This window comes from Leptodactylus fuscus, chromosome 3 (assembly GCF_031893055.1).
Source record: "Leptodactylus fuscus isolate aLepFus1 chromosome 3, aLepFus1.hap2, whole genome shotgun sequence".
NCBI classification, from domain to species: domain Eukaryota; kingdom Metazoa; phylum Chordata; class Amphibia; order Anura; family Leptodactylidae; genus Leptodactylus; species Leptodactylus fuscus.
Window position 1 is genome coordinate 149300995 of NC_134267.1, and position 144179 is coordinate 149445173.

The 144179-nt window shown below is 42.2% G+C and overlaps 1 protein-coding gene across 2 annotated transcripts; it reads left to right on the plus strand.

Moving 5' to 3' along the window:
* Nucleotides 1-6981: 6981 nt before the first annotated feature.
* Nucleotides 6982-72095, plus strand: TPRG1 (tumor protein p63 regulated 1). Of its 2 annotated transcripts, none has more exons than XM_075268544.1 (7): nt 6982-7180; nt 11988-12043; nt 14087-14275; nt 17550-17641; nt 22420-22596; nt 69463-69616; nt 71180-72095. In XM_075268544.1, the coding sequence occupies exons 3-7, from the start codon at nt 14096-14098 to the stop codon at nt 71372-71374; spliced, it is 798 nt and encodes a 265-aa protein (XP_075124645.1). In that variant the 5' UTR covers nt 6982-7180; nt 11988-12043; nt 14087-14095; the 3' UTR covers nt 71375-72095. The 2 variants fall into 2 exon arrangements, with proteins under 2 accessions (XP_075124645.1, XP_075124646.1); XM_075268545.1 differs by having other exon boundaries at nt 6982-7169.
* Nucleotides 72096-144179: the final 72084 nt, after the last annotated feature.

Below are 144179 nucleotides of genomic sequence, written 5' to 3' on the forward strand. Positions count from 1 at the left end.
CAACTGCTATGAACACTAGAAAAATTAGAGGGATTACTGAAATACTGGGCGTGCTGTGGCTGCTGCGGAAAATAAAAGGGTCTGCTAAGATATGGATGGGGGTATTTTGGTGCTACTAGCGAAAGTAGTTGGGGCACTTTGTTTCAACTAGAAATAGTGAACCTGTTCTAAATATATATAAGCATGAGTAACACAACTGTTACCACTTGAAATGCATGAGTACATGGAATTGTGTTTAAGGGGAGGATTATTCTGAATAAGAAGTAACTTGTAAGGTCTGACTGGCATGTTCCTGGTTGTAGTGTGTGAAGTCATCACAAGTCAGCTCTCTGTGCTAGATGTGTCTTCTTTATACGTGCATACCAATCATAGTGCAATACGGTAAGTCTACTGCAGGTTTTCTAAGTATATACTGCATTTAATATACTCAACCTTCAAGCTCTTAATTTTCAACTCATTTTGATGCTTTTGTTTTAGACGTTATTCACATGACAGTGTTTTACATCAGTAATTGTGAATCAAAACCAGGAATGGGTAAAAAATGCAGAACATGTGCAAATCTTTCCATTCTACCTACTACTACGGAACAGCGGGACAGTCCTGCATTTGCCGTCTCAGTTGGTCTGGCCTGCTCCAACTCAGTGGTGTAGACAGTGGTGAAGTAGAGAGTTGTCCGCTCCCTGCTTCACCACCTGGCTGCTGTCTTTGCTCCTGTTGTCCTGGGAGCAGGAGGTGCGATGAAGTGACGTCACTTATATCGTGCTTGTTGCTCCTTGAAGACTTCAGGACCAGAGAGAGGAGTGAACTGGTGAGTGTGGAAAGGTGAGTATTAAGGTTTTTTTTTTTTTTCTTTGATTATATACAGTGGGGGCAATATGGGGGAGGGGACATGAAACTGTGGGGAGGCATTATGAGGGCAATTATATTGTGTAAGAGCCATTAGGGGTGTTATAATGTGGGGCTCATAATAATTTGTAATTTTGTGCAGGTCAGGTATTTCTAGGTGGTGGTGATGGGGGGCCCACTTATGAAACCTTTGCACAGGGCCCTGCCTTTTATAAAAGGCCCTGCCTACAGTATATCATTCTACATATCAAAGGAAAGATAGACATTCTTGAAGAGCGTGCTTATGAACTATGTCACGGATTGTTAATCGTGGACAAGGACCTTGAAAGACTCATGTGAGAGACACAAATGCTTATTCATGCTGTTGATGTCAATGTGCATGTGAATGTTTGCAAGAAAACTACTATTCCCATTGCAACAAGTGTGTGAGAGGGAACTTCAAGAAGTGGGGGAAGAGTAAGGGTGAACCAAAGGGTCTTACACCCAGTTTGGTGTAGTTATTACACCTCCATACAACACTAATGTCCCCCATTGTTTCTTCACAAAGTAATCCTCCAGTGCCCCATAGAATACTGTTAATAATATGTGAACTTACCTTCCCCTATTGAAAAGTGCCTCTTTGCAGCAAAAAAATATAAAAAAATTAAACACCTAAATCCATTCCCATGATGAGCGCCTATGACCTCTTTCTTCTGGCCTGGTCACTAGGTGGCACAATACAGTGACTTCATTGCACCAGCTGATATCGAATTTGCTTCAAATACAGGTTCAAGTTTCTAAAAGTGCAAGTTAAAATGTAACACCAACTTTTAGCTGCTTTGATTGCAAAAAAGCGATACTGCAACAGAACTGCCCTGTATGAACATAGTCTAAGAATGACACCCACTGAAAATGTACGTCACTTGTTCAAAGCCCCTGACCGCTTCCAATGTAGCAGTTGCAGGTCAAATATCCAGTTGTCAGACACTCCAAGAAGACAACACAGAAGCAGTTTATAACTTATGTGTCTTTATGTAGGGCTGGGTATTCTAATCTTCACCAGAATCAAAAAATCAATGTTAGCAATGGCCCAAACCCTGATTTATTCCATGCAGGTTTTTCTGAAAGAAAACAAACCCTCATATATGTGGATATAGGTCTTTAATATTCTTTATAATCAGTTCAGGAATCCAACCCTCCACCGGGGTAAAATGTTCAATATTCAATAACAACATTGTAGCAATTTCTTTATGTTTACACGCTGGGCTTTTGGTCTCAGCTATTTCCAGCTCCTCTAACTTACAAAACCCATGACTGAAATGTCCCCATGCCAGCCTCATGGTGTGCTGTTCTGTAGGTGAGGCATGAACTGGGACCGTAAGTGAAATTAATAGAAACATGTAGGTGCACAGGACCTGGGCCCAGAGCTGAAAGGAAAACCAACAGATTTGCTAGGCCCTTGTATGGCCAAGTCACTGATCATCTGATGTGATGTGCTCTGACTAGGCTTGAAGTGAAGCAGGACAATCTTTTTACGGTAAGACTGGATTCACACAGGTGCTCGGTTTCCATTCAAGGATTCCGTTCCCCATTCTGCTTGAAAAATGCAGTGAGAAAAGTCCTGCTTTTCAGGTGGATCCTATTATAGTCTATGGGGTCCGCAGGTAACCACTTTTTAAGCAGATGAGGCCTTGCCTACGTTTGATAGTCTCACACTGTTATGTTAGATACCTTACATGTATGTAAAAATTCTATCTTTCCCATGCGGAAGTCTTATGTTGGTTAGTTTTGTCTGTAACCTTATGCATTTATTGGCACTTGCCACTTATCTATCTACCTTTCTATCTTCCTGCATGGTCTACATATATACAGATAGATTATCCTACTATTCCCTAATATTAGATCTGACCTATTACTAGAGTGGTGGTATTTTGGCTCTTACTAGGAGGGTGAGAGAGAGAGTGAGATACGTTTGCATCTTTCTTATGTGCTGTCTTAGCATTGCTCATTAAATCTTGTATGTGATTATTCTCATTTTTCACACTACGATTTGTTGACAGATATACTGTATGTATGTGAGAAGACAGCTTGTACCAGGTTCCTTCGGATGTTATACTTACAGGGGCTCTATCAGCAAAATATTCAGGCACTGTAAATGTTATATTAAACTACCCCCCCCCCCCCCCATTTTTAAAATAAAACCCTAAAAAAGAATATGATCTACTTACGCATCGTGCACGCTGGGCGGGCATTCAGGGTGCACTGTCTTCTTCATCCACGCCTCCTCTTCCGCTGATGTCCTCAGGTCCCGTCCTCCTCCGGCGCTCGCGAACTGACATTGATAAAAAAAAAAGGCCTGTGTGCATGCGCAGTGGCCGTAGTAGAGGCGCCCAAGCCATTTTTTTATATCAATGTCAGTTCGCGAGCGCCGGAGTAAGACGGGACCTGAGGACATCGAAGGAAGAGGAGGCGTGGATGAAGAAGACACACCCTGAATGCCCACCCAGCGTGCACGATGCGTAAGTAGATCATATTCTTTTTTTAGGGTTTTATTTTAAAACGGGAAGGGGGGGGGGGTAGTTTAACCCCTTCCCGACATGCGCCGTAATAGTACGGCGTGTGTCGGGTCTGTAACTATGGCGACCGCCCGGGAGCCAGGCGGCCATCATAGCCGCCGGGTGTCTACTGCTTTAAGCAGTAGACAACCGGCTCTAATGCCTCCGATCGGTCCCCGGACCGATCGGAGGCATTAACCCCTCCGGCGCTGCTGTCAAAGGCGCCGGAGGTGCCATTTTCCCGGCGGTGCATGGGCGCCGCCATTTTGGCAAGGATCGCCGGCTCCTGGAGCATGCTCCAGGGCCGACGTCATGTTGCCATGACAGCTGGGAGCCTTGTTAAAGGCTCCCAGCCGGTCTGCAAATTCTCTCTTTTGCAGGCTGGTGTATGCAGCCTGCAAAAGAGATGATGATTTTTTGCAATGCATTAGCATTGTAATGCATTGCATTAGTGATCAGACCCCCTGGGGTTCAACACCCCTAGGGGGTCTAATAAATGCAAAAAAAAAATTAAAAAAAAAGTAAAAAAAAATATAAAAAAATATAAAAAGTATTAAAAGTTCAAATCACCCCCCTTTCCCTAGAACAAATATAAAAGTAGTTAAAAACTGTGAAACCTATACATGTTAGGTATCCCCGCGTCCGAAATCGCCCGCTCTACAAATCTATAAAAATATTTTTCCTGTTCGGTAAACGCCGTAGCAGGAAAAATAGTCAAAAGTGCCAAATCGCCGTTTTTTCACTGTTTTGATTCTGATAAAAATTTGAATAAAAAGTGATCAAAGCAATAACATTTCCCAAAAATGGTAGAACCAAAAAGTACACCCGGCCCCGCAAAAAAAAGACGCCCTATGCATCCCCGTACACCTATGTATAAAAAAGTTACGGCCGTCGGAATATGGCGACTTTTGGAAAAAAAATTTTTTAACACCGTTTTGGAATTTTTTTTTAGGGGTCAAAATGTAAATAAAACCATATAAATTTGGTATCCCTGGAACCGTACCAAAACACAGAATATAGGGGACATGTCATTTTGGCTGCACAGTGAACGCCGTAAAACCAAAGCCCGTAAGAAAGTCGCAGAAATGCATTTTTTCTTCAAATATACCCCATTCTGAATTTTTTTTCCTGCTTCCCAGTACATTATATAGAATAATTAATGGTGGCATCATGAAGAGAAATTTGTCCCGCAAAAATTAAGACCTCATATGGCTCTGGGAGCGGAGAAATAAAAAAAAGTTATGGGGTTTAGAAGGAGGGGAGTCAAAAACAAAAATCAAAAAATGCCATCGGCGGGAAGGGGTTAATATAATTTTTACGGTGCCTGAATAGCCTTTTTAAAGGCTATTCACGCATATGTGGGGCTCTATCAGCATGATTTTGCTGATAGAGCCCCTTTAACTCTGTATCGAGCCCCTTTACCCATTATAGTTACCCATTACATCCCACTTACCTTGGCTTAGCCGACTTCCCCTTCTGACTGATGGTATCTTGATTGCCTATCGCTATTTTATATTGTCTTATGTATATTTATTAATAAAATTTGTATTTTGTGGTAATTTTCGAGTATTCCTTCTCCGTTTTTTCTGTTTATTTGTATTGCATTTAATTAAAGTTTGGCTATGCTCACACCTGCGTCCATCCAGAACAGAATCGATCTGAAATTGTGGGCAAAAAAGTTCTGCAAGCCTGATAATGCCAGGGAGAAGATAAAGGATACCTGACAGATCCCATTGTAGTCAATGGGCTCCCTCACGATCCTTTCTCTTGTTGAATTCATTTTTCTGCTCCTGTGACATACCTGAAGGGCAGATTAAATGATGCAAATGTGAACACGACCGAACAGTAGGTTATATTAAAAATCTTGAGTACAGGCAGACGTCCACAAGGTTACACTGTCTACTGCTTGGCTTATTTTATGCCAAAAAGTTGCATTTCAAGCCCCTCCTTTTGTCAAACTTGACACAAAAAACTGTAAATGCAACATTTTGTCCAAAAAATGCACAGAAAATATTGGCATATTTGGTGTACAAGCCTGTGCCCGCGATTTCGTCTGCATATTGTTAGCGTCAATGATCCGCCTAAATTCAGCAAATTGCTGCTGTTGATGGTTCACCTGCTCCGGTGTTTCGACAGCTCTTAAGCTGTCCTGCTGCTGAACTTGTTCCTCACGTTGTGCCTGTGATTGTCCCGGCATCTCAGCAGCTAGCTGGAAAGCCATGTAATGAGCGTGTTGTTGGTGTTGATGATCTGCCTGTTTCGGCAGCTGTCAAGCTGGCCTGCCACTAAACTCGTTTCTTGCGCTGTGCTCGTGATTGTTCTGGCATCTCAGTAGCTCACTGGGATGCCATATGATGAGTGTGTTGTTGGCATCGATGATCCACCTGCTCTGGCGTTTCTGCAGCTGCTAAGCTGGCCTGCCACTGAACTCATTCCTCGTGCTGTGCCCATGATTGTTCCGGCAGCTCACTGGGACACCATATAATGTGCGTGTTGTTGGCGCCAATGATCCCCGTTAGCTCCACTTGAGAAGAACTGGTTTCTGGCTTCTGGCTACATTCGTAGCTGTTGTTGTTTTAGAATTTTGCAACAAATTAGATTTTCTTTTTCCCAGCATAGTAGCGAACTGCCAATTTGGATTAAGGCTAAGGCCCCACGGGCCATAATCGCAGTGCTAAAGCGCTGCAGAAAGAACCGCTGGGTGAACACATTGTGGTACTTTCTGCAGTGCTTTTAAGAGAAAGTTCAGAGTTTTCCTCTACTGACTTTCTCTTAACATTATATCTATAGGTAAGCCACCAGCTTTTCCGAAGATATAATTGACATGTTGCGATTTGCAAAGCCGCCACGGCTTTGCAAATCGCAGCGTTCTACGTTGCGATTTCTTCCACAAAGTGGGGATGGGATTCGCATGAATCCCATCTCCTTTGCTTGCACTGCAAATCGCGGCGTTTACGTCCCATGGGGCCGCGGCATAAAGGTGTTTTCCCATCCAGTGTGTCATCGTATCGCCTGGAGCAGATCAGATAATATGCAAATGCATGTACAGAATGAACTGAGGGTTTGCTGGCTTGATAAGCTGCTGGAAAGAGCTGGGTAATATAGTATTGTGAATATAAATTCATAACAGTCGTGAAGCCATGTCATTTACCAGGATATTAAGTATCTGATGTTTTAATCCAGGTTACAATCTATGTGCCAAATTTAATTGAATTTCAGCGGTTTTTGCGTGATTGAGGAACAAACACACAAACTTTCACATTTATAATATTAGTAGGATATGATTCCAGGAACAAACACTTTAGTAAATGTGTTCCATTATGTAACAACTGAAAGAAAACAGAGAAGCCAGTCTAATACTTTTAGTGTGAATTTGCATATTAGAAAAAATAGAGTACTACAGTATTAAAGAGAAAAAAAAAACTTTTTTTTTTTCACTTTCCCCACAGTGTAAATAAGGGGTTAAATGTAATTTTTCCAGGGCAGGCTAGGAAATGAAAGTTCTCTGCTGGCTCCGGCTCTCCAGGGATACATGAGGCGGTTATAATAGCTTGTTATTGTGACTAAACTATTCCTGTCCATCTCTGCATACACCTATGTAACGCTCAGTGTGCACAGCTGCTGACACCACAGAGCGGTCACTATGGAGAGAACCAGAACTACCACTTTAACGGCAGAGCCTCGCACTTCCTAATAGCAGGGGCGGCCGGGAGGTGTAGTCACTCAGATCATCTGCCTGCAGTCAGTCACAGCAGGGAGGACGACGAGGTGACCCGGGGACCTCCAGCTGTAAGACTCCGGTAAGACGGGGACCGCTGCTACCTTACACTATGAGGGGGCAAGAACTGCATGTTATACACAGGAAGTGCAGGCTGTGTACTAGAAGACAGTGCTGTCATGGCTGCTCCGTGTAATGCTCTCATAGGGAAGTTGAGAAACTTAGAAAACAACTTCATCATGCCACACCCTCCTCAGTCAGGGAGCCTTCATTACTGCAGCCATTGCCAGCTGTGCCCGCTGCTTCCAGCAGTATATAGGGATATGTGGGGACACAAGGATGGGTGCTGGGTGCGATGGAGGGAAAGTACAATTACACTTAAGGGAAACCAGTCAGGTTGTTTATACACCCACAACCACCATCATGGTGTAAAACATGTGCCTGTCTCTCAGCAAAATGGATACAAATCTATGTTTAAGACACTTCCTGCTGTATGTGACTAACCTGTGAAGAGCCAGGCATCCACTGTACAGAGGAGCCATGCTGTACACTGTCCAGCCCAACCCATCTACACTTCAATGACATCCTGACACCCTTTGTAGGCACCTCCAAATCTTGTACAGGGGGTAAGAAACCCTCGGCACTCCAGCTTCTGTGACACTACAACTCCCAGCATGTATGCTTACTCTGCTGTTCTTGGAAGTCCCATAGAAATGGCTATAACATGCTGGGAGTTGTAGTTCGACAGCAGCTGGTATGTGAAAGGTTGCTGAGCTCTGTCCTAGAACTTTATGGGGAATGTTTACTGGAGCAAATTATGTTTCAATTAAACTGGGTTAGGCAGGAATTTTTACTAGTAAACTGGGTTGTAATAGCAGTTCTGGGACAGATGTGTGCGGTCCGAACGAAACTGCAAGCAAAGTCTTTCACGTAATGTAATAAACGAACCGAAAATAACTGATGTGCACAAAATCATATTACTTAGGGCGGATTCACACCTACGTCCGTGTCCACTTTAGGCAATCCTGCGGGATTCCATCTTCTGCCCCGAGAAACTGGTCAGGGGTCGGAAACCTGGCAGTCAGTTTTCAAACCCATTCACTTAAACGGGTTTGCAAAGTGACCGCCTGTGAGCATTTTGTGCCTCTCTGTGGCGAAACTTTTTTTTTTTTTTTTTTTTTTACCGAACGCAAAATCAGACTTTTTCTCCGGTTATAAAAAAAAAAAAAAAAAAAAAAAAAAAAACGGTTTTGCCGCGGACAGGCTAAAAACGCTCATGGGCGGTCACTTTACAAACCCATTTAATTGAATGGGTTTGAAAACTGACTGCCAGGTTTCCGTCCCCTGTCCAGTTTCTCGGGCAGAAGACAGAAACCCAGCAGGATTGCCTAAAGCGGACACGGGCACAGGTGTGATACCGCCCGTATCCAGATTGATGGTCGGTTTCAGTTATTTTTAAGTTTAATAGGACCTTTCATGTCTTCAGGCACATGTGGTTTTATATACCACTAGAAAGGTGACAGTGCACTGAATTCAGCGCCCTTTGGCTTTCCCGTTATGTGCCCCAGGGCTGGAGATATCGGTGCCATTACCGATCTCTGCCCATTAGCAGAAGGGCCTTCCTGACAGTTTAGCTGAGAGACTTAGAACAATGTATAATACTAAGATGTGCGGTCCATGTCAAAAAACGCCTCCAATTTATTTCAATAGGAGTCAGTAAGGCTGGGTTCACACAGGGATTTTTGGACTGGATTTTGACGCTGAGGCCACCTCAGAATCTGGTCCAAAAAATGACTAGCCGAAAGCACATGGACCCCATTATAGTTTATGTGGTCCGTGTGCTTTCACAGTACACCACTTGCCAATGTCTTTGGTAGTCCGTTCGGAGGGGTCCCCACGCGGAATCCCCTGAACGGATTACCGACGCAGATGTGAACCAGGCCTTACAGAAATGGTTTTCTCCAGTTGTAGGCGATGTGCACATGCGTTCTTCAGAGGTGACATTTCCAGATCCATACAGTGCACTGGAGCAAATAAACGCAATAAAAAAAACAAAACGCATCATGTAAAAAAAAATCTCAAAAAGAAAGTTTTAATACATGAAGCAGATTTTTTTTCAGCCTGCAAAAAATTCCATGTGAGCATAGCCTAATGAGGAGATTTTTTATCTCCCTATGCCACTTTTTTTTTTTTTAATAAATTGCAATTTACTGTATGTGTTTGTGACGCCACTTTCCAAGAAGGGGTGAGCCGAGGCTATTAGCCCCTGTAAATTTATTGTTGTGTACACGAGTATTCTGGTGTAAGTGATGACTGAAATCTACGACCACTACAAAGTAGGATACATTTTATTCCAGGTAGGGACTGACAGAAGATGCTTAATTATGGACGTGCAGCTCCTAGTCCATATATTTTGTCCCAGCCCACATCTGCTGTACTTGTATGTTGGATGCTACTAGGCTTATGTTGACTTTTTTGTGTTGTGTTTTGAATTGTGCTTAGAATGAATTTTCCATCATTGATTTTTTTTTTTTTTTTTTTTTTTAAAGACTTTTAGACAGTCCTATTGTCAGTTGCCCAATCCATGAACAAGGTTAAAGACTGACAGTAAGCTTGCACTGTTTTTGATGATCTTCTTGACAACACATTGTAGTTCTACACAATAACAAACAGGTCACATGAAAGTAACAGGGATCGTCAAAGCAGTACCGTAAATGAGATCACTCCATGAACCGACAGCTCAGATAGACCTGAATAGAGAGCAACCTTCATAGATATGTGTGGTATGAGCCTGAAATTTTCCAACTATTGAAGTCCTCGAGCCTAAAATGTACAGTACCGCAGGGTGCCACATGGATTCTTAATGACTCATTGTACCAACGAATAGAATCTTAGGATAGGATTACACAGCATGCCTTCCTACATAAAGTAGTGAAACAAAAGTACGCTGATGCACACTGGACCAACATACAGTACTGTCCTGGTTCAGAAAAGAACATCCTAAAGGCTAGTTCATACAGGGCAAAATGGTCCAGATTTTGATACGGAATCCGCTTCAAAATCCTGCCGCTTCCCACTGAAATCAATGGGAGCCGGTCATTTCCTTTTTCCGTGAGCAGTTTGTTCCTGCTCACAGAAAAAAGAAGCGAGCTGCCCTTTCTTCAGGCGGATTCCGCGGCTGAATCCGCCTCGCGACACCACCCTCCGGAATAGGCCCATTCATTTGGGCCTAATCCGGAGCGGAAAGATACGACGATATGCCAGTGCACTGCCCGGCATCCCATCGCAGCCCGCCGTGACAGAATGTGTTCACGCAGGACCCCATGTGAACTAGCCCTAATAAGGGTCCATTCACACTGAGTATTTTGGCAAGGAAAAAATCCACTTCAGGAATTAGGAAATTGTTTTTTGTATCGGTTTTTGGAGTGTTTTTTGAGACTTTTTTAGTTTTTGATTTTTTTTCCTCCAGCACCTTGAAAAAACGCTAGCCAAATCAGAGATGTGGATTTTCCGCCTTCCATTGACTGCGTTGGTTTTTGCAGGCAGAATCCGCCTGAAGGAAACTTTTTTTTTCCGCTAGCGGTAAAATTCTGCGAGTGGAAAAATAAAGCAAGCAGAACTTATAGAACTCTATGGGGAGGCGTTTTTCCCAAGTGTATTCTGATGCGGATTCAGCGTCAAAATCAGCGCCAAAAAACTCTGTGTGAATGGAAGGGTCCATTCACACGGAGTTTTGGCACTGATTTTGATGCTGAATCTTCGTCAGAATCCACGTAGAAAAAAAGCCTCCCATTGACTTCAATGGGTTCCTTTTTCTCCTTCAATGGCTTTTTTTCCACGTGGATTCTGATGTGGAATAAGTGTCAAAATCAGCGCCAAAAAACTCCATGTAAATGGACCCTAAGGATAGACAACCAATTTCCACTCTTGAGCAACCACTTTAAGCTCAGGTTTTTGTCATTCTTCTACAACAGTGGTTCGCAACCTTTGCTACATGTATTCAGGAGATTTGCTGAAATATATCTTTGCACCATATCTTTGCCAGTGGATATGATATAAAGATTGAGTCTTTAGTAGTTGATACCTTTTTAATGACTAACAAAAATGTTATAAATTTGCATGTCTTCAGAAATTATGTCATAGAATGCCTGATGAAGAAACTTAGCAGTCTGGAAAGCTTGAAATCTGTCATCATTTTTATTAGCCATTAAAAAGGTATCAACTACTGGGGAAATGCTGGTCAGTCTCATGGGGTACATACCATGGCAGAGAACCACTGCTCTCCTAATGGTAGAATTAGTGAGAGCTGAGGCTTTTGGGGGACTGGTGCCACCATCTTCAAATACTGAGGCACAGTGGCTGCCGAGAAGACTGGCATCAGAAGACATCAGGCCAGGGTTAATTTATGACCCTCCCATACACCCTCCCTTCTTCCTGTATTTAATATATTATGTGTACATGGCTGCTGTTTCCATGTATGTGTGTATAATATATATATTGCAATAAAATGATCAAAAATTACTATTTGAGAGATATGTATATGTAATATATACCATTTTTTATTGCTATTTGTGAGGTGCCTTTGTGTCCAGCAGGAAATTTGGATAAAGACATTTGTTACACCAAGACCGGTATTCAGAAATTCCAAATAGCCATAGATAATTATGCCTGAAGCTGCTTAGCGAGGAGGAAGTCTCTTAAGCATAATTAAATTAACAATTTCTAAAACCAGACACGGACCCTTGAGCGCACTTGTCTCACTTAGCTGAAGCTTTGTATCTTTTAGCTTTTAAATCCAAATCCCAAGACAAATTATATCCCCAGATCTGCATAAGCAGGCATGTAATGGCTACTGATTTATTGTATTTATTGCTCTTTTCTCTCGACAGTAGTGATTGAGAATCGCTCTCTGGTGTATGAGCTTATACAATAGGACATCAGTAAGGTAAGATCCAAACATCTGCATCCACTATCTAAAACAGCCAATGTTATATACATTATATTTATCAACTGCTTGGTTTATTATAAAGTCAAAAAGGGGTTGCTTCTGAAACACACACTCATCCTTGGCAACTTTTGAAAAGCAAGAGAGGGAAAAAACAGTTAAAGGCACGTTTAAAGGGAGTCTATCACCTCCCTAGCTACTTTAAACCACTCCCATGGTGCTGTAGATGCTGTTAGCAGAATAAAAACAATACCTTTCTAAAGTTTCAGAGCCCCAGGGATGCAGAGCTAAAGTACCATTATTCTTGATTCAATTGAGGATCTAGGAGCACAGGGGGAGTTTTCTATTACTGTGCAGTGCGGTATCATCAGTAAACACTCCCTTCCTACATTAAGCTCTTCCCCCTGGGCAGTGTGAGTTGATCCAGTGTGATTTGATTCTCCCAATGTCAGTTAATCCTCTCACTGCCCAGGAAGAGAAGCTGAATGCAGGATGGGCGTATTTAGTGATGATGAGGCAGTGCTAGGTAGCAGAAGAAAACTCCCCCTGTGCTACAAGATCCTCATTTGAATAAAGAATAAAAGTGCTTTTTCTCTGCATCCCTGGGACTCTGAAACATAAGAAAGGTTTGGTTTCTATTATGCTAACAGCATCTACAGCGATATGGGAGCAGTTTAAAGTAGCCGGGGGCAGTGAGAGGTTCTCTTTAAGCTATGTTCTCACTAATACCAGACTCTCCACCATTCAGGTCTGTCGAGAGCCGGACTGCTAAAGCAGTGGTTACACACGGAGACCAATGGATCTCATTGACTATAAAGTCAATGTAGGACTTTTCTCTCCACCAATTTTCAGCGGTTTCGGCAACAGAGTCTCCAACTAGAACTTCAGCACATATGTGAACTAGCCTTAGTACGTCAAAAATGTTCCTCTCCCTAATGTTAAGAACTATAGAAATGATCCCTGAAAGTCTTTCTCCTCTCCCTAATGTTCTTGAATTTTAAGCAGCGCACAAACAGTACTGAAACACCTAGAACTTAACTTGTCCCCTCTACTATAAATGTAAAAATGTCCAAATGGAGAACTAAAAAAACCCACAGAATATGGGCTAATAAACACAAGTTTATCTTCACCGCAACTTTTCTTCACACCCTTTCTTGCATTTGGTTATCTACAAGTTTTGTTGCTGGCACTCACCCCATGCCCCATGAGGGTTGCTTTGTTTTTTCTTTTCCACTTTGCTTGTATAGAGTGTGCATATGCCAAACCTGTTCCTGGGCAGCGCAGCATCCAAAATACAGTCTATAGCTTCCAATACAAATGCATTTTCCAAAAAAAGTCCTGTTTGATATACACTTTTGTTTTGCAGCAGGACTTAACTGGCAGACGTATACATCACAGGAAGTTGCATACTGTGCTTTAACTCCGGTGTATTATCTACAAGCGATGTTGCTGGTGTATGTAGTACTGAACAAAGCATTGCCACTATGGTATGAGCTTTTTTCAGATTCTTATAGTGCACTTTGAGTGCAAACATTGGTAACAATGACTTGATAGACTTCAATACATGAGGACCCTAATGTAAAAATATAAAAATACCACTGTATTCTGTTTAGCTTTGGTATTGTATACACTAAGTTTAATAGCCGCAGGCATGTGTCATGTATTGTAGATTTATTTTCTGTTAGAAAATGAATTATTCAGTATACGGGAGCAATCCAATCTAAAGCTGCAACAAAGCCATGAAGGTAGCTCTGCTACTGTGCATAGTCAACTAGACGTGAAAAAAACTTTTTTCCAAGGTGAACGCCTTCAGCACACAAATATACACTGACTTTTATAGTTTCCCTGAGACCTGGGTGTGTCAGACTGTGCTCCATTGTTCTCTAGAACTATGGGTAATATGGAAAATTAGAGAGAGCTGATATTTTTATAACACTCGCTCAGGTCATCTCCACGTGTCTTCTTCATGTGTTGAGCGGCTGTAACTGCTAGCCTCTGTAGATAGTTATAGTGCTGAGATGATTTCTTTTTTTTATTACTTAGTTTTCAGAAATGGCTGAGCCTGAGAAAGGGGGAGACTTTCGTTCAGTGGCACTCGGAGCACAAGATCCTGCTTCAGAAACCAACCAGGACACCAAAAGTAAACAAGCTCAAGAGGAGACGAACAAGCCACAGGACTCAGAAGCCCATTCCAGCCAGCTATCTATCATGAGAAAGTTCTTTGTTGCCAGGGTAAAACAAATATGTAGTTTATATTATCTGCTGCTGCCATCATTGACAATGAAGTACTGTACAAGTTTTGTGGTTTTTTTTTTGGTTGTATAATGTTAGCTCACCAGCAATATTCTAGTAGCACGGTGTGTTTAATCTTCGCTCAGTTACATCCATGCATTTTGAAACCTTTCACTATGGGCCACAGGTTCCTAGTCTTACTACCACTCCAGAGCTTTTCTCCTCCGTAGAAAGGATGCCACTCTTTCAGCTTTGTCTGACTTCCTGTGAGCTGCAGGACTGTCTTAACTCCTGTCCAATTTCTCCTGGCAGCTCTCGGACTCCTCTCCACCCAGATACACCCTACTTTCCTCCAGTGATACTGAGTGCTATAATAAATGAGTTCAATAGTCATGACCTATCCTTAGGTTAGATCAGGGGTAGGGAACGTACGGCTCTCCAGCTGTTGCAAAACTACAACTCCCAGCATGCATACTTGCTCTGCTGTTCTTGGAACTCCCATGGAAGTGAATGGAGCATGATGGGAGTTGTAGTTTCACAGCAGCTGGAGAGCCGAAGGTTCCCTACCCCTGGGTTAGATCATCCTTATTTGATTAGTGGGGTTCCAATACCTAGGACCCCCACAGATCAGCATTACTTAGGTGACCAGTGAGGTTATGTTCATTCATTATGTGGCTTTTTTGCACTCAGACTTGTTCAAATGAAGTGCCACTGCAATGTATGGTGCTGTACTTCAAGGATAGGTCATCGTTATTCCAATCCCAGAAAACCCCTTTAAAGAAGACCTTTCATCAGATCGGGCACATGCAGTTTTATATACTGCTGGAAAGCTGACAGTGCGCTGAATTCAGCGCACTGTCGGCTTTCCCGATCTGTGCCCGGTGTAAAGTGCTATCGGTCCCGGTACCGTAGCGCTTTAGTGTCAGAAGGGCGTTTCTGACAGTTAGCCAGGGACGCCCTTCTCCACAGCAGCGCCTATCGCACTGTACAACGTTAGCGGGGAGGAACGCCCCCTCCCTCTGCTCACAGTGCTCGTCCATAGACGAGTATTATCAGGAGAGGGAGGAGGCGTTCCTCCCCGCTCCACAGTACAGCGCGATAGGCACTGCTGGGCAGAAGGGCGTCCCTGGCTAAGTGTCAGAAACGCCCTTCTGACTGTAAAGCGCTACGGTCCCGGGACCGATAGCGCTTTACACCAGGCACAGATCGGGGAAGCCGATAGTGTGCTGAATTCAGCGCACTGTCAGCTTTCCAGCAGTATATAAAACTGCATGTGCTCGATCTGATGAAAGATCCTCTTTAAACTAACAATATTGTAACAAGCTCCCTGCTTACGTGTTCATCTGATGTAAGACCTTATGGAGTAGTTCAGGAGGAAGTAAACCTGCAGCCTGCGTACCAAGTCTGGGCCTCTGAATTACTTGCCCATACCAAACCTTCTCTGAAGCCAACCAGCTCTGTTTTCCTTTCTGGCTGGAGATTGGCTCTACATTGATAGGTTAGTACCAGATTTCAATGTCTGGAATTGTATTGTCTGGATCTTAGACTACTTCCAAGACATATGATCACCATAAGCCATTTATGGCTTGAATAGGTCACTCCAAGACAGTGATACCTTTTCCATAGAATGGATGCTGAGCTTCAGTAGTACAGCACAGCCATAATACACATTATTGAGCTGTACATTGGTATTGATATTGATGACTTTTCCTAAGGCTATTAATATCTAATCTTGGTTGTTATGAAGAATTTCTTACAATATATATGTTCCAGGGGTGTCCTTCTCTCAGCTCCACATGTATAACTTAGAACTATAATCTTTGAAATCTCTGCTTTGTGTTTACTATAACGTCAAGGAGGTGGTCCTATCAGTAACTGACAGCTATTTGTGTATTCACAGTCATAGAGTAGAAGCTTTCGGGAGTTCTTCCTCCTTTACTTCATAGCAAAGAAAGAGCAGAGGTTTTAATGCATAAAATAGAAGTTATCCTGAATCGTTCCCCACAAATCTATACATTTATCTACTCTGTAATATACTGCCTGCAGATTGCACTGCATTTTCCTGGTGACAGGCTCCCTTTCATATTGACGATATGTCCTTAGGCTAGGTCAATGTCAGATTGTTAGGGCTAGTTCACACGGGGCTCTGCGAGTACACATTTTGTCGCAGTGCACTGGCATCCCATAGCTGCATTCTGCGATGGATTAGGCCAAAATGAATGGGCCGGAGCCTCGCGACATGGACGCCGTGGCTGATTTAGCCGGAAGATCCGCGGCAAGATAGGGCAGCTCGCTTCTTTTTTCTGCTACTAGCTAGCGTAAAAAAGAAGTGAGAGGCTCCCATTGAAGTCAATGGGAGCAGCGGATTTTGAGGTGGATTCCGCATCAAAATCCGCTGCCAACTTGCCCCGTGTGAACTAGTCCTTAAGGGTCCTAACCTGCAGCCTCCACTGATCATCTGGTTGAACATTCCTGCACAGTAGAACAGACACATCTCTACAGTCTGTGTAGTGGCTGTCTGTGGTACTGCAGCTGTCTCACATTAAAGTGAATAGAAATCAGTTCCGGTACTCTACAGTATACAATGTATGGAGCTAAGCCAGTTGTGAAGTATCACAGCCCCTTTAAGTAACTGATCAGTGGGAGTGTCAGGAGTCAGACCTATCTGATGACTTATCCTTAGCATTAAAGTCCTGGAAAACACTTTAACATGAGAACAAATTATAATGAATCCTGGATTAATTTCCTGTGCTCCCTGTCATCTCCGTCTGGGATGAGACCTACATGTTGTATAACTATTCATATGAACATATGTATATTTATCCACACAAAGTACAATGCTTGCCAGTGTTGGGACCATGTCTCGAAGTCACAAGATGTTTTTCCAAGCCAACAACATTCCATTTCTTCCTGCCTTCTAAACTAAAGACACAGATTACATTATAAAAATAGTTGTGGGAACAGAGCTATGTATCATGTACAGTCATTGATGGAAGATTGTTAGGACGAGCTGCCTACTGTTAATTTTATATTCTATGTATATACAAATGCTTTATTATTTCATAGGTCGATTTATCAGTTAGTTAAAGATTTTACATTATTTTATGCCTCCAAGAATGAATTCAGATTGTTGGCAATTATGTTTCTTATAGAAAAGTGAGCTAAACCGTTTTAAGGGTTGCTTGAAGATCATGTTCTGATCTAATCCTTGATATAACTAGGGCAAGCCTAGTTGACTGTTCACTGTTTTAATGTTCCTGCCTTTCTTTCTTAGCCAGGAGCCTTTGATCAAGCTGTTGAAGATTTGAAAAACCAGCTGTTATCAAAGGAGAAGGAAATTGTTACTAGTGCCTGGCTGCTAACAGAGTAAGTGTCACATTTTCACAGTGCAGCTGTACATACGAGTACGTATGCAAAATCCACACCTTGTACTGTATCAGACGTCTTCAAGGATATTGCACTGCAATACAAGAAGTGCTCATTTCTGTTTGTTACTAAGAATTTATTTGCTGTAAAATGGTCTGGCACAATGAATGTTGTGTGCCAGCTCCTCACTGGCACTGGAATCATGTTTTCTATTTGTTTCTAGTTAAACATATCCCCAGTAGGTTGCTGTTGAAGAAACAGAATGACAAAAACATTGAACCACCATAGCTGACTCTGTAGTGTAGAATGGAGATACGTCTTGTAATTAAAGCGCTGAGCAGGTGGCAGGGAACAGCTTGTTGAAGGATACACTGTACACAATATATCCCCAGAAGCTTTTCCCTTTTCTTAAAGGAACAGTGCCTGCAGTATGCAGTGAACTTTGCAGACAGAAATAAAAGATGTATACATTCTTATTATTTATTTATATAGCACCATTAATTCCATGGTGCTTTACATTTGGGGGTTTACATACAATACACAGAATATACAGGTAGATATAATACTAACAGTGACCGACTGGCACAGTGGGGTAGAGGGCCCTGCCCGCGAGGACTTACAATCTATGAGGGAAGGGGGTAGAGACAGAAGGAGACTGTACAGATGGCAGTGCGGTGATAGTGTTATTGGAGGTTGTAGGCCTTCCTGAATAGGTGAGTCTTCAGGGCCTTCTTGAAGCCTGTGATTGTGGGGGTCAGTCTTATGTGTCTTGGTAAGGAGTTCCAGAGACTGGGGGATGCACATGTTTATACATGTTAAAGGAGTTGTTTCTTAAAGACTACCCATATCCATCTGCACTGTTGAGACTCCATCTATGATCCAGAACAGATGGCCATGAGTCTGCCTTAAGATAGGCCATGAGTTTTAGATTGCTAGGGGTCCAACTGTGGTAATCCCCCACAAATAAGCTGTTTTTACCTGACTTTGGCTGGAAGTTGCAGTGCTTATTTGCTGTCACTTTCATAGGGGCATTTACAAGTATACATATTTATAAGTACCGTATTTTTCGGACTATAAGACGCACTTTTTTTCCCCCAAATTTGGGGGGAAAAGAAGGGTGCGTCTTATAGTCCGAATGTGGCGCCTGGCACCCGCTGTAATAGAGAGGCGGGTGCCAGCGAGGGATAGATGCAGGTGCCGGGGCCTGAGACATCGCTGCGCTCCTCTGCCCTGCATGAAGCCAGCAGGGGCGATGCTACGGTATTCCGCTCCTCCGTCCCCCCGCCGCTGGCTTCATGCAGGGCAGAGGAGCGCAGCGATGTCTCAGGCCTCGGCACCTGTGATGGCGTCTATCCCTCGCCGGCATCCGCCTCTCTAGTACAGCGGATGCCGGGTCTTAGTCTGGATTGGCGGCGCCTTCTCCCCCGGGGCCGGTCCCCACCGGCCCCATACCTGTAAAGTTGCAGGCCGGCTCCTGTGCGGCGATATCGCAGGAGCCGACCTGTTCTGGTGACAGCCGGGAGCCTAATGAGGCTCCCAGGCCTGTCACTGCTATATTAGTACTGCGGCTGGGTCTATGACCAGCCGTAATACTAATATACAGAATGTCCCATAGACGGCAATACAGTTGTATTGCCGTCTATGGGACTTGCAATCAAGTGACCGCAGGTTCAAGCCCCCGGGGGGGGGGGGGGAATAAAATAGTAAAAAAAAAAAAAAAAAAAGCTTTAAAAATATATAATAAAAATATGAAATAAAAGTTCTAAATCACTCCTTTCCCTAGAATATATATAACAGTAGAAAAAACACTCTATGCGTCCCCGTACAGCTGCAGGGTCACCTGTCAATGTGGCCTTGCAGCTGTTGCAAAACTACAACTCCCATATATTAAATATTTTACCATTTTTTGCTTCAAAATTTTTTTTCCCTATTTTCCTCCTCTAAAACCTAGGTGCGTCTTATAGTCCGAAAAATATTTATAAGACATTAAAGCAGTACTCATAACTCCACACCAAGCCTTCTTGCTGGACAAGGCATGAAAAGTGTAACACAAAGTGCACCAAAATTCCGGCATGTTTAATGTATGCATGCCTGTATGCCCAAGTCTCAGGGGTTTGCCTATACATGTGAGCATGTTCATGTAGAGTATAAAAATCATGGCTGTTCATGGCAAAAGTTGATATATTTGTACCATAATATACTATACCATATTATATCTGACTTTAGTGACTTTACAATATATCATTCTAAAGAGCACCACAAACAAAGCAACTTGTTGCTACAGATTTGTCTCCATAAACGACATGTATGACATATCCTCTACCTGAGCACTTTATATGGTTTTGCAATTTCCTCCAGTAGACAATGTTACTTGAATGTGTGACTCTGAATAGACCATAGAGAATTGCAAGCAAAACTGTTTTTAGATGTGATTTGGCCTTCGAATAGAAATGTGTTTCAGGCTGCACCTGCTAGCCAGGTATATAGGTTTGATATAGTCCTATGCCCTTTTATCGTTTATATTACGTATATATCATGACTGTCTGTCTGTAGCAGAAAAAGAGCTAGAAGAGTTGGCAGACTGAACTTTCATTTCATTACTAGGTCACTGGTATTCACCTAGGACTGCTGTTTTCTCACAAACGTACTGATCTTTACAAACTTTGAGGTAGAGCGATACCATTACCTCACCTTTATGTGCTATATTAGTCATTGGCATGCTAGGGAACAAGGCGTATGCTACAGACGTTATGATTATAAACAGGTTTACTACTCCTTTTCAGTCACAGTTCCCCATAATGTTTGAGTACCATCACTGACATCCAAAACAATATTGAGTGGAAATATGCCTTTCATTCTGTGTCACTCCTGTGATTTAAGTGTGTGTTCACATGTACAGATTTGTGGTTTAACAGCACACTGTTTGAATGGTGTGCTGGTGTTGCTAAACCTGTACCAGAGATTTTAGGATGATATTTTATAAAGCTGTAGCTGTAGTGTGTTACCTCTCTGAACTTTAGCGTGTCTTGTTCTAGCAAGATGGATTATGTAGAAATTTCAGAGTGAATGTCAATTGTGAGGTTGAATGAAACCTCACAGTTTAGTCTGTCGATATAGTGGGAAGAAACGTTGCTTGGCGCTGTTTTGGGGGGTTTTTGTGTCTTTTTGGCATTAATCCTGCATGTAACTACCAGTATAGCCGACATCGCTGCTGCCGTGGGTCCATCAATTAAAGGAGCCCATTTCCACTAGAGACATAGGTTGCAGTTGGTGATAATTATTGATGATGGATGAAGTGTGTGTGTTATCCTTGTATTGTGATATCACTGTGTATATTATGTATGTACTGTAACACCACCATCATCCTGATACTAAGACACCACTATGTGCATTGTCTTTGTACTGTGACATCATTGTGTGCATTATCCTGTTGCTGTGACACCTCTATGTGCATTATCCTAATACTGTTACCACTGTGTGCATTATGCCTGTACTTTGACACCGCTGTGTGCATTATCCTAATACTGTGTTACCACCGTGTGCATTATGCTAATACTGTTACCACCGTGTGCATTATCCTGATACTGTCACACCTCTATGTGCATTATCCTAATACTGTGTTACCACCATGTGCATTATCCCTGTACTTTGACACCGCTGTGAGCATTATCTGTACTGTAAAGTCATTGTGTGCATTATCCTGATACTATGTCATCTTTGTGTGTATTATCTTTGTGCTGTGATATCACTGTGTGCATCATCCCTGTACTGTAACACCGCTATGTGTATTATCCTGGTACTATGACATCACTATCTGTATTATCTTGATACCGTGATACCACTGTGTACATTATCCCTGTACTTAAACACTGCTGTGTGCATTATCTATACGGTAAAATCACTGTGTGCATTATCCATGTACACAAAATTGTACACTTATCAAGTTCTGAACACTCTGCGTCAAGTTCTGAACATGGTGTTCAGGATTGTTTTGTTATACCTCTGGTGTTGATGTTACCATTATGGCCCCACAACAGGGTTATGCTGACATTAGGTTATGTAACAATATCACTTAATGATTGAGGTCCTTTAGCTATGTCATGCTGACTCCTTGGGTCTTTATGAACTGATTATCTGATATCACGGTATTCACAGTTAAGATGTACTGACTTTAGGGGTGCCACAGTAGTGGTGTCATAATACAAGGTGTCTCACAGTAATGGCACATGGATTAATAATAAAAGATTGACTAGCCAGAGTATTCCAAAGTTGAGGGTAGTCCAAATAATAGTAGTACAGCTCCTTTTTCATCTGCATTATTTTGCTGGAGAACTTCTAGTATCAATGCACTTTGGAGTCAGTATGCCTGCTTTATGTACAGGCTTTCTCTCCTCATTTAAAGCCTGGATTTGTGTGGGATTCTTCAAATTTTCTTTCTAGTTAAAAAGCTGCTTGCATGATATTTTTCTCCTATTTTCACGTTCTCTGGGGCTGTCAGAATCTTTCTAAATGAAGACAGCCACTCTCAGAAACTTGTGAGGTTTTACAGTTTTGTTCATAATCCAGATGGGAGATATTTTTTAACAAGATTTCAGAATGAATAATCACCATAATGTCAAATTAAAAAGCTGGCATGCAGTTTCTTTCCCTCTGGTTATTTAGACTGACAAAATGCTGCCACCTTCAGGTTAAACTCCAGAATGCATGTATAGTGTTATTGCCCTGTAGTACTTTATAAATGTGCTCATCTGATGCATGTATTTTTTTATGTCCTGCAGAATTGATCACTGGAACAATGAAAAGGAACGTGTGGTTCTATTAACAGCCAATAACCTTTTCATCTGCAAATATGACTTCATCATGTTGTGCTGCCAACAAATCCAAAAGGTTCCTCTGAACTTCATCGACCGGATATGTCGAGGACCTTTCATATTCCCAGAAAAGTCCTTAGACAAGTAAGTGTGCAATATTTAAAACACAAGTGACACTTTCTGTGTGGTAGGTCTAATGTATATGGACCTTTCATATGTTATATAGTTGCATTTGGTTCTTAAAGGGGTGGTCTGGGATAAAACTATACTTGTAGCCTAAGTTAAACCACCCTCCCTTCTTCTAACTAACTTACTTACATAAACCAAAAATGTAGGGGCCACACGGTGGCTCAGTGGTTAGCACTGCAGCCTTGCAGCACTGGGCTCTGGTGTTCAAATTCTGCCAAGGGCAAAAAAAACATCTGCAAGGAGTTTGTATGTTCTCCCCGTGTTTGCATGGATTTACATCCCATATTCCAAAGAAGACATACTGATAGGGGAAAAAAATGTGCATTGTGAGCTCTATGTGGGGTTCACAATCTACATAAAAAACTTTTTTTAAAAAATGTACATTTATCCTGATCGCCGGGGCAGTCATGTGACCGCCCAAGGCACATTTTCTGTTTCCCCCGTTTCTAGAAATAGAACGTCGCCAATACTGCTCACCCTTCAAACCCATCATACTTACCTGTCTTCCTGTCTGGATCTTCTGGCCACAGAACGTCACTTCTTTCAGGGGGCCCAGTTCCTCCTCTTGACATCTGCCAGCCTCCCTCTCTTCTATTACGCAGGCGCCGGTAGACATGAAGAGGAGAAGGAGCCGGCTGCAAAGAAGTTAGTGATCTCCCATGCCCAGAAGATTCGGACAGGAAGCCAAGTAATTATAATGGGGTATGCTGAGTTAGTTAGTTAGGAATGATTAGTAGTGGGCAGGCTAGTTAGATAAATAGGAAGGCAATGAAAGAGGGAGTGAGGTTTTACAGGGGGATGTAGTGTGAGTCAGCTATGAGTGAAGAGCAATGCATCATGGTACTTTTAGGATAAACAAAGAGGAAGCTACCCATGTAAGCAAATGCAGAAGATGTCAGGAGCTCCCAGAGAAACCCAGAAATCAAATCAAAGTACTGCTAAAGGTATTTGGGTGTACTTATGAACCCATTAATAGCACTAACTGACCTTTTTTAAAAAAATAAATAAATTATATATATATATATATATATACGCTTTTTTTTTTTTTTTCCCCGGAAAGCCCTTTTTAATATGTGCAACTAGTGCTCACTATTTCTTAAAGGGAAGGCCTTAAGTCTGTTTCTATACTTTATACTGTAGGTTTTCTAAAAAAAAAGTAGAGTGCTCTTTAATGTGCGGTATTATATACCATTAAAAAGCTGTAATTCTATTTTCCCTGTATATGCACCGGTGCTGGAGATATTGGTGCTGTTCGTTTTGGCACCAGTACCTCCCCACTGTCAGCAGGGCAGGTCTTGCAGCCTAGCATCATCGCACTCCCCCCTTCCCTCCCAGCTATGTTTTTAACATAGTCTTGTACTGTGCGGGGAAGCGGTCTTCACAACCCAGCAATGACACTAGGCTGTAAGGCCCACCCTTTTGACAGTGGGGAGATGTTGGTGCCGAAACTAACGGCACTGATATCTCCAGCACTGGGGCACATACCAAGAGAGCCGACATGAAAGGTCCTCTTTAAGTAATCCTCAGTGTATTGTGGCTATAGATACATTGCAGCCAAGGTGAGGTTAACCCTTTCCTGAGGCGCTATGTTGCTTGATGCAGCCTACGATACAAATGCCTATTTTTTTGTATTGCATTAGCATTATAATGCATTGCATTAGTGATCAGACCCCCCGTGGTTCAAGACTCCTAGGAGGTCTAAGTGCAATAAAAGAATGAAATTTTTTTTTACTGGTTCTTACGGCGTTACGAGCGCTCCCATTGAAGTGTATGGAAAGTGTTCAGGAGCCGTCTGCTGCGCTCGCGTGTATGGCTGTGAATGAGGATTTTTACAAGCCCGGCGTAACTCCGTGTGCATGCAGCCTAAGATGTAAAAAATAGAGAAGTAAGCCAAATGTAGTATACAAAAGTATTTAGTAAAATGTTTGTCTGTGGGCACATGTTCACATTTATGTCAGCACTCTGTTTATTATAATTTGTTGTTGATTCCTTATCACTGACAGAGGCCAAATTTAGATGATGTCAGGTTAAGTAATGGTTCACTACAAGATGCAGACAGTGGTATATGGTGGAGGCTGCACAATTGCAAAATACTGATGAAAACCTCCACCCACACACCTATAGTCCATGTCTAACGTTGCAAATGCACACAGAAAAGGCTTTTATAAGATGCAAGTCATATGATATTGTCAGATATATTATTCTGGCCTACAGTCTATTAGTGATGGCCATACTTTTGGATTAGACAGGTTGTCCAGCACACACATATGGGTGTACATATATTGGTGTACATGTACACTCCACAAGTACCCCATAACAGAGTCTGGCTGCATCCTCTAAAAATTGAGTTAATAACCATAAGGTATTAGTAAATATTTTGGCTACTATATGCAAGCTTACAACCTGCATAAAATGGCCATTGTCTTGTTAGTCCCTATTCTAAAATCAAACACAAAACACTGAAAGAGACATAATCATAAATTTAAGAATGGCCATATTTAGCTGATAGCTGATGTTCACAGGTGGATGCAGACAGGCCCAATATGGAGGAGATTGCATGGATGATAAAACAACTACAATGGGAGGGAGCTGTATGCCTATTATTCCAAATACCAATGGTCAGAAGATTGCTGGTTCATGTCCCTTATAGGGACCAAAAAAACTATTTACAAATAGTTTGTAACACCCCCTACCCGACTGTACACGTTTATGGACTATAGATCCCTTCTATAGACCCCTGACTGGCCCCTTTCCATTAAATTCCAGCCCAGGGGATGTGTTTGAAAATAAAAAAAAAAATACTTCTACTCACCTGTCCTGGGCTAAGCATCCGTTCCGGGGCTCTTCCTGTGGTAGATGCTAAATCCTAGCGGGCTAAAGGACCTTTGATGACATGACCATGTGATCAGACTCTTATGTGAGCAGAGCTATTCTGGATTGTATAGAACAGTGTTGAAGCTCCTGGGAACAAGACTGATGGAAGGTAAGGAGTAGAGAAGAGTACATATGTGAGAAAGAGGGAGACATGGGGGTGCAGGCTGTGTGTCAGCAAGAGGGGAGAATGGGGGTGTAGGCTGTGTCTGAACAAGAGGGGTAATGGGGGTGCAGGCTGTGTGTGAACAAGAGGGGGAATGGGGGTGCAAGCTATGTGTGAGCAAGAGGAGGGAATGGGGTGCAGACTGTGTGTGAGCAAGAGGGGGGGAATGGGGTGAAGGCTGTGTGTAAGCAAGAGGGGGAGTGGGGGTGCAAGCTTTGTGTGAGCAAGAGGGGGAAGGTGGGGTTCATGCTCTGGTGGGGGGTGGTCACTGTTTGCACATAATACTGTGTGGGCCACTGGTGAGCACATAATACTGTGTGGGGGTCACTGTGAAGCATATAATAGTGTGTGGGGGGACCACTGTGAGAATATAATATTGTGTGGGGGCCAATGTGAGCACATAATACTCTGTGGGGGCCACTGTGAAGCATATAATACTGTGTGGGGGGGACCACTGTGAGAATATAATATTGTGTGGGGGCCACTGGTGAGCACATAATACTGTGTGGGGGCCACTGTGGAGCACATAATACTGTGTGAGGGCCACTGGTGAGCACATAATACTGTGTGGGGGGGCACTGTGGAGCATGTAATACTGTTTAGGGGCCACTATGGAGCACGTAATAGAGTTTGGCGACCACTATGGTCACGTAATACTGTTTGGGGGGGGGGGGGTCGCTGTTGAGCAAGTGATACTGTTTGGGGGCCACTATAGAGCACATAATGCTGTTTGGGGTCCACTATGAAGCATATAATATTGTTTGGGGACCACTGTGGAGCACATAATACTGTTTGGGGTCCACTGTGAAGCACACAATGCTGTGTGGGGTCCACTGCAGATCATGTAATCTGTCCCAGTATTGTTTACATGCTGTGCTGCTCATTCACCACCGTATTCTTGGTAACTGCAGTTGTGGGTATTAAAGCTGTATTCCTTTCAAGTATCTGAGATACCACTTCAGTGCCCGTAACCACCATTATCAAGAATCCACTTTAGGAAGGGGGCAGGGGGCCCTGAACAAAAGTTTGCACCCGGGCCCACAATACTTTAGTTATGCCACTGGTTCCTTCCCTTCTGCACACTGCCTTGTGACCAAACATCAGTTTACACCCACATGTGGAGTATTTCTGTGCTCGAGAGAAATTGCATAACAAACTGCAGAATGCATTTTCTCATTTAACCCCTTGTGAATGTGTTAATTTCAGGGCTAAATAAACACATCATTGAGAAAAAAAAATATCTAAATTTTAACTCCATATTGTTTTAATTCCCGTGAAATGCATAAAGGGTTAACAATCTTCCCAAATGCTGTTTTGAATTATTTAAGGGGTGAAGTTTTGAAAATGGGGTGATTTCTGGAGGCCTCTAACATGGGAAATTTTCTTGTAAATCTGGAAAATCGCTGTAACACTTGTAAGCCTTTTAACGTCCAAAATAAATTAAAGGGTGATTAATCCCTTCCCGACATCCGCCATACTGTTACCACGGATGCCAGGTCTTCAAAGTTGTTGACCACTGTGCTGCCGAGCGTCCACCATAGCTATCAAGTCTCTGCTGCAAGTTACAACAGAGACTCAGAGTTAATGCCTGAGATCAGAGTTCACTCTGATCACCAGAATTGCATTTCACTGTGGCGCCCCAAAGCTAAAAAAAATGGTCCTGTACCTTTGCCGTTTCATATTGCAGGAGCTAACCTGTTCCTATGGCACCCTGGAGCCTTATGAAGGCTTGTCATAGGAATATTACTATTGCAGCTTGTCAGTAGTAATGTAGCAAATCTCCTATTTTATTTTTTTTAAACTAGTTCAAATCAACCCCCCTTTCCCTAGAATACATATAAAATAAAAAAATTACTGCAAAATACATACACATTAGGAACCCCTGAGCCCAAAAATGCTTGATCTGCAACTTTAAAAATATGTTTCCCAAACACTGAATGCCATAGCGGAAAAGTGACAAACCACCATTTTTCCACTGTTTCTATTTATTTTATTTATTAAAAGTGATCAAAGCAATAGAATATAGAAACTTTAGGTTTTTTGGTAAGGGGTTAAAATGTAAATATAACTATATAAGGGTGCATTCACACTGAGTAAACGGTAGCTTATTTTGTAGAGTAAAATTACACTTGTAAATTTTGCTATCCCATTGACTTCAATGACATTTTACAGGCGTATTTTTACAGGCGTATTTTTTACAGGGGTATTTTTAAACTTGTAAAAAAATATCATTGAAGTCAATGGGATAGCAAAATTTACAAGTGTAATTTTACTCTACAAAATAAGCTAGCGTTTACTCAGTGTGAATGCACCCTAAATTTGGTATCCCTGTAATTGTACCGAAACATAGACTACAGGTGACATAATTTTTGGCTGCACAGTGAACGCTGTAAAAGCGAAGCCCATAAGGAAGTGGCACAAATTCACTTTTTATCCAATTCCACCCCATTCTGAATTTTTTTCCAGCTTTCAAGTACATTATACAAAATAATAAATGGTACTATTATGAAGAACAATTTGTCATGTTTACTACCAACATGAAGTACAATGTGTTATGAAAAAACAATCTCAAAACTACATGTTTATGTTAAAGTATCTCAGTTATTTCCACATAAAGTGGCAGATGTCAATTTTGGAAAAGGGGGCTGCGTCCTTAAGGTGTTTTTTGGTCGTATTCTTAAAGGGGTTGGTTATATAGTATTCTAGACACAGTATTTATGTTTGACAGTTTACAGATGTTTTAGTTTCTGGCAGTTTTTTTAGTCACTGCTTTTGAGATGTGAATGGTTGTGTTTTCAAGAAATAGAAGTGTTTGATATGCAACCTCCCATTTTGCTGTTAGTTATTGATTCTGGCACTTCAATCTTGTCCAGGTTCAATTTTAGCAGCCGGCATTTATCTATTTATGTAGTTCAGCTAAGCAGAAATGTATCACTGGAGGTTGGTCATTGGCTCCAGGACTAAAATGCAGGGGACGTTGGATATTGTCTACATGGTGATGGCATTCCCAGAATATTGCTGGAGGAAGATGATCTGAATCGCAGAAGAACGGTTCCTTCACATCAACTACTATTTTTCTAAAGCCAGACTGGAAATGGCAGGCACCGTCTGCATACAGTATAATAAAATAGCTGTGTTTGGATTGTTAGCTCTGCCACATAGTGCACCATGTCTCCCTGCTTCAACATGCTATGCTGCACTTTACCTCTCTTCTAACATTGAAGATATATGTGAACAGCCTCTAGAGGGCACTCACGTGTATCTTCTAATAGCTATACAACCAATGCACTGAGAATGGATGATATTCTAATATTCACTTCAAATACCTGTCTGTTAGAAATGCTGAGAGCCACCAGAACTTAGACTCCAGTACTAACGAGACCAAGAGGAGGCGCTGTTCAAAGCCTCAGATGCAAGTTATGTCATATTTCACTGGATATATTGAACAGCATATCGACACTAAGATGGGAACCCAATAGACACATTCTAAGTCAGGCGCTGCTGTAGTCAGGTGCTCAGTTTTATTCATTATTATTATTTTATTTTTCTGCTCCTCTGATGGAGTTGTGGAGTTGTAAACAGACACATAGTATTATATTTATTTATGTATTTATTTATTTTTGTGATATGTATTTCCATCGCGGAGGCTGACTCTTTTACAAAGCAAACATTTCATGATTAGTTTTGTACAAGTTTACTGGTGTAAAAATCCACCATGTTTTGTAAACCAATTTTGTGATTTGTGACTTTTTGCAGGCATTTCTCCAAAGTCTTCTTTTTTTTTTTTTTTTTTTTGGTTTTAACAAAAGTGGGTGTAGCTTAGTGTGAAAGGATGGAGGTCTGACAGGTTTACTATAATTTACTCCAGAATCTGGGGTAAATTATTACACAAATCTTTGCCAGTTTATATCTGGTGTAGATTTGAGGTTCTAGAACTTGGATTGCCAACCTATTTTATTAGGAGGAATACACTGCAAGTGTTAAGTTAAAGAAGTTGTTCAGCATTAAAAATTATTTTTGAAATTAGTCTGGAGAAGGTGACAAAAAAACCCAAAAAACACTTGTCCCTGGATGCTTCAGGGCCACCAAGCGCAGTCTGTTTCTGCTGCTCCGCTGTCTTTTGCTGTGACGTCCCATGTCCCTTTCCTTAGGCCACTGATTGGCTTCAGTGGTCACGTGCTGCAAGAAAACAGCAGAGCAGCAGGACCTCTCTGAGAGGCGCTGGGAGTAAGTGAGTATGGGTTTTTTTTTTTTTGTTTTTTTTTTTTTTTTGGGGGGGGGTGGTGGTTCAACTTACCTAGGCTAAAATATATAAATAGCTAAAACTTTTTTTTTTAACCATTTAAAGATTGCTACCTCTTATCTTTATTAAATTACTCCAGCTCTCCCGTGATTAAGATTGGTGTATAAATTCCCCCCCATATTTAGACCCATGCTTGTCTTCTTCCTGGCTAAGAGTTCTGGGGTAATCTAGTGTTGCAGATAAGACACTATAGGGCTGGCTATAAATGACCCACAATCTACATTTATGGAGATACAACAGTAATCAAATTTAAGTAATTGCTCTTTGACAACTTTGACAATAAAGTATGTGTTTTTCCTTCAAGTCACGTGTTTTATACTGTTTATTACCTACTGATCCCAGCAGAGGTCACCAAAACTCTAAAATCCATCGGTAGTATTATTTGGTATTTGCATACAATTCATTGCAGTCATTTTAGCTTCACAAATGGATAAAATAATCTACAATATGCTGCACAATCAGTGGAGAAAGTATGTGCAGATTAATGTATAATGTGCTATATTTCATCTCTATATGAGTTGCAATAATCTTTCACACATATAACTGGAATCAATGTACAGGCATGTAATTACAAATATGGTCAAAGTACTACAACTCCAGAGCTATCTTTATGCATTAAAGGGGTTGTCTAGTAATTGGAACAACCCATCAGGAGGCTGGGGGTAAGTGTTAAATAAAAAAAATGAAAGCATACTCACCTGTCTTTGGTGCTCCATTGTCTGCCACTGGTGCCTGTTCCGTATCACATCAGTACCTGAAAGCCTGAAGTCCTCAATCTCATGTGATCACTGAAACCATTTACACACATATGTCAGCGGTTCCTCGCCTTAGTTCTCTATCTGGCTCTGTTGTTAACTTAGTAGCCATAAAGCATCTGATAGACTCCCTTTAAAATATGTCCACCATCTAGTGATGGAAAAATAAACTAGATGACACCAGTTACTCACATGGACAAAATTGTTGGTACTGTTTGTTTAATGAAATAAAAACCCACAATGGTTTTCAGAAAAGTAATAATAAATAAAAAGTCAATGAAAATGAAAAAAATGAAAGTCAGACATTGCTTTTCGCTTCATCAGATTTTTTTAAAAAAATAAAATTCATGAAACAAGCCTGGACAGAAATGAGGGTTCCCTTAACTTAATATTTTGTTGCACAACCTTTTGAGGCAATCACTGCAATCACACGATTCCTGTAACTGTCAATGAGACTTCTGCACCTCTCAGCAGGTATTTTGGCCCACTCCTCATGAGCAAACTGCTCCAGTTGTCTCAGGTTTGAAGGGTGCCTTTTCCAGACGGCATGTTTCAGCTCCTTCCAAAGACGCTCAATAGGATTTAGGTCAGGGCTCATAGAAGGCCACTTCAGAATAGTCCAATGTTTTCCTCTCAGCCATTTGTGGGCGTTTTTAGCTGTGTGTTTTGGGTCATTATCCTGTTTCAAGACCCATGACCTATGACTGAGACCAAGCTTTCTGTCTCTGGGCAGCACCTTTTTCTCTAGAATCCCTTGATAGTCTTGAGATTTCATTGTACCCTGCACAGATTCAAGACACCCTTTGCCAGAAGGAGCAAAGCAGCCCCAGAATATAACCTAGCCCCCTCCATGTTTCACAGTAGGGACCAGGGCCGCCGATAGGCCAGTACTACTGCTACTGGCGTCAGGGGCCCAGCCAAATTTAAAAATGGGGGGTCCCGGTTTTGGCCCGCCACCATGTGCCGGCCCCCTGGCGCCGGCAGCAGTCATTGTATGTCCTGTTTCAACTCAGATCTGCGTCCTTTCCGGCTCTGCCGCATATGTGTCAGCGAGAGAGGCGGCAGCGGCGAAGTGAGGAGCTGACACAAGTCAGCTCCTCGCTTCAGCCGCACATGCGTCAGCAAGAGAGGCGGCAGCGGCGAAGCGAGGAGCTGACCTGTGTCAGCTCCTCGCTTCGCCGCTGCCGCCGGCTACCCGGCAGTGTAGACGCAATGTGATGACGTCACATCGCGTCTACAACTGTGCGCCAGTAAGAGAGAGAGGCGCGCAGAGAGCAGCGGGGGAACGAAGGAGAAGGTAAGTGTAATGTGGAACGTGAAACTGGGGGCAGATGAAGAAGAGGACGGCATGACACTGGGGGCAGAGATGGAGGGACATGAATCTGGGGGCAGAGATGGAGGAGACATGAATCTGGGGGCAGAGATGGAGGGGACATGAATCTGGGGGCAGAGATGGAGGGACATGAATCTGGGGGCAGAGATGTGAGGACATGAATCTGTGGGCAGAAATGGAGAGGACATGAATCTGGGGGCAGAGATGGGGGGGACATGAATCTGGGGGCAGAGATGGAGGGACATGAATCTGGGGGCAGAGATGTGAGGACATGAATCTGTGGGCAGAAATGGAGGGGACATGAATCTGGGGGCAGAGATAGAGGGGACATGAATCTGGGGGCAGAGATGGAGGGGACACAAATCTGGGGGCAGAGATGGAGGGGACACGAATCTGGGGGCAGAGATGGAGGGACATGAATCTGGGGGCAGAGATGTGGGGACATGAATCTGTGGGCAGAAATGGAGGGGACATGAATCTGGGGGCAGATGAAGGGTGTATATGAAGCTGGGGGAGAGACGGAGGGGGACATATAATTTACGGGTGACTGTAGGAGGATTATACAGTGTGCGGGCAAATGGAAAATTAATGAGTGGGCGGAGTCAACATAACAGTGGGTGGGGCTAAATTTCCCATGGCGCGCAAAGCGCGCCGCACATTTTGTCCCTCTTTTGGTTCTTCAAAAGTTGGGAGGTATGGGCACAGGGGGCAATGGAAAGATGTTAGAGGGGGGGGGGATTGTTGGGGCATCGGGTGTGCGGCACTGCGGAGAGGGAACTGGGGCAATAATATATAATATATAAGTTTTTAGCTGGAGAATAATAATGATGTAGCCTGCTATGCTACTAGCATAGCAGCCTGTTTGGGGGTGGGACTTTCACTTTAAAGGAGTGTTCACATTGCGTTTTTGGCCTCCCTTGCCGGGATACATTGGCAACCAGTCACAATCAGCTCCCCACTTATCCCTGCACGGAGAACTGCAGGCCCCTCTTTTTTTTTAATGGCCAGTTCTTTGTGCAGGGATAAGTTGACAACTGATTCTGACTGGTTACCAACGGATCCCGGCAAGAGAGGCCAAAAACGCAATGTGAATAAGCCCTGAGGATTTATTAGGAGGGCTCTTATAAATGGTGTTGGTTCCCTATAGGCGCTGTCACACGTAGCAGATTTTACCTGCAAATAGAATCTGATTAAGCCTTGTAATGCTGCTAAATAAAGGGAAATGTAATACAGAATTGGTATGACGCAAAATAAGGTAGTTTTAAAATGGAGGGGGGGGGGCCCAGACACTTAGGCTGTATGGGGCCCCAAAATTCCTGATGGCGGCCCTGGTAGGGACAATGTTCTTTTCAAGATATGCTTTATTTTTCCATATGTGAACATAGAGATATGCCTTGCGAACAGTTTGATTTTTGTCTCATCTGTCCATAGGACATTTTCCGAGAAGCTTTGTGGCTTGTCAACATGTAGTTTGGTTATTATTACTTTTGTCAGATTCGAGTTATTTCTGTGACCGTTGTGGGTTTTTCTTTCATTAAACGAGGAGTACCAACAATTTTGTCCACATGTGTATTTGCAGCTCCAAGCAACACATCTTCAATGTTATTCTTTAGCCCTGTAGTACAAGGCTTTCTGATGAAAAGTGAACAATGTACTCACTCACAAGGTGCATCATTCAGTTTAATCTGCATCCAAACATTTACTCGGCTCGTCATATGATCAACAGCCTGACCAATTCACAAACCACATAGAATTCCTATTATCTATATAAGTGCATGAGGGTGAAAAATTTAGCCAGGCTCTCAATGACTTGCATAGAAAAAGTGACTTCTGGCTGGTATGAGATTTTGCAGGTCAGTCTGACAATCACAATACCTGCTTGGCTACCCTTTAGCGTTCACAGGTAGTAAAGTGGAGCGCAATCTGGCACGTATACACATGTGAGCAGATTGCGCGCTCAAAAAGATCCCATTGATTTCAATGGGAGTTACGAGCGTATACGCCGCGTTATTTTGCAAAATAACGCGGCGTATACGCTCGTAACTCCCATTGAAATCAATGGGATCTTTTTGAGCGCTCAAACTTTGACACGCCGTATTCGTGCCAGATCACGCTCAATTTTACATCGTGTGAATGCACCCTTAAAGGCCAAATAAGGTAAACAATGTCCCCAACTAGTGAGTGCATCATTCACATTACATTATTATGCCTTGTTCTACAGGACTAAGGCATAATATTTTATGCCGAAGTGGGCCTTTAAACCAGAGGGCTAACGTTCTGCCAGCTTTTTACTTCTGTTTTTATTGCGTCTTTGGCCTCCGTTTGGTTATTGTATAGAACTCCTTTAAATAGGCGCTGTGGTTTCAATAAACTTTCCGTAATGGATAAATAGTAGAAGCGATTATAAGAAACTTTGTGATATATCTTAGCACAGAGACATTCTTCTTTCTACTCTTTATCAGGATGTTTTTTTGCTTCCACTCCCTCTAAAGAGAGCAGGTTGTCTGAAGAGAACCCAGAGTATAACAATAGTTCATGGGTGGTGCACCCTAAAACATTCAGGTCTTTGTAACAAACACCATAGGGGCCACTGTGGGACATTATATTGTGTGATGGGGTGGCCACTATGGGATATTATACTGTGTATAAATGGGGCATTATGCTGTGTGGGGGCCAGGAAAGGGGACACTATTCTCTGTGGGTGGGTGGTGACCCAAGTCAAAAGTTTTCTGGCTATGTCCCTGCTGATAAATATTGAGTTAGTTTCCACCCATACCTCAGAGAGGAATAAAAGCAGGAGATGTAGCATGCATTGGAGGAAACAGATAAATAATGCAGAGTATAGGTCCTATAAATTTCAGGTATACTTTAAGGCTAAGTTCAGATCATGTTTTTGAGATACAGTTAGTCCAGAAACTCATGGAACAATTTTGCAGTGGGTTAGTCATAGCAGGATTGCAGGCAACTAGCCTGCCGCAAAATATAGAAAGTGTAAGTGGATGGCATTTCTTTAAATGCCATCCACTAATACTTTCTATATTTTGCAGAAAAAACTCACAACACAAAGTCTATTGCACTGCAGGTTTTAAAACCCATAACATGTCAATGACTGCTTTGAGTTTGGCTGTGGTTTCAAAGGTTGAAAGCCGAGTGAGCTCCCCAGGAATCTCTCGGGCTGAAAGCCGCAGTGAAGACTTAATGATTTCATTTGACTATACCGCAGTCCATTGCTTTGTGTTCGCTGTGGACATCCCATAACTTTTTAAAGGTCAGAATGGCATTTACTCCCTTCCCAACATCCACCATAAAAGCAAATACAATTGTAGTAGGATGTAAGAACTTTAAACATGGAACCCACCATATGGGCACCATAACTGCTGATCTCCACTGTTTTACACAGGATCAGGGGATAAGAACACTCCTTAGGGAGTGTGCACCCTTACTGGCGTATGGAGACTTACAAGCCATTTTCGCTCCACTGGGGGATTATGGGAAAAATATGCAAATCTGTTTACCAGGATGTAATTAGGAAAACAGTGCCTATGTGTGCTGTCTCTTAGGGCCACTTAACATGATGCATGACTTTTTTTTTTTTTTCAATAAGCCTAATAACATAATGCGGGGATTATTGCCAAACTAGTATTTCTATTCCAAAAGGAACCGAATTCCAGCTGTAGACAGTGCTGTTTTGATTTGTTGGATCTCTTCAGCACAGCGTAGGGATACTAGTTTGTTTTACACAGTAATGTTTTTGAGCCCAAATGCCAGCAACACACAGACACAGACGTATTACTTGAGATCTCCACCACCAGAGTATTGGTTACTATGACAGATGAAGGTTCCAAGATGCAATGTGTAATAGAAGTGGATGGATATTACAATATACTGTAGAACATTAGTATTGCAGTATATTTTATTGGCAATCACTCCTTTTCCTATATCACATATAAAAATAAATAAACTTAAATACATTATGTTTCCCCACATCTCAAGATGCCCAAGGTATAAAAAACAAAACAATTGCTCCCATATAATGAATACTGTAGTGGGGGGAAAAAACAAAAGGGCTGCAAATCTGTTTATTCACCATTATGCCTTCCAAAAATATTAGAATAAAAACTGATTAGGATATTAAACATTCTCCGAAATGGTATTAAAACGCCTCCAACTCTCCCGACAGAAAAAGAAACCTTAAACATGGAAATATAACAAACTTACAGGTGTCCGAATATGGTGACACAAAGAAATGTTTGTACTTTTCAGAGTTTGAATTCTTTTTAATGGTATTAAAACATAACAAAAACTCGGGCAACACTGGGGCTCAGTGGTTAGCACTGCAGTACTGGAGTCCTGGGTTTGAATCCTGCCAGGAATAACATCTGCAAGGAGTTTGTATCTTCTCCCCGTGTTTGCATGGACTTCCTCCCATTCTACAGACATACTGGTAATAAAAAAAAAGTACATTGTGATCCCTATATGGGACTCACAATCTACATTAAAAAAAGGGGCAACACGGTGGCTCAGTGGATAGCACTGCAGCCTTGCAGCACTGGAGTCCTGGGTTCAAATCCTGCCAGAGACAACATCTGCAAGGAGTTTCTATGTTCTCCCCATGTTTGCGTGAATTTCCTCCCATACTCCAAAGACATACTGATAGGGAAAATATATACATTGTGGGCTTATATGGGGCTCACAATCTACATAAAAAAAAAATAAAAACATAACAACTATGTAAATTTGATTTCAAAACGCACAACCAATGTTCTGTTTATATGACACATTATTACTACATGTGTTCACAAGATCTTTTGCTGTGTCTAGTGAAGAATGAGGTGATGTGTGGATAGAGCACATACATTTCACCTGCAGATTTACCTTGCAAGCATTGGTGCAGTAGGGCAGAAGTGGGTCATCTTGTATGGTGGTCTGGAAGCTACTAACTTTGAAGTCAGCATATCAGTATTTATCCCTGAGCTAAGGTGGGGGCGGCAGAGTGCACTGCAGGCAAAAGGTAATCTCAAATTAAATACTTGACTCTTCCAAGTTCCGTAATTGTGCAGTCAAGACGAGGATAACTCCAGGCACCCTGTTGTTAGGGCTGTTTTTTTTATGGGGCGTGGGGTCTGAGGGATGTGCTTTTATCGTGTAATTATATCTTGTTATTATACTGTGCCACTGGCTCAGTACAACCTCCCCAAAGGAAGATAATTACGATGAAGCTTGTGAATGAATACATGTGTATATATGTCAGCTACGAAGGCTCTACATGTCTCTACCTGTCCTACATTCCTTCCACTAAAGCAATCGCAAGGAACTGGCAGATTATAGACCTGGCTATTGTAGATGTACCTGTTGCGTTGTGTGCTGGGGGTACGATGTCACAAAGCAGATGCACCACTGTATATTTTATATAACACTGTTGTACGCAGAGTGTTTGTAGAGTACATCTATATTATAATTGATACAATTTTCCAGTGGAGATCTAGTTCAGAGATTCAGGGTGGAGGTCTAGTGCAGAGAAAGGGCTGGTAACTAATGGATAACTGTAATCGTGTTGTTTTATGTATTTATATTAACTTCCATCACATACCGTATATACTCGAGTATAAGCCGACCCAAATATAAGCCAAGGCCCCTAATTTTACCACAAAAAACTGGGAAAACGTATTGACTCGAGTATAAACCTGGGGAAGGGGGGGAAATCCACCACTGATAAAAAGTCTGGTCATGTGCATTATAGCTTAGTACGTCCATGTAATAGCAGTTAACCCCATCGTGACACTCACATTAACCCCCTGTGTGCCTCACATAAGAGTTACTGATATGTTGGACATATGGAGGTAATAATTAGGTATCTTCATAATTAAGGTCCTTTATTAGTACCTCCATATGTTTCACATATTAGTAACCCTTATATAGGGCACACAGGGGTTAATATGAGGGACATGATGGGGTTAAATGCTATTAATGTGAGGCACATGGAGTTACTGAAACTAAATTAATAACCCCAAATGCCTCACAGTAATAGGAATAGTAACCCCAGCAGGTACCTGTGTGTTTTACTTTCACTTTGCTGTAGCTTTCCCTCCTCGATGCAGGGCAGCAGCAGGGGCCTCCCGGGCTTTCATCTCTCTCCACGGAGCACAGAGGCCTGCAAGGACCTGCATAAATTAAATGAAGGGGGAGGTCCTTTAGTGCTACAGTACTAGAGAAGGAGGAGCGTCCTATATCATTACTGAAGCACTAAAGGACCTCTCCCTTCGTTTAATTTATGTATGTCCTTGCAGGTCTCTATGCTCTGTGGACCCTGACTTTAGTATAAGCCAAGGGGGGCTTTTTCAGCATAAAAACTGTGCTGAAAAAGTCGGCTTATACTCGAGTATGTACAGTAACTATATTTATTTGTCCTCTGACAATTATATATACAACAGGACAGGGTCATATAATCTCTCTAGGTTGCGTGTTGTTGTATTTACCCTGAACTTTCTGATCATGAATAGCAGAAGACCACCGTACAAAGTAGGAGTGAACAGAGGAAGGTGTAACACTTGGTTCACACTAGTGCAGGCCTTTCCGTTGTTTTGGTTCATTGAAGGACCAGAACAACAAATAGGTAGAGCACTGAAACAACAGCCACATATATAGAGCCTGACAGACCCCATTAACTATAATAGAATCCTTCAGGTGTCCTTTTAAAACTAAAACCGCCAGACTCAAAAAGTTCTGTGACTTGGGCACATTTTACATGAATGCATAAAGTACTGCATCCGTATTATGGAATATGTGTTATATCAAATATGTCACCGCACAATTTCTTACCTGTCACTAGTTTTTGTCTCCTATATCGGTCTTAGTCCTACAGGAAGGAGTTGCCCTAATAAAAAATGGTGGCATGTGTTCTCAGGCATTATAGCAATGTTGTACATGGGGAAAATTCCAGAATTATTGTGTAACATAAGTTTGTGTGATTGATTATGGGATAGATATGTAGGGAGAGCATGGTAAGCTGATGACATAGGAGAGACAAACCAGTAGCGAGACATGTAAATGAAGATCATAGGTGAAACTTTAAAGTGATTCACTTTATGGCCCTGGAAGTGGTTAAAATTCCTCTTCAGAAAAAATGTCAATGGATCTCTAGATGCAGAACTATTTCCTCTGGGGGCCTTAACCAACAGTTGAATTTTACCTTCTATATTTGAGTCATATTGAATAGGGTATTAGGCATTTATCTGTTATCTCCCCTTGTTTTTGGTATATTTTGCAGACATTGCATCATGATTATCTGGATATTTCATTTCTTCCTTGTAGTCTAGTTTCACAAGATGGCCACATGTTGACACCTATTCTCTCCCCCCTTAAGCCCTGGGGGTATCTGAGTAGCGGTAGGTGATGTTTGTCACTGGGAAGGGTGACTGCTATAGGTAAAGTCAGGAAGAGAGGATAGGCATCAACTTAATCCTCACCTGTGTTTTTATTAAGCCGCTTTCTCATTAGTTTCTTTCTTTCTTTCTTTCTTTCTTTCTTTTTTTTTTTGGCTCCTCCTGTTTCACTCCCCACCTTGGTTAAAAATGTTTAATATTTCATATTAGATGCCATTTAATAATGCTGTCATGTTTTAGCATAAGACCGATCCACTATCTAACATTAAAGTACCCTAAATGGAAAAAAAAACTCAAGTATTTAAAAATATGTATAAAATAAAAAATAAACAAAACCCTTTTTCTCTGTTTTCAAAAATAAAAAAGACACATTTGATGTTGCCATATCCATAAAAACGTGACAAATAATGTTATTACACTATTTCATGTGCAATACGAATGGCATAAAAAAATAGAACTAAAAATGCAACAATTGCAATTTTTGCATATACAACAACCCAAAAGTGGAATTAAGGCAATGAAAAAGTCACATGAATCGAAAAAAAAGTGTTATCTAGCTCGATTAATAGAACATTTAAAAGGTTATGAGTTTCAGAATATAGCAACTCAAAACAAATGCTTTTTTTTTTATATTTAAAGTGGCAAAGTGGTAAAACATGTAAAAAAACCCCTACATATTGGGTATCACCATGATCATACTGGCTCACAGAATAAATTTACAATATAAATGGTGCGACATCTTTAAGGCCAATATAGGCCACGTTCTAATGGGTTAAAGGTGTTTTCCCAACTCATCTGCTCACCAACTTGCAGGCTGTATTCTCTGTTCACTTCCTGGTTTTCTCGGTAAATTGATGGGTGGGGTTTCACTTGCTCTGCTTCTTCATAGCAGTACATATTTGCCGTCAGTAATGAGGGATGGTTGTAAATAAATTAGCACAATATTGCTGAAATATGCACAATATGAAGTTGATGTAGCAGAGCTGGATTTGATAGATGCCGAGAATCCCAAATTTACATGCTACATGACCAAGAGTCAGCTTGCAATAAACTCAGTTTTAGGTATGTGTTTACATACAGAGGTAACAGACTCCCTGTCTCAGCCCTTATCAGCAAAAAATCAATTAGCAGACAGATAACTGGAAGAGCAGGAGAAAACAGCTCCGAAATATAAGCTGCTCCAAGCACTCAACTCCGCCTCCCTCCTTAGAGCAGTGAGCTACGACAATTGTCCTGGGTGGAGAGATAAGATCACCCCCAGGTCTGTCACTTGTCCTGGGTGGAGAGATAAGATCACCCCCGTGGTTATGGAAACGCAGTGTAAACAATGAAGTGAATAAATTAAGACAACAGCCAAATAAAGCAGTTGTATTTAGGAAAAGTCTTAAATCCCATAAACTAGCAGTATAGATAGGATCCTTGAGTGGGGACAACCCCTTTAAGGCTTCCTGCTTACTGGGAAATTCAGGTCTGACAATCCAGTCTATACATCAGCAGAGTTTTCTGGACCAAACTCAGGCGACCAAAGCTTCATCCTGGTCCAAACTAAAGCATCATGGTGATCTACTACAATAGGAGTCCCTTTCTTCATGTGGCTCTCCTGTCCTGCACTGTATACAATACTTAACATGGTGTTGTGAAGAGGCAGGAACCATGACGCAAGGAGCCTCAGACTCCTGACAAGATTCAGTCTGGGAAGTGCAGGTAAAATACTCACCTTTTTTCATCCCCTGTGTGTGCAGAAGGCCTATATCCAGCCTATTACAGATACAGGAACAGTCTTTCATTAGTTAAAACTGCACAACAAAATATTGTGCCATTAAGCTAATAGAAGTGATCACAGAGGACACATGGCTAAAGGGCTCTGATCACTCCTATTAGCGATTCGGGAATCTATGATTTACATCTATAACACCAAATCTAAATAAACATACATATCCTGCACTCACATTGTGGTCACTGAACATTGAACAGTTTATTGACTCCAGTATAAAGTGCATCAGATGGAAAAACCTTTGCAAAAGGTAATAAATGTCTCTCTGTCAGCAATAGGTTAAGTTCACATCTGCTTCTTTTAAGTCTGTTGTTCTGATCCACCATAGATTCAGAAAAATAGTCTGATAAACTATTATAACGAAATGAAAGTGGAAATAAAGCATTAAAAAGGGCCAATCTTGTAATGAATGGACACTCTAGGTTTTCCAGCGTGAGATGCACTCCAAAGAGCAGACTAACAGAAGGGATCTTGACTGTGAACCTGAAAGAGGGAAGCAAGTAAACTCAAATGAGGGTTTTGTGCAAAAGTATACAATGCAATCCTGTAATTCACATATTTACTTTTCCATTGGTGATTCAACTACTTTGGAGATATCGTAGGTGTTTTAATGCCACATAAATAGTGATTCTATTTCATCATAAATAAATGTCCTACTATTCCTGCTATAATTGTGAAAGTTCCAGACTTGCCATATGGAACTGGGAGGAGAACTAGCAACTTCAATATGACGACATGTGGCAAAGGACATAAAGACATCCTTTGTAAAAGAGATGTTCAAGTCTTAGCTCTTAATATGGCTAGCTTTAATAAAAAAAAGACAACAAACACAACTAAGTACAAACAAACATAAAGCTACCCAAAATTATCATTATTAATTGTGATGCTCAACATGTCTATTCATGCTGACGTTATATGACTAAAGCCACTATGTAAATTGTACCATAATACACAATACTCTATGTCCTGGGACATGAAGGAAGCTAGACACAAAAATAACTCAACAGCATGAACACCTTAAATAAATTGTCTATGCTAATTCTATAAAGTAGGGCTAGACAATTATAACCTAAATCAGAATTGAGATTAATTGAACATTTTACCTCAATTATGATTTAACTTTTCATTAAAAGAAGATATATACAGTATTTCTACCTTAAGACCATTCGCCTTCAATAAGACCTGATAATGTTTATATAGCACCATTAGAATCTGTAGTACTTTACTATTGTACAATTGAGGAAGTACATGAGAAATCCAACATGAGCAATTTAGACAAGAAGAATAAGTCTGGTATATTTTCTTCAGTGGCCACTTTCTCAGCGACATGACTTCCTCGGTAATAATGGCTGATTTCTGTTGGTAGAGAAGCCAAACCTGCACATATACACATCAGCATTTTGTTTTAGTGAATAACAGTGTCTTCTGTAGCCACAATCTAGTCATATCCAGTAATATACACCTACAAGATATTTTCAGACTGGGCTAAGGTTGACAGTTCCAGTTTGCAATGTCTAGGCCAAATCTTCACATCCCCTAATTGCAAAACAGAGGAAAGCTGAGAGCCACATTGCGGAAACGCAGCTTTTCTTGTCGCAGATTTTGCTGCATTTTTTTTGACTTGTACTTATACGTTTCCCTTCTGTTCAATCCGTTAATAACTTTGGCTGAAAAAAAAAACACAGCCTAACTATGGAAACTGAAATGTCAACACTATGCCAGGATCTGGATTATAATGTCCCCATTAACTAGTGATACATAATGTCACCAGGAAAAAGTCACTTTCTCCAGACTATACCTCTGTGCCACCAGGACCTGAACACAGGCTATATACTGCTCTGAACAAATGAGAAAATTACTTAACACTTTTTCAACTTGTCAGAAATGTTTGCACAGAAATGCGTAACTTTGATTCCCAGAAAATGGAAAAAAAAAAAAAACTGGCATAGGGAAGATAAGTATATCTGGTATACTTCTGTGTATAGGATTTCATGTTTGTTTTGTACGAATGAATATTTTAGATGGTAAACATCAGTATAATAAGTTCATGGTCAATGTATTGCAGCGGATTGATCCATTATGCCAAATACCTTGTTATGTCGCACAGTAGCAGAACAAGTTAAGCTTCTATTGTTTTGGTTTTTCACACTTTTACTGCCACTTGTGGTTAGCCACACACGGTATGGGGACACTACTGGTGACAAGCATGGCACACTTGCGGTATCATTTAGCTAATCTGACCAAACATACTGTTAACACTATTGCTCCTTGATGGAAGTTGTTCCTTCACTGTTGTGAGTGTAAAGTGTTTTTCTTTCCTTTTTCATGTTATTTTGTAATATGCCTCCATATTTATTTTTCATTGCGTGTTTGGTTTTTGTTGTGCTAAGATCATATACCAAAGAATATTTGTTCTTGTAATTTGCCTTTTAATTGTCTTCCAATAACACCACAATGACAATGACTGTATTGTATGTAAACTATACAGGCTATATTATGCTTTCTAACAAAAATATTATCTTGCGGTCTTATGCTTCTGATCCATGTACTTTGCCTTGGGGTTTCCATGACAGAGTTTTTGCAATGTTTGTATCTACTGGTATACAAAGTTACTTGGGACACTAATGGGTAAATCTAAACTATATATAGAAATTATTATATTATACTAAGAATGTATTATTATCTAAACAATATTTGTAATATTCACACGCACATATATAATAGGGTCATACATACATACATACATACATACATACCATACTGTCTTTTTTTGCATTGCATTTTAACAGGGTGAGAACTACTGCATGCCTCTGATAACCACCGCCATTGTAGTATTCCAGTGGGATAAAAATGTTCAGCAAATGGGTGTAATGGGTAAAAGGAAAAAAATGCATTACCCACCTTAGCAATTCTCTGCTCCTGACATTCCACTTCTTCCTGGGTCCCAGACAGGGTGGGACGACTCTGTGGCCAAAGATTGACTGGGTGGGTATTCCCAGACATTTTATGTATTGAGACAGGGCCAGGAAGTGTAGTGAAGTGAAGACCTGGAATGTACAAAAATGTTGTGTGGCAAAGACTGAGACTTAAAGGGGTTGGCCACTTTCAGACCAATATTGACAAACAAATGTACAATAGAAAGATATACACTTTTTCAATATACTTTCTGTATCAATTCCTCACGGTTTTCTAGGTTTCGGCTTGCTGCCATTCATTCTGTTACTTCTAGAGGATAAAACTCTGACTATGGTCATGTGATGAGAACACACGTGCTGCTTGTTACCAGGCAGAGGTCTGATTGTGTGCTGTGACTATGAGCTGTACACCTGTGTACTCATCACATGACCATGGACCGTAAATCACATGACCATGGTCAGAGTTTTATTCTCTAGAAGTAACAGAATGAATGACAGCGAGCAGAGATCTAGAAAACCGTGAGGAACTGATACAGAAAGTATATTGGAAAATTGTATATCTTTTTATTGTACATCTGTTTGTCAATATTGGTCTGAAAGTGGCCAACCCCTTTAACTCCTTTTGTAGCGGCACATTTTCAATATAAGAAGCAGAAGTAAAGCATCATACTGTAAATGATGAAATATGTTTATTGGTACAGTCATTTCCCATAGAGTCCTTTATAATGTTTAGGCTGTCTGCTTTTTGTATTTTCTCTGTTACAAAAATATGCTGTGCACTATACATTTATTGTAGGATAACTCAACAAGTCACTGAAATCGGTGGGAGCAAAATCAAAAGTAAAATAGAACTTTTATGGATATATACTAATCTCTAGATGAATTACTAGATCTCCAGTAATTAAGATAGGATTTAGCAGTGAATACTGCTTTATACAGACCCTAAGAGAGGAGCTAAGTACTAAGGTAAAGCCACCTTCTCTTTGGGCTTGGGCGAAACAGTAGAAACAGTATATAGTAAACAATACTACTGCTGTAACTCAGGAAGAGTTCAGAAATCAATATTCGGTGGAATAACCAGTCCTCAGAGTTGGGGAACATTGTATGATGAATACCGTATTTTTCGGACTATAAGACGCACTTTTTTTCCCCAAAATTTTGGGGGAAAATAAGGGTGCGTCTTATAGTCTGAAGGTGGCGCTGGCACCCGCTGTAATAGAGAGGCAGAAGCCGGCAAGTGATAGATGCCATTACAGGTGCCGGGGCCTGAGACATCGCTGCCCTGTCCTGCATGAAGCCAGCAGCGGGAGGAGTGATGCTATTCCGCTCCTCCGTCCCCCTGCCGCTGGCTTCATGCAGGGCAGGGCAGCGATGTCTCAGGCCCCGGCGTCTATCCCTCCCCGGCATCCGCCTCTCTAGTACAGCGGATGCCGGGTCAGTATCCGTGGCCCCTTCTCCCCCGGGGCCGGTCCCCACCGTCCCCGTACCTGTAGAGTTGCAGGCCGGCTCCTGCGCGGCGATATCGCAGGAGCCGACCTGTTCGGGTGACAGCCGGGAGCCTAATGAGGCTCCCCGGCCTGTCACGGCTATATTAGTATTGCGGCTGGTCTCTATGACCAGCCGTAATACTAATAGACAGAATGTCCCATAGACGGCAATACAGTTGTATTGCCGTCTATGGGACTTGCGATCAAGTGACCGCAGGTTCAAGCCCCCGGGGGGGAATAAAATAGTAAAAAAAAAAAAAAAAAAAAACTTTAAAAATATGAAATAAATAAAAGTTCTAAATCACCTCCTGTTTTTTTTTCAATACAAGGTGATCTAAGCAATAGATATCCCCCAAAATGGTATAACTAAAAAGTACAGCTGGCCCCGCAAAAAAAACGCCCTATACATCCCCGTACAGCTGCAGGGTCACCTGTCAATGTGGCCTTGCAGCTGTTGCAAAACTACAACTCCCATATATTAAATATTTTACCAGTTTTTGCTTCAAAATTTTTTTTCCCTATTTTCCTCCTCTAAAACCTAGGTGCGTCTAAGGGTGCATTCACACTGAGTAAACGCTAGCTTATTCTGAACGTAAAACACGTTCAGAATAAGCGGCGTCTAAAGCAGCTCCATTCATTTCTATGGGAGCGGGGATACGAGCGCTCCCCATAGAAATGAATGGGCTGCTTCTTTCACTCCGTGCAGTCCCATTGAAGTGAATGGGGAGTGCCGGCGTGTACGCTCCGGCATGAGCAGAGCTTGCCGTATACGCCGGCACTCCCCATTCACTTCAATGGGACTGCACGGAGTGAAAGAAGCAGCCCATTCATTTCTATGGGGAGCGCTCGTATCCCCGCTCTCATAGAAATGAATGGAGCTGCTTTAGACGCCGCTTATTCTGAACGTGTTTTACGTTCAGAATAAGCTAGCGTTTACTCAGTGTGAATTCACCCTTATAGTCCGAAAAATACGGTAGTTATATTTTTCCAATATATTTTCTGTATCATTTCTTCACAGGTTTCTAGATCTCTGCTTGCTTGCTGTTATTCATTTTGTTTACTTCCTGTGGATAAACCTCAGTCCATGGTCCTGTGATGGACATACAGGTGCACAATTCATTATAGACCTATAGCCCAGTAATCAGACATCTGCCTGGTAATGAGCTGCAACTCGTTGTCCATCACATGGCCATGGACTAATTTGTATCCTCTGAAAGTAAAAATAGAATGACAGCAAGCAGAGATCTAGAATCAGAGAGTCCCGGGTGTTGGACTCTCACAGATCTAATACTGATGGATTACCCCTTTAACTCCCACAGATAGGTCATGTTTGCACGATCTGCCTGCAATGCTAAGACTTGTAGTGGGCCTTGTGTTCATTTGTATATCTGGAGCCACATGGCAATTCATACTGTATAAATAGCTGGCAGCTCTTATCTACCTATCCCTCCCTCTTACCTAACTCTTCAATGTGATCAGGTTATTCCTGGTCACATTAACAGTGAGTCACTTCAGTGGATTAATTCCAATGTGGCCAAGAGAAACCCTTGTTATATAGCTAGTGCATAGCTATGTAGCTTTAGAAGACCATGCATTAGCTTACTGTGGCACATGGAACCTTAGAGATAAGACAGTATTTGCCTACTATACAGCCATCTTCTTTCCTCTGTGGTAAAGGATAGAAACCAGAGTTGAATGAGCTCTGGTTTCTATTGTGTCGCAGGGGACCTGGAGATGAAACAGAATTCTGCTTAATCCCAAAGCTATCATGTGCTGTAAGGAGCTAGTGCAGGACACCTAACACTACTGAGGAAAAAAATGTGGCATTTTACAGTCACTGCAAGGTGGAATTCTAGGGACTCCCATCCACACCTTGCGGAAAAATACACCCAGTGGACACTGTAATTTCCAAAACTGTTGTGGCTTTGAAAATCGCAGCATATCAAATATACATAAGGAAATGCTGGTGGTTTCCCTATAGGTATAATGAAAGTCCATGGCTTGATGCCGAGGTTTTTACCTATGGCCTACTGCATAGGACTTTACCCTAAGAATCTGTTCTCTAGCTCTGTTAACAAGGTTACTCCCGTTGAGATTAAAAGTGTCCCACTGAAGTGACTCACAGTCACCTAAAAGTGCTAGGTGGGAGGGGGGGCACAGAAGCTGACGGCTATTTATATGAATTGTCGGGCCCCATAAAATAACACTTCTGGTGCAATTGTTTTAAGAACTGATTGTTCCACAGTTATTCAACCTAGAAATGTATGAATAAATTGACTACAGGGTAATATAGTGACACTGTGCAAACTGACTGGACAATTTACTCATACATTTTTTAAATGACAAACTCTTAAAGTTCTAGGAACAGATGCTGCAGAACTGTTATATTATAAGGAATGCTTTAAGGTTATAGCCTAAAACAGACATGTCAGGCAACCTGACAGGTCTTCTCCAGTTTGATAAATGTAGCCCATAGTTCCAATATTTGCAGTGAAAACAGATACACATACAGTATATGTCCATGCGTTCTTTCAAGAGTGGATAAGTGGATCTGTAAACTGGCTTGTTCGTGTTCCACTAGCCAACATTAAATATGCTGTTTGTGTTGCATGGTCGCTAAGAGGGATGTGAGTTAAAGCTGTCCACATGAGATCAGATTCCAGATCCCACTATTGGGATTTCGAGCAACAAATTCCTTGCAGTCCCTAAAGACCAGGCCTTGGTGGCACAGCTCCAAGAATGCCCCATGTTTCTCCAGGGCGTGGTATGAGCACTAAAGCTCAGTGTAGTCTGCTGACAGGGCTCATCATCTACTGGATTGTTGGCCATTTTATGACATTCCTTATGGAGCATAACAAATACCAACCACTTTCTCCCCCTATCAGTTTATTTTGACCAATGCTTGAACCTTAGTAATATTCAGCAGTTCTAATCTCCCTCAGTTAAAGTTACGATGATATGCTATTTGGAGAAAGTGTAATATAACAATAGAAATAATTTCCTACATTTTTCTAAAACTCAGAATGATTGAAGCTCATAATATATGTGTCAATGGACTCATATTGCCATGTAGAAATCCTGTAGCAGATGCATGGCAATAGCATAAAATGTGCTGTCCTTGCATATAGGGTAATTGCTATGTCAGTCTGTACTACGGTATCAGAAGGGTTTAGCGCGGCTGTAGTGGTTTGGCAGACGATTAGATGAAATAGTAGAGGCCAGGAAATGTATTTAGCGTGACTCGTGGTTCCATCACCCTGAATGTGCCTGCTTAGTAAAGCTCTGCTGCTATGCTGAGCATGCATATACCTGAACGCCTCTAATATGCTGAATCATCACTCACTGGGAAAGCCAGGCAGAGGAAATGTGGAGTTGCCCAAAGCTACAATTCCTATAGCTGTGTTCTCCTGTTTAATGTAGTTACCATGGGTATTTATTACAGTGTATGGACGGTATCTTCTAATCTCCTATACTCTGTTCATGGCAGCTGTAAAGCTTTCCTTCAGTTCTTCAATGAGAACTAACCTAGGAACACATTACAGGTTCAGGTACATGGCGGAACTGTGTGCATGGCACCTTAGTACAGACCTGCACTGCCTCTATGTTCTGCTATACACACTCTATCAGGTGGTGTATGTACAAATGTGTTCTCCCCTAGAAGCATTGCATCTGTACATACAGCGTTTATTGGAACATGGCAATGCTTTTCTTTCTCTTGGCTTTGTCAGGGAAAAAAAAAATCTTATTTACTTCATAAGAATATTTATGATCCATTCCTGTGCAATGCCCAGGGTAACCAAAAGTCAAACTTGGAATTACTGATGCAGGCTCTTGTTTTATATGAAAATTTCATCGAGCAAGTGCACAATAAAGCATATTGAGATATAATCAGGGTCTATAGTATAGTAGGAATCCTGCAGCAAATATATCATCACTTCCCTCTGTGCCAGCTCACTGAACTTTTTAAATTTATTTAAGGAAATAAAAAACATGAAAATCTACATTAAATTGAGAATCAGTAATAAACTTGAAGACAACTGAGATTTTGATTTTAGGCCTAGTTTACCAGTTATTAAAAAAAAACAAAAAAACAAAACAAAACCTGCTTTATAGCTTGATTATTCCAAACCAGAATATTTAATGTAGTAGGTTTCCCTTAACTAATAAAAAACAAAATAAATATTAAAATATTTAAAATAAATATATGGAAAATTCTGTTTGCTCATGACTGATCATGACATGGATAAGTTTATTAGTTTTCGTTATACTTATCCTGCTATCATAAAGTTCAATAGACAGGGATTTTTAGGTACAAACACAGACCTTTTGCTGAGGAGGAGGTCATGTGAAAGGTAAATATGAGGCGAGTATGCGGAGTCTATTCAGCTAAATATACTGTAGGTCTATATTGGTTTTCCACTTGCTGACAAGTAAAGGAAATCATGTCATGTTAGCTAATGACCGTTTTCCAACTTAGAAAAGAGGTGCATACTGAAGAAAAGCCATGTGCTGTGAGTACAACATGTTAGGACGGGTCCAGCTATGACACCTTTTCTTTGGAATTCTGTGGGTTTTTATTATAATACTTAACTAAACTGAAAAAATAATAATAATGGAAGCTACAGTATTTACACACCCTAGTTAAATCCAAAAGCTTGCATTTCTCTTTAACATCTGTCATTATGCAAGCAAATACCGGCTTAACCCAGTAAGAGCATTGATATGTTAGCTGCAATGTAAAGCAGCAATTCCAATATTCTGACACAAGTTACAATAGTCCCAAATAGAGACAGGGACACTACATGCAAGACAAGATAATCTGGTCATAATAAGGAAAATATGGATAATTTCACATAATAATAGACAAAATCGGATATGTCCCTATTTCTTTTTCAACAAACTTACTGTCTTTCAGTAAAATAGATGTGTAAATAAGGCCATAAAGGGGTTGCTTGGCCTGATGTTACACGATTCATTAACTTTTCAATGGCATTGGGATAGTCTTTGCGCTATTAGTGGTTAGGAATTGAGACCACGTTCACCATGTAATGAGCCTGCGTAGGAGTATATACTCTGCAACTACTGTGACAGTCACAGCCCAGCCTCTGGAAGGTATTATACTAAAATTCTAGATACATACTGTAGAAGACAATGGAAGACCTGTATATTGGGGGAGGCAAATTATCGTTTTGGTATTGAGAATCACGTTACTACACTTGGTATTATTATCGAAGTTCATATTCTGGTTTCATGACAGCTCTCGTCCATCCAGTAACATTTTTTCTGTAAAAACATGCTCAGAATGTTTCCCAAGTCCCTTATCTGTCTATGTTTCTTTGGTTTGGTCAACACAGGGCCTGCCTCCCTAGCTGGGGACCTGGAAAGCAGTGCAATGGCAGCAGTCAGTAATCAGTCAGAGGGGTGCAAAAAAAGCCAGCCAAAAAAGCCAAAGTGGTTATATATCCCCCAGGTCCCAAACATGTGTGGTCCAGTGCTGTGAAGGAGTAGGCCTCAGCCCAGGTGTTATGGCTGGGCACATCACTAGGCCAAGTAAAAAGGCTGTAGAGCCTTCAGTCTGGGCAGATCCTGGGAGAGAGTAGAGGCACCTGGATCTGTCTGGATTACTATTAACTATAAACAACTGTGGCCCGGCCTCCTGGTTACCTCAACAACCACAGGGAACCCACAGTCTTATCACATGGGGTCCGAGGGGTGACAATCTTGCCCCTGGATGCCGTGATCACTATTGATCATCCATGAGGTTAATCCACTGGACTTGGATTGTCTTCTGTGAGCAGGAAATAGTGCTGCAGGGAACAGCTTCTATGCTCGCAGCTGTACAGCGCCGTAATAGTAGAAGGTTAACTGTATGCAGAGCAGGAACGGGTTAATCTATAGGGATTATTTTGTGGCAACAGACCAGAGGGAGAGTTTAGTTTTAAGTTTTTTCTTGTTACTATAATTATCTTTGTTATGTATTAATGTTCGCAACCTGTGCAGGGTTTGATATGTAGGGTCATGTGTATTTGGGTATTTCAGTCTCATACAGTGTTGTGAATGTCTGAACCAGCTACTTCTTTGTTTCTGTGATGCTTGAGGGCATGTTATGATTGTGCATTTGTTTTATATTGTTTTGCATGTTGTTTATAGTGTATTGAGGTGAGCAGAAGCAGGGAGGCTGTAGACATAGTGTTCCTGGACTTTACAAAGGCTTTTGACACTGCCCCTCATAGAAATTTAATGGGTAAAATCAGGTCCATTGGTTTGGAAAATATAATTTGTATTTGGATTGAAAACTGGTTAAAGGGGTTGTCCCATCACCAGGATCCTATCAATACTGCTTGTTAATGTGGATCTAAGACTTTTCCTAAATACACTGCTTCAGCAAAACTGCTTTGTTTGTCCACTATCTTACTTTATTCAATTCATTGTGCCCACAGCCCTGACTTAGCTGCTCATGAGTCAAGTGATGTATCTGCTGCTCTCAGGGGGGAGGGAGGAGGGGCTAAGTGCAGGGAGCGAGCCTGTGTATCTAGCTATTCCTGTGTCTACACATGACCTAGCTCCCTGCTCTCAGATAGGGGAGAGGAGCTGCTTTCATTTCTTCTGTTCTCCCAGTTATCAGGCTAGCTAATTCAATTGTGTTCATTATGGCAGAGACAGGCAGTCTCTGTATGTAACACAGAATGGAGTTGCTGCTGCCTGTACTTCATAGTCCAATGTGGGTGGGCGGAGCCACACACACATTTGGGGGCGGAGCTAAACGGCAGGTTGCATGTGAAACCCCGCCCACCAAATGATACAAGAAACCAGGAAGAAAGAAGATTTTACAGGAGTGAAGACTGGTGAGTATGCGACGTGGGAATACCCCTTTAAGGCTGAGGCTCCACTTTCTCGGAAATGCAGCTTTTTTCATTGCAGATTTTGCTGCATTCTTTTTTTTCTTTTTCTTTTTTTTTTAGATGAAGCCAGGAGTGGATTGAGCAGAAGGCAGAAGTATAAGAAGTTCCTATATAATTCCCTTTCCTTTTGTAGCTATTCTTGGCTTTGGCACAAATACTGCAGCAAAATCTGCAACATATGTTTTTTGTTTTTTTTTACTTTACTATGTTAGTGGATAATACGATGGCATGCCACAGGAAAAAGAGCTGATCAATGCAGTCATTACCATTGGGTAAAGTCTGTAAATCAGATCGACCATGCATGAAGCAATTGCAAAGCTGTGAGCAGCACTAGGTTATGGTACATTTTCAGTCCCTGCTTTTTTCACTGATGACTCTGGGTTCACACCAGCGTTCGGGTCTCCGCTTTCAGTTTCCGTGTTCTGCATGCAGAAGACGAAAACCTGTCATGCCGAGTCCGGCCGTGAGCTCTGGTGAGCGTTTTATGCTCTCCGCAGCGAAACCGTTTTTTTTAAACCAGACACAGAGTACTGCAAGTCCGACTCTGTGTCCGGTTAAAAAAACGGTTTCGCCGTGATGAGCATAAAACGCTCACCAGCGCCCACCGCCGGAAATTTTTCAAACCCATTCAAATTAATGGGTTTGAAAAATGCCTGCAGGTCTCCGTTTCCTGCCCAGTTTTGGGCAAGAAATGGAAACCTGAAAGCGGAGACTCGGGGCACAGATGTGAACGAGCCCTGACCACAAGCAGAGATCTTAAAAATGGTTATTTCACCATTAAAAAGTACTTTGCATGCACTACACAGCCCTGAAAAAAGTATTTAGAATTCTGTGTAAGCATATCCCATTACAGTCCAGGTCTTTATGTCTGGTCCCCATGGACTGTTCGTGAGGACAGTGAATGAATGGTTGTTTATTTGACAGAAGAATGTGAATAGACTATTGTAGAAAGTGTACAGTCTCCTAATGGAGCCATATCTGTGTGTATAATATACAGTGTTGCTGTCGTATAATACTTAGGTCTCTAGCAGTACAATATAGCTGTTATTAATGCACCACTCTGGTGGGGAGGGTTCAGTCTTTAGCCATACATGGTATGCTGCTCTCTCATGAATGGGGGTGAGTTTACTCAACCAGCTGCTTGTTTCTGTAATACAGCTGCTGACCAGTTCTTCGACTGGTCATGTGATCGGCAAACTGACCGGCCAATTTACACACCAGCTGAAAAGTCACTATTTCTGTGTAAGGATACATTCACACGACTGAATACTGGCTCTAAGACGTCCATTTTTTTAAAAAAATAACGGCCGTCACACAGCATTCTAATCAATGAATGGAGGCTGTTCACATGATCATTATTTTGATGGTCCATTTAAACGAATCGACAAAATATACATTATGTCTTATTTTTGGCCATTAACATGGATCCTTCCATACACTGAAATGTATGGGGGAATGAGTGAAAATAGGTGCCCCTCAGGTACAAGATGGCTGTGAAACGTTTTGAACCTCATTCAGGTGAATGTAGCGTTAGTCTAGAAAGCCTGGATGTGCCAATTTCAGAGACTTCTATTTAAAAAACAGGAACTTTCAACTAGATTGTGTATTGGCAGGTTAGTATGCCAATCGTAGGATTAGTAAAAGTACCGGTCAGAGGCTCTATTACAGAAAGAAGGACCTGGGTGAGTAAACTCGCCATTCATTAGAGAGCAGAATAGCCTGAACTACAGGGCTGAAGTCTAAAATAAACATCAGACTGGTGCTTTTAATACCAATTCCTGTGCTGATTTTGTCCCAGTCTACACAGCAAAGCTGACAATTGAGATACAGAAAACAGGAGGTACAAGCATTCTGGTCTGTGAAATCTGGAACATTTTAACAGTTCGTTTTTAAACACATGAAAAAACATCTAAATATGTTTATAATAAAAATGTAATTAAGGTAATATAAGTTGTATCAATTGAACTTTTGTTTTATAGAATGGCTGTGTAAGACAATGTAAATGAGTGACACAATACAGAAACAGTGCAGGCTCTCTACAATAACAGTGTAAAGTGCCACACCACACCAATTGGTTTAAGAAAATATGTACACTCCCTTAATATACTCAAGATAAATAGAGGACATCAAAGACTGAACTGTAGCTTCCCAGCAGAAGAGACCCTAGGTTTTTGTATGTATGTATACATGTCAGTGAGTGTTATTGTAAGTTTTCCTCTATTGAATTTGTTAGTAATCTTTAACGATGTAAAGTTCTTGTGAATAATTCACTTTATTGTGCCCCATGATACTTATCTCTAGAAAATAAACATAAGATTGTCATCAGCCGAAGGTACTTCACAGATCACTTCTCATGATCATCATTTGCCTTCATAACATAGATCTGGACATTACAAAGGATTGTATAATTCCACAAAAAATTCTGAGTCACCTTCCTGTAGATATCTACCCATTTTCTGTACATTACAGGCTGTATAATGAAAATACTGGCGGATGCACTGAAGTCTGATTTATGGGATTAGCAATGCAGTGGGTTACAAGCCTGTGGTATGTCCTAAAAAGAATTCTTCATCCTGACAGTGATCGCCTATCTGCAGGATTAAGACTTGGGCCTTTGCCCAGTTAGAGCTGAACTGGAAACACCATGTACTCTACCTGATGTACTAACAGAGTGTCCTTGTCTTCTGCTTCATGTTAGAGGGCTACAGACAGGTACTATCTTTTATACTGCACCTCATTAACTTTACGTTGAAATAATGTAGGCACAGTGCTGGCACTAAAGTAGTAGGACATTGTTGTTCGCTTAGAAATATATACTGTACCTTTTCTATAAAACATATGAGAATCCAGACCGCACCATAGATTGACAGGGTTTAGAGACCCTGAGATCCAAGCTCTGTGGTTCTATCTTACAACTTTCTATCTTGTGTACAGTGAATATAATTCTATGACTAAAGTGAAGGTTTTTACTGTCTTGACTCTCACTTATATGTACAGGACATGTAAAGGAGCTTGAGTAATTTTATAGAAGTCTTGTTGCTTCTCACTCCTGGTTGTGGCATATAAATACTGAAGCTAAAGACTGACGTGTAAATAAGGCGTAAAAGTAAGATGCACGGCCAGTTTCAGACATGCAGATCTGACAACAGATCTATTGACAGTAGCTAACTGTATAATTGGGGTCTTTGATACCCTTATTTGGGTTCATAAGACCCACACTTATGTGTCATAGTATGGGCACAATAATGACATCTAAACAGTGGCACCCTAGATTGTATGACTGAACCCCAAAATCATTGATAAGGAAAATGTGTAAACCTAATAGGGCATATTTCCTAAGCAAAATGCACCAAAAGTCTGGTGTGAATTTTGCTAAAAGAGTACGGGTTGTTTATTGTATGTTTTAGACCCTTTTGAGTCTTTCTTATGTCTATAAAGAGAGCGCTAGAGTTTTAACATGCTACAGATTTATTAAAAGGCGTTGACATTTTCTAATGTAAAATGTTGGCGTGAAGGATGACATCCAAGATATGGCTTAAGTAAAAGGAGCTAACACACTTTCACTTGCACCATTTTAATGAGTTGAGTGCAGTTGGTGTTATGTTCACTGTTCAATTGATGCAAATTATGAAAGTATTGCTAAATGTCCCCAACTGTATCATGGATGAGTTTCCATATCTAAAGGCCAAGTATCTATATGAGTGATGGCGAACCTATGGCACATGTGCTAGAGAGGGCACGCAGAGCTGTCTATGCTGGCACGCGTGTGGTCGCCCGGATCACTCACTAACGAGGAATCCGGTACAGGATTCCCCATTGATGAGCGATTGCTGCCTTCAGTTGTAGGTGCAAATGCACGACCGCGGCCTACACTGACTGCAGAGTTTGACCTCTGCCCCGACGCAGGCATGATGACGTGAGTCATCAGCGCCCGCAGTCAAAAGGAAGTGGACGCCAGTGGCTCTTCATGGGTAAGTATAAGAGTGTGTGAGTGTCTGTCATACTGAGGAGCATATAATACTGGGGGGGCATACTAAAGAGCATATAATACTGGGGGGGCCTACTAAACAGCATATAATACTGAGGGGATACGTACTGAGGAGCATATAACATGGGGAGGATGTGTATTGAGGAGCATATAATACTGTGTGTTTGAGGGGGCGTACTGAGGAGCATATAATACTGGGGGTTGCGTACTGAGGAGCATATAATACTGTGTGTGGGTACTGAGGAGCATATAATATTGGGGGGATACATAATGAGGAGCATATAATACTGTATGTGTGGGGTACTGAGGAGCATATACTGGGGAAGTGTACTGAGGAGCATATAATACTGTGTGGGGGGGTACTGAGGAGCATATAATACTGTGTGTGGGTGTCACTGTGGAGCATATAATACTGTCTGGGGTCCCCTCACTATTTATATCACACAGTATCTGTTTTTATAGCAGGCATGATATTAGAACAGGATGTAAGAACATTGCACGGTCACTATAAAACAGATCCTGTGCAATGTAAATAGTGAACATTAATTGTTCCAAAGTACTAAATGCAGAGACCTTTACCTTTCAGTACAAAATTGTTTGTATTATTGAAAGCTCTGTAAAGCCCCATTCACATCACTGTAATTTGTGAGTCCGTAACTGTCCACAATTGTGGATCCGCACAGTATAAAGTTTAAATTGCCGTGTTAGCACTTCACGATTATTTAGTGGGTTTTGGTTGCAGTTTGGGCACTCAGTCTCTATAAGATTCACCATCACTGATCTAAATCATATTACATGTGGCCTGTGTGGTTCATAATGTGGAAGGATGTATGGCGGAGAATGGATGGCATATAGTTGGACTCTTGTAGCTATTACTGTATATAAGAAGTGTTTTCCTTTACAGGATTAAACTGAAGATAAGCCTATTGCTCCAGGATAGTGTTTTTGGCACCAGGGCTTCATATTCGAGCCAGACCTTACAGCCCCAGGCTACTCACTCCACTTAATAACTCACTTCCTTGTTGGCCAAAGCTAACAAACGGTTAATGGATAAGAGGTGAGGTCTTGGGAGCATGCTGGTTAACAGCCAGGTGAGCAAAGAGCAGATAAAGGAGCACCTGCCTTTAAGGTTTGTAAGAGCCTGAGGGCATGGATAGACTCGAGACACTGTGCAATCCTAGTGTCTGACACCGTGCCAGCGTCTTTTATTCCCGTCATGGAAAATATTTCATTTTGAGGTCATTCAGTCAGCAAAACAGCTTTTAATACCCTTAGAGATGCCAGTTCTGTTCCTTTCTTTGTCCTCTTAATGTACACAAGGAGTCACATTTCTTTAGGTGGAGCTGGAAGACCTTATGTTTTACAGCTGGGCAGGGTTACAGATGCTGGTCATCCCCGCACAGCGTCTATCCACCTGCATACTTTCCTGCACACACCCAGCGCCTTTGTCATAAATCTCGCTCTTTCTTTACCTTTTGGCTATGATTTTATGTAATTGCTTCTGGTGAATGCTTTAGAAATCTACAATCAGCTGTTTTGCACATTTACTATTGTTTTTGATCAATTATGCAGTTATTTTATATTGTTTGTAAATGAGAGAGAATTGCAGTGCAGGCATGACCCTGTGTGTTGTAGACAAAGAAGACACGCCACAGCCATGTACAAACTATGACCACGGTGCTGTCATGTGACTAAGCCTCTTGACTGTACCATTAGGTAACATCAGCCCGGTCTGTAAAACACAAGACGTTTGCATGTGGTATTCAGTCTAAATTTGAAGGCACCTTACCTTGTATCAGAAAGCGTCCTATGTAGCTTATTGGTGTAAAGTATGTACACATGAGAAGGATTTTAGTAGCCTTGTGTATTTGCCTGTGTATATGCACCTGTATACGTACCAACCAGCTCCAATAAATCTCCACCAATAATCATTCTAACAGTGTTTCTGCAAATTGTATAAAAAAAAATATTAAATCGGAGGTACAGTAGAGGCCCATAGCAATTTGTGGGCGCCATAATAGGATCCAACACAGATCTTTAGTAAGGTCCTGTTGATGATCAATACTTAAACAATGTTTGTCATTTTTATGGAATTTTAAGGCTTTGTGCAATTATGTTAAATGGAAAATGTAAGCATTTCTTGGTAGTAGTTGGTATCAGCAGGTCATCCTTCTAAAGCCTGGCGCTCCTTAGGGGAAGTCACAATTTATAGCATCTCTCTGCTCAATCACATCAGTATGTAATCCTCCTCACTAAAAGGTTTATACCAGTAATGTCAGGAATACAGTTAATAATTAAAGTCACGTACCTTGTTTCTGCTGCTACAAACTTGTGCTGATCGGGGCAGGCTCCAAGCTGAATCAGTCTCCTTCCCCTCTGGCAGCCACAGCATAGTCTTACTTTCCCTTCAGAAGGTGTGTTCTTCGATACACTACAGAAGGACTTTGTTTGGGCAAGTCAATGAGCAGGAATTTGGCTGCTCTGTAGTGCACAGAATCAGCACACAGTGACCTGGCTGTAGGGGGAGTAACTGGGTATGGGTGTCCAGCTGCCCTCACTATGCATTTTAAAAAGCAAGGAGCGCCATACTGTGTAAGTAAATTCTACTGCACTGGATCTTTTTTTATGAATGGCACACAGTAATACATTTTTCTGATCTATACAATGAAGATCATATTTCACGGTGGGACATCCCCTTTAACCTTGTCACAGCACTTTTTTCAATGAGCTGTGTACCTGTATCATTTGGCCATCCGTTCATAGATAGCAGTATATTTTATTATCTAAAGAAACTGTAAGTGAGCCCCTTCCTCCATCCTTCCCAAACACATTTTATGGAGACTATGAAGTAACATAGATTTTTACAATACGTGAGCTTGTCTGTAGATCACCCGTGTTCTCTGATGGATGGATATACAGTGACTATTCTTCATTCTTCATCACTATTCTTCAGCACATGTTCACTGGCCACAAGCAGAAGTTTGGAAGATGGTTAAAAAAAAGGAACAAAGAATATAATAAAGTTTCATAAATTTGCATTTGTCCTATAGGTAATCTGGTAACAGATTGCATTGTATTAAACTGTATGTTAGTCATCCATATCTAATATAGTCTCATTCTTGGATCTCCTCTTAAATAGTGAAAGCACTTGGATCTTAGCAGGGCAGTGGGAATTGGACTTTACCTTGCATGTCTGTCAGCAGGATATAGACCTGTAGTCTGTCAATGGAATTCAGGCAAGAGGATGTTAAAAAACGGTCTCTGGTAATGAATTTGCAGGGCCAAGGCGTGGGACTTGAAATTGCCCACATCCATCTATATTATGGAAACACTACTGCGTCTGTAGGGCGTGCTTGTAGTCATATCTGCTATTCCTTAATGTGCTCTGGTAAATTCACAAAAGATGAAGATAGGTTTGTAATATATAAATGTATTATCTGAGGTTCCCCAAAGGAGAGAAAGTAAACCTACTACATCATGCTAAAGCTGAGGGTTATTAGGGTCTAGGGACCAATTCCTGTCTGCTAGGTGTGTCAGTATTAAAGAGCTGGGTTTATCATTTGGCAGATGAGCAGTGATGTCACATACGGTTTTATGATGTCTAACAGAAGCAAGTACATGGCCAATTCATCTCTGTCACACCTGTGGTATACGGCTGCTGAGCCCATATTCCTGGAGTATTCCTATATTATAAGATTTAATTTTCCATAGTACTTTGCATTTCTTACAAGACCAGAAAGGGGTATCCCCACAGCAACAAAAATAAAGATTAAAACCTAACTTTTATTAAAGTCATTTAAAATAAGTCTATGAAGTTCATGTGTACCTCCTAGTACCACCTAGTGCAATAAAATCACTATTCCTCACTGAGTGGCAAGTCTTTTTATGCAGGCGTGTGTTCTGTGATACCTAATCCGTTTGTCGGGTGTTCACCCTGAATCTAGGTACTTGTTCACACCACTCTTTCTAGCCCTCCTAAGCCGACAGGTGCTCGTTCTGACCGCTCCCTCTCCCCTCCTCAAACAATTGGGTTTCACATTGACTGTGCTGGGAGTCTCTGCCTGAGCCTGGACACTTATGAGAACCCGCAGCTCTGGACCCTGCTAGTTATTCTGCCTGTGTCTGTGAGGACAGATTGATATTCTAGGACGTCAGATATGTTCGTCCCTTATATTATAGCGTCTCTAAGCGTTTCATCAAGATCATCAGGAGACGATTAAAATTTTTGCAGGCTGCCCTAATAACTATAGCCTGCCATCTAGCCTATTGCAATACCAGCGATATGGCATGTGGTAAAAACCACAGTTGAGACCGGGACCCTGATGGTGGATCCCGGTTGTAGTAAAGAGGCTGACACTGTGCTCTGTCGTCTCGCTCTTAAATAGCCCCCGAGCGAGTGTAGGGCTCCACCTCTTTTAGGTCACGCCCCCTCAACAGGTACCCACGTGGGGGAGTGATGTCTCAGCGACATCACGGGGGGGGGGGGGGGGGGGGGGGGCGTGTCCCAGCTGGAGCCGTTCATTTCATTGGCCCAAGATTCCTCCATGTCTCTCCTCAGAAACAAAATCACAATACCACAGATAGTGATAATGTTGCACTCATACCACTGGCAGTACTTCAGACCAGCAACACAATGTGAACACGGTTCAATAAGCATCCAGGATATATTGTATTGATGTTTAGACGGTAAGTATTCTCACACACACCCCCCCGAGTATATGGATTCAGTGTCACAATGTGAACGCCAAGGTTCTATACTCATAAATCAGGCCTCCCACAGCAAACATACTGTTTCATAAATGCCCAAGTCATATGGTAAATACCCTAGCATGTGGTCCCTCTGGTTATACCTAATACAGAACTGGCACCATGTACCTATTCCTGTCAGTCCACACATGCACAAATAAACCATTCTGTGTATGGGCAATTCGATAGTTTAGGGGTGAATGTCTATATTTAGGGGTGATTATCACCGTATGTGACCTCTATGTTGATAAATTTAACTAGGTCACACACAAAGCTATATGTCTTAAATAAATGAAAGAAACGAAATCCCGTCATTCAGACCCTCGGGTTTCATTGATGAAAATCGGAAGATCCATTGCGCCTCACGGCGAAGAATCATCTTATCCCAATTCCCACCTCTCATGGGTCTCGGGACCTTTTCAATAACCTGGAAACTGAGACATAAGGGGTCACCATTGTGTTTGTCCCAGAGGTGTTTGGACACGGGAATCTCTGTACGTCTGAGCACATCGCCCACATGTTCGAGGATTCGCACCCGCAGTTGGCGGCGGGTTTTGCCCACATAGTTCAACTCACAAGGGCATGTGATCACATATATCACCCCTTCCGTCCTGCAGTTAGCAAACTCTCTGATTTGGAAGATGTGTCCCGTGGCAGCCGCACGTATCTCCTTGCCCCGTTTTATGTAGCAGCAGGCTTTACAAGAGCCACATCTGTTGGTGCCCACCACTCCCGTCCGCCCCAGCCAAGTTCCCGGTGTTTGTAAGGGTGAGAGGTGACTGTGGGTGACCCTGTCCGCCAAATTGCGACCCCTCCTGAACGTAATCGAGGGGTGTGGGGGAATTACCCCACAAATGACAGGGTCTTGTTTTAAGATATCCCAATAGGTTTTAAAAATATTAGTGACCTCCCTTGACTGGCTATCATAAGAGCCGATCATACGGATCAGTTGTTTCCCCTCCGTTTTTGATTTGGGTATCAGGAGGGAGTTACGTGGGACCCTCCGTGCGGATTCTCTCGCCGCTTCTACCAAATGGCGTGGATATCCACGTGCCACGAAACGTTCAATGAGAGTGGAACTTTCCCTTTCAAAATCTCCCATCTCCGAGCAGTTCCTCCGTAATCGCAGGAACTGCCCTTTGGGTATTCCCCGTTTTAAGGGCTGTGGGTGTTGACTATTCCAGTGTAGGAGTGCGTTGGTTGCAGTAGGTTTCCTAAACAAGGTTGACGCAAATGTACCATCATTTTTTAGAGTAATCTCCACATCCAGGAATGGTATAGTTTTGGTGTCATAAAATGAAGTAAAGTGTAGGTTAAACTCATTAGAGTTGAGGGCATTCACAAACTGATCAAATTCAAGCTTAGTCCCAGTCCACACAATGACAATATCATCAATGAACCTGAGCCAAAGCACTATGTGCCTGGCCCAGGTTTCTGCATGTTGGCCGAAGACAACCCTCTCTTCCCAGTGTCCCAAGTACAGATTAGCATAAACGGGTGCGGCGGGGCACCCCATAGCGGTGCCCCACCGCTGATGGTACACCCGTCCGTCGAAAAGGAACACATTATGCATTAGGGTAAACTCCAGGAGATCTAGGACTAATTTGTTGTGAGCCCCAAACTGTTCTCCCCGGGTCCCTAGGAAGCGCCCCACAGCCCCACACCCCTTGTCATGGGGGATGGAGCTGTAGAGCGCCTCCACATCCAAAGTTGCCAGGGCCGCCCCAGATGGAATCTGGATGTCCTCTAACTGGCGGAGGACATCCATCGTGTCTCTGACATATGACGGGAGGGCCAACACGAAGGGCCGCAATATTTGGTCTAAGTAATTGCTGACCCCCTCGGTGACCCCCCCAATGCCAGAGACAATGGGGCGGCCCTTAAGAGGATGATAGCCCTTGTGGACTTTTGGTAGGCTATAGAATGTAGGGACCCGGGGAAACTCCGGACACATATACTTATATTCCTGATGTGAGATTAAACCCAAGCTTCTACCCTGGTCCAACAACTGGATCAAATCTCTGGCAAAATCTGGGGTGGGGTCTGAGGGAAGGACCAAGTAGTTGTCTTTGTCCTCTAGAATACGATTGCACATGGAGATGTATTCAGTCCTATCCATGACAACAACGTTGCCGCCTTTGTCCGCAGTTTTTATAATAATTGATTTATCAGACTCCAAAGATTTTAAGGCGGCACGTTGGTCATGGCTAAGGTTATTCCGCCTAGGGGTTCTATCTCTAGCAAGCTGGGACAATCTCTCTCTGACCATCCTTTCAAAGATATCTATACATTTATAGTCCCCAGGTGGTGGGTTATTGCAATTTTTTGGTTTCAAATTTGTCAGTTGTAAAGTTTCTTCCTCCCCCTGTGCCTCCAAGTAGAGGCTTTCCAGTGTCCTTAGCCCCTCCAAATCCTCCACCTCCACCCCTAATTCTCGTGCCCTTCTGGTGTCAGTTGAATCCATAAATTTGGACCACCGTAATTTCCGGGTAAAAAGTGCCAGGTCTTTGACCCAGTCAAAGTGACTAAAATTTTGGGAAGGTACAAATGATAATCCTCTAGCTAGGACTACACGTTCAGAATTTGTTAGTGGGCGCTGAGATAAATTAATAATTTGTAGTGCATCATCTTGTTTTTCCACTACAATGGGGGTAGCCCCTCCATTACATCTCATACTAGTGGTGGCTGTTCCAATCGCCCCCGTAGCATATAGCTCGTTATCTGTGGAGTCTGGGCTAAAAAACCCCCAGATATATTGGCACTCCCAGTGTCCCTGGCGGGGTTACGTGGTTTGTTTTTACCCCTATGACCAGAACTCAGCCCTCGTCCCCTACTTCGAGTTGTTTCCCTGGGTCTACTATTAGAGTCATTGTCAGACCAATCGTAATCTGAAGAGGAAATATCTGATATAGTCTGGGGTTTGTTCGCCCCCCAGTACGCTCTGTTCTCTTTAAATTCTTGTAAATCGCGAGTAAACTGTTGATGTTTACGATTTTTTATAAAATTTGTGAACTTCTCTATGTTTAGTTGAAGTTCTTTTTCTTTCTTACTAAACTCCGTTTCACTTAAAAAAGTGCGCGCCTTCACAATCAGTTCTTTGAGTTTTTCATCTAATTTAACCAGATTTTTCCTTTCCTCCTCTAAAATGAGGGATATCAGTCTCAATGAGGACTCAGTTACCTCCTTGACCCAAGCTGTAATAAGGGCGGGGGTTCTGACTCTAGGTGCTGGTTGTACTGGATTTCTCAGGCCCCTGGGGACTATTTTATTCTCCAAATAGTTTTGTAGTGCCTGTACCTCCCACCAACAACCACCACCAGTATGAGATGTAATGGAGGGGCTACCCCCATTGTAGTGGAAAAACAAGATGATGCACTACAAATTATTAATTTATCTCAGCGCCCACTAACAAATTCTGAACGTGTAGTCCTAGCTAGAGGATTATCATTTGTACCTTCCCAAAATTTTAGTCACTTTGACTGGGTCAAAGACCTGGCACTTTTTACCCGGAAATTACGGTGGTCCAAATTTATGGATTCAACTGACACCAGAAGGGCACGAGAATTAGGGGTGGAGGTGGAGGATTTGGAGGGGCTAAGGACACTGGAAAGCCTCTACTTGGAGGCACAGGGGGAGGAAGAAACTTTACAACTGACAAATTTGAAACCAAAAAATTGCAATAACCCACCACCTGGGGACTATAAATGTATAGATATCTTTGAAAGGATGGTCAGAGAGAGATTGTCCCAGCTTGCTAGAGATAGAACCCCTAGGCGGAATAACCTTAGCCATGACCAACGTGCCGCCTTAAAATCTTTGGAGTCCGATAAATCAATTATTATAAAAACTGCGGACAAAGGCGGCAACGTTGTTGTCATGGATAGGACTGAATACATCTCCATGTGCAATCGTATTCTAGAGGACAAAGACAACTACTTGGTCCTTCCCTCAGACCCCACCCCAGATTTTGCCAGAGATTTGATCCAGTTGTTGGACCAGGGTAGAAGCTTGGGTTTAATCTCACATCAGGAATATAAGTATATGTGTCCGGAGTTTCCCCGGGTCCCTACATTCTATAGCCTACCAAAAGTCCACAAGGGCTATCATCCTCTTAAGGGCCGCCCCATTGTCTCTGGCATTGGGGGGGTCACCGAGGGGGTCAGCAATTACTTAGACCAAATATTGCGGCCCTTCGTGTTGGCCCTCCCGTCATATGTCAGAGACACGATGGATGTCCTCCGCCAGTTAGAGGACATCCAGATTCCATCTGGGGCGGCCCTGGCAACTTTGGATGTGGAGGCGCTCTACAGCTCCATCCCCCATGACAAGGGGTGTGGGGCGCTTCCTAGGGACCCGGGGAGAACAGTTTGGGGCTCACAACAAATTAGTCCTAGATCTCCTGGAGTTTACCCTAACGCATAATGTGTTCCTTTTCGACGGACGGGTGTACCATCAGCGGCGGGGCACCGCTATGGGGTGCCCCGCCGCACCCGTTTATGCTAATCTGTACTTGGGACACTGGGAAGAGAGGGTTGTCTTCGGCCAACATGCAGAAACCTGGGCCAGGCACATAGTGCTTTGGCTCAGGTTCATTGATGATATTGTCATTGTGTGGACTGGGACTAAGCTTGAATTTGATCAGTTTGTGAATGCCCTCAACTCTAATGAGTTTAACCTACACTTTACTTCATTTTATGACACCAAAACTATACCATTCCTGGATATGGAGATTACTCTAAAAAATGATGGTACATTTGCGTCAACCTTGTTTAGGAAACCTACTGCAACCAACGCACTCCTACACTGGAATAGTCAACACCCACAGCCCTTAAAACGGGGAATACCCAAAGGGCAGTTCCTGCGATTACGGAGGAACTGCTCGGAGATGGGAGATTTTGAAAGGGAAAGTTCCACTCTCATTGAACGTTTCGTGGCACGTGGATATCCACGCCATTTGGTAGAAGCGGCGAGAGAATCCGCACGGAGGGTCCCACGTAACTCCCTCCTGATACCCAAATCAAAAACGGAGAGGAAACAACTGATCCGTATGATCGGCTCTTATGATAGCCAGTCAAGGGAGGTCACTAATATTTTTAAAACCTATTGGGATATCTTAAAACAAGACCCTGTCATTTGTGGGGTAATTCCCCCACACCCCTCAATTACATTCAGGAGGGGTCGCAATTTGGCGGACAGGGTCACCCACAGTCACCTCTCACCCTTACAAACACCGGGAACTTGGCTGGGGCGGACGGGAGTGGTGGGCACCAACAGATGTGGCTCTTGTAAAGCCTGCTGCTACATAAAACGGGGCAAGGAGATACGTGCGGCTGCCACGGGACACATCTTCCAAATCAGAGAGTTTGCTAACTGCAGGACGGAAGGGGTGATATATGTGATCACATGCCCTTGTGAGTTGAACTATGTGGGCAAAACCCGCCGCCAACTGCGGGTGCGAATCCTCGAACATGTGGGCGATGTGCTCAGACGTACAGAGACTCCCGTGTCCAAACACCTCTGGGACAAACACAATGGTGACCCCTTATGTCTCAGTTTCCAGGTTATTGAAAAGGTCCCGAGACCCATGAGAGGTGGGAATTGGGATAAGATGATTCTTCGCCGTGAGGCGCAATGGATCTTCCGATTTTCATCAATGAAACCCGAGGGTCTGAATGACGGGATTTCGTTTCTTTCATTTATTTAAGACATATAGCTTTGTGTGTGACCTAGTTAAATTTATCAACATAGAGGTCACATACGGTGATAATCACCCCTAAATATAGACATTCACCCCTAAACTATCGAATTGCCCATACACAGAATGGTTTATTTGTGCATGTGTGGACTGACAGGAATAGGTACATGGTGCCAGTTCTGTATTAGGTATAACCAGAGGGACCACATGCTAGGGTATTTACCATATGACTTGGGCATTTATGAAACAGTATGTTTGCTGTGGGAGGCCTGATTTATGAGTATAGAACCTTGGCGTTCACATTGTGACACTGAATCCATATACTCGGGGGGGTGTGTGTGAGAATACTTACCGTCTAAACATCAATACAATATGTCCTGGATGCTTATTGAACCGTGTTCACATTGTGTTGCTGGTCTGAAGTACTGCCAGTGGTATGAGTGCAACATTATCACTATCTGTGGTATTGTGATTTTGTTTCTGAGGAGAGACATGGAGGAATCTTGGGCCAATGAAATGAACGGCTCCAGCTGGGACACGCCCCCCCCCCGTGATGTCGCTGAGACATCACTCCCCCACGTGGGTACCTGTTGAGGGGGCGTGACCTAAAAGAGGTGGAGCCCTACACTCGCTCGGGGGCTATTTAAGAGCGAGACGACAGAGCACAGTGTCAGCCTCTTTACTACAACCGGGATCCACCATCAGGGTCCCGGTCTCAACTGTGGTTTTTACCACATGCCATATCGCTGGTATTGCAATAGGCTAGATGGCAGGCTATAGTTATTAGGGCAGCCTGCAAAAATTTTAATCGTCTCCTGATGATCTTGATGAAACGCGTAGGGACGCTATAATATAAGGGACGAACATATCTGACGTCCTAGAATATCAATCTGTCCTCACAGACACAGGCAGAATAACTAGCAGGGTCCAGAGCTGCGGGTTCTCATAAGTGTCCAGGCTCAGGCAGAGACTCCCAGCACAGTCAATGTGAAACCCAATTGTTTGAGGAGGGGAGAGGGAGCGGTCAGAACGAGCACCTGTCGGCTTAGGAGGGCTAGAAAGAGTGGTGTGAACAAGTACCTAGATTCAGGGTGAACACCCGACAAACGGATTAGGTATCACAGAACACACGCCTGCATAAAAAGACTTGCCACTCAGTGAGGAATAGTGATTTTATTGCACTAGGTGGTAGTAGGAGGTACACATGAACTTCATAGACTTATTTTAAATGACTTTAATAAAAGTTAGGTTTTAATCTTTATTTTTGTTGCTGTGGGGATACCCCTTTCTGGTCTTGTATGAATTACTGGTAATCCCAGATCCTTGCTTAGAAATTGGTACTTTGCATTTCTTCACAGTAATTTCCGGGGAACAGCCAGTGGCGTTGCAGGATATTTAGCTTTATGAGAATTAATCTTTCTGCGGCAGAAATTGAGACAAGCCCCGTAGCATTCCAAGATGGAGAAATTCCATTTGTCAAGTGTCTTATAATGAAGCTTGATAATTTGGTCCTTGCCAGAAACATTTCTTTAACATTACTGGTAATGGAAAGCTTTGTAACTTAACACATGCCTGTACTTTAGGACAGATGGTCAAATACTGAAGAGTGTGGCGGTAAGTAAATTTGTACAATAGCGTACTTGCACACAAAGCTGCTGACTCCCCATTGTGTGTATTGTTTTAATGGACTGCTGCCAAGAGTTTCCATTAACCGCACATACCGCGTTTTCACTAAGCTGGGGTTTTGTTACCAGACGCAAAGAAAACACAGTGATGTTGAAATAAAACTGTTGTGTTATGGAGAGAGAATGGCATGCATCGCAATTCATCATTTTTTTCAGCGAGATATCTAATCTTTTAAAGAGGATTACACGCAGAAATTATTAGGTTTCGAATCTCATACAATATATAGATATTTTATTATAGCTAATGTATTCTAAATATGCTGATAGATAGTATAGTGTGTCTCGGGTAAGGGAGGAACTTGATATTTTTCTGCTTAAGCATCATAATGCATTGTGGTAACACTTTGGGTGGTTATGACCGCCTCGTCGTGAATAGGAATGTGCCACTGCTGTCCTCCCATTGTGCAAAGAATAATATGTATGTACGTATGTGCCTGATCAAAACTATTCAGCGTGGCGGATGGATTTGAAACAATGGCTAATAGCTTCTGGACAATACAAGTATATTACTAGCTTCAAGACCTCTTGGCCAGTCAGATGTATCACGACACTCAAGAACTGATCAATTTCCACTTTCAATGGTGTGTCCAGCGGTGTATACCGTTTAGGGTGGATTCACATATACTTTGCAGTTTATTTTACAGGTTAAAAATACTGCTGCCAGATGTTTCTATAAAGTGCAGTGCAGATAATAGCTTCTTCTACATATTGTAATATCATGTCCACACACATTATGTTTCACTGTATAATGGCGTCACTATTTCTCAACATGATTTTACAGCAGCGCATTTTATACCCCTTTTTTTTTTATCTTTTCAGGAGAGATGGAGAAGGTCTGCGCATCCACTGGGATAAATTGCGTGAAGCCAACTTTCTTTCCCGATGGAACCCTATGTCTAGCGATCTACCATACACCACCTTCATCAATCACCCTCTAAATACCTTTTCTGAAAAGTTCTCTGCCATCAGCCAGGTAATACATAATTCTAAACTTGTTCAGTCAATAGGGATGATTTTTATCCACATATTTTCTATTACTGCGTACATACTTGCTTATCAAAAGGTGTCCCCCACAGTGCGCTGCTAGGGTGTTCTCCAGAACAGTAAATCTCTTAAGTTGCTGAGTAGGTGAAAGGGAGGTCTATATAAGTTTCTTCCAATGAAGTCACATATTTGGTATACGGCAGTGCTGCTCATATGACAGGTGCTGTGTGGAATCCAGCTATGTGGGTTGGAAAACTCTGTTTGGAGTGTGCACCCACTGTACTCTGTAGGAGGATGACATTTTTCCTGAAACATGAACTCTGCAGCATTTGCAAATAGAAACAAGCACATGTTTAGAATCAGGTCTTTTCAGGGTCATACTACAGTAAAACTTTCAGCTTTTCACATTCATTCAAGGTACCTTTTATGTTTATGGCCTTTAAAACAGATTGGCTTAATAATGTACACTTAAACATTTCCACTAGAGGGCAGTGTGAGCCCTATCAACATGTTCAGTATTATAAGTTAAAGGGAACTTGCACCCATCATGACAGACCAATGAGACACAGCTCGTCCATAGATGAGCATTATCAGGAGCGGGAGGGGGGAGTTCCTCCCCGCTCCACAGCACAGCGTGATTGGCGCCGCGAGGCAGAAGGACGTCTCTGGCTAATGGTCAGAAACGCCCTTCTGACCATAGAGCACTACGGTACCGGCACCGTAAGCTCTTTACACCGGGCACGGATCGGGAAAGCCGACAGTGCGCTGAATTCAGCGCACTGTCAGCTTTCCAGCAGTATATAACACTGCATGTGCCCAAAAGTGGTGAAAGGTCCTCTTTAAGTATATAATTTCACATGTGTTATTTCATAGTTTTGATGCCTTCAGTGTGAATCTACAATTTTCATAGTCATGAAAATACAGAAAACTGAATGAGAATGTGTGTCCAAACTTCTGGTCTGTACTGTATATACAAAATTATGACCGAGATAAACTGTACAATGCTATTTCTATATTTTTTTTTTAATGTAGATAGTGAGCCCCCATATAGGGATCACAATGTACAATTTTTTTTTTTCATTTTTAAGTATGTCTTTGTATAATGGGAGGAAATCCATGCAAACACGGGGAGAACATACAAACTCCTTGCAGATGTTGTTCCTGGGGAGATTTGAGCCCAGGACTCCAGCGCTGCAAGGCTGCAGTGCTAACCACTGAGCCTGCATGTTGCCTCTACTATTTCTATAATTCTTGTAGAAGTGAATGGAAGTTGCAGAAGCAGTGATGTACAGTTTCTGTAATTCGGATTCACTTTAATGGGTTATTGAGACAGCATAGCACAGCCAGTTTAGCTATTTCTATAATCCTGGCCACCTCTGTAAGCTTTGATGCATTGGGATGATACCAGGAGACCTCCGCTCTGTCATAGATCTGAATACCTCTTTAATCTCCACCATTAGGTTGAAGAGAATAGTTATTGTAGGTGTGGAAACATTATTGTACCAGTCTGAACATCTGATTTTATCTGATTTTATTTCTCTTGTATCTTCAGATTTCAGTCTTTAATGATCAATTGGTAAAAGCTGTCCAAGAAGCACACAAGACTAACCCTGTACCAGGGCGAGCGAATGGAGCCTTGATCTTAAACCAGCCCCTTCTGATTGAGACATACGTTGGATTCATGTCCTTCATTGGAAACCGCAACAAACTTGGCTATTCGCTTGCAAGAGGCAGTGTTGGGTTTTAAGTAAAGCTGACATTGTTGAAGTGTCACGCGTTTCAGTTGTTTTTGCTGTACACATATAAGTAAGCCATATTAACTTGTTATGTGTTAATGTATGGAAGAGATCAGTCTCGGCTCTGACGCGTCAAACAAGTCTTTCTATTGTTCTTTTGTGTTACTATGATTTAAGGGATTAAGACCAGAGATGACTAACTGAATGTTAATGTTAGGGGACCACTAAAGAGTGTGTACGTCATATTATGTTTTTAATATTAATCATTTATACATCTTGTACATCATGGGACAATAAAAGCTTTAATAAATATAGTCTAAATTAATAAAACTTAATATGTATATTTATTGGTGGCTTTATGTGTGTTCTTGTCTTTTTCTTTGTTCTAAAGTTTATAGCAGATTCCAGTATCTCAGTCACACGTTTTCCTTGCACAATCCGTTTCCCAGCCCATTTTTATTAGCAGAACCTATAAAATAATCCCAAATAAATGAAGTGGGATCCAAGGCAACTATTGATAAATGCATTAAACATTAAAAAGTTCATATTTTATCAGCTCTTCATACTATGCCCATAAAGCACTACATAGTGCAACCTTGTCAGACCAACAAATGTTACTGTTTGTATAATGAAAAGTTGTACAATTTTCCATATACTTTCTGTAGCAATTCCTCACAGTTTTCTAGATCTCTGCTTGCTGTCATGTGTTTTATACATGTCCAACGGATAAAAATCAGTCCATAGTTATGTGATGTAACACAGGTCACATGACAGCAAGTAGAGATCTAGAAAACTGAGAGGAAATGATATAGAAAATATATTGAAAATTGTGTAACTTTTCATTATACAAACAACATTTGTCTCTTAATATTGGTCTGAACCCGACCAAATCCTATAACTAAAGTAGTCTACACTCATACAGGGTAAAGCCACATAATGCTTTGCAGCACTGTCACATGTTAAAAATCCCAAATGCCATTTTCCAGCAGCTTTGTGAGCCTCAGCAATATGACTGTTCAGCGGTTGGAAACTGTACTAGCGGCACCGGCCATGCCATCTTTAACTGAGACTTGACACTAAGGTTAAGACTATATACAATAATGAATGCAATTATATGGCGAGCCAATACATTGTGCAAACTTTTAGACAGGCGCTCTGTGCGCCAAATTTATCAGAAATTTGAAAAAAGGTTCAATCTCCAATGGAAAATGTTGTCTTCTTTTACAGCAAGTGCTATGGAACAGACTCCTTGGATATAACTGATTCCTTCAGGAAAGGCTTAGATGCTTTCTGACAAAATAACAAAGTATTATTTGTTTGACCCAGTCAGATTGCCATGTTGTTCAGAACATTTTCTCTAATTTCAGACAAAGTGCCACAAAACTATTCAAGTTTTTCATCTCTCTTGGGGTCAACAGGAATAAACTATGTATGTAATCCAACTATAAAGGGCGTACAGGAACATGTGCAGATCCACAGCAGGATAACAACACCTGGATCCCCCAAAAATGTTGTATACTAGATAAAGAACCCAGGAATGTAAAAGTAGGCCTTCACACTGACATCATGAGATCTAATTTTTTTTCTTATGACTGTGAGTTATTAACATACAATAGCACAAGTTTCTGTTTCTTTTTACTAATGCACCCAAATCTGTTTCCCTTTCCCGTACTTTCTCCACTCCCTCCCTCTTTTGTGTCTACATATATGTCATTTGGATTGATGTGAGTGTTCCTTCCCCCATATACTAATGGTTTAACCATAGGATTATTCTTGATTGGATTTATAGTCTGTTGTATCGTACAGTGGGTATGGAAAGTATTCAGACCCCTTTAAATTTTTCACTCTTTGTTTCATTGCAGCCATTTGCTAAAAGCAAAAAAAGTTCATTTTATTTCTCATTAATGTACACAAAAAAAAATGTAGATTTATTGCAAATTTATTAAAAAAGAAAAACTGAAATATCACATGGTATTCAGACCCTTTGCTCAGTATTGAGTATTTGCACCCTTTTCAGCTAGTACAGTCATGAGTCTTCTTGGCAATGATGCAACAAGTTTTTCACATCTGGATGTGGGGATCCTCTGCCATTCAGATCTTCTCCAGTTCCATGAGGTCAGATGGTGAACGTTGGTGGACAGCTGGAAGAGGTTTTCTTCCAGGATATCTCTGTACTTGTCCGCATTCATCTTTCCTACAATTGCAACCAATCATCCTGTCCCTGCAGCTGAAAAACACCCCCATAGCATGATGCTGTCACCACCATGTTTCACTGTTGGGATTGTATTGGGCAGGTGATGAGCAGTGTCTGGTTTTCTCCACACGTACTACTTAGAATTAATGCCATAAAGTTTAATCTTCATCTCATCAGACCAGAGAATCTTATATCTGATAGTCTGGGAGTCCTTCATGTGTTTTTTGACAAACTCTATGTGTGCTTTCATATGTCTTGCACTGAGAAGAGGCTTCCTTTGGGCCACTCTGCCATAACGCCCCGACTGGTGGAGGGCTACAGTGATAGTTGACTTTATGGAACTTTCTCCTATCTCCCTACTACATCTCTGGAGCTCAGCCACAGTGATCTTTGGGTTCTTCTTTACCTCTCTCACTAAGGCTCTTCTCCCATGATTGCTCAGTTTGGCTGGATGGCCAGGTCTAGGAAGAGTTGTGGTAGTCACAAACTGTATCCATTTAAGGATTATGGAGGCCACTGTGCTCTTAGGAACCTTGAGTCTTGCAGAAATTCTTTTGTAACCTTGGCCAGCTCTGTGCCTTGCCTCAATTCTGTCTCTGAGCTCCTTGGGCAGTTCCTTTGACCTAATCATTCTTATTTGCTCTGACATGCACTATGAGCTGTGAGGTCTTATCCAGTTTGTGAGGTCCAATCAGTTTAATTAACCACAGCTGGACTCCAATGAAGAAGTAGAACCATCTCAAGGAGGATCCAAAGGAAATGGAGAGCATATGAGTTAAATATGAGTGTCACAGCAAAGGGTCTGAATACTTATGACAGGGAAGACGCTCAAGTTTTTTGTTTTTTTATACTTATGACCATGTGATATTTCAGTTTTTCTTTTTTAATAAATTTGTAAAATATCTATATTTCAGTTTTTTTATCTGTGAAGATGGGGTGTTGAGTGTACATTAATGAGAAAAAAAAAAGAACTTTTAGCAAATGTCTGCAATGAAACAAAGAGTGAAAAATTTAAAGGGGTCTGAACACTTTCTGTACCCATTGTATATGACCACATGGGCATGTTACTAGGTAGCCTGTGCCATACAGTTAAGTTGTTGTAATTGTTTATCTAGTTCTCATGCTATTTTATTTAGTCTTGTTCTTTGTATAGCTGTATGTATTGTGATATCTCTAGGTTATAAGATGATCAACTTCATCTTGAATTTTGGAGACCGTGTAATCCACATTTATGTTTTCTATGTGAATGAACCTTGTCATCATTTGTTCTATTTTTGTCAATTTTCTAAATTTCAATAAATGTGATAATGAAATTAAGACATGTAGAGATAACCATGGAAATTGTGAACATTATGTTATAGGTAAAATGTGTTTGGTGGCTATATACTAATACCCTGAAGCAGATACACACATAAAGGAAGTAGACTAGCAGATCCTTGTACCAAGTTCAGTGCGGTCACAAGTTTGGCTGTTGAGTAACTGATTTCTTGGGCATCCCATAGCATACATTTTAGTATATTGCGTATGTGTTCTTCCTGAGTGTAGAAATATTTTGAGTAATCTTGATTTATAGTGACTGATGCAATTCCTGTTTTATTATGATTATTTCACAGGAAAAATCAACCCTGCCCTGAGGAGACAATGGCACAATACACATGTAAACCGCTTGGCTCTTTGCATGTGGATGACTCACCCGACTGTGTTATCCACGTGTTCCCGAGCAGGAGATCATTACAGATAACCAAAGCTATTATCAAACTCAATACATTTTCTTCTTCTCTATAAAACTTAAGTCAAGTTACATTACTGTATTTTACTTTATACTATAGGAAAACTTGATTATTAAAGGGATTCTACCACTAAAACACATTTTTTTCTAGTTAACACGTTGGAATAGCCTTTAAAAAGGCTATTCGTCTCCTACCTTTGGAAGTGCTCTCCGCCGCGCCGTTCGTTCAAAGTACCGGTTTGTACCGGTATGCTAATTAGATCTCTTGCAGCGATGGGAGCGTCCCCATCGCAGGAGCAGTGATGGGGGCGTCCCCATTGCAGCTCGAAAACCGACCGCAGCGCCGCCTCTATGGTCTTTGGTATCCTCCCCTTCCTTCTTCAGCGTCCTGTCGGACGCCTGCGCAGTACGCTCTGTTCGGCGAAGATTGCCGAACGTACTGCGCATGCGCGAAATTGCGGTCCCAGCCATAGTGCGGCCACCGCAATTTCGCGCATGCGCAGTACGTTCGTCAATCTTCACCGAACAGAGCGTACTGCGCAGGCGTCCGACAGGACGCTGAAGAAGGAAGGGGATGATACCAAAGACCATAGAGGCGGCACTGTGGTTGGTTTTCGAGCTGCAATGGGGACGCCCCCATCGCTGCTCCTGCGATGGGGACGCCCCCATCGCTGCGAGAGATCTAATTAGCATACCGGTACAAACCGGTATTTTTAACGAACGGCGCGGCGGAGAGCACTTCCAAAGGTAGGAGACGAATAGCCTTTTTAAAGGCTATTCCGACGTGTTAACTAGAAAAAAATGTGTTTTAGTGGTAGAATCCATTTAAGGCCATCTGTCATCTTTTTAGTACAATGTTGTCTCTATACCGTATACAGCAAAGTAGGGATGCATCGCATCTTGTCTTCTCCCTTCATCATTCAACCTAAACAGAAAGTGTAATAAGAATAAAGGAGTTGCTATAGTAGATCTTAATAAACCAAAGTATAGATAAATGATATGTCTATAGTGTATTGACAGTACCCTATGGGTATGTTAAAGGGATTGTCATGTAGGAGTTGTCCAGAACTTGATCACTGCTTGATGATACATTTTGCAGCTTACTAATATTCTGTGCTTAGTACTTCAATTTCTCAAAATTTGTAAGATATGCTTGTGGATTCTGTAAATGCACTTATTTCCATTCAAGACCCCAGAGTATAATAATTGTTTATGGGTGTCCACAGTGGGACATAGTACTGTGTGCAGGGGCCACTATGGGGGACAGTACTGTGTGCAGAGGCCACTAAGGGACATAATACTGTATGCAGGGGCCACTATTGGGGATAATACTGTGTGTAGGGGCCACTAAGAGACATAATACTGTGTGCAGGGGCCACTACGGGGGATAATACTGTGTGCAGGGGCCACTATTGAGGATAATACTGTGTGTAGGGGCCACTAAGAGACATAATACTGTGTGCAGGGGCCACTACGGGGGATAATACTGTGTGCAGGGCACACTATTGGGGTTAATACTGTGTGCAGGGGCCACTATTGGGGATAATACTGTGTGTAGGGGCCACTAAGAGACATAATACTGTGTGCAGGGGCCACTACGGGGGATAATACTGTGTTAAGGGGCCACTATGGGGCATAATAGAATGCGCAGAAATGCGTAGGAGGGGGTCGGTCGAGGTCTTCGGTGTCGGGGGGGGGGCCATGTCAAAAGTTCGCCACGGGGCCCCGCCATTCCTAGTTACGCCACTGCCAGGAGCATAACTACTGCCAGAGCTTCTGTAGCAACTGCTATGAGGCCCATAACCTTAGAGGGCTTGGGCAAGCCCCTGCTATTTCTATTTTTTTTAAAATAATAATAGGCCATGACCTGCTGAATCATTCAACCAGGTTGCCAATTTTCATTTACGGTACCTATCCTCACTTCTGCATAGGCCACCAGGGGGCAATGTATATTATGTCCTGGACATTGCATCAGGGAGTAATATATGGTGCCCCTTGGAGGCCTAAGCAGGGGAACCCGAGGACAGGAATGGGGATAAGTAAGTGAAAATCAGCAGCGACCTGCTAGAGTAATCCAGAAGTTAGTGGCCTAAAGTGCCTCTGTGGGGCCTGTATGGGAGGGCAGTCTAGAGATGAGCAAGTAGTATTCAATCGAACACCTCGCTCCTATAGGAATGCGTGTAAGCGGCCGAACACCAAGGGGTTAAGCGCAGTGAATATTCGATGCGCTTAACCCCTTAGTGTTCGGCCACTTACACGCACTCCTATAGGAGTGAGTTAATCGATCAAATACTACTCGCTCATCTCTAGAGGGCAATATATTATGTGGGTGCCTATAACAAGGGCAGTTACTGTATGGGGGCCTTTAAAATGAGAACATGACTGCTGCTTGGGAGTCTGTAACAGCAGCACCTGCTGTATGAAGCCTGTAATGGGGATAGTATACTGTATGGGAACCAATAAAGGAGCAATATATCGTGTGGGAGGGATCAGTAAAGGGGGTGTTATACCATGTGGGGACCTTGCTATGGGTTTCCATGTTTCCTAGTTATGCCCCTCACGCTAACCTATCTATCTAATATTACGGATGCTGGATCTTTAAAGATGGCGACCACTCTGCTGTAATGACATCAGATACCTGGAGTTACTGCCTGTGATCAGAGTCCACTCTGATCACAGGCATTGCTAAGTGTAATCCCACTCCTCCCCCCCCCCCAAAGTGATAAAACAGCCCCTGTACCCTTTCCGTTGCAGGCCAGCACCCGCACAGCGAGATCCCAAGAGCTGGTTTGTTCCTATGACAGCCGTCATAGGAATATCACTCTTGTGACTGGCCTATTAGTCCCACAAACATTAAGGCATCATATGGCTCTGGGAATGGGAAAATATAAAAAAGTTATGGGGTTTGGAATGCGGAGAGTCAAAAACGAAAAGCCACCAACAAGGCTTAATACAAGGAGAAATGCAAAAGTTATTGTTGGATTAGGTAATGCACTTGTTATACTGTCACATGCCTAGGCACATATGTAAGCGCGCAGAGTGCTGATGTCATGAGGTGCTGCATCTAAATATAGTCCACAAATTGGTAGATCACTGGTTACACAAATACAGCAAAGTACCTGTTCTTATTCTTAATACACTCTCAAAGACCCTCATGCAGAAACCCCTCGTATATACTAATGTACCATGAAAAAATAGATAAAATATATATATATCCTATAGACCAAAAGTATGAACCTTCATTTCTACCGTAGGCCACTATGAAATAGAACAGGGGTCGGCAACCTTCGGCTCTCCAGCTCTTGTAAAACGACAACTTCCAGCATGCATACTTGCTCGGTTGTTCTTAGACCTCCCATGGAAGTGAATGGAGTATGTTGGGATTTGTAGTTTTACAGCAGCTGGAGTGCCGAAGGTTGCTGACCCCTGAAGTGGAGTATAAAATAAACTTCTATTGCTGCCCTAGATTGCCAAAGTTACCATCTCCCATCTACTTCCATAGACCACCAGGGAATGTAAAAGGGGTTATCCCATGAAACAATAAGGCTTACCAGTACACCCCAATCCCCCGCTGCCCTGTTTATTAGTTTTATGAACCTCCACTGCAGCGTCTCCGAATCAGTAACGTCACTCTGACTCCTCAGAGATTTGGGCCGTAGCTCCAATCAGTAAAGCAAAGAGTTGGAGCAGCTGAAGGTGAGACAGAGGAACAAGAGTCTCTAGGAAAGTAATAACCGGGGCTGCGGGGAACCAGAGAGTACATTAGTGATAAAGCTTATCCAGTACAGGGAATGCATTGGTAAACTTTAACCCCTTCCCACCGACGGCATATTTCGATTTTCGTTTTTGACCCCCCTCTTTCCAAACCCAATAACTTTTTTATTTCTCCGTCATATGAGGTCTTAATCTTTGCGGGACAAATTGTTCTTCATGATGCCATCATTAATTATTCTATATAATGTACTGGGAAGCTGGAAAAAAATTCAGAATAGGGTGAATTTGAAGAAAAAATGCATTTCTGCGACTTTATTATGGGCTTTGGTTTTACATGACATGTCATCTGTATTCTATGTTTCGGTACGATTCCGGGGATACCAAATTTATATGGTTTTATTTACATTTTATCCACTTAAAAAAAATCCAAAACTGTGTTAAAAAATTTTTTTTCTAAAAGTCACCATATTCTGACACCCGTAACTTTTTTATATGTCCGTGTACTGGGATGCATAGGGCGTCTTTTTTTGCGGGGCCAGGTGTACTTTTCAGTTCTACCATTTTGGGGAATTGCTATTGCTTTGATCACTTTTTATCAAAATTTTTATCAGAAGCAAAACAGTGAAAAAACGGCGGTTTGGCACTTTTGACTCTTTTTTCCTGCGACGGCGTTTACCGTACAGGAGAAATATTTTTATAGATTTGTAGATCGGGTGTTTTCGGACACAGGGATACCTAACATGTATGTGTTTCACAGTATTTAACTACTTTTATATGTGTTCTAGGGAAAGAGGAGTGATTTGAATTTTTAATACTTTTTAATTTTTTTTTATATTTCCGTTTCCTTTTTTTTTTATTTTTTGCATTTATTAGACCCCCTAGGGGTCTTGAACCCCAGGGGATCTGATCACTAATGCAATGCATTACAATGCTAATGCATTGCAATAAATTTTTAAAAAATCATCATTTCTTTTGCAGGCTGCATAGAGCAGCTTGAAAAAGAATATCACTGCAGACAAGCCTGGGAGCCTTTATAAGGCTCCCGGCTGTCATGCCAACGTGACATCGACCCTGGAGCATGTTCCAGGAGCCGGCGATCACCGGCAATATGGTGCCTCGGTCAGCTTTGACCGAGGTGTCGGAGGGGTTAATGCCTCCGATCGGTCTGGACACCTACCGGGGGCATTAGCGCTGGGTGTCTACTGTGTAAAACAGTAGACACCTGGCAGCTATGGCGGCCGCCCAACTCCCAGGTGGCCGCCATATTTAAACACTCGGCGTCCGCCGTAGTATTACGGCGGATGTCGGGAAGGGGTTAACTAATTGTACTGTAATTAGTATAAACAATACCCTAAACCATGGAAAAGCATCAAGAAAAACATATATACTTTTCATTTTCGAAACTTCATAAAGACTATACTGTATAACGCTGTCCTAACAGATAGCAAATGAATTCATTCTCTAATGGGCCTTGTGGGCTCTGCTGCCATTGGGCCATCTGGGAGAAACTGTGGTAAGGCCAGACCCACCCTTTATTAGAAGTCCACAGAAATCTACCTTTAATGTGTTACCTGCATAGTGTAAGTGCCGGACATCTACACATGAATTACATGATTTATAATATAAAAGCACGCAGTTATCATTTCTATTGTCTTATTTCTTTTTATTTATCCACCCTCACAGACTTAGAACAGAAGATGGTGACGCCATGAAGCGGATTAGCATGGCTATGGAGGGGAAACTTCTTATTTACTGGGAAGTCTTTTTACTACAATGATGACATAATAGCCATGATACACTCCAAACCAGAATATATCAAGTGAAGAGCATAAGAGGATTTCCGATTTCCCATTGAAAGTTCCGCAGACTGGTATTCCTGATACCGTTTGCTCGATGTAAATGAGGGCCTGCGAATGAGCAGTGTAAGTGTTGGAGAGGGACGCAATAGGATATAAAACCTTTGTGTAGTGATATGTTAATGATTCATGCCAGCTGTTTTCTAAGCATCCAAACAATGAGCACATTCTAAAATAAGACCTCATTTCGGGGACTATGCTAAGTCCGAATGTGCCAGATATGAAATGTTAAGAATGTCAGTGTGGATGGCAACCCTTTCACGCCTCATGCCAATTACACTCAGCATCTAAGTCTTACGAGCACATTCCTCTAATCTGCCCCATTGCTTCAAGGGAATATACCAGCCAGTTAGCATTGCAAAGTCTGTATTAGCGCAAAGTTGCATTACAGGCAGTCACATAATTTACTTTGGAAATAATTAACAGTAATTTAGTACAGTCTATGAATGTTCCTTTTTATTGTAAATTAAGCAGTTTTACATAATATACTGTATGTCATACAAGACGTATTCTATATATAAAAATAACCTCTAATGGATCCACTGTTTACAGGTAAAGAAATAAAACTGTCATCTGCAGGATAACGCTGCTCTGTACCATGATGTATTACATCTGTCTACATTTGAATGTACACAACATATTCACAGATGTCAAAAAAATTGACACTCACTATCATTATCCGTCAAAGCCATATGAATAGACCCATTGAAATTCTTAAGTTCTGTAATGGGCATGTGACAGGCATTTCAAAAATGGCCATTGGATGGCCATTATTCACTGCCATGTGAAAAGGTGCCAACAGTGGACTTGCATGGATGGACATGGCTGTGTGAATAAGGCACGTGTTAGGACAGGACAGGGCCTCCGCTCTGCTGCGCGCGGGCTCCTGGCCTGCTCCATGTCCAGCACCAGAATGACGCGGCTGGGAGCAGCACTTCTGGGGTTGGAGGGGTCAGCAGCGGGCCTGAGGCTATTTAGGCCTCATTCTGACCCTGGCTCGACACTGTTTATTCGTTTTTCCATGGCATCAGCTCCCCTAGTGATTTGTTCCGTGCCTGTCTCCTGACTCCTGTCCCTGTTACCTGGATTTTCTGCATGTGTATGACCCAGTTTGCTTTACAGACCTCTCCTTCGTGTTCCTGATTTGGAATCTTCCTGACCTCCTGTATATGACCTTTTGGCTTTCTCCTGACCTCCCTTTTCTGGATCCTGATTTGGCTACTCCGCAAACCTCCTGTGTATGACCCGGCACTCCTGACTACGCTTCTGCCACCACGTTTCCTCTAGTTACTGACTTGGCTTGTTTGACCATGCTTTGGTTTCCTCTGGAATCTGCTTGACTCCCCTGGATTGCCTTCCTGTGTGCCTTCTTCTCCTAGCTGACCTGCTCTCCTGAACATCATCCTCTGAGGTTAGTGTCTGGGTTATTCTGGGTCCTCCTACTTAGGGTTCACTGGTAGAGATGAGCGAACACTGTTCGGATCAGCCAATCCGAACAGCATGCTCCCATAGAAATGAATGGAAGCACCTGTGACGCTGACTTTGCCGGCGGCCGGCCATCGTCACAGGTGCTTCCATTCATTTCTATGGGAGCGTGCTGTTCGGATCAGCTGATCCGAACAGTGTTTGCTCATCTCTATTCACTGGGTGTGCATCGCTCTCTGGGCAGTTAGGGATCTGTGCCCCGGACTTTTACCAAGTTGAACTCCACCATCAGGAGCTCTGGCGAAGAACTCCAAGACCTGGCTCCACTCAGGTTAGGAGAGCGTAGCGCATTCAGGGCTGTTTTTGCCTAGTGCTTGGGGAGTCTAGTTGCCCAGGGCTTACAGTGTTTATTGCTGAATCAGGTTCCTAACAGCACGTTGATAAAATACAAGGTATGGATGTTGTAACACTGGAGCAGGTTCAGGATAGTAGCTCACTGGTTAGCAATGTTTTCTTGCAACTGCTAAGACCTAGACTTAAGTTCATTCAAGCAAAATTTTGCTAAATAAATCCCAGCATATATTCCACCTTGGAGACTATATTGTAGTCTACACTATGGTTTGCGGCTTCTTCAGACTGTTGGAGCTCCATATAATGGCAGTCTTCATCACATAGATTTTCAGCTCAAATATAAGTACAACATAATATCTGCAAATTGATGATGTGTAAATTGTCTCCATAAATTTGGTGTCACATGTTTGAATGTTTTGACATATGGCTTGCTTATTTTGCTGAAGCATGTGCATTTGATGCAGAAATACGGTGCTAAAGAGGTTTCCACTGGATACGCGGTGGGGAGGAGATACAGTAGCTGAATTATGGCCATTTCTCAACAAATGCAGTTTGGGCACAACTCTGCGAAAGCAAAAGGGTGAACAAAGTCCATTCGCAGAAATGTCTTTATGGCTGAAGCATTTCTTGGTATTATCCCCCTGTTAAAAGGACTGTGTCACAAGAAAAAACAAAAACAATTTTTTTTATTTTTTTTTAAATTATGTTTTAATTTTTCATTTTGCCACTAGGACAAATAATGTGCTGACACCTTCTGTTTTCTATAGGAGATTTCTTTGCTCCGGCCATCATATAAGTGCAGATAAGATGCAGAATCCAGCAGTCACAAAATGTGGTGTTACAGCTTATCTACCCCACACTCTATGCCATGGCTTCTGCACAGGTCACAGGACATGCTTAAAAAACCTCTTCAATGGAAGTCAATAGGGTCTGCTCCAGCATATTGTGCCTATGACCTATGCTCTACCTGCAGGGAACAGGAAGTAAGAGAATTGAAAGATTTGTAGGATTTTTAAAATATAGATACCATATATTGAACATATGTTAATTGTATATGTGGAATGAAAATGGCAACTGACAGCTAACAAATAGCTCAGGCACATCACTTCACTTCAAGAATGACTATATTACCAGAACTGTGTAGAGCGGCTTTCATTGCAAATGTATGTTTTTAGAGAAATATTTTTCTAAGACATAGGATAATCTGCTGACTTTTCTCCAAACAGCAAGACCAGCATTTAGAGGGATAGTTTTGTACATAGTAAATTGTTATTCAATATATAGAAAATCATAGTAGCAGCTCGCACATCTATAGAGGGTGGCGACTGGCTAACACCTTTATATTAGGGCTGATATATAAAGCAATGGAATTACATGTAAATAGTATACATTTATGACAATGGTTAAAAGCAAGTACTCTGTTAAAGATTTGGGAAATATGACAAATCATTGAGATTCCTCCATTAAGTCCGTTACATATCAACACAGGATCAAGCACCTGAATGTGAGCACTTGATGACAGAAGACATCATACTTACCCATTCCTGAGCAAGTGATGGAAGTGACAACTAGCAAGGAAGCCAAAGAACGTCTGTATCAAATTCAGTCATCTCTTTATAGGTGGACATTGAGGAAACCACTTAAAGGTATGGTGCCATAATGCCTGGTTGGCATTGGTTAAAGCTGGAGCTACAAAGGAACAGGGAGCACAACTAGTAGAACATTAAAATGATGTATATATAGTATAGGCTTTGTATCAAACTTTACCATCAGTATTCCAAGCTCTCTTGCATTTCATAAACATTAAAAGATTTTTTTTCAATGTTACCTGGAAAAGGTGTGGCTGGAGAACACCTTAGAAAACTGTCCACTTGCCAAAGTACATCTTGCTTTCCTAAAGCTCTACAACGTGCCGTATTTAAGATAAAGTCAATATTATAATACAATCTATATATTCGCATGAGAAGATTCAGTTAAAATACAATGTATGTTTTTCATCATTCCTTTGAGCTTTTTGATCAGGAAATATTACTTAAAAGTGAACGTGTCTATTGCTTAATACGTCTAATGCTGCGGAGTCTGTGATGGTTTTGATGACCATAAGCACTGACTCAGTGACTTCACTGAGGTCACATAGAAGTCCAGGCATCTGTGAGCTTATACAGAAATCTCAATTATACATTGTAAAAGGGCAAAACTACCTTTGAAAATAATGATCCACCTTAGCCATTGATTGATGGAGTAGTCCCCCTTTGCCATCTACCCATTCCCTGTTGTGTTGGAAAAGGTCCAGAAAGTGGATGGGGATATGGGCACCATCGAATAAAAGAGCAGCAGGGCATTGGTGGAGGTGAATGTAAATGCTTGGGGGTTTTTTTGCCATCTTAAACCTTTTTGCCTTTTTTAATATATTTTATTTTTTAACACTGCACTAATCCTAGTTCAGTGCTTTTCTAAATATTCAAGAAATATTGTACCACTGGAATAAATCCGGGGGACACAGTTCTCCCAGCTTCACCCAGGCCTAGAAAATAAAGGGCCCACAGGTCACCCCCAACAGTGTCCAACTGGAGTCACTAGGGCCCACCATTGAATTTTATTCTGGAAGCCCATTAAACAGCTATATGAAAATATTTATGTCTGTCCAGAGAGAATATAGTGTGACTATTACATCTGATGGGAGTCATTCTATTGGAACCACAGTGACAATATAAATAGGAATCCAATACTCCTGGTGGTTTCCTGCACGTACTGTATGAGGTACAATAAGTGCACTGTACCATGCCAAAGTGTGCTGGGGGCCCACCTGGCTCAGAGGCCCACTGGGGAATTCACCTGTTCACCTAAGGGCTAGTTCAACCTGACTCTCAAAACATTCAGCCTGGTTAAACATCTTTGGTTTCCTTTCTAAGATCCTTTGATGGCTGGCAGTCTGTGCATCATAAAATTATTAGCTTTGCCCTCTGCTGCACTGGTGTCAGAAGATTAATGATGCACAGCCTTCCACTGTCAGAAAGAAGAAAATTATCCTTTTCATGCCAAAAATAGCGGGTCAGCAGCATATAGTCAAATAGGGATTGTGTGGTGGAGGTTGTGTCACAAAAGGGGGCACAATTACTGTGTTGGGAGCACTGACAGTGGGAATGGTAGGAAGCTTGTATGCACAGACATGTTGTGAACAAGTTCGAATGGCCATCAAGGCCTAGATAGAGAAGGAAAAGGAAATGTGAATGCAGCTAATGGCCATTGATCTTTGGTTACATTCAATGGATTCTGCAACTGATTTGTTTGTAGAACTCCTAATACAATATATTGAAACAAGATAACCCGGATTAAGACAAGCCGAGGACATTCTGCCTCAAATTCCTCTCCCGGTCTGCTGTGTGAATGGCCACTTAGGCCCAGATCACATCTGCATTCGGGCCATACCGTTCCCCTCTTCATTATAGTCTATGGTAACTGTAGATTAGGTTTCTGTTCTGGGGGTCTCAAAGCTCCCCAAATGGAAACCCATGCACAGATGTGAACTGGACCTTAATACTAGCGTAAAAAGGAACCCATTGAAGTCAATTTTTTTTTTTCATGGATTTCCACATGGATTCTGACGTGGATTCAGTGTCAAAATCAGCGTCAAAAAACTCAGTGTGAATGGACCCTTACTGTGCTTTAGGTGAAGAACAGAGGCAGACAAGACTTGGAGGTAACTTTCTCTCTCCCTCTGATATGCTTGTAGGAGGCTGGCATTTTACATTAGATAATACCCCGAACCAGACTAACAGTTCCATTACTGTATTATCCATGCTGCTGTAACACACTGAATTATCTTATCTTATCTTTCAAGTATGTCACTGCTGCAGAAATGGGGAGGAACAAAGAGGACCACAAGAAAATCAATAAATGGGACAAACCACAACTTTTTAAAAAATAAATAAATAAATAAATAAATAAAGTACCGTATATTAAAGGGGTATTCCCATGTCGCAGACTCACCAGTCTTCGTTGCTGTAAAGTCTTCTGTCTTCCTGCTTTGTTGCATCATTGGTGGGCGGGGTTACATATGCAAAGCCAGCGGCGAGATGCCGCTGGCCCTGCGTGCACGCTCATAGATGGTGAGACCAGTCTAGCCTTCACAATTCGAATACAGACCCGGCATCTGCCTCTCTCTATTACAGCAGATGCCGGGTCTGTATTCGCATTATGAAGGTCTCACCATCTATGAGCGTGCATGCAGGGCCAGCGGCATCTCGCCGCTGGCTTTGCATATGTGAATACAGACCCGGCATCTGCTGTAATAGAGAGGCGGATGCCGTGGACGGTTAGACGTCGGCACAGATGCCTGCGACATCGCTATGCTCCTGCCCTGCATGAAGCCAGCAGTGATGTTGCAGGCATCTGTGCCGGCGTCTAACCATCCCCGGCATCCGCCTCTCTATTACAGTGGATGCCGGGTCTGTATTGGCGGCTCCTTCCCCCCAAAGGGTAAACTACCCCCCCCTCCAGGCTCGCTCCCGTGCACTTAGCCCCTCCTCCCTCCCCCCCTGAGAGCAGGCTGATACATCACTTGACTTCTGAGCAGATAAGTCAAGGGATGTGTCAAAAAAAATAAATCATAAAGTAATATAGTGGACAAACAAAGCAGTTTTTCTGAAGCAATGTATTTAGGAAAAGTCTTACATTCACATTACCAAGCACTATAGATAGGATCCTTGTGATGGGACCACCCCTTTAAAGAAGTTTTTCTGCTGTCAGAATACTCCTCTAAATCACTGAAACACCTTTCATTTTTCACCCACATATGTACCTAACAAGAGGGTTAGATTAGGTTATACGAGAAGTTTCAGCCTTTTGAACTCTTCTGTGCTAGACAAGTGATTGAGCAACAGAGCTGGCATTAGGAAGACTGGCACAGTAACAATGCCATGCTGTCCGATTACATATCATATTGTCAACAGCATCTGCTAGAAATTGTAATACTTGCTCTAACACTCACTGCCTAAGCAATGTTCTTAGATTTGAAACGGATGTCTAGTTGCCTACTCTTATGTTTGCAACTTTCACCATTTCAGGCACAAATAAACCAAAATGACAGAAATTGAAGTCCTGCCAGGGAATGGGGACTGCTAGGGAACCTGTTGTAAGTTTAACACCACATTAATGTCTTTAGCTTCTATTTAACCATTGGCTGCTGATCATTTTATTAACTTTTGATCCTAATCATGTGGAGATATGAGGAATAATTCCAGACAGCATACAATAGTTAACTCAAAAGTGTAAATATTTAACCGAAATTGGATACTTTGCATAGATAGCGCTGTCTGGAAAATTACAGTATGGTATTTTGCATGTGGTCTGTGTCCATCATAAGTGGCATGCTTGACTCTACCATAGCAATAGTCTACGAGTCACTCTGGGACACAGGTAATATGATGACCCTTTCCTACTCTAGCGTAAACACTTAACACCTGTCCCAGATACATGTACAAGCTATGGAAGTTTCCACCATTGCTTCCATTCGCTCCTCGGCAATATACTGCATCTGTTCCATCACAGCTGTGCCTTCCTGTTCTGTCTGCATTTTCCAGAGCCCAAAATACTGTGTTTTTATTTAAGTGTTTTCTCACTCAGACATGTTGTGTCTGGGTCACTACAGTGACCAGGATGACATTTCCACTGTATGATTACTAATATTATTTTACATCTTTTTGTATCTGTGTAAGGCCAAGTACACATCTGCGCATGGGTTTCCGTTCCGGTAGTCTGTTTGGGGACCCTCCAAACGGAACCCTAATTCACATAAAAAAGCGGTTACCTAAGGAAACCTGTGGACCCCATAAATTATAATGGAGTCCGTGTTGATTTGTAGTTTCCGCTCGGTTATGCCACACTGAATGCACTTGGGCACGCAATCCATCAAAACTGAATGCTGGTAACAGTCTTAGCAATTACCAACCAATTACATCCAAAATGTGCTCAATGTGAGACAAGTCCAAATATGAAGCAGACCATGGTAGCAAGTTTAGACCATGCAGGTTACTCACAGCAGCATAAGCAACATGCAGCCATTTGCTGTCCATATTGCTGATATCTTGGCCTAGGCATGTAGTGATCTGCTGAAGTAATAAAACAAGGTCTCTTGATTCAAGGATTTTGTCCCTCTCAGTTTGTGTCCAGTAGTTATAACCGGTATTTCGTACAAGAGGCATTGCACAATCATCTCAGACCACTTGATCGGATTTTGAGGTTCCATGTTGCTAAAAATTTTGCTTTCAATTTGGTTTTTATGCCTCTCCCAAATGCCACAGATTGGAGCTAGGTGAGTGAAAATTGATAATGAGTGATTACCTATTCCTAGGAAAGATCACCAGCAGATTGGTGGGGGTTTGACACATATCGATCAGCTGCTCTTAGCAGACGCTATATGGAGAACAGAAGCAGATCGCTCTATTCTCACTCGGGCTCGGTTTATCGTATAACGTCTGGTGATACCCCATAATCACTGGGGGTCTGAGACTGGAGAAGCTATCCTAAGAATAGGACATCAATATAATTCGCCCTCAAAAACCCTTTAAAGGGATTCTACCATTTAAAACTTTTTTTTGTAGTTGACACGTTGGAATAGCCTTAAGAAAGGCTATTCTTCTCCTACCTTTAGATGTCTTCTTCGCCCTGCCGTTCGGTTAAAAATCCGTTTTTCGTCGGTAAGCAAAGGAGTTCTCTTGTAGCTCTGGGGGCAGGCGTCTTCTTCAGGCGCTGGGGTCACACACCTGCGCAGTTGGCTCTGCCATCGGGCCGCAGGCAGAGCTGAGTGCACATGCCGGTGCCCATTTTCTTGTGGCTGCTTATGCGAGCATGCGCAGTACGCTCTGTACTCCATAGAACTACAGGAGCATACTGTGCAGGTTCGCGTAAGCGGCCACAAAAAAATGGCCATCGGCATGTGCACTCGCTCTGCCTGCCGCCCGATGGCAGAGCTGACTGCGCAGGTGTACAAAGTTCCTATTTAGAAACTAATCTAGATTAAAATCATAACAGAAAGGTAAACATTAGAGATGAGCGAGTACTATTCAAAACTGCCGTAGCAATGAATGGACGCAGCCGACATGCAGCCGGCGCTGGCGCCCGGCCGCTTAACCACTTAGAGTTCGGCCACGCCCATGCATTGCTATGGGAGCATGCTATTCGAAACAGCAGTTTCGAATAGTACTCGCTCATCTCTAGTAAACATAACAGATTTATTATATTTAATACACTTTCCATGCATACTACTCTGTTTAGTTTGAGATCGGCATTGAAATGTCAAGTGGTTATGACTTATCCAACATGAAATAAATATTACTCTACATTCAACATTTACAAACATTTAGTAATAATAATAATAAGAAAGAAATCCAATAAAAACATCCATGTGTAAAAAAAATTCCACCTGGCAGTGATACTATGCCCGTGCAAAGCCTAGTTGGAGAGTACAAGATGAAATGCCAAGTGGCTGGTATATGATCCTGACCCAGGAGCCAAGTAACAGTGACATGGTTCATCATAACCTGATGTCTTTCGCCAGACATGTTAGAAGAGATTTGTGAAACTGTCTAAAAGAAAACTGTCATTGTCCATAGAAAACAATCAAAGTGTGGATTTTATTTCTTATAGTGCTCTTAAAATATAATAAGTGCATACACAGCAATCTGTCAATAACCAGCCAAAAGGAAGTGCATTTGCATCTGGTGGCGTCTTCACTGATTCTAGTGGTGGGAATGGAGTAAAATACTTAAAGTTCTACAGTCTCTTCCATATAGATGTGCTATGACAATGATGTAACCCTTTGGGCTCTATTTTTCTTCACAACTTCCTTTGTTTGTAAACTAACCTACAGCTATTTTTATAAGCATAAAGGGATCTGTCAGGAGTAAAATGTCTTGCAAAACATTAATTGGGCCGAGTAGGGGCTTGAATAGAAGCAGAAACATACCATTGTGCCCCAAAATCAACAAAGCAATATAGAGGTAATCTTTTTTTAGCTTATGAGCCCAGTCACAGTCACATCTGTGACTGCTGTGACCCCTATAGTGATACCTTTGGCAATCATTGTAATAATCTTGGAACTAATGGATTTCACTGTCTTTCAGCACTAGATCTTGCTGACAAAACTTATAATGGGGTCACACTCCACCATGACCACCTTAAGCAGAAAGTTCAGAACTTGAAAAATGTATGATTTTACTGGGATAGTGCACATAGTGATGTCAAAGTACAGGGATAACGCACACAGTGATGTCAACAGTACAAGGATAATAACCGCAATGATAAAACATGGACAATACACACAGTGTTAAAACTGTATCAGGATGATGTGCACAGTGATGTAGCAGCACAAAATATTAAACACAGTGATGTCATATTGCATGGATAATGTACTCAGTGATAACACAGTACCAGGAATAATGCAAAAAATACAATATAGAGAGAATGCACACAGCGATGTAACAGTACAGGATACATAGCGATGTCATAGTACAGGGATAATGCACATAGTGATGTCACAGTAGTATGATAGTGCACACAGTGATTTCACTGTACAGATATAACATGCATACTGATATCATAGAACAGGGATAATGTCCACTATGACATCATAACACAGGGATAACACACACACAAAAAAATCACTGTGTACACTGTGACATCACAGCATATGAAGAAAGTAATTCTAATAATGTCACTTGCAGACATTTAAATATCTCAATCGAGCAATGAGGGTGCAGTAGGTTTTCCACATCCCTATCAGTCATCCATAGTCAACACTAACTGCACCTTAGGTCTCAATGGAATGGGCGCTCTTAGTTGTTGGGTCCCATACTTGGGTTACTTTACTTTTATTCAAAAAATTTTGCAGCAAATTACACATTTAGGTCAAACGTCCTTTCTTGTGATGCCACTCCCGCTCCTGAAAACCCATAGGCACTTGTGAAAAAGGTGCACTTTATGCCAGGGCCAAGTCATAACTACAATCATGTGAGATTTTCTGCCAGTTTACGGTGAGCTATAGACCTTCCAAAGCATTGCATGGCCAGATTTATACCTTCTTAATGTAATCCCATAAGTTTCCATACAGAGGCAGTAAAAACATACTGTATATACTCGAGTATACTCAAGTTTTTCAGCACAGTTTTTTGTGTTTTATAAGCCCCCTTTCGGCTTATCCTCGCGTCAAGCAAAAAAAAAATAAAAATATATATATATATATATTTATTTATTTTTTTTTGGGGGGGGGGAAGGGTTCTATGACCATCCGCAATAGTAATGTATAGAATCTTCCATAAAATAGTGAAAAAAAATGGGAGCTTTAAAAAATATATAATAAATAAAATAAATAAAAGTTCTAAATCACTCCTTTCCCTAGAATATGTATAAAAGTAGAAAATGACTGTGAAACACATACACATAAGGTATCTCTGTGTCTGACAGTGCCGGTCTACTGAATATAGGGTATCTGCAGTGCTACTGTTCCATCGGGAAGGGGTTAATAGGAGCACTGCAGATACCCTATATTCAGTAGACCGGGCACTTTCAGACACAGGCGCAGCCAGGCACAGCCAGGCTGAATTCCAAGTGGGGGAAAAAAACTGAATCCTCAAGCTCAGGGAAGGGGCAGACAGACAACCAAAACACCCCCTCCCCTTCCCCAGCATCTACTGCACCCAAGAACTCTGGCCATTTTAATTTTTGAAAATTTCCAGCAGTTGCTGCATTTCCCCCCCTAGGCTTATACTCGAGTCAATAAGTTTTCCCAGTTTTTTGTGGTAAAATTAGGGGCCTCGGCTTATATTCGGGTTGGCTTTTACTTGAGTATATACGGGTATGTGGAATAGGGCTATAGGGAGTCTACACTGCCACCTTAGAAACAACTTGTTTATTAGATTACATTTTAGGGTCTGAGCTATGAGAAAAGTGGTGATCTATGCTGAGCTATTAGAGAGTATGGTGCCTATTCTTGTATGGGTTCCCTATGCTGACTGCACCACCCCTGCATCATATAGTGATACAATATTCCCCACTGTGTAAACTATGATTCCTGGATAACCTTCATAATAAGTCACATTTCCTAGAAATTACCTCATTCTGTCAGAACAATTGAACTAGACTGTTATGACTACCCTGTTTCCCCGAAAATAAGACATCCCCCAAAAGTAAGGCATGGGGGGAGGTTTTGTTAAATTGCCTAATATAAGGCACACCCCCCCCCCCCCCCCCGAAAATAAGACATCCCCAAAAACACTGCAGCCGGCAGAACACTGTGCACAATGTTCCGTGTGCACAGGTATGCCGGCTGCTGCCTCTGCTGTGATACCACTGTTCCTGCTGCTGTAAGATGAGCTGGGAAAGCATTGTATGCTGCGGGGAGTACACTCTCCCAGCTCATCCCACAGCAGCTGAAACAGAGGAGGAGCCAGCTTTCCTGTGCACACGGAGCACAGAGTTCAGCCGGCTGCAATGCCCACTAAGTGAGGCTCTCCGGCACAACCGCCGGAAGCCTCGCTAATCTCTGCTAAGCCCCGCCAACCACTTCCACCACCGTGACCAACAGCAGCACCAGCGCTGCTATGAAGATGGGGAAGGTAACTAGCATACCTCCCCACCACCACCACCACCACCTCTTGCACCACCTACAACCGGCAGTCATGCCGGCACTCAGTTAAGGAAGCGCCGGCATGACTGCCGATTGTCCCCTGTTCCAGCCGCTCCATAAGACACCCCCTGAAAATAAGACAGGTCATATATTTAGGAAGAGAATTTAATATAAGACACTGTCTTATTTTCGGGGAAACAGGGTATGTTTTACTTCCAAGAAATAAATTGGAAAGAGCCATTTTAGGACTCTGAGCTTTTTCTATTATGTTTAGGCCATACAGTTGAGTTATACGTTTATGAAGGAATTCATTTAAACACTTGTATTTTCAATACAACTGCTTAGGTCTCATATAGACTTCTATTATAAAATGTGTACTGTAATCTATATGTTTCTTTTATGTAGTAAACCAAACTTTCTAGATGCACTGTATACCTATCACAAATGCTACATGGACACTCTTTGGTTTCACCATAATAACATGTACCTACCAACCTAAAATAGCGCCTATACTTCTCCAAACTATAAGGATGTAAGGGCGAGTGAGATGTTATTTTGTTGAATTGTTGTTTGTTATTTCTTCAGGGCCAAGGCAGCTGCCCTTGTACATTTGTAGCATTGCAATAGGTCTTTTCTAAGTCTAGTTGGACTGGAACCGTGGAGAACAGGATACAGTCCCAATGAGATTAAGACTGGTATTGACTTTCAAAAATAGCTGCAAAAAAATGAGATTGGGACTGTTGTTTTCTATTTGACAACAAAAAAAAAAGCTATTGGAACTCACTCAACGTGTTTCCATGTATCTGGTGTAATAACAATAATAGTAATACAGATATTACAATATAAATATTAGATTACTGGTAATCACACATCAAGTAGCAAGCATTCCAAATATGTGACCTCTAATAACAGTGCTGAAAAGAAGAGGCAATATGTACCTTCTGAATTGGAATAGAAATATGCCAGACCCATTTCAGATGTCGCACAGTCCAGATGGAGGGGCAGCTTACTAGGCTTAGTGTAATATTACAAAAGGAAGTGTGCCAGATGGCACACAACCCACTCCTAACACATGGGTACCAGAAAAGACACAACTCATAACCTGGATTTTGATGCTCTTATAAAAGGTTTCATTCATTAGTGGGGATATCCAAAAGTTCAAAAAGCCGCAAATTCCTGATACCATGTACTCACACACTTCCATTGTTTCGGTTTGTAATAACACTAGAAAGTTGGCCCCACTTGGATAATATTGAGGCTTCCCGGCAGGATCATTTGTTGACAACTCCAGGCACTGAATATAGAAATTGTATTTTCAACTTGTGTTTGAATTGTAAGAGGTGTCAATTCCTCCAGGTCAAATCTCAGAAATCTGACCCATCATTATATTTGGATCTGGAGGTCACAAGGGGCCTTATGGAGAAGGAGACACTTTGCTGCAAGTCATCAGGATACTTAGGACACCTGTCTTTATCTTTCTACCAGTAGTGCAGAAAGTAATATCAGACACCAATGAATCTGCAAAGAATGGTACTGTGTGTAGCTGGAGGCAAATATATTAACCATCAATGTGCCAAACACACATCTGCAAAAAGTCTTAGGCACACACACTCATACAGACCATATCCAGTGACTCATCCTGAATATAAGTATAGTATACACATCCTGGCTATAGTAATGGTGTCCGATATACTGTACTTCAGAGATTAATAGAAAATTACTTTCAGGTATTAATTATATACAGATCCACCAATGCACACAGATTTTACAACAATATAATTCCTGTAAATATGATGAAATATACTGCATTGTGATGCATATAAGTGTTAAGACTTAACCTTATCTGCCTATATTCATTACACCGCCACAATAGTAATGTTATTTGAGTAGCAGTTAGTTAGTTAGTAAATATTTATTGTAGAATATTAGTTCTACATGTGGTTCTGGCCAAGACTTGAACTGACAGAATATTGGTTCTAGATGCGATCCTTGCTCATATTTGGAGGTGTCCAATCATGGAACAAACCAATTCCATAAAGTGGGAGACATTTGGAGATATTACATATACTGATTACAATAACAACGTATTGGTGATATTAAGGGTGTTAAAGTAAAAACCCACACCCGACCCAGGAGTCAATGTGCCCGGGCACGTGGGCATGCTACTGTTGTGTCAGGCAAGAGGGAGCTTCTCCTCTAAGATGGCTTGGTGAGTCCTGACATGTCCTCCTTTAGACTCCTCCTTCTCTCACACATCCTACCCTGGCTTATCCCCATACTAAGCACTTGGGCCTGTGCTTCCAACAAACCCAGTTGGGTCTAACTGTGTCCACCCTCTCTAGGTGCATACAGTATATGGATCTTTATACAATCTTGGGTATGAGGCTATTTCGGGTACGTCCCCTTTCATATACTCTACTTCTTTCAATTAAAATCTTATGGTATGCCTGTGGACATAGGATTCTGTGAAGGATCACACTCCCTAAAGTGGTGGCAGATTTTTATCCTTTTTTATATGGTAACGAAATTATATGAGCACCACCTTGGGTACATATGCTGTTACAAAGGTCTAAGCACTTTTCTTGCTTCAGAGGTCACTGTGTAAAATGAACGTTTACAGGTACATCTCAATAAATTAGAATATCTTTAGAAAGTTATGTCAGTAATTTATTACACACACAGGGATCTATTTCATGTGTTTATTTTTTGAGTTTTGATGATTATGGTTAATGAAAACACAAAACTTGCTTTCTCAGAAAATTATATATATATGTCCAGTAAGTGCACAATACTTGGTCAGAGCTCCTTTTGTACAAATGACGGCATAAATGCAGCAATGTGACATGGAGGGATCAGTCTGTGGCACTGCAGAGGTGTTATGGAAGCCCAGGTTGTATGGTAGCAACCTTCAGCTCACCTGCATTGTTGGGTCTGGGGTCTCCTCTTCCTCTTGACAATACCCCATACATTCTCTATGGGGTTAAGGTCATGCGAGTTTGCTGGCCATTCAAGCACAGTGATACTGTGGTTATTAAACCAGGTCTTGGTACTTTTGGCAGTGTGGACAGGTGCCAAGTCTGGTTGGAAAATGAAAATCTCTAAAAAGCTGAAGTGTTCTAGAATTTCCCGGTAGACACCTGCACTGATATTGGACTTGATGTAACATAGTGGGCCAATACCATGATATGGCTCCCCAAACCATTGATGACTGTAGAAAATTCACACTGAATCTCAAGCAACTTGGCGTGTGTGCCTCTCCGCTCTCCCTCCAACTTCTGGGACCTTGATTTCCAAATGAAAAAAAAAAAAATACTTTCATCTCAAAATAGGATTTTGGACCACTGAGCAACAGTCCAGTCCTTTTACTCCTAAGACACTTCAGGTCAATTTATTACGTTACAGCTTACCTCTTATCTGCACAGCTATTTGTTCATTGTGCAGCTTAAACTAATCTGTATTGTATTTGTTCAAGCAGATTTCTATGACTGTATTGGATTCTACTCCTGAATAAGGAATGGTAGAATGAAGATGGAGAAAAAACAACTTAATATGTTGTTTGAACTCAAGGTGGCACTGCGTCTAGTGAAATGTTAACTCTGATAAGATCCCCTTTAGAGCACCATGATGACCCTGTATGTGGTTGGGGTCTGAATGTGAAATTAAAGGGAGGGATCTGGCTGGTCTACAACACCGCTGTCTAGTTAAACTTTAAGCAGCAGATCCTCAGTTGCTATATATTACTCTCTACACTCGGCTGTGTATCTGACAAGCAGAGAGCAGATGTATGTAAGAAGAGATACATTTGACCCCAGGAGATGTCATTTATGAAACAGCTGAGGCTTCTGTTTCACCAGATGTCAACATTTTAACTCATGCTACTCCACATAGAGACTCATATGTACTTTGGCTTATGATGGTGAGTTTTGTAGTATTTACCCAAACAAACATTGTTTCTTTACAACACTCAAGACAACGAAAGGAAGCTTCAGAGGAAAACAGATTATAACTCTGTATAGAATCTTACAAGAGATGATACAACTTACCACATAATACTTGTAAGAGTAATACAGAAGCACTCAGGCAACATATAATGGAGACTCTCAGTAATCCCAGGTCAACGTCATCCATACATTTTGAACACTTTCCTGTGTAGACAGGATCCAAGTCTCTCCTGTGTTACTGACTTCCTGTTTACAGGAATATATCAATCTTTATCAGACCAATGTAATGAGAATATAGGCTGCACTAGGGAAACCATGACATGAGGAAGGAATCAAGATGGCAGGTAATCCCGCCCCGCAAATCCTTTATTCTGGCTCAGTACTTGTGCTGTACAGTGTTCAAGACAGGCACAGTACAGCTCAATGCACTGAATATACCTAGGGAATACAAGGTAAATAGTGTATAGTAGGCAGGGATGGTCAGTCAAGCCGGTGGCAATATGGTTGGAGTCTGGACAACATGACTCTATAAAAACATTAGAGGAAAGTTAATGTAATAAGACATGGTGGTGGTTTATAGTCCAAAAATGACCTGACAAGTTTACATTAAAGAATTTGTTATTGTGGGACTACTCAGCACCATGGACAGGGATAGAGGAATGTAGGACATCAAATAAGATGATATATAAATATATGTTAAGAAATACAAAGTATGCTAATATATATATATATATATATATATATATATATATATATATATATATATATATACACTCACCGGCCACTTTATTAGGTACACCTGTCCAACTGCTCGTTAACACTTAATTTCTAATCAACCAATCACATGGCGGCAACTCAGTGCATTTAGGCATGTAGACATGGTCAAGACAATCTCCTGCAGTTTAAACTGAGCATCAGTATGGGGAAGAAAGGTGATTTGAGTGCCTTTGAACGTGGCATGGTTGTTGGTGCCAGAAGGGCTGGTCTGAGTATTTCAGAAACTGCTGATCTACTGGGATTTTCACGCACAACCATCTCTAGGGTTTACAGAGAATGGTCTGAAAAAGAAAAAACATCCAGTGAGCGGCAGTTCTGTGGGCGGAAATGCGTTGTTGATGCCAGAGGTCAGAGGAGAATGGCCAGACTGGTTCGAGCTGATAGAAAGGCAACAGTGACTCAAATAGCCACCCGTTACAACCAAGGTAGCCAGAAGAGCATCTCTGAACGCACAGTACGTCGAACTTTGAGGCAGATGGGCTACAGCAGCAGAAGACCACACCGGGTGCCACTCCTTTCAGCTAAGAACAGGAAACTGAGGCTACAATTTGCACAAGCTCATCGAAATTGGACAATTGAAGATTGGAAAAACGTTGCCTGGTCTGATGAGTCTCGATTTCTGCTGCGACATTCGGATGGTAGGGTCAGAATTTGGCATCAACAACATGAAAGCATGGATCCATCCTGCCTTGTATCAACGGTTCAGGCTGGTGGTGGTGGTGTCATGGTGTGGGGAATATTTTCTTGGCACTCTTTGGGCCCCTTGGTACCAATTGAGCATCGTTTCAACGCCAAAGCCTACCTGAGTATTGTTGCTGACCATGTCCATCCCTTTATGACCACAATGTACCCAACATCTGATGGCTACTTTCAGCAGGATAATGCGCCATGTCATAAAGCTGGAATCATCTCAGACTGGTTTCTTGAACATGACAATGAGTTCACTGTACTCCAATGGCCTCCACAGTCACCAGATCTCAATCCAATAGAGCATCTTTGGGATGTGGTGGAACGGGAGATTCGCATCATGGATGTGCAGCCGACAAATCTGCGGCAACTGTGTGATGCCATCATGTCAATATGGACCAAAATCTCTGAGGAATGCTTCCAGCACCTTGTTGAATCTATGCCACGAAGAATTGAGGCAGTTCTGAAGGCAAAAGGGGGTCCAACCCGTTACTAGCATGGTGTACCTAATAAAGTGGCCGGTGAGTGTATATATATATATATATATATATATATATATATATATATATATATATATATATATAACAATCAGATTATACCTTCTGAATTGTAGATCTTGCCTTTGAAAAGATTATGGAGATTAAAAGCAAAGAAAATCTCAGCAGGTATCTTTGGCATTGGGTGTTTGACTGCCAGGCCCACCAGGAATTACTTGTGATCATTGGGACACCCCAGCAACAAGTGCTTCATTTTCCTGCAACATGGAAACTCAAATGTTACTGAACATTAAAGGGGATTTCCCATTGAAGCAAGCCATCTCTTGCAAGCTGTATCTATATCCATAGGGTAGGGGTTAACTTGTAAATCAGCGTGGGGTCAACTGCTGGGATCTTAATGATCAGAATAAAGGCCACTTTTGTCTGAATGGAGTGGTGGTTGAGCAGTGTGCAGACCACACCAATCATTTCAATGGGAATGCTGGAGATAGCTGAAGTACAGCATTTGGCTATTTCCAGTATTACCATTGAAATGAATGGATCAGTTTGTCTGATCAGTGGAAGTCTGAGCAGTTGGACCTCCAACAAACAGCAAATTATCCCCTATCATATGAATAGGCAATAACTTGATTTGATGGGAAAACCCCTTTAACCCCTTCCCGCCAATGGCATTTTTTGATTTTCGTTTTTCATTTTTGACTCTCCTCTGTAACATCTCTGCCTATTCTGGTCTCTGCCCCACCCTCTGCTCGCATGCTGCGGCGCAGGGGGCATGTGCAGTTTGATAACTTGCTTAGAGTTTTTGGTTGCATTGTCTGAACACTGTCCTATTCCTTCACTTTGTTAATTGATTTTCCACTCCACCCATCTCCTTCACCTTCATTTCCCTCTGCTCCTCTAAGAGTTAAGTTTTGTTTTGCCCTGTGATTGACAGCCTGCCTTCCTATCAGGTTCAGGGCAGGTTCTTCCTCCCTATTTATTCTTGGCTCACATTCACATTGATGCTTGCTATTGCCTTGTGTGTGCTGTCTTTTCTCTTGCTGTTTATTCGTGTATTCTGATTCTTGACCTCTGGCTTTCCCTATTGACTTCTCTTTTGGATATCGATTTTGACACTGCATTGCTTGACTATTACTGACCCCTGGCTAGCTGACCTCCCTTTGTTGTTGTTTGTCTTGTCGGCGTTTTGTGTGTCACTTATGTAGGAATGGTTTTGTCGTCCAGTTGTCGCCTATTACATAGGATAGGACCGGCAAGCAGGAAGGGACAGTGGGGGTTTCAGACCAGGGTTCACTGTCTCTTGTGCCCCTTCCTCCGGGTTTCCTTCCTGCTGTCTGCACTTCCCTAACACCCTCCTTCCAAAACCCATAACTTTTTTATTTCTCTGCTCTCAGAGCCATATGAGGTCTTAATGTTTGCAGACAACTTTTTCTTCATGATGCTACCATTATTTATTCTGTAAAATGTACTAGGAAACTGGGAAAAAAAATCAGAATGAAGGGGGGGGGGGGTTTGGGGATTTGAAGAAAAAGTGCATTTGAGCGATTTTCTTATGGGCTTCATCTTTACGGTGTTCACTGTGCAGCCAAAATGACATATCACCTGTATTCTATGTTTTGGTACAATTCTGGAGAAATGTACAGTCATGGCCAAAAGTTTTGAGAATGACACAAATCTATTTTCACATGATCTGCTGCCCTCTGGTTTTTATGTGTGTTTGTCAGATGTTTTTATCACATACAGAAATATAATTGCAATCATATTATGAGTAACAAAAGCTTATATTGACAGTTAGAATGAGTTAATGCACCAAGTCAATATTTGCAGTGTTGACCCTTCTTCTTCAGGACCTCTGCAATTCTCCCTGGCATGCTCTCAATCATCTTCTGGACCAAATCCTGACTGATAGCAGTCCATTCTTGCACAATCAATGCTTGCATTTTCTCAGAATTTGTAGGTTTTTGTTTGTCCACCCGTCTCTTGATGATTGACCACAAGTTCTCAATGGGATTAAGATCTGGGGAGTTTCCAGGCCATGGACCCAAAATCTCTATGTTTTGTTCCCTGAGCCATTTAGTTATCACCTTTGCTTTATGGCAAGGTGCTCCATCATGCTGGAAAAGGCATTGTTGATCGCCAAACTGCTCTTGGACAGTTGGGAGAAGTTGATCTTGGAGGACATTCTGGTACCATTCTTTATTCATGGCTGTGTTTTTAGGCAAGACTGTGAGAGAGCCGATTCCCTTGGCTGAGAAGCAACCCCACACATGAATGGTTTCAGGATGCTTTACAGTTGGCATGAGACAAGACTGGTGGTAGCGCTCACCTCGTCTTCTCCGAATAAGCTGTTTTCCAGATGTCCCAAACAATCGAAAAGGGGATTCATCAGAGAAAATGACTTTACCCCAGTCCTCAGCAGTCCACTCCCTGTACCTTTTGCAGAATATCATTCTGTCCCTGATGTTTTTTCTGGAGAGAAGTGGCTTCTTTGCTGCCCTCCTTAAGACCAGGCCTTGCTCCAAGAGTCTCTGCCTCACAATGCATGCAGATGCACTCACACCTGTGCATCTTTCATTCTTTTCTGCACTTTTTTTTGTATTTGGATTTTATCAAGAATGTGGATTAAAAGTTAATTCTTAAAATCTTCTGGAGTGATGCTGATCTACCTCTATTTGTCTACATTTGCTTCTGGGTCCGTGAAGCTGATCGTGCACCCCGAAGATAATGCTACATTGTTCACAGTGAGCTCCTAATATTTTTCTGTTATACAATTCTGGAGATACCAAATTTATATGGTTTTATTTACATTTTAACCAATTAACAAAAATCCAAAACTGTGCCAAATTTTTTTTTCTAAAAGTCGCCATATTCTGACACCTGTAACTTTTTTATATTTACATGTACGGGGATGTATAGGGCATCTATTTTTGCGGGGCCGGAAGTACTTTTTAGTTCTACCATTTTGGGGAATTGCTTTTGCTTTGATCATTTTGTATTCAAATTTTTATCGGAACAAAATGGCACTTTGACTTTTTTTCCCCGTACGGCATTTACCGTACAGGAATTATTGCTTTTTTATATTTTACACTGACTTGGTGAAGTCTTATACTAGGTTCATAATAGCGCTGGGGTCTCCACCATTTGGGTCTGCAAGTTGACCCGAAAGACGGAGACCCTGTCTGCTTAAAAAGTAGTTACCTGAGGAAGCCCACTGACCATATAGTGTACAATGGGGTCCGCCAGGTTTTTGCCTGATTTTTGCTGTTTTTATACTGAAACTGAAACTTTCAGGACTTTTTTTTTCTGCCAATTTTAAGCAGAATCTACGACAGAGTCTCCAATGCAGATGTGAATCCAGCTTTAGGGGCACATGGCTTCTTGTTGCCCAACAGAACCTGGTGCATATTATATCGCAGATCTACTCCAGCACAGAAGTGGCACACAGACACAAAATAGATGCACCAAATGTATTTAGAGATGTATGCTTCTTAGTCAATTCTGCACATCTTACTCCAGAGTCAAAACACAAACATAAAAAAAGTCCATTTAGAAAAGTGTTAAAAAATTCTGTAGATAATGCAGGAGACATGATGTAGCAGGTAAACTGGGCCTTACCATACACTTCTATGTAGACCTCTTTATCTGTACTATGACATCATAATGCTACTGTACATAAAATATATAACAGTTTACGGCTCTACCCACGTAGACATTTCATCATAGTAACACTATCACTGTAAGAATATTGATACTGCATCTGTTTTCTTATACTTTATAGTTTTAGTCTATTTGTATCTATAATTTTGTGCTTTCCAGTTCACGTAGTAATGTGAATTGTAACAGCAGTCTCCTTACAGCATAATGACATTTTTAACATACACCACCTTTATCCTTGACATATAAGGCAAAGAAATGATAGTCTTGAAAAGCAATGGGTGTGGAAATGAGAGTAAGTGTGAACAGATTTATACTTCTATTGCAGAATGCTTTGTAGGTGTTGTAAACTCCTTCTAACAACCTCACTGGAAGTGAGGACATCCTCTGAAAAGAGCAATTGACTCACACATAAACAAATATGAATAAGGGGGAGGACTAAAAGGCGGGGGTAGGGACACGTTTGGTGTATAATGTCATAAGTTTCTTTAATTAAACCACTAAATAATACCGTATCTTGTTACAATATGACATTGACACACTGAATACAGTCAATTTAGACCACTTTATAATGATGGTACATTGAAGAAAAAAATAATACGTCCTGTGTCTAACAAAATGTATTTTCATTTCTGCAAAAGTGATGAAATATAAATATGTTAAAATATACCATATAGAATCTGTGTTATTAAGAAAAAATATCCTAAAATTAAAGATATAGATTAATATATGAAGAATTTTAACAACACAGAGCTGTATTTGTTTGTAATTCTGCACATCTTTCAAATGTTTTTTTTTTCCTTTTACTCTGTTTTTATTATTTTATAATATTAGGGTGCATTCACACAGAGGAAAATGGCGCTGAATTTGGTGTGGAATCCGCGTGAGATTTAGCGCTGAAAAAAAGCCTCCTTTTTCAAATAAGAATGGGAGGTGTTTTTTCTACCATAAAACAGCTCCTTCACGTGCAGGATCAAGTAATGGCCCTTCGGGGGACGTCCCTCTAATCTTTCTGTTGAGTAAAGCGAAGTTATAAATGTTTGAAAACATAAAAAGTCATATGTAAATTACCTTATGTAGTCACAGTGGGCGGGAGCAGCTACAGACTAGTCACACCTGCTATATACATCTCCTGGCCATGACTGACATCTCCGTCACAGCCCCAAACACACTGACGGGAGACGTCAATCATATCCGGGAGGTGTGATTAGCAAGCGGACAATGTGACTAATCTGAAGCTTCTCCTCCGTCACTTAGGTTCATTTACATTATGCTTTCAAACATTTCTAACTCCAAAGCTTCTTTTGCTATTTTAAACATTTTCCTACATTTGGCCAATTTCTTATGGTCTCCAGCAACATCTTCACTGTTTAAACTTTGTAGCTATTTCTCTTTACCTACTGGTTTTAATAGTTTTTGCAAATAGAGCCACAATGCATAGCATGTAAGTCTATTACCTCCTTGCCTTTACTTATTTGCACTAATACAGTGTGTATAATCTCTAGAAGAACTGCAGAACATACTAAATTTATCATCAAGGTGCTGCTAAGGAGTTGCTAAAGAAGCAATGTGACTATACCCAAATCATATAGTGAATTTTGGGGGATTCTAATAAGAGAGTGCTAAGCTTTACCACTTATGTCATCCCTTTCGGAAATCCCCTATGTTCACAGACTAGAAAAGGTGTCCCTCTATAAATATATATATGACTGTTCTGACATGTTGAAGGTCAGGAAAATTAAAAAGTTGTGTAAGGCTTCCTTCATAAACACTATTTGTACGGTGTGTTTTTAGTTTGTTTGTAAAACACCGTGGATTTTATATATTTTTCGTGTGTGTGTGTGTGTTTTTTTAATTTCCTATAGAAAGCCTATAGAAAATTGTCTGAAAACCACCATGCCATAGATTTACAAATAGACATGGCAACAGCAAAAAATTACACAAAAATGGCACAAAAAACACATTGCTTTTATCTGATATTTACCTGCTGCTTACAGTCAACATTTGGATGCAGTGTTTAAAAAAATAAATAAATAAAACAAGGAAAAACCCTACAAAAATATAGCATTTTTCCAAAATTAACATGTCAAACAATCCTAAATACGTAGAAATATTATAAGTCATGTAGTCATGTATATATAAGAATGAAATGCTCATAATTAATAATTAAACCATATCAACCACAGAATTAAGGTTTATGAATAAAACCCATACTTTCCCAAGCTGCAGTACTGACACATTTTCCATCAGATTTCCCTTGGTTTTGCTGGATATTTCCTATTATAGATACTTTATTATCTTTTCAGTTATTATTCCGAGATAATTTTGGATAGTCAGAAATTCCGAAACAGAGGTGGAAACATTTCCTTAACTATCTTCCATACTGCTTTAGTATCTCTTCAAGGCACTGGCATTTTACTAGTATGTCAATAATTTGCTGGATTTTGTTGTAGCTGAATTATTTTTTATAGCTAATAGTGGTCCTAACATCTTCGTATTAGTCATTTTTGAGCTAAAGGTCTGACACATTTTTCATTTTTTCGTGTTTGCATTCTAGATTATTCTGTGATATTTCAGCATTTTAAGCATTCACCAAATATATAGTCTAGCCTGCACTAATCTTTAAAAAAAAATTGTAATTTTGTGTGTGTGTGGGGTGGGGGGAGTTTCACGTTCTGGTGACTGACCATACACAGTGTGACAGAGTGTTGTTAATCTGAACAAAATATTAATTGATTAAGCGTTCTTCTTTATACCTAAACTATACATAGTAGTGCAGACTTTGCTAACCTAAAAAAAGAATTATTTCAGCTTTTTTTTTTTTTTTTTTTTACTGTATTCACCCAATATAGAGTTTAGTCTGCACTAATCTGAAAACAAAATCACCTTATTTACTATTTGCTTACTGGCACCGTTTTAGTGATCTTTTCTAGTACTGACAGTACGTGACCCTTTAGTAATTTACAATTTGTCTTCAAATATTTTTTGAGAAGATAAGTGTCACAACTGTTACCAAATCACTAAGCAGTGTGTAGTAATATAACTGTAGAAAAACAGGGCAGGGAACAGGCAAAAGGAGAGGGAGCAGGAAACACTTGTGGAAGTACTACTACTAAGAATAAGAATGTGGATTGCAACAACAGTAGCCACAGTGCTGTTGTACTTTCTGAGAAGAAAGGGCCCCTTCACATGGAGTTTACGCTCCGTGTATTCTGTCTACACGCTGTGTATTCTGTACATTTTACATGTGTAAAAATACACGTGTAAAATGTAGATAGCCATTGAGTTCAATGGCTTTTTCGTATGACGCGCGTCTTTTTGCGCGTGCGTCTGCGCGCATGCCCAAAGACTTTTTGGGAAGCAGTGAACCACAAGTATTAAGTGACAGTTCTGTGTGCTCCTCCTCAACATGTAATTTACCATACTGTCTTTCTGTACTGTCAACCATGTCTTCTCCGTTATCTTCACTGACACACATCACATTCTCTCGTAGTCATGAGGCATATGCTGAGAGAGATATTTTTCATAGCCCAAAATTTCCTTTTCTACTTGCTCTGATGAGTTGGATGAGAACTGCTAGTGTTTTGGTTTTTCTTGTATTTTTTTATGTAGAGGAGGTACAGGTGGAAGACATGAGAGTTAGTGGAGGTAGTAGTGGCATGAGGTGTGGTACTGGTGGTCCTGCTGGTATGGGCACTAGGAGGAAACCGGTGCCATGGTGAGTCTCAAAAAAGTGAGGAAGGTTAAACAGAATCCGATGATTATTCTATTAAGCGGCGTTCACACTTCCGCTGCTGTCCGCCCTGGGGTGTCCGTGGTAAGCCCCGGGGAAACCAGACAGCAGATGGCTTACGAGCATTCGGCTTTAAAACCCTTCATTTTAATAGGTTTTCAAAGGTGTCTGCCCATGAGTGTTTTCAGCCTCTCCACCTGGTGTCAGGTTTTTTCCCGTGGACACAAAGTCCTCCATGTAGGATTTTGTGTCCGTAGAAAAAAAACGGACACCAAGAAGAGAGGCTGAAAACGCTCATGGGAGGTCACCTTTTGTACATTACCAAATGAAAAATTGAAGGTAAGGTGCAAGATATGCAAAGTGATAATTAACCATAAGCATGCAGGCACATATGTAGGAACTATATCTCTCTGTACTCTCCAGCATATTTGCAAAGTTGAATTAGTGGCACCAAGTGAGCACCATCCCTTATCCCATGATAGTCTTTGTCTCTGACAAGCCATAGCCATTCCAAACCTAGCACATGGTGGTCATCGTCATATTGTCATTCATTATTTGCATCGCCATCTACTTAATGAAAAACTAAATAAAATTAAACTTTAAATTAATATAAACGGTACTGAGGTACTAGAGAGCTGGCAGACGCGTGAAGTACCATAAAAATTGGAAGACTCCCTGGTGAGTTGACTTGTTTTCAATGGGTGGCAGAGATCGAAGCAGGGCAGTGACAAGTATGCATCCTACTCAAGAGTTCAGAGTGCAAGACCCCGCTTATTAGGTTAATTCATCTAACCCTAATCTGCAGGGAATCACTATGGAAAACTGAAGCTCAGAGGGTCCGGGCTGGAAAATGAAGAGGAATCTGATGCGGATGTTTGCCTCAAGTTCTTGATTTTCTGCCGTCTGAACATACCCTAGGGGTTTCAATGCTAGTCTATCCCTTTAAGTTTTTCTTGACACTTCACATATGTAGAAATAAATGTTCATAATATTTCAAGTGTTTGAGAAAGGTTAAGATAAAACAAAGTAAATGTTAAATAAACCTTAACCAGCAAGTTATTCCTCATCATTGAGTTACCATAACTGCTTAATTGGCATTATTGCCAAGTCTGCTACTTCAGATAGTAGCATGCAGGGAATGTGAAGTTATATCAGTCAGTGAAAGAAGAGAAGAAGGGGAGGATGTCCAGGCTCCTGGATGATGATGTCACCCATCAGTCAAGCAAGCAGCTGCCAGACCCAAGAGCAAAGTGAAGGCTGCACTGCTAATCCATTTGTTTTGCTTTTACCACATTCTCCAGGCTGGGTGTCATTCTCCTAATATTGAGGCACTTTGTCATACATGCTAGGCTCATTCACAAACAGCATCATAAACCTGTACTGAGGTTATTTTCTTATGTTAGAGGAGTAGGCGTCCTAATTTATACAGATAACCACTATGTAAATGAGATAATCCTCACTACTCATGACCTCCTAAAACCAAAGGCATGCACCTCAAGGAATACTTGTAGGACGACGCTATGCCCAATCTCTGGTCTGAAATAGTAACAATGGCAAGGATCACAGTGTACTTTGAGTAGATTACCACAAACAGTATGTCCTTGTAGTAGTTTAGCAATCCATTATGTATGTGTCTTGATTCCTGAATTTCTAAATAAATACAAGTAGTAATACAAAAGCTCTTAATACCTCACACCTACGGTTAGCACATAGTTCCTTATTCAGACACTAGTTTGGAAACTTGATGTAATCTTATTTTCACAACAGTGGCCCTAACTATAATGAGATAGTGGCCCTGCAGTGGCTCATCACATGATATAATACATTAGAACAGGGGTAGGCAACCTTTTTTGCTCGGCGTGCCGATTTGAATTAAAAAATCAAAGATGAGGTACTCGGAGTGCCGGTTAAAAATTGTAAGGCTGACGTCCATATACTAAAGTCATATAGCACAAACCGAAACATAGAGGTGCTGTCATACGGCGCTCCCAGCCACATATGTTTACCGCTATTTGCCTGGCTACACATGTTCTTTTCCATTAGAAGCAATGTAAGTACATGTGTAATCCGCAATTAGTGGTAAATGAAAGCGACTGGTAGCAGAGTGAGGTAACACCTGTAGGGGGAGACACATTATGTACCTGGATGCTGCATCTAGTCCCCAGCCGCCACTAGAGATGAGCGAACACTAAAATGTTCGAGGTTCGAAATTCGATTCGAACAGCCGCTCAATGTTCGTGTGTTCGAACGGGTTTCGAACCCCATTATAGTCTATGGGGAACAGATACTCGTTAAGGGGGAAACCCAAATCCGTGTCTGGAGGGTCACCAAGTCCACTATGACACTCCAGGAAATGATGCCAACACCTCTGGAATGACACTGGGACAGCAGGGGAAGCATGTCTGGGGGCATCTAACACACCAAAGACCCTCTATTACCCCAACATCACTGCCTAACAACTACACACTTTCCACATTCAAAAAAACCTCTATCAAAGTGGGAAAATACCTGGAAACCTTCTTTACTCCCCAAATGGATGGACACAAACCCCAATTTAAGCTCAACAAACAGTAACAACCACCCCTTTAAATCACGTTCCCCATGATAACCACAAATGGAATAGGCAATGGGAATTCCAAAAGCCCTCACCCTTAACTGTCATTTTGAGTGTATGTGTGTGTGTGTGTGTGTGTGTGTGTGTGTGTGTGATGTGGTAAGACCTTCCAAAATTCACTTTTCTAGCCCTTAACATGAGCCCTTCCAAACAAAGTTACAGGACCTTAAGCTGAGCTACCAGCAGAGATTGAGGCCCTTGGCATGAGTAGAGCCTTGCACCAGCAGTGTTTTTGGCACTTAGGGTGAGTTGAGCCTTGTACCAGCGTGTGTCCCTTAACATCAGGCAGGCCCTAAGTTCTGCACTTTGCACAAAAGTTCCACATTAACTAGGCTGAATGGTACAAAGATTAGTAGGCCCGAGAACCAGGAACAGGTCTTGCAATGGCTGTCGGATAACGCTTAAAGCACATTGTCCACCAGCCAGTCAGCCTCTACCTCCTCTTACCCAACAGTCTTGTCCTCCTTCCACCCAAAATTCCCAATCTTCCCAGAACAATAACCCCAACTGTCCCTGCTCCCCAGAGCTGTTCTCCCTTCCTTTGACTGTACCGCAACCTGCCCCTCCATTTCGTGATTCCACGGACCTAACAGACGAGTATCTGTGTCCAGATGCTCAAACACTAGAGTCTCCTCCATTCCATCTCCGCTCGAATTGGTGGCGGATGACCAGCAACCCACCCTCATCGACGACGATGAGACGCAGTTGCTGTCAGGGAAGCCAGTTGACATGCGCATTGTGCAGGAGGAGGAGGCGAGACAGGAGTTGGAAGAGGAGGTGGTGGACGACGAGGACACCGACCCCACCTGGACAAGGCGGATGTCAAGCTGGGAAAATAGTGTGGATGTTGAGGCAGGTGCAGCACCAAAAAGGGTAGCTAGAGGCAGAGACATGTCCAGAGGCAGAGGTCAGCTGCTTTGCCGAAGCCAGGCCAGACCCGGAATGTCCGAAGATGTTCCCTTTTGTACCCAGCCCAGAAAAACTCCCCCATCGAGGGCACGTTTCTTGAAGGTGTAGAGTTTTTTCAAGGAATGCGCCAAGGACAGATATAGTGTCGTCTACACAATTTGCCTCTCGAAATCGAGTAGGGGCCCTGAGAAGAGCAACCTGTCCACCACTTCAATGCACCGTCATTTGGAATCCAAGCAATGGAATCAGTTTTGGGGTTTTGGACCCGCCACCGACTTGTCTGGACCTAAGTGGGGATCATGAGACACAGTTGCCATCAGGGCAAGCTGTGGTCATGTGCGGTTTGCAGTAAGGGGCCAGTGCGCAATTGGAAGAGGAGTTGGTGGATGACGAGGCCACCGACCCCACATGGACAGGGGTGATGTCTAGGGGCTAAAGCAGTGTAGATGTAGAGGGAAGCTAAATCAACAAAAAACCTGGGTAGAAGCAAAGGCATAAACTGGGGTGATGTTTAGGGGCTAAAGCAGTGTAGATGTGGAGGGAAGCTAATTCAACAAAAAAAAACAGGGTAGAAGCAAAGGCATAAACTGGGGTGATGTTTAGGGGCTAAAGCAGTGTAGATGTGGAGGGAAGCTAATTCAACAAAAAAAACAGGGTAGAAACAAAGGCATAAACTGGGGTGATGTTTAGGGGTGAAAGCAGTGTAGATGTGGAGGGAAGCTAAGCAGCAAAAACAGTGGGTAGAAGCAAAGGCATGCAAAACTCTACCCTGTTGGAAGACTTATTCCTAGGTCTGGAACACGTTAATGGCCCCCCTGGACAAATTACTGCCACTCAGGGGCCTAGTGTCACCAGGAGGGACAAGTATAGGCGCATGTTGTGGGAATACCTGGCCGACACCAGCTCTGTCCTCTCCGATCCCTCTGTGCTCTACAGCCTACACTTATTTTCTCATCTTTTTGTCTGCACTGCACATCTCTTGCCTGCTTCCTTTGGGATCTTACAAGTGGTGGTCCACTTCCAAAGATGGTAATTTCACTAGACAGTGTAACGGGAGTAGCTGAGGGATCGCTGTCTTAACCACTTTTTGGCACAAAATTAACTTCCAAAGCCAAATATGGTGCAAGTATATGATGCAAGGACACCTACACACCTATCTCTGACACATTGGGGCGTTCACCCTCATGCGCCCTTTTGGCCTGCACCATCATGCGCCTCTTCCCAGCCACTCCACATTTCCCAAGCTTTTCATTGCAGGCAGAAGTACAACACAACCCACCCCCATGCCCAAGCCTTTAACAGCCTCATCTATAAACTGCTGGCCCTGGAGATGTTGGTGTTTGTTTATGCTTCTGGAGACCCAGGCCTTCCGTCAGCAGATGGCAGCTGGGGCACCTCCCTATGCTGGGCCTAGCCGTTACTACTTCTCTTGGTGTGCTGTCCCTGCCTTGCGCCTGCATGTGTCCCATAACATCAGTCGGGCCCAGAGCTCTGCGCTTTGCTGCAAGGTCCACTTGACCACCGACACATGGACAAGCGCCTGTGGTCAGGGATGCTGCAGTGCTTATCTTTAATGACAGGCAGGGTGAATGTGGTGGAGTCTGTTCCCCGGGTGCAAACTGGGGTGGCCTATCTCCACTGGTGTGGGGAGACGTCAGCAGGTGGTGCTGAAGCTCATCAGCTTGGGGGACAGACAGCACAGTGCCTCCGAGGTCAGGGATGCCATCCTGGCTGAGATGGCATTTTTTTTTTTCCCTGCTACACCTGGGGCCTGGCATTTTTGCGCCTGTGATAATGGCTGGAACCTGGTAGCAGATCTGGAGCTTGCCAGACTCAAACACGGTCCACGCATGGCCCACGTTTTTCAACTTGTTGGTGCCATGTTTCTTTGAAACCTACACCATTGTGCCTGATATACAGGTCAAAGTGGGGCCATTTTCGTAAGTGAGAACTAGCCTCTGCTAGGCAGAAAACATTCAGAGCACACTCCTCTCATCTTCGAACCGTTGGCTGGCAGAGGAAGGCGAGGGGGTTGGAGTGGCATCTGATGTCCCTGTCCCACACGAGGCTAGAGGGTGCACTTCAGTGCATCCCATTGCTTCACCACAAATGGTGTGAAGGGGAGTGGAAAATGGAGGAAATGGAGAGTGACCCTTACAGTTGGGGCCAGCAAAGGCATGCCAAGTAACACACTGGCACACATGGCTGACTTCATCTTGGGTTGCTTTTCAACACATATTTCACATCATGAAGAACAAATAATACTGGATTTTTACAAGCCTCGAACCCCGGTCTAGGTCTAATGTCTGTTCCTTTCTTATATTAGGGGAGAGGGAAAAAAAATTACTTCAGTGATACGTTTAGCGTACATAGACTGACTATTAATGTGCATCCCACTTAGTGTTGTTAGGGTTACACACCGTCACAACCTGGCTAAAGCTTCTATAGCTGTTAATAATGTCAACATAACTTTACGGTATCCAAAAAGACAGCTGGTACCGACAGAGAGCAAGACAAATGTCAACCAAAGCTGTGAGCTCTGAACACCCACAGTGACTTTGGCGTCATCATCATTATAAGGGAGCGGGTGGTAATAAATAACTTGGCAGTGCCTAAAACCCAAAAAGCTTATACAACTATATTTACATTAAGATACACAAATGACACTTTTCAGTAGCATGTCATGAGACAAGCTGATAAGCTCTTCCTTTGTGCAGTGCTATTTGAAAGTTAAACGCTGCCTTTATTTTAATTCTGGAGAAGGTGCAGACATTAGATTTAGAACATGTTGTCTTCATTGTCCAAATCCTCTATATAGGTAACGTGTTTTTCGGGCCGAGCTGTCTGGGAACGAGCTGGTGCAGCACTGACAACCTGGGTGAATATGGCAAGAGCCTGAGATGTAGGGTGAATGAATCCCCAAATTATTTGTGGAATTCCCAGTGAGACAATGGCACTATCTACCAGTAGCAAAAATTGTGGGTGCACGTAACCCCAATATATTCTTTGAATTCCCAGTGAGACAATGGCACTGTATAGCAGTAGCAAAAATTGTGGGTGCACGTAACCCCAATATATTCTTTGAATTCCCAGTGAGACAATGGCACTGTATAGCAGTAGCAAAAATTGTGGGTGCACGTAACCCCCATATAGTCTTTGAATTCCCAGTCAGACAATGGCACTATATACCAGTAGCAAAAATTGTGGGTGCACGTAACCCCAATATATTCTTTGAATTACCAGTCAGAAACTGGCACTATATAGCAGTAGCAAAAATTGTGGGTGCACATAACCCCAATATATTCTTTGAATTCCCAGTGAGACAATGGCACTATATACCAGTAGCAAAAATTGTGGGTGCATGTAACCCCAATATATTCTTTGAATTCCCAGTGAGACAATGGCACTGTATAGCAGTAGCAAAAATTGTGGGTGCACGTAACCCCAATATATTCTTTGAATTACCAGTCAGAAACTGGCACTATATGGCAGTAGCAAGAAATGAGGGTATTTGTAACCCCAATATATTCTTTGAATTCCCAGTCAGACAATGGCACTATATACCAGTAGCAAAAATTGTGGGTGCACATAACCCCAATATATTCTTTGAATTCCCAGTGAGACAATGGCACTGTATAGCAGTAGCAAAAATTGTGGGTGCACGTAACCCCCATATATTCTTTGAATTCCCAGTCAGACAATGGCACTATATACCAGTAGCAAAAATTGTGGGTGCACGTAACCCCAATATATTCTTTGAATTCCCAGTGAGACAATGGCACTGTATAGCAGTAGCAAAAATTGTGGGTGCACGTAACCCCCATATATTCTTTGAATTCCCAGTCAGACAATGGCACTATATACCAGTAGCAAAAATTGTGGGTGCACATAACCCAAATATTTTCTTTGAATTCCCAGTGAGACAATGGCACTGTATAGCAGTAGCAAAAATTGTGGGTGCACATAACCCCCATATATTCTTTGAATTCCCAGTCAGACAATGGCACTATATACCAGTAGCAAAAATTGTGGGTGCACGTAACCCCAATATATTCTTTGAATTCCCAGTGAGACAATGGCACTGTATAGCAGTAGCAAAAATTGTGGGTGCACGTAACCCCCATATATTCTTTGAATTCCCAGTGAGACAATGGCACTATATACCAGTAGCAAAAATTGTGGGTGCACGTAACCCCAATATATTCTTTGAATTCCCAGTGAGACAATGGCACTATATACCAGTAGCAAAAATTGTGGGTGCACGTAACCCCAATATATTCTTTGAATTCCCAGTCAGACAATGGCACTATATACCAGTAGCAAAAATAGTGGGTGTATATAGCCCCAATTCTATTGCTAGGGGACTTGCAGGGTATTTCTGAGGTGAAGGTGGGGGGGCACACCGTTGGAACGGGGATTTGGGGTGTATATATGGGGTATACGGGAATACACTGTCAGTGTGTTCCATTCAGGATCCTGGGAAAGCTGGGTTGCGACGATTGAGCCCGTCAGTGCCACGTTACACTGACAAGCTTCTCCCTGGAATTGAAGTTATATGTAAGCCCAATATATTCTTTGAATTCCCAGTGAGACAATGGCACTATATACAAGTAGCAAAAATTGTGGGTGCACGTAACCCCAATATATTCTTTGAATTCCCAGTGAGACAATGGCACTGTATAGCAGTAGCAAAAATTGTGGGTGCACGTAACCCCAATATATTCTTTGAATTCCCAGTGAGACAATGGCACTGTATACCAGTAGCAAAAATTGTGGGTGCACATAACCCCCATATATTCTTTGAATTCCCAGTGAGACAATGGCACTATATACCAGTAGCAAAAATTGTGGGTGCATGTAACCCCCATATATTCTTTGAATTCCCAGTGAGACAATGGCACTATATAGCAGTAGCAAAAATTGTGGGTGCACGTAACCCCAATATATTCTTTGAATTCCCAGTGAGACAATGGCACTGTATAGCAGTAGCAAAAATTGTGGGTGCACGTAACCCCAGTATATTCTTTGAATTACCAGTCAGAAACTGGCACTATATAGCAGTAGCAAAAATTGTGGGTGCACATAACCCCAATATATTCTTTGAATTCCCAGTGAGACAATGGCACTATCTACCAGTAGCAAAAATTGTGGGTGCACGTAACCCCAATATATTCTTTGAATTCCCAGTGAGACAATGGCACTGTATAGCAGTAGCAAAAATTGTGGGTGCACGTAACCCCCATATATTCTTTGAATTCCCAGTGAGACAATGGCACTATATACCAGTAGCAAAAATTGTGGGTGCACATAACCCCAATATATTCTTTGAATTCCCAGTCAGACAATGGCACTATATACCAGTAGCAAAAATAGTGGGTGTATATAGCCCCAATTCTATTGCTAGGGGACTTGCAGGGTATTTCTGAGGTGAAGGTGGGGGGGCACACCGTTGGAACGGGGATTTGGGGTGTATATATGGGATATACGGGAATACACTGTCAGTGTGTTCCATTCAGGATCCTGGGAAAGCTGGGTTGCGGCGATTGAGCCCGTCAGTGCCACGTTACACTGACAAGCTTCTCCCTGGAATTGAAGTTATATGTAAGCCCAATATATTCTTTGAATTCCCAGTGAGACAATGGCACCATATGGCAGTAGCAAAAATAGTGGGTGTATATAGCCCCAATCCTATTGCTAGGGGACTTGCAGGGTATTTCTGGGGTGAAGGTGGGGGGGCACACCGTTGGAACGGGTATCGGGGGTATATATCGGGTACACGGGAATACACTGTCAGTGTATTCCATTCAGGATCCTGGGAAAGCTGGGTTGCGGCGATTGAGCCCGTCAGTGCCACGTTACACTGACAAGCTTCTCCCTGGAATTTAGCTCTTATAAGAGCTGTTGGTTGTCTTCTCCTTCCTATCCTAGCCTGTCCCTGCCTACCCAGAATCTAACCCCTAGCTAACTGGACGGAAACCTCCGTCCCCGGTGAATTGCAAGCTCAGAATGACGCGAAGCTGGGCGTCGCTGTTCTTTTAAATTAGAGGTCACATGTTTTCGGCAGCCAATGGGTTTTGCCTACTTTTTTCAACGTCACCGGTGTCATAGTTCCTGTCCCACCTACCCTGCGCTGTTATTGGAGCAAAAAAGGCGCCAGGGAAGGTGGGAGGGGAATCGAGTAATGGCGCACTTTACCACGCGGTGTTCGATTCGATTCGAACATGCCGAACAGCCTAATATCCGATCGAACATGAGTTCGATAGAACACTGTTCGCTCATCTCTAGCCGCCACTACCTTCACTTATCTGTAAGTGAAAAAAGGATTAATTTCAGCTACATTTAATACCTTGCAGTGCGGTAACAGGAATTAATAGGTGTCACACTTATACAAAAGTGACAGCATGGTTGACTGGGGACTAGATTTGGCTATAGCTGCATCTGGGTACACAGTGTGTCACCACCTGGAAACACCCTAAGGGGGCATTCACAAAGAGTAACGTGGCGCTGATACTGCCACCATAACTCGTGGCAGAATTAGCGCTGATAAAAAGATGGGAGTCTTTTTATCAGCGCTGATTCTGCCGCGAGTTATCTATATAAAAAAGCTAAATCCTAGTGATTTATTTTTTTATACAGAGCAGGTTAAAAGCTAGTGGGCAGAAGAACCTGGTCCCTTAGCCCACTAGGATTTAGCCGACTCTATATAGAACAAGCTAAATCCAAGTGTTATAGGACCTTTGATGACATCACAGGCCCTTCAGTCGTCCCATAAGATCACGCTATGTGGTGGGTGGAGCTACACGCTAATTTGGGGGAGGAAGAAAGAAGTCTTTGCAGCAGCAAAGACTGATGAGCAAGGGACATGGGAATACCCCTTTAACCCCTTAGCGACCCTTGACGTAACTGTACGTCATGGGTCGCATGGGGATGTATAGAGCGAGCTCACACGCTGAGCTCGCTCCATACACGGCAGATGCCGGCTGTATAATACAGCCAGGACCTGCCACTAACAGCAGCGGTCGGTGCCCGAGCCGATCGCTGCTGTTAACCCTTTACACACTGCGGTCAAACGTGACCGCAGTGTGTAAACGGCGCCGGCGGCATGGGCGCCACCATGTTTCGCCGATCGCCGCCCTCCTGAACGTCACATGAGGGCGGTGATCGGTTGCTATGACAGCCGGAAGCCTATTGAAGGCTTCCAGGCTTGTCTCTGCCCGAGATCTATTAGACGATGCCAGAGGCATCGTCTAATAGAAGTGCTGCGATTTTCCTATTCACTGCAATACTGTAGTATTGCAGTGAATAGTATGAGCGATCAGACTCCCTAGGTTTCAAGGTACCTAAGGGGTCTGATCATAAATGTAACAGAAGAAAAAAAAAAGTTTTTAAAAGTATTAAAAAAATAAAAAAAATATAAAAGTTCAAATCACCCCCCTTTCCCTAGATTAGCTATAAAAGTAATTAAAGAACATTAAACATAAACATATTAGGTATCCCCGCGCTCCAAAATGCCCGAACTATTAGAATATTAAAACATTTATCCCGTACTGCGAACGGCGTAGCGGCAAAAAAAATAAAAACCGCCAAAAAGCGTTTTTTTCAACACTTTGCCTCCTATAAAAAATTGAATAAAAAGTTATCAAACCATCAGATCTTTCCCCAAATGGTATCAATAGAAACGTCATCTTGTCCCACATTAAAAGACACCACAACCAGCTCCATACATGGAAATATGAAAAAGTTACAGGTGTTAGAACATGATGACACAAATTTTTTTTTCTATTTTGCAAAGTTTATCATTTTTTTAAAAGTATCAAAACATTTCAAATACTATATAAATTTGGTATCACCGCGTTTGTACTGACACGTAGAACACAGGTAACATGTCATTTGTACCAAACAGTGAACGCTGTAAAAATTAAACCCATAAGAAAATGGCGCAAATGCATTTTTTCTCCAATTGCACCTCATTCTGAATTTTTTTCCAGCTTCCCAGTACATTGCACAGCATATTGAATGATGTCATTACAAAGTACAATTTGTCCCGCAAACAATAAGCCATCATGTGACTCTGTGAACTGAAAAATGAAAAAGTTATGGCTCTTGAAATGTGAGGAGGGAAAAACGAAAATGCGAAACCAAAAAATGGCCGGGTCCTTAAGGGGTTAAGTATCTTCATCTTTGAGGTCTTTTATTATTACCTCCATATGTGTTATATATCAGTAACCCTTATGTGAAGCACACAGGGGATAATGTATGGGACATGATGGGGTTAACTGATATTAATGTGAGGCACATGGAGTCACTAAAACTAAATTAATAACCCCACATTAATTATTAATTATTACTCTGCCTGACATTAATAGGCAGAGTAATACGCACAGCATGCACCTGGTGTTTTCTTTTTTTACCTTCACTTTACTCCGAGCTTCTCTTTCTGCTCTGCACTGTCTCTTATGTGCAGGATACAGGGCAGAAGCCATCACTGCAGGCAGGGTCATAGAGCTGTGTACTGATAAACTCCGCCCCCTGAGCTCACTTCTCTCCTCTCATTGGTGGGCAGAGAGCAGAGGAAGGGGAGCATCCTGAGAGCACTGAAGGGACGCTCCTCTGCTGCAGCTCCTGCCGCACCTGCCAGATATGCCACGTGTGCCAAGAGCGTCACGCGTGTCAGGGGTTGCCGACCCCTGCGTTAGAAAAAAAAAACCACACATTCAACTAGCCCCATTCCCATGGAGAAGTTGTAGGCTCCAGCTCTGGTGCTATCCCTGGCTTGGCAGTCATTATTATTATTATTATTATTATTATTATTATTATTATTATATAATGGTGAAGTAAAGAACTATCTGCGTCCTGAAATGCAAATAAAGTTGAAAGCAGGGTCTGACAGCTTCAAACATGAGACTGCCCATGTTTATCACCATGCTTATCAAGCCCCCTGCATGTTTTCATATTTGTTAAAAAAAGTTGTCATGGCTATTAATTTGCATCTTGTGCATCTGATTCACTTCTTGGAAAAGTATCAGTACACTACAATATGTCAAATCTAACCTGGCTATGATTTTTATAAAAACATATTTCATTATACAAGTGGGAGGGCATTTGATAGCATAATACTATATGTAGGACCAATGGATAGAATCAAATTGTATGGTGGGGCATTATACTGTGTGTGGAAGCCACTGGGAAGCATTATACTGTGTGTGGGCTTCTGGCAGGGGCATAACTTGAGGGGCTGCCGTCGCAATGGGGGCCTTTAGGGGTCCATAAGCACTGGCATCAGTATTGAGATTGCAACTTCCATCGGGCCCATAAGCCAAGGAGACCCACAGATTACCCTGACCACATTAAGGTTGATTAAACTCCTTAGCACCCGTAACCATCACTATCAAGAATTTGTTGTAGGGATGAGGTATGGGACCCCAGACGAAATATTGCACCAGGGCCCACAAAACTTTAGTTATGCCACTGGCCACTGGGGATCATTATACTTGGTTTGAAGTCCACTAGAGAGCGTTATTTCTGTGTTGGAGTCATGGGGAGCATTATACTATGTAGGAGTCACTGATGGCTTTATATGTGTGGCAGGGGTTGCAAGAGAGCATTAAATTGTGTGTGGGGTATGAAGAGCATAATTCTGCATGGAGGGCACCTGGAGAGCATTATATTATTTGGGAGCCACTGGGGAACATTATACTGTATGACAAATTTTGGTATTGGCCCCTAATTTTTTCAGTTTAGAATACAATGACTTTTTTTTAGTATGAAGTTGTATGTTATGTATTGCTATATCATTCCAAAAATCTGGATATCGGAAGAGGTCCAGACACAATGGAAAAGATCAGTACTGGGAACATTACACATCATACTGACAGCCAGTTCTCTGAGGATTTTTTAATGTTCCATGTTTGCTCCATTTTTGTGGGTAAATAATTACTGTAATGTGCATTTCTTTATTAGTAAGCATATACCATTGTGGGACCTTGTAATGATGGTATTAGTATATGTGCCCTACAGTGTGTAACTAAGCTTGCTTTTAGGTGTAGTGGACCTTTAAAAGTGGCCTGAGTTCCCTGGTCATCGGAGACCAATATTTTAATGAAGAGATTAGGATCGGTGTCAGATGAGAGCTAAACTTTCAGAAGTGTGAGGTAACACCCTGTTTTTGTAAAGCTGGTCACACTGCAAAAGCTACGTCCTTACAGATGGGTAGTTAGGGACTTTTTGGTGTAAAAGACTGACATAACTCATGGAATCATTGTGCAAGCTGTCACAAAGTAAGGAACATGGTAACCTCTTAACTATGATAGATGTTAAGGGGTATATTTAAATACTTGAGCGGAATAAGAAAACAAAATAACAAGACTGAATACAGAATACTATAACATACCATATCATACATTGCTCAAAAAAATAAATGGAACACTCAAATAACACATCTTAGAATGAAATATTCTCATTGAATACTTTGTTCTGTGTAAATGTGATGACAACAAAATCACACAAAAATCATCAATGGAATTCAAATTTATTAACCAAAGGAGGCCTGGATTTGGAGTCAGCCCCAAAATTAAAGTGGAAGAACACACTACAGGCTGATCCAACTTTGATGTAATGTCCTTAAAAAATGAGGCTCAGTAGTGTGTGGGGCCTCCATATGCTTGTATGACCTCCCTACAATGCCTGGGCATGCTCCTGATGAGGTTGCAGATTGTCTTCTGATAGATCTCCTCCCAGACCTGGACTAAAGCATCTGTCAACTCCTGGACAGTTTATGATGCAATGTGACGTTGGCGGATGGAGTGAGACATGATGTCCCAGATGTTCTCAATCGGATTCAGGTCTGGGGAATGGGCGGGCCAGTCCATAGCTTCAATGCCTTCATCTTGCAGGAACTGCTGACACACTCCAGCCAAATGAGGTCTGGCATTGTCCTGCATTAGGAGGAACCGAGGACCAACCGCACCAGCATATGATCTCACGAGGGGTCTGAGGATCTCATCTCGGTTCCTAATGGCAGTCAGGCTACTTCTGGCAAGCACATGGAGGGCTGTGCCGCCCTCCAAACAAATGCCACCCCACACCATTACTGACCCCCACTGCCAAACCGGTCATGCTGAAGGATGTTGCAGGCAGCAGATTGGTCTCTACGGCGTCTCCAGCCTCTGTCACATGCTCAGTGTGAACCTGCTTTCATTTGCGAAGAGCACAGAGCACCAGTGGAGAAGTTGCCAATCCTGGTGTTCTGTGGCAAATGCCAAACGTCCTACATGGTGTTGGGCTGTGAGCACAACCCCCATCTGTGGACATCAGGCCCTCATACCATCCTCATGGAGTCGGTTTCTAACAGTTTGTGCAGACACATGCACATTAGTGGCCTGCTGGAGATCATTTTGCAGGGCTCTGGCAGTGCTCCTCCAGTTCCTCCATGCACAACGGCGGAGGTAGCGGTCCTGCTGCTGAGTTGTTGCCCTCCTACAGCCCCCTCCACGTCTCCTGGTGTACTGGCCTGTCTCCTGGTAGCACCTCCTGCCTCTGGATACTACCCTGACAGACACAGCAAACCTTCTTGCCACAACTCGCATTGATGTGCCATCCTTCAGGAGACCATCCGCAATCTCATCAGGAGCATGCCCAGGCGTTGTAGGGAGGTCATACAGGCACGTGGAGGCCACACACACTACTGAGCCTCATTTTGACATGTTTTAAGGACATTACATCAAAGTTGGATCAGCCTGTAGTGTGTTTTTCCACTTAAATTTTTTTGGGGGGGACTCCAAATCCAGGCCTCCATTGGTTAATAAATTTGATTTCCATTGATGATTTTTGCGTGATTTTGTTGTCACCACATTCAACTTTGTACAGAACAAAGTATTCAATGAGAATATTTCATTCATTCAGATCTAGGATGTGTTATTTGAGTGTTCACTTTATTTTGAACAGTGTATATAAAGATTTTATAAATTTGCAGTGATAGCATTGGGTCACTATTCAAACCCACTGTAAAGCACTTATTCAGATCTTTTATCGCCACAGAAGCAAAACCTGATTAATGAATCAAGATAATCCTGTGTGGGGTCATTATGCAGATTTAGCCCCTTCGGCCCTCTGTGACAAAATACGGGCGTACGTCGCGGACACCCCTCTCCCCACCCTTTCGAGTGATTGCAGGGCCTCCCTCGAGGCTCCCTTTTCCCTGGAGGAAATCTCTCTTGCCATCCGTTCCTCCCCATCGGGCAAGTCTCCGGGTCCGGACGGGTACACAGCGCAATTCTATAAATGCTTCGGTTCTCTCCTTGCGCCTATGATGACGCAGGTCTTTAACAGCGTGAATGACTCGGCGTCGTTTGCGTCTCAATCTCTTTCCGCTTTGATTGCGGTCCTCCCCAAGCCAGGTAAAGATCCCGCCTTTCCGGCCAGCTATCGTCCAATATCTCTCATTAATGTGGATGTTAAGATGTTCGCCAAGTTACTTGCGAATCGTTTGTCTCCCTTGATGCCGGCCTTGATACACAATGACCAAGTCGGCTTCATCCACGGTCGAGAGGCCCGTGATAATGTGTGTAAGACCATCCTAGCGGTCTCGGCGGCTCGTTCCTCCAACTCTCCCTTGTGTTTGCTCTCGGTTGACGCCGAGAAAGCTTTTGATCGAGTCCACTGGGGTTTCCTTCGTGAAACCCTTCGGCAGGTGGGGGTGGGCCCCGGTTTCTTGGGTAAAGTCTTCGCTCTCTACGGGAATACTTCGGCTCGGGTCAGGGCAAACGGGGTCCTATCGGACTCCTTCTCTGTTCGGAACGGCACTCGCCAAGGTTGTCCCCTATCGCCATTGCTGTACGCCTTGGTTATGGAGCACCTGGCTGTGGCGATACGGAGTTGCCCGGAGGTTCATGGCTTACGACTTGGCTCCCGTGTTGTTAAGACTGCATTGTATGCGGATGATCTTCTTCTATATGTCTCGCAACCGCGGGTGTCGTTCCCAGCCATCCTTCGGGAGTTTTCTCGCTTTGGACGCCTTAGTAATTTCAAGGTTAATTTGTCAAAGACGGAGGCTCTTAACGTTTCCCTCCCCTCGGCAGAGGTCGCTCATCTGGCGCGTGACTTTTCGTTCCGTTGGCAATCGTCGTCGCTCAAATACCTCGGGATACATATCCCCCCGGACCCTTCCCTCCTTTTTCGCCTAAACTACCTTCCGCTCCTCGATAAGGTTACGTCTGACCTGTGTGCCTACGGCGCTAAGGCCTTGTCCTGGTTCGGTCGTATCCACGCCCTTAAAATGGACGTTCTCCCGCGTTTTTTGTACTTATTTCAAACCCTCCCCATTCCGTTATCTTGGGATTATCTTAGTCGGGTCCGTTCGTTGTTCGGGAAGTTTGTTTGGGGGGCGTCGCGAAGTAGGCTTAATTTCCGCACCCTTACTCGGCGCAAACAGAGAGGGGGAGCGGGCCTGCCTGACGTTCGTTTGTACTATCAAGCCTCGGTGCTACTCCGCTTGTTCGACTGGCGATTCCGCCTACGTGACAAACAGTGGGTCTCTATAGAGGCGGATTTGATTTCCTCCTCGCTCTCTTCCCTGCCATGGATCCCATCTCATTTTCGGCCCAAATCTGCGGGCCACTCCATTCTCTCACTCCACTTTCTCAAAGTCTGGGATCAAGTGTGCTCAACTGGAAGGTTGGCTAGGGTTCCGGGACCTCTGTCTCCCTTGTTCGGCAACCCTATGTTTCCTCCGGGCCATTCTGTGGCTAACTTCCTCTGTTGGCATAGAGAGGATGATGTCCGCCTTCGTCAGGTTGCCGGTGAATCCTCTCTCCCCCCTTTCGCTCAGTTATGTCTTTCCCATCCTGATGTCCGCCTTTCCTGGTTGGAATACGGCCAGTTGTCGTCCTTCCTGCGGAAGTTTTCTCTTCCTCCCTTGCTCTCCTCGCCCTTGACTACGCTTGAATCTTATGCGGCGGGTTCGGTTCCCCTCCCGCGGGCGCTTTCCACCCTTTATGATCTTCTCCTTAATGACGCCACCCCAGGGCTCCCTTCTTTTGTGGAGTCTTGGAACTCTGATCTCCCTTCGAGTCTGCCACCTGCTGATTGGAGTAAATCTTTCACGTTATCTCATAAATTCGCTATGCCTTGTAGTGCGCAGGAACGGAACTTTAAAATCTTGACCCGTTGGTATAGGTGTCCCGACCTTCTCCACAGGATTTTTCCTGCTGTTTCGGACCGGTGTTGGCACTGTGGAGTCGAAAAGGGCACCATGCTCCACATTTGGTGGGACTGTGACGTTTTACGGCCCTTTTGGGACGCAGTCTTCTCACTTTACGCTGAGGTATATGATCACCTTGTCACTCCTACTCCCCAGCTGGCCTTACTATCAATTATACCTGGTAAGCTCTCCCGGATTAAAAAGAACTTATTGGGTCATTTCCTCATGGCCGCCAGGGCCGTCATCCCGCGACATTGGCGGAGCTCTACACCACCCTCGATGCTTGAATTCCTTCAGGAGCTTCTCCTCATGCGGAGAATGGAGGCTCTGGTTGCGGAGGACTCTCCCGACTCCTCCCGGTTCGACCGGCTCTGGCGGCCCTGGATGATCTTTCAGGAATCTTCTGCTTTCTCGTCTTTCTTCCTTGACTAGTCTCTGGCTGCTCTTTCCTTTCTCTCCCCCTCCCTCTTCTTGCCCACCCTTCCTTCCCTCCGTGTCTGCTTTTTCCCTCCCTTTTGTGGCTGTCTCGTCATTGTGTATGTCATTTCTGTTTCCGTATAGCGGTTGTCGCTGCTTTCCCCTCTCCACCTCTTTTCTCTTTTTTGCTCTCCTACATGTGGCCTGGATTTGGCCTGTTTTTGTTATTTTGTTTCCCTTATTTTTGTGATCGCGCGGCCCATTTGGTTTTTCAAGTTACGGGGTTGGGGGCCCTCCCCCCCTCCCCATTTATACTGTTTGGGGCCTGCGTGCCTGATTTGTCAACCCTTGTTTTTCTCTTGTATCTTATTCTGTTCAATTGTAAAAATTTCAATAAAACCCGATTATACACAAGATAATCCTGTGTTCTCAGTGCCCATAGCAAGAGGTAGAAGTGACACCCATGAACAGTTCCAAGCATCAGCGCTCACAGCTCACTTTTCTCATATTAGAACCACATAATATCCATACTGCTTCTAAGCCAAGTATTACATATTACATATTAGTATTACATATTAGTATGAACACATAACTGCTCATGTCACTGTGTCCACCAGAAAGATCCATAGAAGAGATCATACATGACCATCTTCATATTCTAATACATTGTTTGGTCCATACATTTATACACATATATTATTCCTGTTACAATGCCTGTCAGGTTCCAGCTCGTCTCTACTGCCTGGTCACTTTCAATGTCTACTCAGTCACCAGCAGCAATACTGACCTGCGTAGGCTGTGCCAAGAGGGAACGGGAAGTACAGACCAGTAAGGGTTTGATAAGTTTCTGAAGGGGACTGGTGGAGGATTGGTGAAGTATCACTTTCATATAGCTTGTTATGCCATTCTCAGCCAGACCATCTCTTTAACATAGAACATGAGCATTCAAAAGTTATAAAATCCTTTGTACCCAGATGACAATGTTGAATTTCAAAAATCCCACTCCCATGTGGCAGATGGATTGACTTAATAGTATGGTGGAGGTTTTCAGATTTGCAGAATGCCGTCTATGCTGTAAATTGTTGTGGTGCATTTCACACTTTGCAGTAACTACATAATTGGAAGTCATATCCATAGTAGACATTTTCTGGTACATCTGAAGACACTCTTATTCTCCTTGCAAGAGTGGATAGTGACACCTTGACCAGGGTAAATGACAACATTACAATTTTTCTATCATCTGTAAAATGCAAAGTATCTATTCACATTATTGCTATGTACCAAATCTAACATAATACTTATTGACTCTTTACAATTACTCATCAAGGTACATGAAGGTTATTCCGGCTCCAATATTCAATCCCCTTTTATCCCTTGTGGCTTTGAACAATAAGCAGGTGATACATTTCACGATCATTTATTATTGCCAGTTTTCCAAAGTTCTAGCCCTACTGTTTATGGATCTTTTCAATGTGCACAGCCAAGGACGTCAGCTTTTCTGTAATAAATATGTTTCAGTTTGTTCAGTAAAATGTATTATGAGAACTTGTTTGCTAACTTTTCTATCTAAATAATGCAAGTTCATATCGAGTTCAACCCTGCAGGTGAGGTTATATTTCTGGGAAGCTTGTCAGTGTAGTCTACTTGAAGATTTATGGGCAACGATCAACCCAAAAGCTGTCTGGGGCAAAATGCGGCTGTTCATGTATTGTATATTTATTGTCATCAGCTTTCATCTAGATCAGGTGTGCAAAACTTTTTTTTTTTTTGCTTTGAGGGCTACATTATTAGATTGCACTATTCAGTTAGGCTGCAATCAATAACACTTAAAGGGTTTTTCCAGGATTTACATATTACATGGATAGGTCATCAATACATAATCAGTGAGGGTCCGATTCCCAGGACCCCACCAATCATCTGTTTAAAGAGGACCTTTCATGTCCTTGGGCACATGCGGTTTTATATACCACTAGAAAACCAACAGTGCGCTATCTGTCATCTTTCCCATTATGTGCCCCAGGGCAAGAGCTATCGGTGCATTTACCGATATCTCTTCACTGTCTGAGGGACATTCCCTCACAGTATAGCGCTACACACAGTACAGTCAGGGGGTGCTTTCCCGGGGCATATAACGAAATGAATTCAGCGCACTGTCAGCTTTCTAGAGGTATATAAAACCGCGGGTGCCCAAAGACATGAAAGGTCCTCTTTAAAAAAGACACCACATTCATTAGTTACATGGTTCAGCAATAAACTGTAATACCAAACACAGTCCCTGCAATATGTACAACACTGTGCTTGGTATTCAGTGAAGAGACCACAGCATTCACCGCACATTCACATTCACCGCATTCACAGCATCTTTAGCCATCTGATCTGCGGGGGTTCTGTATGTTGAACCCCTATCTATCACAAATTGATAACCTATTCTAAAGATAACTTATATCCCGACGACCTATGTTCTTATTTTATGGTATAGTCTCACACTTCTGGCATAAAGACATACAGTACGTGGAATACTGCTTACGCATCAAAATTTTGGTAGGGCAGCACTCAGTTCTTGATTTGTGGAAGGGTGTACATTCAGAGAGGGGCTGACCCCCTCCCTACTAGATCAAGTCCAATTAATAATATGGGACGTGCCAAATAACTTCTAGGCACAACCAAAGTTATGTCTCTACACTTGTACCTTTCAAAAGAAAAAGCAACCATCATAAGTGACGCCACGGGCCCCACAAGCACTATTGTTATACTTTTCAGACCCCCAAGTATAATGATTAGAGATGAGCGAACACTGTTCGGATCAGCCGATCCGAACAGCACGCAGCCATAGAAATGAATGGAAGCACCTGTGACGCCGGCCGCTGGCAAAGTCAGCGTCACAGGTGCTTCCATTCATTTCTATGGGTGCGTGCTATTCGGATCGGCTGATCCGAACAGTGTTCGCTCATCTCTAATAATGATCAGAGGCCTCGGAAAGGTAAGGGAAGATAATAAACGTGTTACTTACCTTTCAATGCTACTAGCAGGCTTCAGGCCCAGTTGTGTGACGTCCTGATGTCACATGACCGGGGCCTGCGTCTCGGGTCATGTGACGTCAGTACGTCATTAAAGAAGGCCGACACCACCGAAGACTGCAATGGAGCAGGAGATAGGTAAGTAACAGTGTTTTTTTTATGTTTGTATTCCCCCGGGTCTCTGGAATGACCCCAGAGTATAATAACTGTTCATGGGTGTTTATTATGGGGGATAATACTGTGTGCAGGGGCCACTATGGGGCATAATACTGTGTGCAGGGGCCATAATTGAGCGTGCAGAAATGTGTCGGGGTCGTCGGTCGGTCGAGGTCTTCGGTGTCGGTCGGGGGACCCCATGTCAAAAGTTCACCACGGGGCCCCGCCAATCCTAGTTACACACATCACAATAGAATGAATGAATTTCCCACCCTCCGCGTTTCGCCATATAAAAATGGCACATCAGAGGTTAATGGGATAAATTTGCTGGAGTAGATGGCCACCTGCTGCCTTGATCGGTGCCAATATGACCACAATATGATGGCGGTCATACTGGCACCGATCAAGGCAGCAAGTTGGCGTCACTAGACGGTGGCCACCTGCTGTTTTATTCATGAAATAGGTGTAGTTAGTTCCAGAAAATTTATTCCAATAACCCCTGCTGAGCCATTTCTATATGGTGGAACACGTAGGGAGGGAAATTCATTTTATTAATATGGGAACCACTATTTTTTGACCACTAGCAGCCTGGTAGTTACAGATGGTGTTTCAGTTTTAGCCTAATTTGCAGCGCTGTGTGACGGAGAGGTATCAATGTAGGTTGGTGACGCCTGGCACGAAGTTTGCGTTCCAAAACATCCCAAAGGTGTTCTATAGGATTCAATTCAGGACTCTGTGCAGGCCAGTCCATTACAGAGATGTTATTGTCGTGTAACCACTCCGCCACAGGCCGTGCAGTATGAACAGGTGCTCGATCACGTTGAAAGATGCAATCGCCATCCCCGAATTGCTCTTCAACAGTGGAAAGCAAGAAGATGTTTAAAACATCAATGTAGGCCTGTGCTGTGATAGTACCACGCAAAACAACAAGGGGTACAAAACCCCTCCATGAAAAACACGACCACACCATAACACCACCTCCTCCAAATTTGACTGTTGGCAGTACACACGCTGGTAGATGACGTTCCCTGGGCATTCGGCATACCCACACCCTGCCATCGGATTGCCACATTGTGTACCGTGATTCGTCACTCCACACAACGTTTTTCCACTGTTCAATCGACCAATGTTTACGCTCCTTACACCAAGCGAGGCATCATTTGGCATTGACCTGCATTATGTGTGGCACCCAATCACCTGACCACGTTCGAAGTTCGTGAGTTCCGCAGAGTGCGCCATTCTGCTCTCTCACGATGTCTAATGTCTACTGAGATTGCTGATATGGAGTACCTGGCAGTAGGTGGCAGCACAATGCACCTAATATGAAAAACATATGTTTTTGGGGGTGTCTGGATACTTTTGATCACATAGTGTATGTAGTGCTTTAACATAAATACATTATACATTTTATATATTAACTATCCTGATCCTTTTATCTTTCCCAATATTAACTGCCCACAATTTCAGTGGTATGATAAGTCACAGTTAATTCTCCATTAATGACATCAAGGAAAAGCAATATAACCAAATAATGAATTATACTTAAAGGGGTTTTAAAATATTGATGGATAAATCTTCAATATCGGATCAGTGGGGGTTTGACAGTGAACATCCCTCTGATAAGCCACTCAGCAGCTGATACACAAAGATTAGAGCAAGAAGCAGACAGATCTGTTCTCTACATTGTGACGTGACGGAGATGAGCATTTGCAAGTTATCTCCCATTCAAGTGAAGGAGAGCTAATCTGCAGTACCTGGTCTGACCACTACACAGAGAACAGAACTGTTAACTTTCTTCTCCATTTTCTGGGTATAGTTTGCTGAGAAAAGCTGATCTTTGAGGATACCTGGTGTCTGACCCCATTCACCTGATATGGATGACCTATCAATATTGTTTGTCTGAAAAACCCCTTTAAACCCTGTCACTTTACAATTTAAATATAACATCCTGGTAAACAATGGGCTAAGCCCAATAAGAAATTATAATATTCGGATATTTATTCTCAAAAACCTGTGTGCTGACATTATGCAGATGTAATGTGGGTTTTACTGAAAATTCTAATCTCAGCTTTCCACCCTAAGAGGAAAAATCCTGCAGCGTCTTCTAACTGCCAAAATCATTGGGGTTGGTGATGTTTTCACAAAACAGAAAATATCCAGTTCTTTAATTCACAGAAGAATAAAAGAAAAGAAATCTCCAATCGTGGAACTTTCTGTAAGCAGAGTAAACATTAGTACAGCTCTGGGAGTGGCATTTTAGAAAGGTAGAGCTCTCTGGAATTTTAATATGCACGCAAGGATTTCTTTAATTACACATAGCCTGGAGACTGAGAGCGGAATGAAAACATTCACACAAAAGCCCTGGATGCATTAAAATACATATTTATTTTTCTTCTGTCCAGATTTTCCATTTCTTATATTAACCTGTCATCTGTATACTTACTGCATAGCTATACTTCTCATTCATAGAAAAAATGGACAGCACTCCAAATGCATGCAAATAGGTTACTGTGGGTTTATTCCATGCAATGTTTCAGTCCCAATAGCAGAGGACCTTTCTCAAGACCTCTGTCCTTAGGGCCGAAATGACGCATGGAAAAAACCCACAATAACTTTTTTGCACATACACAGTCCAGTCACATTAATGTAGCCACCTGTCAAAATCCAGAATAACCACCATTGGCAGAGCGGACCACTGTGAGAGGTGCAGGAAGAGAGGGGATGTTGTGATGATGGTCACTGGGATGTTGAGCCATGCCGATTCCAGTGCCGTGGCCAGCTGCGCTAGGTTACGCGGTTGAGCATCCATGGCGTGAACAACCCAATCGAGGTGGTCCCACAGATTCTCGATTGGGTTCAAGTCCGGGGAATTTGCTGGCCGGAAGTACAGTAAAATCATCCTGGTGCTCCTCGAACCACGCACGTACACTGTGAGCTTTATGGCATATCGCATTGTCCTGCTGGTAGATGCCATCATCCTGAGGAAAAACAATTCGTATGTAGGGGTGAACATGGTCCACAAGGATAGATGCATACTTGTATTGATCCAGCGTGCCTTCTACAATGATGAGTGCACCCAGATGGCTGATGACACGTGCCTTCTGTGATTGGTTAGTTATTTATTTATTTTTTAAATGTAGATTGTGATCCCCATATAGGGATCACAATGTACTTTTTTTTCCCTATCCATAAGTCTTTGTAGAATTGGAGGAAATCCACGCAAACACGGGGATAACATACAAACTCCTTGCAGATGTTGTTCCTGGCGGGATTCAAACCCAGGACACCAGCGCTGCAAGTCTGCAGTGCTAACCACTGAGCCACCGTATTGGCCCCTGCGATTGGTTATTTAACGTTGACGTCAAAAGTAGGTGGTGGCCACATTAATAAGACTGGACTGTGTATTTGGAGTGCTGTCCATTTTTTCTATTTGTCTACTTGGAACTACATGCCAGATACCTGTAGATTTGCACCCACTGGCCATGACAGGTTTTTAGTATTTGGTGCTGCTCTGAACTTCTTTACGTTTTATACTTCTCATTATTTATACTGCACTAACATATACTGCAACAGTAGACAGTTTATCATTCTCAGCAATACCAGTCACCTCAATTCATTGTATGTGTTTGCTTCTGATACTTAAATACAGTAGCATTAGTGTATTCGCCAGCATTATCCTGATATTGCCATGACTTCCATTAAGCCTTGTCCACACCAAGCTTACTTCCAAATTTTCAACATTATAGGAAGTCTAGCAATATGTATTTAATGTGTGAATAAGCCAGAGTACCAAACATTGGGAGAACACGCACTCCATGTAGATGTTCCCTTTAATATGATTGGATCCCTAGACCCAAGTACAGTGCAAACTACTCACATGCACTTATACACTGTGTGAATTTTGGTAATGTGATAAAATTCTTTAGCATTTTGTTGACCTTTTAGTGTATTAACTAAACCGGGAGAGAAAACAGCACCAGAGTCACAATCTTACAAGCAGAAATCGAATATGAATAGAATAGATTCGGAACCAGGTCCCAAGTGCTAACCACTGCGCCACCATGCTGTCCGGAAGAGTAAACCATTCCATGGGTTGGCTCAAGACTTACAAGTTGCCCCTGTTAATACTGGTCATTGAACTACATCCTGTTAATGTGGACTTGTCATGAATGAATAGTTTAGTATTTGGTAGCATATCCAGATGATATTACAAAATCAGCATGCAATGAGATAAAAGGATGCACATGTCTATTACACTCCATTCATATCTACAGGTCTACCAGAGGTTGTCAGGCACTAAAATATGCAGTCTGAGTACTGCTGAATGGTGTGATGAATTTTAGCAAGCTCAACTTGACTTGAAAGAGGTATTCTCACTTAGAAGCAATATTTCTAGAGGAGAAAACCTGTTCTAATATTGCATCCAATGAAGTAGGCCACGTTTTTTGTCTCTATAAAATGCTCTAAAATCTTTACAATTATTAAACACAGAACACCTGACTGATATGGGCTCGTTCACATCTGCGTTGTCCTCTCCGTACTTCAGGTTTCCGTTTCCTGCATAAAACAGAGCAGTAGACGGAAACCTGCAGGAGTCTCTCACCCATTCATTTGAATGGGTGAGAAAGATGTCCGGCCGTGAGCGGCGGTGAGCGTTTTATGCTCCCCGCCGCGAAACCGGGTTTTATAATCTGGACACAGAGTCGGACATGCAGTACTCTGTGTCCGGATTTTAAAAAAAGGTTTCGCGGCGAAGAGCATAAAACGCTCACCGCCGCTCACGGCCGGACCCGGTCTGTGCTTTCCGTCTTCTTGCATGTAGAAGACGGAAAGCACAGAACGGAGTACTGAACGCAGGTGTGAACCTAGCGTAACTTTAGCACCTCTGAATATGCATCTTATCACTCAACAAACATCCTCATCTGCACTACTGCTTCAACTGCTTCACTGATGTGCGTTGAAAGAGGAAGCAGTGTTTGTTTTATAATGTTGTGAGATAGTCATCATAGGCTGTCTGAGTTGTCGTCAAAGGCTATTACAAGTGGACACTCTCAAAGTTCATTCATCAAAGAATACCATAGTACATTGGAAGTCACAACTTGTTGGGAAATAGGGAATATTTGTGAATTAAATGGTAGCTATTTCACATATGTTTTATCATGGATGAACAATTATATAGCATGATTGTAGCCGTACTCATAAAACATACAAATATCTCTATCTGGCGAAAGCATGGCTACATACAACTTTTTTTTTTCTTTGCACAGGCAGAAAAATGTTGTTTTTCTTGTGGTGATACTGATGATCTTACCCTTAAAGGGGCTGTCCCATCTCAAGGATCCTATCTATATACATGTAAATAGAAGACTTTTCCTAAATATATTGCTTTAGAAATTCTGTTTTGTTTGATTACGCGCGTTATACGCCCGTAACGACACATTGAAATGAATGTGATCTGTTTTGAGCGCTCACATTCTGACACGTGTATATGTGCCAGAATGCGCACGCGTTAACTCTGTGTGAACTAGCCCTAACATTGTGTTGCTATAACCACGGACCTGGGAGATAGGACAAGTGATGTCACTTACTCGGTCGGCAGGGCAATAGTTCAGCTAATTTCAGTTTTGCTGATAAAGCTGAGTCTGTTATCTCTCTAAGTAAACACACAGATAACACTGAGTCCGTTCTGTACAAGAATGTGCATAATATCTGCTCTACTTCTGTGTCCTGTTCAGAAGGGGGGGGGGGGTGAGAAATTCATGAAGTGAGAAGCAGACACTGCATGCAGCCTGGAGAAAGACTGAGATGGGAGAACCCTTTTAAAGTTAACTAAACTTTCAAACAACATTTCATTTTGTGACAGCTTTTGTGTCATTTACAAATTTTGCTCCTCTAGCAATTCCCTTACACAGTCACTGCGTCACCTCTGGACTACTGCCTGTCATGATACAATATGGGGCAGCCATTTTGCACTATCCACAAGCACTTTCTCATCACACATATGGCTTGAGAAAGCGCTTGAGGATAGCGCGAAACAGCTGTTGCCTTCAGATGCTATGTGCCACTATCTCTCCTGATGTGATTTTAATGTGATGAAATAAAGACCGATTTTTACTTTATTATCCTGGTTGGGTGAGTGCCCCCGCTTTCTTCTCTTTCACGTTTTAGTCCTGTGGTTATACAGCAACTTACAACATCATAGATAACTATGATCCAGATGTCCAGAGTGATGGAAGTCCAGAAAGCACAGTCGATATAAGGACTGAATTTTAACAAAAGCCCTTGTGCAGCTGGCTTGAATAAGCAGTACAACATCACATGCCCTCCCCCACAAACGTCAAGTTAACCATTGCCCCACAGTGCTGCAGATATTTTCAAAGTCTAGATATACCTTTAACATACCCCCAGCATGTAGAATTCTATTATGTCCATTATATAATATATAGCAACTTTTGTTTAATTCAAAATAGCTGTAAAGTCTATGAGTCCCATGTCAGCATCGCTTAGCATTTCTCATGTTCACAGATTGCAGGATATATTTATCTGCTGTCCAGTGACATAATTTACAGCGTACGCTTTCAAGGGTTCTAAAAAAGAACAGGTCATGGACACCAGATTTTTAATACAGTACCTCAACAGCTTCCATTACTATAAGGCAGGTGATTGGGTAAAGGAGCTTTCTGATGTGACAAATCAGACAGCGTTCTGTACTTCCAAGTCAACACTTTCCTAGTAACTGCATTTCAATCTGTGCGTCTACCTCATCGCTTTATTTAAGAGCCTCCTGATCACATAAGAAAGATATTTTACTTACACCGGCCTTTTCACAGATACTCCAGCCCGCAAATGTGTTCTGAGATGCAAGCAAGCGTGCCAACACAAAGAAAGTATTTGTAGAAATTGTCATGTTGACCTTGCTAAAGGAAAAAAAAATTACCAAACAATTACATTTTATGCATATACATATATATATATACTAGAGGGAGGACCCGGCTTCGCACGGGTATATTACAATTTATGTTTGTGTACTGACCCCATAAGAATTGTCCAATTTTGCACTGGTGTATTTTGTAATGTGGTTTGTGTGTATGTCCATAAGCGTAATGTGATTATGTGTATCTCATTTTGGATGTCAGTGAAAAACCTGTGATCAGTTGTTATGGATACCTGGAGTAAAGCTGTATCTAATCCTTCCCCGTGTAGTACTGTGTTTAGATGCACGTGTCTAATCCTTGTTGGTGTGGTACTTTGTGCAGATGCACATATCTAATCCTCCCCATGTGATATTGTGTGAAGAGGCGCGTATCTAATCCTCCAGTAAGTGAAACTGTGTGCAGACGCGCGTATCTAATGACTCTGGCGTGTGATACTGTGTGCAGATGCGCATATCTAATCCTCCCCCATGTGGAACTGTGTGCTGAGACGCGTATCTAATTCTCTGGCATGTGGTACTGTATGCAGAGGCCTGTATCTAATCCTCCCCTGTGTGGTACTGTGTTCAGATGCACGTATCTAATCCTCCCCTGTGTGGTATTGTGTGAAGAGGCGCGTATCTAATCCTACGGCGTGTGGAACTGTGTGTAGATGCGTGTGTCCAATCCCCCGGCATGTGGTACTGTGTGTAGACGCGCGTATCTAATCCTCCCCCGTGTGGTACTGTGTGCAGACGTGCGTATCTAATCCTCCCCCGTGTGATACTTGTGTGCTGAGACGCGTATCTAATTCTCTGGCTTGTGGTACTGTGTGCAGAGACATGTATCTAATCCTCCAAAGTGTGATACTGAGTGCACACACGTATCTAATCCTCCCCCGTGTGGTACTGTGTGAAGAGGCGCGTATCTAATCCTACTGCATGTGGTACTGTGTGCAGACGCATGTATCTAATTCTATGGCGTGTACAACTGTGTGCAGACGCGCGTATCTAATCCTCTGGATTGTGGAACTGTGTGTAGACGTGTGTATCTAATCCTACGGCATGTGGTACTCTGTGCAGACATGTGTATCTAATCCTATGGCGTGTACAACTGTGTGCAGACGCACGTATCTAATCCTCTGGAGTGTGGAACTGTGTGTAGACGCGCATATCTAATTCTACGGCATGTGGTACTGTGTGCAGACGCGTGTATCTAATCCTCCCCCATGTGGTACTGTGTGTAGACGCGCGTATTTAATCCTACGGCATGTGGTACTGTGTGAAGACATGTGTATCTAATCCTCCCCTGTGTGGTATTGTGTGAAGAGGTGCGTATCTAATCCTACAGTGTGTGGAACTGTGTGTAGAAGCATGTATCCAATCCCCCGGCATGTGGTACTGTGTGCAGACGTGCGTATATAATCCTATGGCATGTGGTACTGTGTGTAGACGCGCGTATCTAATCCTCCCCCATGTGGTACTGTGTGCACACACACATATCTAATCCTCCCCTGTGTGGTATTGTGTGAAGAGGCGCGTATCTAATCCTTCGGCATGTGGAACTGTGTGTAGACGCGCATATCTAATCCTACTGCATGTGGTACTGTGTGAAGACACGTGTATCTAATCCTATGGCGTGTACAACTGTGTGAAGACACGTGTATCTAATCCTCCCCTGTGTGGTATTGTGTGAAGAGGTGCGTATCTAATCCTACAGTGTGTGGAACTGTGTGTAGACGCATGTATTCAATCCCCCAGAATGTGGTACTGTGTGCAGACGCGCATATATAATCCTATCGCATGTGGTACTGTGTGCAGACGCGCATATATAATCCTATCGCATGTGGTACTGTGTGTAGACGTGCGTATCTAATCCTCCCCCATGTGGTACTGTGTGCTGAGACGCGTATCTAATTCTCTGGCTTGTGGTACTGTGTGCAGAGGCATGTATCTAATCCTCCAAAGTGTGGTACTGTGTGCACACACACGTATCTAATCTTCCCCTGTGTGGTATTGTGTGAAGAGGCGCGTATCTAATCCTTCGGCGTGTGGAACTGTGTGTAGACGCACGTATCTAATCCTACTGCATGTGGTACTGTGTGAAGACGCGTGTATCTAATCCTATGGCGTGTACAAATGTGTGCAGACGCACGTATCTAATCCTCTGGAGTGTGGAACTGTGTGTAGACGCCTGTATCAAATCCTTCAGTGTGTGGAACTGTGTGCAGAAGCGTGTATTTAATTCTCTGGTTTGTGGGACTGTGTGCAGACCCGTGTATCTAATCCTCTGGTGTGTGATACTGTGTGCTGATCTGTGTATCTAATCCTCTGATGCGTGTATCTCAGTTTGGATATCAGTGTTGTATTGTGCATGTGGAGTGACCGTGTGTATTGCAGTTGGAATATGAGTGAAAGTCTTGCAGGTTTGTATTGGCTAAGGGGGGGGGGCACTGTGTTTGAAATGCTGTATCTCAGCAACGGTACATCCGAGCGAGTTGGAGTCTCGTCTTAAACCTTCCCAGGTATCTGAAGTATCTCTGTACCAAATTTGGTGAAGATCGGTCCAGTCGTTTGGTTCGCATTAGAGCACAGACAGACAGACAGACAGACAGAAATTCATTTTTATAATATAGGGAGATATACACTCACCGGCCACTTTATTAGGTACACCATGCTAGTAACGGGTTGGACCCCCTTTTGCCTTCAGAACTGCCTCAATTCTTCGTGGCATAGATTCAACAAGGTGCTGGAAGCATTCCTCAGAGATTTTGGTCCATATTGACATGATGGCATCACACAGTTGCCGCAGATTTGTCGGCTGCACATCCATGATGCGAATCTCCCGTTCCACCACATCCCAAAGATGCTCTATTGGATTGAGAGCTGGTGACTGTGGAGGCCATTGGAGTATAGTGAACTCATTGTCATGTTCAAGAAACCAGTCTGAGATGATTCCAGCTTTATGACATGGCGCATTATCCTGCTGAAAGTAGCCATCAGATGTTGGGTACATTGTGGTCATAAAGGGATGGATATGGTCAGCAACAATACTCAGGTAGGCTTTGGCGTTGCAACGATGCTCAATTGGTACCAAGGGGCCCAAAGAGTGCCAAGAAAATATTCCCCACACCATGACACCACCACCACCAGCCTGAACCGTTGATACAAGGCAGGATGGATCCATGCTTTCATGTTGTTGACGCCAAATTCTGACCCTACCATCCGAATGTCGCAGCAGAAATCGAGACTCATCAGACCAGGCAATGTTTTTCCAATCTTCAATTGTCCAATTTCGATGAGCTTGTGCAAATTGTAGCCTCAGTTTCCTGTTCTTAGCTGAAAGGAGTGGCACCCGGTGTGGTCTTCTGCTGCTGTAGCCCATCTGCCTCAAAGTTCGACATACTGTGCGTTCAGAGATGCTCTTCTGGCTACCTTGGTTGTAACAGGTGGCTATTTGAGTCACTGTTGCCTTTCTATCAGCTCGAACCAGTCTGGCCATTCTCCTCTGACCTCTGGCATCAACAACGCATTTCCGCCCACAGATCTGCCGCTCACTGGATGTTTTTTCTTTTTCGGACCATTCTCTGTAAACCCTAGAGATGGTTGTGCGTGAAAATCCCAGTAGATCAGCAGTTTCTGAAATACTCAGACCAGCCCTTCTGGCACCAACAACCATGCCACGTTCAAAGGCACTCAAATCACCTTTCTTCCCCATACTGATGCTCGGTTTGAACTGCAGGAGATTGTCTTGACCATGTCTACATGCCTAAATGCACTGAGTTGCCGCCATGTGATTGGCTGATTAGAAATTAAGTGTTAACGAGCAGTTGGACAGGTGTACCTAATAAAGTGGCCGGTGAGTGTATGTGTATATATATATATATATATATATATATATATATATATATATATATATATATATATAGTGTGTGTGTGTGTGTGTGTGTGTGTGTGTGTGTGTGTGTGTGTGTGTGTGTGCGCATGTTATAATGCAAAGTCTGGGTTGAACCTTTAGATATTTGTTAGTATTTAGGAAGCAATATAAAAAAAAAAAAAAAGGGGGGGGGGCAGATATAGCAGACACACCAGGCCCTGGAGCCTAAAGGGGCCCAATGATCAACTTCCCAAATAAGAAGTCAGCAGTATTACAAATGGCACGTTAGGTAAGGGCCCTTTTGCATTTTTTAGATGGGTTTAGTTACCCCTCCACTAGAAAATGGCACTAATATGAATGAATGCAGACATCATAGTTACATTTAGTCATTTAGTTAAATACATTTATTGAAATGTGGCACCAAAGATGGTGCAGTTTCATAAGAGATATAGTTCATATTAAGCATGGGGATTACTAACTAATATAAGAACTTTTCACAGCACCTTTACCATTGCATGTGGCTTTATTCCAACCATGTTCTGTTCCAAGCAGATTCTGTTTTGCCTTTTCTGTTTTCCCACACAGTGAATCTCTGAAAAGCACATCTGCCAAGAGTTTCCAACAGAATACTCTGTATTTTAAGATGGGAACTTGATACAAAGAGAATACTATGATCTTATTGCTAAGTCTTTGCACTCCAGTAATCTATTGTGCGCAATAATTTACATCCTTAAAACCAATTCTAAATGTACATTAAATAGTGGCTTTCATTATGAAATCTGGAACAGTACACTGCAGGCCTATATATAAAAACTGGAAAAAATTTAATTAATTTGCTTATGTAAGGGTCTTCGCAAATAGCATAGTTTCTGAATTGGCCTACCGCCATTGTGTCAGAGTTTAAGCCAATTACCATCTACTGTACTTTAAAAAATTATGACTAGGACCATACATTATGATGCACAATAAAAGCCCCATATAATGACAGTGCGAGTACTCCCCAGAAACATGTCTAGGTTAAAAACCTAAGATCTGTGTTTCACCTTTTCAGAGGCTAAGTGGGAATCAATGCCACACGTACATCCAACAACTATGTCTACAAAATAGTGTCACAGCTGATATATTGGTTGCATGGTCTAGGTCCAAATCTAATTTTATATTAATATTAATGAAAATATTGGTTTAATGAGGTTTAAGAATTGGAGGAACATTGGATTAAGGTTTTGGATACTGTTTTAAGTGTTGGTAATAATTAGTTAGGGCTCGTTCACATCTGTGCCCGGTCTCCGTTCTGCAGGTTTCCGTTTCCTGCATGAAACTGGGCAGGAGACGGAAACCTGCAGTCAGGTTTCAGGTTTGATAAGTGTCCGGCCGTGAGCGCCGGTGAGCGTTTTATGCTCTCCGCGGCGAAACCGTTTTTCTTTAGCCAGACACAGAGACGGACATGCAGGACTTTGTGTCCAGTTTAAAAAAAAACGGTTTTGCCACAGAGAGCACAAAACGCTCATGACCGGACTCGATCTGACAGGTTTCTGTCTTCTGCCGGCAGAAGACGGAAACCTAATATGGAAACCCGAATGCTGGTGTGAACCCAGCAATAGCTGTTATTACTAGCGAAAGGATGTCATAATATACAGTAAATGCAGCTCATTTTATCTCCACTCCTGTCCTGATCCACATCACCGGGCAAAACTTTTTACAGCAAGGATTTGAAAGGCAAAAAAGAAGAGCAATGAAAAGACAATCCAATTATAAAAGATCTTATGTAGGTTGCATTTGGGAAAGTGCTATAATACTAGGAATGACTCACTAAATATGGGAAATATTTGCCTTATGGCGCCCATGCCACATTGTAGCCACCTTAGTTTTACATCAGCTAAATAGACATGATAAAGTTAACAGCTTTAGAAACTGAAAATTCTAACAACCAATTACCCTCCATAACTGCTACTAGTTTAAGTAGTGCGATGTTGGTTAATAGCATATTAACGCACGCTGGAGGCATATGCATAAAAACGGGCTGATTCAAAAACTACTGAGGTGATTTACATACAAAAGGTAGGTGTGGAATAGCCTTTCTAAAACCTATGCAAGTATGTGCTTAGTTAAAAATGACTTTTCTCAATGATAGAGCCTCTTTAAATGTTGTGACAGTAGCTGCAATGAGTGTGCTGGTGCAAACATATATTCTTTTATTGATACATAAATGTATGTTTGGACCAGCGCGCTCATTGCCTCTTTTCTTCTACACATTAACATATGGTGGTTGGACGGCTGCAAAATTGCTGAACGACCCTGTGAACAGATACAAAATATCAGATAGCTCTATACCAGGGCATACATTTTAAACAAAGTGACAAAGTGAAGTTGGGGATGTCTATAAAAGCAATTTCAAGGTAAAACTACAATTTAATAATATGACTGCATATGTTGTATATAAAGTCTCCATAGTGGAACAGCTGTATTGTACAGCACTGTAGTATACCTCTCAACACCTTGTTTCAAACTGTAATACAGTATAGTTAAAGGGAATTTCTCACCAATAAAAACTGATGTCACAATGAAAGGGTCAAGTGCCTTTTGAGTTTTTATCCTGCACAGCGATGCTAAGGGAACTGCAGCCAGCCCTATTCAGCTCTCTGCACCATGGGCTTACCAGAAGTGCGACTGTTCAGCTTCCATGTGATAAGACCCCATCCAGTAGCATGCCATATTCTAGTAACATGCACATAAGGAATATCACTTCAAACTAAATAGAATAAACACATAGCTTTATTAGTTTTGTGCTTGTGTCCATAACAACAGTAGATGCAAATTGTACAGATTCAATGATTACAAAGAATACCTGTAAAGGGTGAGGCCAGGGAAGTACCAAGGTGTGGCGGGATAGGAAATAAAAGCTTCCACTCATATGTGTAATGCTCTTGCATAATAACACCCTTCCTTCCACGTTCCAACACAACTATCATTTTTATAGGACTGGGAAAGAATAAGTCACTTAATGCCTACAATGCAACAGAAAGCAGGTTTTTTACAACATATTTTAACAAGTTATGAAAACAATGGAAACTATTACAGTTATAGGAGTAAAAAGTTGCTTCCAGAATCCATAGATCATATTGGAGGCGTAACTTAAATTGTCTGGGCCCCAGTGCAAAATCTGTAATGTTTCCTCATTGTGTTATGGCTCTCACGGCCTTACATTTTAAAATTTGTGGCGTTCATGGCTCTCTCAGCCAAAAAGGTTCCCGACCCCTGGTCTATAGCTACACCCCATGGAAATAAAAAGAGATCGAAGACTCTACTCTCAGGTTTTTGTGATGTGTATACATTTCCAGTCTATTTGACATTATATGCATTGCTTCACGTTCATGTTTTTTAGGTTTTCAACTTTTCTGTTGTATTGTATTTTACAAAAATCCTTTCAATAAAAATTACAGTTAAAAAAAAAAAAAAGAGATTGAAGACCTTTAATTGACTTTAGTGTAGTGATAGTAATGTCTGGGTCCACTTCGTATATGGTAGCTGCAACCACTGTGACCTCTATAGTGATGGGCCCCCTAAAGCCCCTGGGCCAAGGTGGAAATGTAGCCTCTGAACCCCTCTCAAGTTATGCCCCTGTATTATAGTTGTACTATGTATCAAATGTTCTACTGTTGGAGAAACTTTATAGGAAGACTTCCAGAAATCTGAAACCATTTGCAATTCTGAAGAATGAAGGTTGTGGGCTCTAACTATGGAATTCTGTAAATCCAAATACTGTACACAACATTGTATGCAAGAGCTGATCTATCAGCACATAAAAATATTTGTCATTCTGGTAAGGCAAAGCTAGGTTACACTACTCTCTATAATAAAACAGCTAATTAAGATCATATTTAAGAAAAAGGAAATCTATAATAGGTCTATATTAGGCCATAATAACCTAGTATGACAAATATCTGTATTTTCAGCATACAAAAAGTATTTCCTGTTGTATATACTATTCATCTCAAGAAAACAGTGGGTTCCACCAACAACATTTCTTTTATGCTAACATTTTATACAAATTTGTAGATTAAACGTTTCTTCACATGCATTCCAGCCACGGCCCCACGTAGCACCTCATATGTTACATGCCTTCTATTACAGGTACATAAATGAGTAAAAACACATTATACTGTAGTATTTTTGTGTAACGGAAAAGATCCTTCCACTTAAATGCACTAGTTCTCAGGACTTCCCCTTTGCTATACAAAACAGGTGGCTAGTGGGAATTTCCTCCAATTTCCCCACAACACACAAAAATACCAAAAAAAATGTTGTTCAACTGAAAGAATAAGAAATATTATTTATATCTGTACATATATTTAAATGCACTGGAGCTTAAAGTTCATGACACTGTGAATATTAAAGAAAAAACTAAAAGAGAAAAGTAAGCTTTCAATGAGCTTTTTATGATTTTATATATATATATATATATATATATATATATATATATATATATATATATACACACATATATATATATATATATATATATATATATATATTTTATACACACACACACACACACACGTACACACACTCACACAATACTCATTGTATGAGGGCCACTCACACAATGACCCTCATACATTATTAATAGTGCGAGGATCACTGGAGGAGATTATCACCTGTCTGCAGGCCATTATTAGTTGTCAGGGGGCCACTGGGCTAAAAAACCACATCAAAACTACATTTTGCGCGTGCGCAGTAGTGCTCGCTCCAGTGCTAGCTTGCAAAGTTATCGAACAGGAAAATGGCGCTGGAACGTGTGCACATGCAAAATTTCAATAGAAACCGCCGGGAAGGACAATGCTGGAGGCGGTGAAGAAGAAGGAGCAGGAGGAGATATGCAGCAAAAGCCAGATGACGCTGGGGGGTGCATTACCATTTCAAAGGTAATTAAAAAAACGGGGGGTCTTTTTAAAAATGACTAAGAGCACCTGAATAGCCTGTTTAAAGGCTATTCAGGCATATCTTTATCTTATATCATTAAGTTGTAATGATAGAGCCCCTTGAAAGAGGTAAGAAATAATTAGAAATAATTAAAAATATTGCAGAGCTTTAAAGATTTTTCAACCATCTTAGTAATGACAGTATGTTGTCTCTTGATAGGTTGCCAATGGATACAACAATGAAAGCAGGAACTTTCTATGGACTAGCACTTGTCAGAAACCCAGCCTGCATTTCCTTATTGTTGTCTGGTTATCTTCGACAATAAGGAAATCATGGCAGGGTTTCTGACAATTCCAAGAACATAAACAGTTTATGTTTTCATGGTCGTATCCAATGGCAACTGATTAAGACAACAAACAGTCACCACTAAGATGATTAGAGAAAATCTTTAAATCATTAGAATTATTTAGCAAAAATGTTTACATTTTAATTCTCTACAAATTTAAATATGGTAATGGTCATTGAAAAACCTCTTTAGGCTGGGTCCCCACATCACAAAAATGCAGCACTTTGACTGAGGCGGAAATGCCACAGTAAAAAACGCTCCATTTTACATT

Bases quoted from the DNA above. Each gene is read 5' to 3' on its own strand.
- TPRG1 (XM_075268544.1), top strand. From the start codon at position 14,096: ATGGCTGAGCCTGAGAAAGGGGGAGACTTTCGTTCAGTGGCACTCGGA. The intron at 14,276-17,549 runs GTAAAACAAATA...TTTCTTTCTTAG, and splicing joins GAAAGTTCTTTGTTGCCAGG to CCAGGAGCCTTTGATCAAGC. The intron at 22,597-69,462 runs GTAAGTGTGCAA...TTATCTTTTCAG, and splicing joins CCAGAAAAGTCCTTAGACAA to GAGAGATGGAGAAGGTCTGC.